Source organism: Podarcis vaucheri, assembly GCF_965113315.1.
Source record: "Podarcis vaucheri genome assembly, chromosome: 8".
Classification (NCBI taxonomy): Eukaryota; Metazoa; Chordata; class Lepidosauria; order Squamata; family Lacertidae; genus Podarcis; species Podarcis vaucheri.
In genome coordinates this window covers 68,735,367-68,860,844 of record NC_138766.1, presented here as the reverse complement: position 1 = coordinate 68,860,844, position 125,478 = coordinate 68,735,367, and the positions used below count along the sequence as shown (strand labels likewise).

Genomic DNA, 125,478 nt, shown 5'->3' with positions numbered 1-125,478 from the left:
TTCTGATGATAAATTTAAAAATATTATTAATAGGACCTGGGAAACAAAAGGGCATGAAGGTCACTGGGTCATCTTGGACCGGTCACTCTCAGCCTAACCGACCTCTCAGGGTTGTTCTGAAAATAAATTGGGGTGGAGAACTGTGCCGCCTTGAGGAACGGTGGGATATAAATGCAAGTAGTAGTAGTCGTTAGCAAAACATTAATAACAGTAATCCATCACGGGCATTGTTCAAAGCATTTCACGTGCGTTAACTGGTTGTGATCCTTCCAACAACCCTGACAGGTAAGTCAGCGTTCTTCCCCGTATAGAGGATGAGAGTGTTTGAAGGCTTGGGGGGCGGCGGCCTTGTTTAGGACTCACCTGGTGAGCTCATGGCAGAAGTACCGGTAACACTTGAATCAAGGACTTCCCTTTAACAAATGCACCAGCCACTAACTGTCTATGACTAGCCTACTGATAAAGGTTGTATTTGGCTGCAGTGCATTTGGAAAGGAGCCCAGTGAGACTTACTTCCAAGTAAACAGGCACAAGGTTTCTTCTTGTTTGGGTGCCAAGGATAACGGAAGGACACGCACAACGGAACATACGGAGTGGTGTCAGAAAATGGAATCTGAAAGGATGGCAGAGATCGGCCAGATAGAGAAGAGGCGACCGCCCAGATTGGTGAGGATCCGAGAAACAATATAGTCAAGCAACGTTAAAGGAGAACTGCCTCCAAATTTATGAAGGGCTGTCGTGCAAAAAAGTTGGAGCAGAGGCTAGTTCCCTGTTGCTCCACAGCCGTTTTAAGGACGCAGGAAGCTGCCTTATACCGAGCCCAGTCCCGTTGACACTGACGGGCAGCATCTCAACAGGGGACGTTTTCCAGTCCTGCCCCGCGAGACTGGGAATTTGACCGGGGACCTTCTGCACACAAAGGATGTGATCTGCGTCCTCTGCGGCTATGGTCCCCCCCCTCCCGCAACAACAAAAAGATATGTACGGATCTATCCGTTTAGACATAAATATTCCTCCTTCCCACGATTAGACCCATTGGTCTGACCAATCCAGGTTTCATCTTCATAGAATCGTAAAGTTGGAAGGGACCCGAGAGTCATCTAGTCCAACCCCCTGCAATGCAGAAATCTCAGCTGGAGCATCCATGACAGATGGCTTATCCAACCTCTGCTTTAAAACCTCCCAAGGCAGAGAGTCTACAACCTCGCGAGGGAGACTGTTCCACTGATTGAACAGCTTACTGCCAGAAAGCGTTTTCCCTCCCGTATGTTCAGTCGGAATTTCCTTTCTTGAAACCTGAAGCCCTGGGTTCCAGTTCTACCCTCCTGAAGATATTTGCAAATGGCTATCATCTCTCCTCTCAGCGCTCCTCGTAAGGCTTGGTTTTCATAACCTTGAAGGATATGATCTGTCCCCTCCCACCTGCTACTACTCCCCCCTCCTTTGAAAACAATTATGGGGAGGGGAATATTGCATTGCAGGGGGTGGGCTAGATGACCCTCGGGTTTCCTTACAACCCTGGAATTCTCTGGTTCTTTTAACTCTGCCCTTGAGATGCCCTGCGCTCCAGGTTATGGAAAGACCGGTTCGTCTGCGGGCATCAGCGGTGGGGAAAGGATCCATTCCTGGGTGGAGCGGGGAAACCAGCAGCTCCTTTCAGGATCATCTAGAATTTGGATCGCGCGCTCCCTCGCTCGGTGGATCCTATAGCTCGCTGCCGCCCTAGGGTCAACCTGGGGTCCCTGGCTAGTGTTGGGCTGAAACTCCCACGCTCCCTAGGTAGCAATACCAGCGGGCAGGCTTGATAGGAGCCGTCCATCAACAGCTGGGGACCCAAAAGGACTTCCTAGAAGCCTGTATAGATTTTCAAGAAGCTGGAAATAGTTCCTCTGTGGCAGCCTTTGCAGCCCAAGAAACCGCCCACTGGGCCCGAAGCTGCGGAATAAACTATTGGAGATGAACAGCTGTCCCGTGGGTAGCGTTGGTTTCCTGCGGAGCGATTTGACAGGCTGCTAGCAGTTTGAAGAGTCCGCCATGGGTGCAGCTGCCTTCCCAAATCAAGTAGATAAATAAGAATACTTAACTAAAACTATAAATGATAGAAAGATTTTGACAGATGTTTTCCGAGTGCTTGAGGTCAAAAGAAAACAATTCAAAACAACTGTTGCGGAGACATTTCATTCCGAATCTGCTAGACAGAGAGGATGGTGACCATGGGGGTGAGAAACCGAATCGACTGGGACTGATGGACTGAGCAAATCTATAGCATACTTACCAGGAAGTAAGCCTCAATAAGCTGCGCTCTTCACTAAGAGTGAGTCCCCTGTGACTGATTTTCCAGGAACACGCGTGGAATCGGGAGGCAATTCTTTGCACATTTCCTAGAGGAAGGAAACTCCATTGATAGTAACGGGACTGACTTCTGAGCAAGGAAGTGATTATTATTATTAATAATATTATTACAGTTAAATCCCTATTTCCTCCAAATATTGGCGTACAATATTCTCCTCTACTCCTCACATCAACTATTCCCAAGTCACACATTGACATTCATGGCTACCTGCAGATTTGAACCCTGGTCTCCAAGGTTCCAATTCTCCGACCCCACTACAAGAGCCTTATGTTCACACCATTGGGAGCTACTTCCGAATTAAGCGTGGTTTCTTATTTTTATAGAAGGCTGGACAGTAACACCTTTCTCTGGGCGGCTTAATGAAGCAGAAAATGCCAAAACATAAATTGAGAACACACAGTGCCCTAAAACAGATGGCTGGCGCAGTCTGTCATGTATGATCCACTTGCGATTCCTGCATTGCAGGGGGTTGGACTAGATGACCCTTGGGATCCCTTCCCTATTCTTTGCTTCTGTGAAAAACAACCCCAAATCCTGAGCACTTGCAGTGCAATCCTACCTAAAAGGTTAAGTCCCTTTGAGTTTAACGGGGTTTACTCCCAATAAAGTGGCCATAGGATTTCAGCCTTAGAATACCTACTATTGAACTGAATGCGGGTTTACAGTCCCATCCCATTGTGTGTGTTTGTTTGCTCAAAAGTCGCTTTGAGTCGCCGTGGCAAAAAAGCGACCAATAAATGTAATATTAATAATAGTTCCAGACGCTTATTCGGAAACAATGGAGAAGGGTCACATGCAGGAGGTTCCCCGGGTTCAATTCCCAACATCCCCAAGTAGATCTGGAGAAACCGTGGAGAAACCCTGTGAGTCTGGGCGCATCTCTAGATCGATCCATTGTTCTGACTCGGAATAAGGCAGCTTTTTTTGTTTCTAGGGAATGGCAAGGCGGAGACAAGTTAGACAACCAACTTGGCATGGTAGGTCTCTTCCCACATGATGATGGCACAAGAGCATTAATTTTTTTTTTGCGGAGTGCCTGAGATTTGCGCGCTACAGACTCACCAGCAGAGCGCAAAACAAAACCAGGAAAAGGCGAGGGCGGAGGAAGAGAGTATTTTGCGTGGGAATAGTCTTACCCCCCTGTGGCCTGTTTCAAGACAGGGTTGCTGGCTTATATATATTTCCTTTTCATGTTAATTCGGAGCACATGGTCCCCCCCTTTTTTTTTTGAAGGGGTGGTGGTGGTGGTGCGTGCTTTGGCCACTGATTTCAGACAGATGCCATTTTCCTAGAACCTCACAGTGTGCTCTTTATTTTGGAGCTCTTTGGTGGCTCTCCTACTTGCTTATGAGATTTCCAGAAGAAAGGAGCCGCCTTCCATGCCCATCCCATCCTGGTCCGATTTCACTTTTTAGCCTTTTTTCAGCTCCATCCTGCCGCCCTCCCGCTCTCTGCAAAAAAAAGGTTGGAGAAGCAGCTGCTGCAAAGCCGTGCGCGCAGTTCCAGGCGGGCAGCTGCCTGCAGGAAGCAGTGCCCGAGCAGGAGCTTTGTGGCGCCGCCGGACTGGGCGATCAGGTTTGGGAGGAGGGAGCCGCCGCGCTCGGAATTAACTTGCTCAGTGTTTCCAGGACTCCCCGCCCTCTTTTTCAGGGCAAACGATTTCGCACCGTAAGCAACAATCGGAGACACACACTAACACACGGAGGGAAAATATCGTCAATCATTCCAGACTGGCAATTCTTGCCTGTCTGCACACAGCGGCTACGGGCGAACTGTCTCTGCACCGGCTGCCATTCATAAAAGAATTACCAACATCTATTCTCAATGGAACATTTTGAGTCTGCGCACTGCACTGCAGCTCGCTCGCCTGCGAGATTGTTGCGCGTGGGAGCTTGCTTCGGGTTCGAAGAGCTCCTTCTTAGCCTCTGGCCAGAGTCGCCGTGCCAAAAGGGGGTGGCTGCGGGGGAGAGAGTCACAGAGCAATCTTATCTACTCAGAAGTGAGTCACAGGTATCCCTGTTGGGCCTCTGGGAGTTAGGGAGAATCCCGATGTAGCAATAGTTAGGGTATTTCTCTCCATTCTGATATTATAGGGCTCCCAGCTCCCATCAGCCTCCGCCGACATGGCTAAGGTCAGGCATGACGGAGTACGGTTTTGGATCCAAGTTTCTGCCCAAAAGCACAAGACCTGTGATTTATACCGCTCAGTCCTCCGAGACTGATGCGGTCTGTGATTTAATGGTAGGTTTTTAGGGGTGGTGGTGGATGGTATGATATTTTGTCAATAATAATAATAATGTGAATTCAGAAGGACACATTTTTAAAATCCTGGATCTGACTTTTCCCAGATCTTCCACAAGTACAGGCTGGCTTATAAGCAGTATGGTTGTAAATAAATGTTTATCACATCATAGTTTGCCTGCGATGTGGCGCTCTTGTTATTGTCAACGTTCAATGGTTTGAGGATTATAGAATTATTTTCAGCAAGTCTACACACATTTAGAAGCACGTATCGCTGTTTACTCAGACACAAGTACAGTGGTACCTCGGGTTAAGTACTTAATTCGTTCCGGAGGTCCGTACTTAACCTGAAACCGTTCTTAACCTGAAGCACCACTTTAGCTAATGGGGCCTCTTGCTGCTGCCGCGCCGCGGGAGCACGATTTCTGTTCTCATCCTGAAGCAAAGTTCTTAACCTGAAGCACTATTTCTGGGTTAGCGGAGTGTGTAACCTGAAGCGTATGTAACCCTGTGGTACCACTGTATGCACAGGAGCGTAGTTGGATCCTATGCAGGTTCAGTTGAAGCAATTCTCACTGTTTAAAGGAGCTTACTCCCAGGAGCGGATTCTATGCAACTTCATTTTGAGACCCACCCCCGCAATTAAGTGGTATATACATTTTATGAAACAAATTTGTAGAGTAGAGCTGCTGAGCCTTTAATAATTGTGTGAAAGAGGGAATTTCAGCAGGTGTAGCAGCATAACAAGCCACACCTACTGAGATCCCCTCTAACACACAATTATTAAAGGTGCAGGAGTTTTGTTCCTCTTCACCCAACTTCCGCAGCTGGACGCCCTGTTTACTCGGAAGGCGCTCTCTCTGTACCAAATGCTTCTTACTCCCAAGTAAGGCTGCAGAGGTCTAAACCCCGATCCCACGTAGAAAGATGACTCTGAAACAACGCACTTGATTAATGGGGATTATTCCCAAGTAAGGGCACATTGCATAGCATGCCTTAACCGCACCCCCCACAACTACGCTGCCTTTGCTTCTCCAACAATATATAGGCACATTGATCTGCTTTTAGCCAAGCGGCAAATTTAGGAGGAAAAGCAGCAGCTGAGAAGCATCTATTTTACGAACGGCTGAAAAGAAGCTTAGTGCGCATGCGCTCCCCACTCCGCCGCCTGCCCTTCCTCCTTGACTCCGGAAGTGCTTCTCGTGTCAGGCGAGGTGCTTCCGCCGAAGGAAAATGGCGGCGGACACAACAACGGAGCTTCTGTTTTTAGACACTTTCAAGCACCAGAGCACAGAGGTAACGGGGGAGGCGAGGGCCGTTTCCTTCTGCTTGACGGGCGCCCAAAGAGGACGGACGTAGCGGAGTTTTAGTCTTTTTTGCTCCAGGGACGAGGGTTGATTTTATGCAGAGAGGTCGGACCCTCGGGGCGGGGCTAGAGCCCCTTTCCTCTCTCGAGCCCCACAAAGGAAACTGGTGACAGCTCTGACCCGTTTCCTTCTTTAGTAGGTGCATCTGCGTCTTGTATAGAGGTTCACACGCATGTACAAGTATAAACATATTTCTTTTTCATATATATATTTTTTTTTGGGGGGGGGGAGGTTTCGACCATAGGAATGAGATGCCTTACCTTTAATAAAAATAAAAAGCCTGTCAATTGTCCAAGTGTTGTTTGATCTGAAATAACTGCTACTCTGTGGCAATTACTAACATAGATTATAACCCATGATAACACACTCTGAATATTGTTGGATTCCAAGTTATGCCAGCCCAACCGATGTAGCCAGTAGTGGGAGGAAATGGGAGTTGCAGTTCGGCAGCATCAGGAGGGCCATAGTTCCCCGCCCCTGGGATAGAAAAAGCCAGTTGAAGTGGGAGTAACAACAATAGTTTAAGTCAAAACAATCACAGGCTAATTGGAGATCTTAAGTAAGTGCAGCCTTACTGACAATTTGTATTGCCCTATTTGTGACCCGGAAGCTGTACACTGGCTCCCTTGGCCAATAAAGCGAGATAAGTGCCACAACCCCAGAGTCGGTCACGACTGGACCCAATAGTCAGGGGTCCCTTTACCCTTTACCACTATTTGTATGTTTATTATGTAGAGGAGATTATTGATGAGAGAGGTTAAAAACTCTTAATGTATAGAGCCATCAAAGTCCAGTACTACGTGCTTTCCAAGCAGCTGAATTATCTGCATGTTGCTGTAGCTGTGCTTCTGATGCCCCCTGTCTTGACATAGGAATCTGGCCCAGCACTCTTTTCTCCTGCACTAGTAGGTTGGGTAAAACAAATCTTTTGAGTCTCTTAAGTTGTGAGATAGTGTGAAAAGTAGAATGCATCTACTGTCTTTCTCTTTCTCTACTCTAATCTGCCAAAAGCACAAGTATGCAATGCAGTCTGTTATATGGCTTGATGAGATATAGGGAGCAGGTAGAGTCCCTTCTATTCCCTGTGTGAGATATCATTTGTTTCTGTGAAAATGATAATACAGGTGAGGTGTACTGAGTTCTAGCAATATTGTCAAATTATTGTTTGTGCTGTTGCAGCTAACTACACAGACGCTAGCATTAATTTGTCAAATTTGGTTGCCTGTGAACTGCTGGAAACCATTTTCAAATATTTTCTCATACATATCCGGTACACGTATGCATGCCTATTTTTTTGGAGAAAGGGGAGTCTATGCATGCCAAATGACCCATATGTTGCGTTAGGAACATTTATTTGGATTTCAGTACATTTCATCATGCAAGTATAACCAGATTTATGCTGCAGTTTATATTAAACTTTGCCTCTTGACCTTCACAGACTAAGACACTTGCTTACTCAACAAATGTGGAGCATGTGAAGTTGCTACTTGTGCTTATAGTGAAATATTCATTAGATGGACTGTAGTGTTCTTAAGCTTATGAAGATCAGATGGAGGATGCTTGTGAAAATGCTGACTGTTAAATGGGAGCTGAAGCCAAGCAACATCTGGCCTTGGAGAAGGCTGGGGGTATATATAGAGTATGCTTACATATAGTGGAGGCATTCCTTTTTACCCTCCAAGCTGAATACAGCTTGCTTGCCATGTATCTTATCAGATACATGTATCTATCAGATGTTGACAACACTTCAGTATATACTGACAGTTAGTTCAGTATATTATTTGTTCGTTACATTTGTATTATGCCTTCCCACCAAATAGTGCTCAAGGCACCTAAAATCAATAATATGCCATTTTTCGGGCAAGTAGGAAACAAGAAGGTTAGAGAGTCACTAGTAGGTTGTGTTTGACTTCATAGGCCACAAATGTATTAATTTAGAAAAAATATTCTGTGCTTCCCTTCAATAAAATTCCTCTGTATGGTGTACATTACAATAATAGAAGAGCAAAACAAACAAAAAACCAGCAGAAGTTGTAGACTTTTTTTATTCCATTCTTAAAATTACTTACCTTTAAAAACATTAAAACAATTTGCTTAACAGCCAGCTGTATTTTTTAGGATGGCAGCCTAAGGAATTGGTGAAAGGCTTCCTCTGGTAGTGGTTACTTTTTAACTGCATCATCTGTAGCAAGATGTAACTTTATAAAGGCACGCTATGGCCATTAAATTTACATTAAAATACTGATAGGTGACTGAGTCATTGTGTGAAGCTTTAAATCTTCATGCTTTTCTTGTTCTTTTACTACCGTGTTTCACACTAATATCATGCAGCTTTCCTTTTGTTTTGGCCAAGTACTGTACTAGCTTTTCAGCATATACACCTTTTGTTTTGCTTTCTCCTATTTCCTGTAGCACATTGCAAACTTTTTTTGTGTTCCTCAGTTCTCTGATGGATCATTGTCTATTCTTTCTGTTCATCCAATCATCCTCTTGGTTCATCTTCTCTTCCTGCACCTCAGTTACCTGATGTCAGAATATAGCTTTTTCTATCTCTTTGAGAACATTGAACATTCATTTGTTAACAGCAATGTTTGACCAGCCCTTCCTGTAGTAGTTGTGAATATTCCATGACATCACAGCAGCCCAGATAATGCCTTAGGCTGTGGTTGTGTGAAGTGAGTGAAAGATAGTTTAGAGACTTACTGTATATAAAAAGAATATTGCAATGCATCTCAGTATGGGATGCATGCCATTAAATTACTCATTAAAAAGGTAGGCAACTATTAATATAACAAAAGCAAAATTAATTTGTACTCTTCAAAAGCTGCTCTCAGTGGCTGAATGTCACCTCTGAATTTTATTTTTTATGTCCTTGCCTGCTGCAAATGGTAAGCAGCCTAGTGTGGGTGGCACTTGTCAGGAAAAATGGGTGGATACAGCTGTCATATCATTGCTGGCCTTTTAGACAATTTCTGGGCACTGTGCCATATATTTTAACCTTCATGAATTTTGTTCACTTTGTTTTTGTTTTTGATAGCAAAGTAGTAATGTAGATGTGGTTCGCTTTCCATGTGTGGTTTACATCAATGAAGTACGTGTCATCCCTCCAGGAGTAAGAGCTCATTCTAACTTACCTGAAAACCGAGCTTATGGGTAAGTGCAAGTTGATTAATTGAATTCTTTATTTAGAATATAGACATCCTGCTTTCTAGCACCTAGTGCCTCTCAAAGCAAATTAAACAAAGGCTTACAGAAGAGTCTCAAAGTCAAACTCAAATGTGGTACAGGAACAAAAATTACCTACATGGTGTACATATGGGGGCCGGAGTATTCAGGCTCTCATTCTTGTTCTTCTGTGGTGTCATACCAGGCAGTCGCTCCCTCAATGTCATCTGAAGCAAGGAGGTAGTTAGCAGCTACCTACCAGTGGTTATTTGAAGAGCATTTTAAATTTGGAAAGTATTTTGTTATGTTCTCCTTCCCAACAACCTTGTAGCTCCCATCATAGAGATGTGGAAGAAACTTGCCCTTGGCCACACAATGACGGAAAGAGTTGAACTTGGGTCTCCTAGATCCATCCAGCACTAGCCCCTGGAATCAGCCTTTTCCAAAGCTTAGGACAATATGAGAACTCAGAGAGGGATCTAGATTGCGTCAAGACAGTGGCCATAGCCAGAATGCCAGGGTCACTTGATCCTGATGAACTGGTGAGTGGATTTGTGCAATCCTAATACAAGGCTAGCACAGACCTGGAAAGTTCGTTTAGTTTGAAGTGAATTGGCAAACCATAGCTTGGAGACAGTTTTGGTTAGCTCCAGCCCTTATTTGCCCTATTGGGGTATTATGTCGAAGTAGGATTAGAACAAATCAGGAAAGGGAAGTAAGAAGTGTGCTCACCCACATCTTCCTCCTGGTGGCATTTTCTGTCTGTCTTTCCCAAAAGTTACTTCCAAGGTTTGGGGGATCCCTTTAGAATGGTATTTAGTGTGGTGAAAGGGGATGTGGTTTTGCAGTGGGGGTTTATGGAAATCAGGGTCTTTATTGACCGCAAGCATTTATGATCATTTATCAAATCTGTGCAGTGTCAAATAGCACATGTGTGGTGGAGGTGCAGTCACAGATCTGCAGGCCTCTTACATAAGTGATGAGCTTGCCTAAAATTACAAATGTGATGGTTAAGATAGTGAAAAAAAATTAAATGTATAACAATGTATCCAACCTTTGAATCCAACAATGCTAGCTTTATTAGATAATGGCCTGATGAGATGTCATGATAAACTGTAAGCTATTGGATTGAGAATGAGCTGTGTGCTTCCTCATTACCCTTCTCCACCTCCCCTTGAGTTGTGGCTTATTAATTTTATAGTCGAATACTATTAAAAAGCTCCCCACTTCTTTACTTCTTGCAGATTGTGGCTATATGATAATTGGTATTTTAAGGCTTGGTTATCTTGTTTATTGTGGTTCTGTAAAATATTTTTTTACACTTTGGCTTTCTTCTCAGTGAAACATCTCCTCACACATTTCAGTTAGACCTGTTTTTCAACAATGTCAGCAAACCAAGTGCCCCTGTATTTGACAGGCTAGGAAGGTAAGCAGTTCTTTCATAATCTTGGTGCCATTGTAAGACTTAACCAGGGCTAAGTCAAGCCGTGTAAGCCTGGCTACTAGTTTCCTTGTTCCTTGTTTATGAAGTAAACTGTTGAAGTAAATGAAAATGTAGGCTTTGAGTTTCTCTATTCTACTACTAATTATAAAAATAGATAATTCTCGTTCTCATTAGATATTGCTTGGAAAAAGTACCACTGTGAATCTGGTTGTAAAAGATGTTGGTGCAGTTTCTTTGACCTTTAACACATATTTCTGTTTTAACAGCCTGGAGTATGATGAGAACTCTTCAATAATTTTCAGACCTAATGCCAAGGTAATGATCACTTGTAAATTCTGAGATTGACCCTTCTAGTGACAACTCCTGTACAGAGAGAGGCTGGTAACCTCTACACTGGGCTGTGTTGGGATGTTCTTGGGGTACTTTCTTCTCAGAAAGTTTCATTAGTGCAAAACACAGTTGCTAGGTTTTTCACTAGGGCCAACTATAGAAAGCATTTCTCAACAGTTCTTAAACATGCATACCAGTGGCTAGTCTGTTTCCAAGAGCAGTTCAGAGTGCTGGTTGTTACCTATCTGAAGGACTGCCATCTACCTCATGAGCCTGCCTCAATCCTTTGATCTTCATCAGAGTCTCCTCATCAGAGTCCCACAATCATTTGAAATAAGGAGGTGATGAGCAGAGCAATTGCCTTCTCAGTCTAGGAGGATCACATTTCGAATGCCCTTCCCCAGAGGTGCTCACCTGGTTCCCACGCTTTATTAAAAACAAAGTGTCATCTAAGAAATGCTCTGGGGGAGACACGATTAGCTTTAGTCGATTGTGTGATGCAGTGCAGGCCATCTGAAGCCCATTAGAAACATTTGGTCTGAGTGGGCCAAGTGCACATGGTAGGGGGACCAGATGCTGTCTCACGTGTGTGTGTGTGTGTGTTTGTTTGTGTGTGTGTGTGTGTGTGTTAGAGAACCTGTGCATGTAGGCCAGCCGTAGAGAAAATCTGGCTCACAAGCAGACGGTGACCTTTAAGTCCTCTCTATCTGACCCATGGGACTCTCATCAAGTCACATCCCTCTGCCCAGCCCATGCCCCTCACATCACAGCTCACCTGTCTTTTTTTATATAAAAAAAGCTGAGGCTTTCAAAACTATTACAGGATTCTGTGCCTCGTGTATTTGCAAAGTGCATTTATATCCTACTGTAACATGTAAGTGAAATCTAACAATGGCATAGCTGGAACTATATTTCATTGTAAATATATACTGGTACTGAGCTTGTAGTGTGGGTGCAGCAAGTTAAAGGTTTATCTTTGTTTCTTTTATGTTCTCTCTCCTCCTTTAAAATCTAGGTCAACACTGACGGATTAGTTCTGAGAGGCTGGTACAACTGCTTGACGCTTGCAATATATGGCTCTGTTGACAGAGTAATAAGCCATGATAGGGACTCTCCCCCTCCGCCGCCTCCGCCACCACCCCCTCCTCAGCAACAAGCAGCTTTGAAAAGAACTCCGAAACCTGGTAAGCATTCCAAAACTAATCCAGCTAAAATTCTTTTTTTCTTTTAAAAGAAATGTCAATAGAAGTAAGTGATCCCCCCCATAGAAGTTAAATCATCTCCATCTAAAACGTTTGTATCTCATTACTTCTTTCAGCTGAGGTTTTTGTCTGTGATCTGTAAGTTAATGCATGCACCACTACAGTTTTTTACTGAGTGGTTCATTTTCAGCAACTTCCCAAGTGATGCCACAGGCTTCCCATGAATTTATTTATCTTTATTTATAAGCTCCTTTATATGCCTTTTTTTTACAGCTGATGGAGAGAAAGAGGATCAGTTTAATGGCAGTCCTCCTCGACCACAGCCTAGAGGCCCAAGAACTCCACCAGGCCCCCCTCCTCCTGATGATGATGAAGATGAGCCAATGCCCGTATCAGGTATTTTGGAACGTAACTTTCTTTCCATTTCTTTCTCACTTGTGTCCTCATGCATGCATAATTTAAGTGAGGAGAAAGTGTTGCTGTTTTTCTAGTAGTAGGCATATTTTCCAGCTGCAACTGAATTCACCACTGGGAAGTGGCAGTTGTGACAGGAGATATGATGCATCTATTAGGCTGCTCCATACGGGAGAATTGGCAAACATCTGTATTGGTCCATGGAGGCTAACCTTGCCTTAAAACTACAAAACCAAAGCAGCAGTTGATTAGCATCCTAGCTTGAAGATTTAAATTGTATGGAAAATACACAGGATTCTCTTAGCAGAACATTAAATTACACTATGGGTATTAGTTGTTTAGTTTTTGTTGTCTGCTTTCTCTTTCTTTTTGAAAATGGCAGTTGTTTAAATTAATTTTGCTGTGGATTCCAATCTTTCCAGTGGTTGGGGAGAAAGAGGACGATGTTGATCACAGAGAGGATTACTTTGAGCCCATTTCTCCTGATCGGACGTCCGTTCACCAGGAGGGTCCATATTCTGATGAAGCAGAAGTGGAAGAAGACCAGCCCGAAGAAGTGGATGATGAAGAGGGGGTGGATGTTGAAGAGGAGGAGGAAGATGAAGAGGATGACGATGGTCAGACAGTAGAGAGTATTCCAGAAGATGAAGAAGATGAAGAGGAGGAGGACGAGGAGGAGGATGAAGAAGAAGAGGATGTTGAAGAAGAGGAGGAGGGTGAAGGTAGGCAAATACAGAAACTGCTGAGGACTGAGTTGCACGTGCATTTATGTTCTTTCATCACTTCATCACAGAACAGTTGATTTTCAACTGAATGTGTGAACTAATGAAAAATATTGAGTAGTGTTCAAGCTTTATCAATAACAGATCTGTTGAAATTAATGCACCTAATGTCATTAATTTCAGTTTGTTTACCCTGAGTAAAATCACCCATTGTTTGATTTGACTGTGGGGCATGCAAACGTTCTGTGTTACTTAACCTGTGTCAGTCAGTTCACACTAGTTGTTTCTAGAAGCTAATAATAAGTGGTATGTGTGTGTGATCTAATCCCGAGACAGTGGAATATAGGTAGTATTTTTTTGGGAAGCCAAGCACTTCAGAGGACACTAGGGAAGAGATTTTGAAGGTTTTGTGGCATATAGGTTTTCTACCTTTTCTGTCAAAATATTATTTGTGCTATAACTGCAGTTGTGAGTCATTTTTTTTTTAAATGTTTGTGGTCCTGTGTTGATGGGCATGGTCTGACATACAGTGACACGAGAGAGAACCTTCTCAGTGGTGGTGCCCTGATTGTGGAACTCCCCCTCATTAGGAGATATGACTGCCTCCTTTACTCATGAGTTTTAGACATCAATTTAAATACTTCTCCATATGAGGGAGGTTCAGAGGGTGGTTACACAAGAGGAGAGTTTTTCAGTGGTGGGCCCCCTTTTTGAAATACTCTCCCTAGGGAAACTTTCCTGGTATCATCAGCTTTTGGGTGATAGATGCTTCTGTTTGCTAGACTTCAGTTAGTCTCTGTTGTGCTGCTCATCTTTTAGTGGGGTACAGTATGGCCAATCCTTGGATGAGCATTTTAAGAGTTTTGTATTGTACATTGTTTTTCAGTTTCACTTTTAATTGATTCATATTTTATCTTAAGTTGCTTTAATACTTTTTTTGTTTAAAGTGACTAACAAATACTACAAATAATCTTTTCATACAGTCCTTTGAGTGAGGTCTGCAAGCTGGATATGGTGGTTTGAATGTTGCTGCAGACTGGATCGAGTGGTTTCCTTGTATTTTAGTCTGGCTGTATTGTGGTATTCACCACTTCAAGATCCTACGAGATAGACGGTGGTTCTGAAATAAATAAAAACCAAGGTTAAGAATTCTCCTTGTGGAGATAATCTAATTATATGGTGCAATTATATATTTCTCCTGTTAGTTGATACCTTTTGGTCCTGTGTGTGAGTGTGTGGCTGATGGGTTGGCAAAGCATCCTGCAAATGTTTTAGCTGCTGGGTTTCCCATGTTTATGAGCAAAAGGGGAGAAGATGGCTTATTTTTCAAAGCTGTAATTAATGGATGGGTGTAATTTGTTGCTTATTTTGGTTCAAGGAATTCAACAAGGTAATTCTAAAACTCTTCTTTTCAGGGGATGATGGTTATGAGCAGATTTCAAGTGATGAAGATGGAATTGCTGACTTGGAACGTGAGACGTTTAAGTACCCAAGCTTTGACATTGAGTACACTGCTGAGGATCTAGCCAGAGTGCCACCTGTGACCTATGATCCTTTTGATAGGGAACTTGGGCCTCTTCTGTACTTTAGCTGTCCCTACAAGACAACTTTTGAAACCGAAGTTGCTAAGATGAAAGATACAGATCCAGACAAGGAAAATTCAGGGGCAGTTGAGACCTCTACTAAATTGACCGAACTCCTAGAATTATATCAGGAGGAGAGGGGTGCTAAGTGGGTCACTGCTCTGGAAGAAATTCCAAGTTTAATAGTCAAAGGGCTAAGCTACTTGCAGTTAAAGGACCCGAATCAGGATTATATAAGCCAGTTGGTTGACTGGACAATGCAGTCATTAAACCTACAGGTAGCCCTGAGACAGCCGATCGCTTTGAATGTCCGTCAGCTTAAAGCTGGGACAAAACTTGTCTCCTCACTGGCAGAATGTGGAACTCGGGGGATAATGGGCCTGTTGCAAGCAGGAGTAATTAATTCTCTATTTGAACTGCTGTTTGCGGATCATGTCTCTTCTTCTCTTAAACTCAATGCTTTCAAAGCTTTGGATAGCGTTGTAAGCATGACTGAAGGAATGGAGGCATTTTTGAGGAGCGGCTCAGAGGTGCATGAAAAAAGTGGTTACCAGAGACTACTGGAGCTCATTCTGCTGGATCAGACAGTAAGGGTCGTCACTGCCTGCTCTGCAATTCTGCAGAAATGCCACTTCTACGAGGTTTTGTCTGAGGTCAAAAAGTTTGCTGACCAGTTAGCGGAATATCCTCCATCTCTTCCTAATCACACTGAGCCTGAGCAGGATACGGACACTGGACTCGAAAGGGGGAACCAGGAATATGAAAATGATGTGGACACTCCAATGGATATGGATAGTCTTTTGGAGTCCTCCAGTATGAGTGAAGGAGAAGTAGAGAAACTCATTAACCTTTTGGATGAGATCTTGCATTTGATGGAGACTGCCCCTCACACCATGATTCAGCCACCGGTGAAATCTTTCCCAACAACAGCACGTATTACAGGGCCACCAGAAAGGGATGACCCTTTCCCAGTGCTCTTTAGGTGAGTGGCCTTAATTTTTTTTATATGTTTGAAAGGGATACCTGTTTGTTTGCTTTCTGCCACTTGGTTGTTGACATGAGTACTTGTCATGCATGTCATGTGTGCTGCTTAATAAGGGTCTTTCAATGTTGGGAGATGTTCCAGCCTAGACTGTCGTCTCTTTCCCCCCTTTCCCACCCTGTGTCTTCTGTCATGCCATCTCATAACTAAACAGAACTCCTCCACTGTCTTCATCAAGTCTCTTCACTCTAATCCTTTAAGTCAGTGAGGTGGTGGAGAACAGTGTCAGACTTGGAACTGAGAAGATCTGGATTCAAATTCCTGCTCACATTTGAAGATTAGTGAGTGCTTGTGGGCACATCACAATTTCTCAGGTTCTATTGTAGTGTTCATTAATTCCACTGGGTCTGTTCTGAGTAAAACTTTATTGAATCCCACCCACAGTTGTGCACTTCTGCAGCTATTTCACATACCATTGCACTGAAAGTAAAAAATTCTGCCAATGTACTATATTTTGAAGTGGAATTGAGCATGCTGCTTCTTACATATTTCCAGGTACCTTCATAACCACAATTTCTTGGAATCTGTCACGTTGCTGTTATCCAATCCAATAACGAATGTGCACCCTGGGGTGCTGCAGTCCACCAGGGACATACTGAGATTTTTGGCACAGTCCCAGAAGGGCCTTCTTTTCTTCCTCTCTGAGTATGAAGCCACAAACCTGCTGGTTCGAGCCTTTTGCCATTTCTCTGACCCTGATCAAGAGGAAGGTCTCCAGACTGATGGGGCAAGCGATGAAGCCTTTCCCCCATGGCTTCTTCATTCAACACAGACACTGCAGTGCATTTCAGAACTATTCTGCCATTTCCAGCGCTGCACAGCCACTGATGAAACTGACCATTCAGATCTTCTGGGAACGCTTCATAACCTTTACCTGATCACTTTTAACCCTGTGGGAAGAGCTGCTGTTGCCCATGTCTTCAGCCTTGAGAAGAATCTCCAGAGTCTTATTACTTTAATGGAGTTCTATTCCAAAGAAGCATTAGGGTAATTATCCTATTTTTTTAACCTTGCTTTAGGTTTTATGCTTTTAATTGGATGTTTGCAGGTTGATGTGGGTTTCACAAACTTTTAATTTGGGGTTGTTCCTTGTTATGGAACTTGGCTGCAGTACAGAATCCAACTTCTTGCCCTCCTCATTTTTCTCCTTTTACGAAGCCTTCCCTTTAAAGAAGTGAACCAGGCTTTCCTTGTTCTGGGGTGGTACATGCTTATTCCTCAGCATAGTCTGAGGATACGTATGGGCTGGCCCATGGGTTAGCAACCTCTTCATCCCAGTCAATGCCTGGTGATTTGGCTCTGATTGCTGCTGGGCGGACAGGAAATCCTTGAGATGTTTAATCCTTGAGATTTCTCACCCCCACTCTCCAATCCCTGCTTTTAAATGGGTGGGCTCAGTATAACTAGGTTTGAAAATATTAGCTCTGCAGCATATGAAGCTGTGCTACGTCCTCTGAAAAAAACAACACAAAAACACAGTGGATGACATGAAAGAATAGCTAAAATCAAAGCCAAACATTTTTAAACCAAGGAACAAGGGGAGCAGCCAGCACGTTGTGCTTCCTCCTCATCTTAATGTCCTGTAAGATTGATCTTTTGCATGTCCACCAGTGTGGAGATTTGCAGGTTATCTGCACAGAAATTCTATGTTGCATGTGACAGAAATGTGGTGGAACAGGAAGTGTAAGCTGCACGGCTGTTTTCTGATTCCTTCATGTTGTTATGAGAGCATTTCATGCTTGTCTGAAACTGCCTACACAGATCAAGAGCATAATTTAGATAAACATATCTTAGATGCTGGAGTTAAATTCACAATTGAAAGAGTGGGGTTTGCAGCTCAAAGTGGCATACACAACTTTAGCTTGTGCTAAGGAGGTGAATGTTTGCCTGTGGCATGGCTTGTATGCATTTGAAATCAGAGCCGTTCTTTATCCCTCCTGTAGTTTACTGCTTTATTCTGATCAATATAATTGACTTTTCTGTTTTGAGTTCTGAAAAGATTATGAGAAACTAAGTGGAGAAACTAGGAGAAAAGGCTGAGTCAATCAATCACATGCCAATCATTTGCAAACTCCTACTTGCAGTATGAACTTTTTTATTCTCCATACAAAATAATCGTTTTGTAAATGAAAATCTGAATAGTATTCTGTAAGTATACGTGTAAGGATTCAAATGTGAAGTGTGTCATAATTTTCAGAAAAATCTGTTTCAGCGATTCCAAGTCAAAGAAGTCAGTTGCCTATAATTATGCTTGCATCCTTATTCTGCTGGTGGTTCAGTCCTCCAGTGACGTCCAAATGCTTGAGCAGTATTCAGCACCCCTGTTGAAGCTTTGCAAAGCTGATGAAAATAACACCAAACTACAAGGTACAGTATGTGCTCTTAATGGGGCAGTTGCTGGAAGCAGTTTAGGAGAAATCTTTTTGGTGTCTGCTAAGGCTCTCCTGACCTTCTGGTTTTTGATAATGCGAGTAATGAGATTCCTTTGGTAAACACAGATTACTAGAAAGGCTCATTGAAAAACTGTGTAGCTTTTTTGCTAGTATCAAAGAGGCTTTGAAACACAGAAAGTTCTCTTGTTTGTGTAGCATACTGTTCATTGGTGGGAGTCATTTAGTAACTGCAGAAAAATATTCAGTGTTTGAAATCTTCTAAGGAAGCAACGTAGGGTGCTCCTGTTCAAAGAACAAACTAAAAAAAGTCACTGGACACTGATGATAACCTGAGAGCTTCCATTGTAAGTGTGTTTCTCAAACTGGAGCTGTTGTAATCTTGTCATGCCCACTTCAAGACAATGACTGATGAAAGGAGACCCCTTTGTGTGCAGGCTTTTACATTGCACGGTTTTACTATACATGACTTTTTAAAGTCCCAAGCAGCCTTGGGTCAGAATATCTAGGGAACCCCACCGGCCCATGTTAGCCTGCCTGGGACCTTCATTCCACTTCAAGGGATCTCCTTCAGTCCTGCATCTGAAACAAGGCAAATAAGAGGTAGGAGAAAGAGCCTTTTTGGCTATAGTGCTGAAGATTTGTAAAGACCTCTCAATAGGTGTGCCTCACTCCTTCATGACCTGCTTTTAGCCTGGTGATAAAGGCAACATTACAAAAGTGTACCTTTATTAGAATCTTGATTTTTATCATGAATTGTGCTGTTTTAAAATGCTGTGCCGATTCTGTTTTTAAAGCTTTGTTTTGGTTTTCCTTCTGCCAGTACTTCCATTGAATTTTCAGTCTGTTTTTGTTTTTGAGAGACAAGATGGCCTTGGCTTGCATACAATAAAGACTAAGAAATTCAAGTTATTCTGAGCTGAGGAAAAAACTTTCATTTTAGAATATGCACACAGGATGCCTTTGTAGCTCAGATGGCGTTTAATATTGAATATTCAAGAGATCAAATGTTTGAATTATGCTGGGCAAAATTGCCTTTTGGGACAAATAGATTGTCATGGTTCAGATACTTTTTATGGCATCGAATCCAATATTAAAACATTTTCAAAATCCTTGTAAGACTCATAAAGCTGCAACCACATACGTTGCAGTAAGTTGAATTGAAATCATAGGGATTTATTCCCACATAGGATAGCAGACCAAGTCATACTGATTTCCCCCCACTGCTGAATGGAAGTGAACCTTTTTGATTGTTTTATTGCAAATAAGCTAACTTTTGATAAAGACATCCCTGGACCTATAGAAATAGATCTTCAGCAGTGTTCTTGGTGCTTTCAGCTGAAGAAATCAACTGAAATGTGGTATAATAAAGAATAATTTCAGACCAAATCAAAATCAAAATTTGGCTTTGAATTAAAGCTTTGAATTAAAGCAGTTTTAATGTTGCATTAAAAGTTCACTTGATTTATATACAAAGGCCTGTAGCTCTAATGCTTGTCATATTTTTGGAATGCATCATTTTACATAATGCAACATTGTTCAAGTTGCCTTGTTTGTTTTAGAACTTGGCAAATGGCTGGAACCCTTGAAAACACTTCGGTTTGAAATTAATTGCATCCCAAATCTCATTGAATACATTAAGCAGGTTAGTAAAAACCATTCTCAATGCATGCATTTTCTTAAAAATCCACTCCTAGCTATTTCATTTGTTGATCTCTTGCAATTGTATATACAGGAGGCAAAATTCTGTGTTTTCACAGTTCTGATGGCATAGGGTTATCATAAAGTTTGCTTGGTACTCCTTTATCCAGAAATCTTTTGTTACAAGTACATTCTATATTGGACCATTTTGCATGGTGTTTTTAGTACAATCCTCATAATAACATTTTTTAAAAAGTAGTCAACGTATTTCAAGAAGGAATTGTTGGTTTCTAATAGTCCTTTTTGAAGATCAAAACTAGATGTGACCTTATTAATGGAACTGCTAATTCAATACAGTTTTTTAAAAGTAAATAGCAGCCATGGGGAGGGGGAAAGATCAAGTTATTAGCTGGCTTTTATTCACATTGGGATTTCCACTGGATTGGAACTACAGCTGTGGAAAGAGAGTATAGCTCCACTTCTCCATCATGGCTCCAATCAAGATTGCTTCCTTCCTGGTTGGTATTTACTTAAAACATCTGTGTAATTATCTAGTTTGGCTCTAAGGTGTTGTGTGTTTTATAGTGACCTTCCATTAGAATTTTCAATCCTTGTGTTACTTTTACTTGGATGCCTCATATAGAAAGGGTGGGAAGAAGTTTTGTAGACCAGTGCCCCACTTCTGATGAACCCCTAAATACTTGCAAGTAGATTGGACCAAAGATGGACATTGGTCTGATGCAACAAGATGGTACTTAACATTTCTAAGTAAAAGAGTGCACAATCAGAATAACTTAGCCTAGATTAGTTATTCCTTAGCTATTAAAAAAAGTTCTGTGTTGAATAAGTCAATAAATTAAAGGGATTCTAGTAAAAAAAACCCTAATGGCCCTAGCACTCAAGTTTGAAGTCAGCCTACCGTTTGTTGCTCAGAAGCAAGATAAAGTTCTCTACTGCACCTATTTGTTGAATATTGATCTTTAATAACATGAGTCTTATTTTCAAATTTTATTTTAAAGAATATTGATAGCTTGATGACCCAGGAAGGAGTCGGTCTTCCTACTGCACTTCGTGTCCTGTGCCATATTGCATGCCCTCCACCACCTGTTGAAGGTATTATACTTGCTTTTAACATGGTTCCATTTCCTTTATAAGAGTACATCAGATTTAATCACCACCTCCTATAGCCATATTGAAGTAAATTGTTTCTTTGGACCATTTTCTGTTGCTAACAGAGCATGTAGAATTTTTGGATGGGAAAGTTAAGAGTAAAATGTAAGGATTCTGTGCCCCATGATAAATTTGGTGTCATGTAATGTATGTTCTTGGTCATGGACAGAAGTCTCATAAAAAGGAATCATTTCACCTGATCTATATTTTCCTAATGACTGAGATCAAGGCACAACATGGTTTTTCTCTTTTCTCCCCTCCTCCATTCCCCATTTCCTCCTAAAGGTCAGCAGAAAGACCTGAAATGGAACCTTGCAGTCATACAGATGTTCTCTTCTGAAGGAATGGACACTTTTATTCGTGTTCTGCAAAAGCTAAACAGCATCCTTATTCAGCCCTGGAGACTCCATGTCAACATGGGGACTACCCTCCACAGAGTCACTACAATTTCCATGGCCCGGTGCACCCTCACCCTCTTGAAGACCATGTTGACCGAACTGCTGCGTGGAGGGTCCTTTGAGTTCAAAGATATGCGTATTCCTTCTGCACTTATTTCTTTACACATGCTCCTGTGTTCTATTCCCCTCTCGGGACGTTTAGACAGCGATGAACAAAAAATCCAGAATGACATTGTTGACATTTTGTTGACTTTTACCCAGGGGGTTAATGAGAAGCTAACCATCTCAGAGGAAACTCTGGCCAATAACACTTGGTCGCTCATGCTAAAAGAGGTCCTCACTTCTGTTCTGAGAATTCCTGAAGGGTTTTTCTCTGGTCTTATACTGCTTTCTGAGTTGCTGCCTCTGCCGCTTCCCATGCAAACCACTCAGGTATGTAAAAACTATCAATTATTTGTAAAAGGCAGGAAAATTAAAAGACTGGTGAAGAGGATAGGTAGGTAATAATGGACTGAAAAAGAGTTGTGCAGTGGATCTATCCATTTGACGGATTGTATACCAACCTCCCTCAACCTGGTGACCTCCAGTGTCATTGGATTCCCATCAGCCCCAGCCAGCATAGTGAATGGTCAGGGATGATGGGAATTGTAGTCCAGCCACATGTGGAGAGATGCAGGCTCCCCATCTCTCATTTAAAGGGCTGATAGAGGGGATTTGTCCTTTTGATGCTGGATGATGAGTGGGGATATTGCCTCCTTAGCTTGGAGGCAGTAACTCTATATATTGGAGCACATATATTGGCTACAAGGGTTTTCATGATTGCCTAAAGAGCACCAGGTAGTGTGCCTTGCATGTGGTGTTGGAGAAGAACTCTACGTTTTGGCACTCTCATAGAGTTAATTTTGCTTTTCTGACAGGTCATTGAACCGCATGACATATCGGTGGCTCTCAACACTAGGAAACTGTGGAGCATGCATCTTCACGTTCAAGCGAAATTGCTGCAAGAAATAGTACGGTCCTTCTCTGGCTCCACCTGCCTGCCTATTCAGCACATGCTGAGACGCATTTGTGTTCAGTTGTGTGACTTGGCTTCACCAACTGCTCTCCTTATTATGAGGACTGTTTTGGATCTGCTTGTAGAAGATTTGCAAAGGTACGATTTTATACTTTGTCCTAAGGGTCTTTAAGTAGCAGTGCTAACCTGGTGCCCTTCAGAAATTGTGGTCTATGACTCTCACCATAGCTGTGCCGATTAAGGATGATGGGAGTTTTGTTGAAGGCTTCTGTAGAACTTTTGCATGTTGAGGCTGGAAAATGGGCTATGCCTCTCCTATCTCATTCATGAATAGGCAGTGGCTGCCTCAGATTTAGGCCTTCTGTTTCTCTCCATGCATGGTGATGGGTCTTGAAGGATGGAGCTGTGAGATGGCTCCTCCAGCTGGGAAATCCTGAGGGCTGCAGTAAATTGCTGCATGTATGGCATGAATGTGACATGGAGAGGTAGGCATCATACAGTTGGTGATAAGAGATGCCTCCACACATGGAGAGGGCTGAAACATAGCATTTCTTTTCAATACAGTGGTAACTCGGGATGTGAACGGGATCCGTTCCGGAGCCCCATACGCATCCTGAACGCAACGTAAGCTGCGATGGCGCATCTGCGTGTGCGCGGGTTGCGTTTTGCTGCTTCCGCGCATGCACATGACGTCATTTTGAGCACCTGCGCATGCGTGAGTGGCGAAACCCAGAAGTAACACACTCCATTACTTCCGGGTTGCCACAGAGCACAACTAGAACGCGCTCAACCCGAAGCACATTCAACCCAAGGTATGACTGTACTCTGTTAGGCTTACTGACTTGGGATACCAAAGTCAAAACTGTAGAGGTTATCTCATCCTTGCTGGCAACTAGATACACAGTTAATTAATGACCACAACCTGAAAACTATCAAATTACAGTGGTACCTCAGGTTAAGAACTTAATTAGTTCCAGAGGTCCGTTCTTAAACGGTTCTTAACCTGAGGCAGGCTTTCGCTAATGGGCCTCCTGTTGCCACTGTGCCGCTGGCGATTTCCGTTCTTATCATGGGGCAAAGTTCTTAACCTGGAGCAACCACTTCCTGGTTAGCGGAGTTTGTAACCTGAAGCGTCTCTAACCTGAGGTACCACTGTAATGGTAATAAGCTCATTTGCAACAAATGCAGATAGATAGATAGATAGATAGATAGATAGATAGATAGATAGATATTGTATTATATATATAAATACACACACACACACACACACGTATATGAATCTTTTAATGGAAATTTCAGATCTGAAGTTTGTTTTGTCATAAACATGCATGCAATATATTTGTCTTTTCTAATAAGAGCATTGCTGTCACTTCAGCAACCCAGAAGACAAAGAGAAGCAGTACACTGGCCAGACTACCCGCTTGCTTGCGTTACTCGATGCCCTGGCTTCACACAAAGCTTGTAAACTGGCTATTTTGCACTTGATTAATGGAACTGTGAAAGGGGATGAGAAGTATGCTGAAGTTTTCCCAGAGCTTTTGTCTTTAATGCGAGCTGCAGGGGACAACATTATTCACCAGCAGTGTGCTGAGTTCTTGGCTTCTATTTTGCAGTCTCTCTGCGATCAGGTATTTAAAAATGAAAATCTAAAGAACCCTTTAATTTCATTCTGTATTGATTGTGCACATGTTGTCATGCACGTGGGCAGTGGGGGTGGGGCTGGCCTGGAAGGAGTGCAAGTCTCCCCTTAGCAAACAAGACAGGCTTGTCCAAGAAAATATGAAAAGGATGTCCTGACTCTCCATCTCCCCAGAACACCTAGCCAGCATGCCTTCAAGGAAGGAGAAAAATATACCGTATTTTTCGCTCTATAAGACGCACCAGACCACAAGACGCACCTAGTTTTTGGAGGAGGAAAACAAGAAAAAAAATATTCTGAATCTCAGAAGCCAGAACAGCAAGAGAGATCGCTGTGCAGTGAAAGCAGCAATCCTTCTTGCTGTTCTGGCTTTTGTGATAGCTGTGCAGCCTGCACTCGCTCCATAAGACACACACACATTTCCCCTTACTTTTTAGGAGGGAAAAAGTGAGTCTTATAGAGCAAAAAATACGGTACATGGAGTAAAACCAATGTAAGCTAAAAGGTGTGTGTATGTGTGTATAAACACTTCATTTGTTTCCCAGATATAAATCTCCGCTCATTTCAAATCTCAATACACATTCCGATTGGTTCTCTCTGGTCACACCCCTGAACAACTGTGTATTCATTAAAAACCTGTTCTTCATTAATTCACAAATTGCACCAAGGCTGAATCTTCTTTCAGGAATTCATGAGTTGCACCAAGACTGAGTCCCTCCTCCTTTAATTGCATTCCTAAGTCTTCTAAAACTATGCCATACCTATTTCCCGAGCCAGGAAGAAGAACCTTGAAACCGTTTGGTTTCTGGCAGAGAGGGATTGTTGCTGCCATCAACTCCTACCATAAATCTACCTCTCCTTTTTCAAACTAATTGTATACAGGCTATATTTGCACAGCTATATAATACCATCCCTATCTATTCTTGCTGAGGCTGGTGGGAGTTCATTGTCACCAAAGGGCCTCAGATTCCCAATTCTTTTAGTAGCTGCTCTCAAGAACAGGCCGTTTCAAGTTCTGCTTTATAGAGCTTGATGAAATGGCTGTTGAGTGACACTTCATGTTTCTTTGCAAAGCTAAATGCTTTTAAATAAGGTTGGCCAGGAATCAGAAATTAGTGCCCAAGAGATCTTTCGCTTAATGGGGGTCAGCAAACTTTTTCAACAGGGGGCCGGTCTACTGTTCCTCAGACCTTGTGGGGGGCCGGACTATATTTTTTTGGGGAAATTGAACGAATTCCTATGCCCCACAAATAACCCAGAGATGCATTTTAAATAAAAGCACACATTCTACTCATGTAAAAACACTAGGCAGGCCCCACAAATAACCCAGAGATGCATTTTAAATAAAAGGACACATTCTACTCATGCAAAAACCCGCTGATTCCCGGACCGTCCATGGGCTGGATTTAGAAGATGATTGGGCCGGATCCGGCCCCCGGGCCTTAGTTTGCCTATCCATGGCTTAGCAGGTTGTGAACAGCACTCCCTGTTCTGCATGGCAGACATTGCAGCTGTGGACAGTTTTGTAACTGTGAAGTCCTGTGGTGTGTGATAGTAGAACGTTGCTTTTTAAAAACCCCCACTCAGTTGGTGTAAGCTCTAAAGTGGCTTTTGCCATGGCCCCAAGGGATGCCTGTGTGCCTTTCTGCCTTTTGTAATACTGTGATTTCTCTTTGCAGGATATTGCATTGGTCTTGCCCAGTTCCACGGAGAGCACTCTCTCTGAATTGGAGCAGCTTTCAAATTCGTTGCCAAGCAAGGAACTCATGGCTTCCATCTGTGACTGCCTGATGGAGACATTTTCTAATGCTGAAAGCAGCTATAACTGTTTGCTGACTTGTATCAGGACAATGATGTTCCTTACTGAGCACGATTATGGATTCTATCACCTGAAGAGGTACATTCCACAAACATACTCACACCGCAGAAATGTTTAGTTTAGCTCACTTTCCCCCCAGTGGGGCTTACAAAGCAGAAGATTGTAATGTAATGTAATGTTAAATTTCACAGGCAACGGTAACAGCAAGCATACCAGTGTGGTATTTTTTTGGTGCTGTTAATCTTCTCCTTCCCTTGGAAAGAATTGTTCAAAGCTAACTGTATAATAAAACACTCAATTTGCAGATTTCTTTTAAAAAATGATCTGGCAGTGTTCTTGTATAGTACAAATTCTTTTGTGAAGCTGTTAATCAGGGCTGCTGGCTGATTAAAGAAACCTTAGTTCATCACATGGGTTTCATTAAGTCATCAGATTTGCTTTAATGTGCATGTAATTGAGCCACAGTTCTGAACAAAGCATCCTTGTTTTATTTCAGGTAGTGTCTGATATGACGTAAAAGGTATTATCTTAGAAGGTGTATTCCCTCCTATATGTGAGAGGAGGAATTGCTTCTTCTAAGCTTTTGTTTTGGATTTAAAACATTTTTAAAATGCTGTTTAATTAATCAAGGACATCCTTTTAATTAACTGAAACATTGAAATACATATAAGTTCATTCAGTCGTGTTTCTGAAACTGCCTATGTTTTAAGTGCTTTAGATCTATTAATCATATTTTTTTCATATACTGTGTCAAAAACTGGATGGTTAACAACCTTTTTCTTTGAAACGAACACAGCTCTCTAAGAAAACACTGTGGGGCTCTACACACTGGATTGAAGCGAGTAGTGAGCAGCTTTAATAAGGACCCTGGAGAACTTGCGTCTTCGTTTCTGGATTTCCTGAGGCAGATCCTGAATTCCGATACACTGGTGAGTAAATGCGTACAGAGGGCTTTCTGAAGCTTTGCCTTGATTGCATTCTGTTGCATTTCAGCTCAGGAAAAGTAGCTGCAGTTTTCTTTAAAGCGTACAGCTGTAATACTTCCATCATACTTCCAAATTATGGTTATCTAACAGAATCCCAAAGGGCCAATTTTATTTATTTATTATTCAAGCGGATTTATTTCCTACTCTTCTGTCACAATAATAATACTTAAGGTGGCTTACATCATTTAAAAAATGTACGCACACAGACACACACACACACACACACTCGAAACAACAAATAAGTAAACATTAAATTAGTAAAAACAGAATATAGTTTGCAGCAGGTGAAAACAAAGGAAACGTGAAAACCATTCAACCTGGTAGGTTATGTGCTGGCAGGGATAGGCTTAATAGAGTAGTGAAAAGCCATGAGAGAGACAGAGAGAGAGTTCTAGCAAGAAACGTTTGAAGGTGGTTTTACAGGGAGATGTCAAAAAAAGATGTCATCAGTTAACTGCATTATGGTGCTGTGGTGTTACTGCTTTTGTACTCACGTTCATCTTCCTTAGGGATGTTGTGGGGATGACGGAAGTCTTGCAGAAGTTGATGGAGCCCATCCTGCCAGAACTTTGGGCCTTACTACTTCAGAATTAAAATACCAATTACAAAACAAAGAAGAAACTCCTGAAAATCTGCTCCTCGAGCTGGAGAAGCTAGTTTTGGTAATGTAATGTTCATATTTTTTGGTGTCGGTGCCAGATGTTTGAGAGTTAGGAGTCTGATGGTTTCTCATTGCTACTGTTCTGATTTGATTGTTATGCATTTTATATGGCTTTTTAAACATTTGTGTATGTATTCATTTTTATGCAGTGTTTCTGAACACTGCCCATGTATCTTAACTAGATGACGGTCAGGCTACAAATATTAATAATAATTATAATTTGTAACTAGTGATAAAGCTAGGATGATTGTGTTGCCACTATTTAGTACTGTTAGGAATGATCACTGTGGTTATTAGTTATGCATATTAAGCTTAGCTTTACATAAAATTATCAGGCTATACCTCTTGAACTTATTTATTACATTTTTCCTGCCCTTCCTCCCATGGGCAATTGTCTCCACCGCGTACAGTTTGTTTCTCAGTAGCCCTGTACATATACTGGACAACACTTCAGGCACCTGATCGACTGGGGCCTAGTCCACAAAAACATACACTATAATAAATCTGAGTAGACCTATTGAAACCAGTCCATTGATTTCAGTATGACTGACTTTATGTCCATGATGCCATATGTCCATGATGTCAATTGAACATGTATTTATTGAAAGAGTTACTGCTAGTTTGCTGCATCTTATCAGGTGGCAAAAATACTTAAATTTTGTCTGAGTTGCTAGTGATTGCAGTGTTCCTTACACAGGAGCGCTCAAAAGAAGATGACAGTCTGGAATCTTTATTGGACAATGTTGTTGGACTTCGGCAGATGCTGGAATCTGCTGGTGATCCTTGTCCACTGAGTGATCAAGATGTAGAGCCAATCCTTCCTGTACCAGAATCTCTCCAGCATCTTTTTAATAATAGGTAAAGTGCTGAATGTGCATCTGTGTCTGTGAAGAACTAGAATTTCTGAAAACCAGGTGTGTGTGGTGGTATATTTGGGAGCGTGTTTAACTTCATGCATTTATCTTTATGGGCTCAGTTACAGATAGGTAGCCGTGTTGGTCTGCCATAGTCAAAATAAAAAAAATCCTTCCAGTAGCACCTTAAAGACCAACTAAGTTAGTTCTTGGTATGAGCTTTCGTGTGCATGCACACTTCTTCAGATACACTGAAAGGTTGATGGACTTCCATTTCATGCGGCTCAATGTGGTGCCTTCCATGGTTCCAGTTACAGATAGGTAGCCGTGTTGGTCTGCCATAGTCAAAATAAAAAAATTCCTTCCAGTAGCACCTTAAAGACCAACTAAGTTAGTTCTTGGTATGAGCTTTCGTGTGCATGCACACTTCTTCAGATACAGTGTATCTGAAGAAGTGTGCATGCACACGAAAGCTCATACCAAGAACTAACTTAGTTGGTCTTTAAGGTGCTACTGGAAGGAATTTTTTTCTTTATGGGCTATATGCATTACAACAGAGATTACCCAGTTCTCTTGTCTCAGTCCATCACCACACCTCCTTTCCCCCCCGCAAATGATACATTGAGGTTCTGAGAGTTGCCCAATTCTTTCAAGATCTTGTGACACAAGTATTGCACAAGTATGATGGATGTGCTTCTTTGTCAATTGTGATCTCTCCCCTTCTTTTTGTCAACATTGCTAATCCTTTTTCTGATCCTTCTTTATTTGGAAATAATAGGCGTTGAGTAGTCCAGCTTTCTTTTTATCATTGATCAGTGTCTTTCTTGAACAAAGCATAGACTCAATGTGTCCTTTTCGTTTGTCTTGTTTTAAACATACATAAAATTGTTTTCAACTCATGCACCATTACTTATCACAGTATTGGTTTATCACAGTGTTGATTGTGAACCATATCCCTGGACAGATAGAAGGACAGGGCATATGTTTTTAAAATAACAAAATAAATAGTGTACCAATTGCTAAACAAAATACAGACGTGATACAGTCCCTGTCCTCGAAGGCTGTCAGGCTGTTTTTGATGATACAGGAAAGCAAAGTGCTTGATAGACATTGCAAAGAATAGGAGACAAGAGCACCTGGTCATAGCAGAGGTGCAAGCCATGTTCTCCATTGGGCATTAGGATGCTCCAAGTGGGATTGTGTTCTTCCTACTGCTTGAGGAAGGAAATGGTAAAGCCATGGTCCTTTAGGAAACGTTTTATTGGAGGAGTGGATGATGAATACCAGTGGGTAACATTTATTTCATATGGAGACAGTGAACACTGACTGCTGTTTAAAAAAAATTACATTTGATATTACAGGACTGCATACATCTTGGCAGATGTCATGGATGACCAGCTGAAATCTATGTGGTTCTCACCATTCCAGGCTGAAGAAATTGAAACTGACCCTGACATGGTAAAAGTCTTGAGTTTTTAATACTTGAATGGGTGGGAACTGGAGCATTTATAGCTTAATTGTCGGCAGTATTTTTGAGACCCCATTCATAGTGTAAGCAACAAAGAGGAATGTTAGGAATTTAGACAGATAAAAATGGGCTACTCATTTAGCAGCAGCCTTCCAAGAGTGTTTCCTATTTGGGGATGCTGACAGTTGTCTGGGGGAATGATTAAAGTGGAATGAATTTCTCACTCTTACAGGTAAAGGTTGACTTAATTGAACTGTCAGAAAAAGGATGCAGCGACTTCGACCTGCAGGCAGAGCTGGAGAGGTCGTTTTTGACCGAGCCTACTTCTCCGGGTCGGACAAAAACCACAAAAGGCTTTAAACTTGGCAAACACAAGCACGAGACGTTTATAACTTCCAGGTAACCAGTGGTTTTGATTGTGACTGTGTGCCTGAAGGTGGATTTTGATTTTGCCACTGCACTGGTGATGTATTTGTAATCACGGCATAGTGGGATCCAAGTAGATTTGAGTCACTTGAAAGGGTCCCTCCCACAAGTTGTTCTGCTGCAGCACTCTCTTTGAAAACCAAAATTAAAAAAAAAAGATTTTACATGAACAGATTTTGCTGGTGCAGGGGAAGGGAGTGGAGGAGGAATGGTTCCTGTGAACGATAGAACTAACATGGGTTATAAAAGGCAGAATCTAGTTCTACCCAGAAGAAATTTAAAAGAGCCTGGGTTGGAAGAAGCGTCTTACATCCTCTAAAATGCTGCAGACAGGTGTGCCCGAGCAAAAACAAGAAAATTGACTGTGATAGGAACCTTAGAATGCAACACCTTTCTGTGTATTTTGCCATATAATAAGGTGGTACACATAAAGGAAGGGATCTCTTCTTCTCAGAAGCCTGCCTTCATCCTACAAAGAGACTTAAGTAACTTAACTCCTGGAGCCAAGGGATGAGGGCATTAAAACTAAATTCTTAAGTCACAAATGGGCAACCTTCAGCTCAGGTGCCACATGGGGTCCTTGAACCTCTTGAAATTGCCCCCTTTCCCTGTCCCATCACAGTTACTTCCTTTCCTTTTTTCCTTTTTACTCATGCATTTTTAAGTGGTCTATCCTCATTCCTATGTAGTTTCAGAGCAATTGGAAGGGGCAGAATTGTATTTAAGAAAAATTTGTTTTTAACTTCTTTCATGGTTGGTATGCCTTGGGGAAAAGAATAGTTTCCCTCCCAGCTGCCTGAGAATAAACTGTTAGGCTTCTGCCGTATATGTATATGGGAGAGAGTGGGTTAGCATGGAACACCATGCCAAACTATACCTTAGCTTAATGTTGGTTTTCCAGAGAGGAGGTTATGGCCTCTGAGGTCCTCTTCTTTCTGCTGCTGTGATGTGATTTGGCTCAGCATGTTGTCTGAACCCGGTTTCTTGGTTTGTCTAGCTCCAGACAAACCACAAACCTGGGTTTGGAGAAGAAACTAGCCCAACCATGGCTTTGCTTGCAGCAGGACAAGGGGAGGTGCATATTGGCTGCGATCTTTTCTTTCTCAGGTCTGACACTTGTGCGATTGCACTAAGCCACTGGTCTTCAGCTGGTGGGTCAGAACCTACTAGTAGGTCATATGACCTGTTCCAAGGTGGATTGCAACAGGTGCATTGCCACCATGCAGATAAATACATGGTGAATAATTAAGAAATGTGTCCCCAAGTGCATGTTTGGGTGCAAAATGCGTGCTGGGTTTGAAAAAGTTGAAGATACCAGCACTAAGCCATAGTTCGGCTTAGCCTTACATGTGAACCAGATCAGAAAGAGAGGTAATTCACAAAGGAATTACTTTTAATTTCCAGAAGAGTCATGCTGTACTAAAAACATCCTCTGTATACTAATATGAGAGTAACTCTGTCAAATCTAATCCAGCTACCTCGAATCTGAAAATTCAAAAATTGAAAATTGAAGCGGGGATGTCTTTATTCCAAATTATTTAATCCAGAACATTTTTGTCTTTGGCTGTGCCTATCATTGGTTCAAGCTCCAGCAACCACCATGCCGTTTGGATTAATTGCCACTAAAAAATTTGACTGAACAACTAACACTAATGCAGATGAATATTGAGAGACAGGATAAGGGCTTAGAAAGGATAGGAGAAAGAGACGTATTTGCAAACGGCACGTCGGTATGGTTCTTCTAGCTTGTGAAGAATTGGAAAAGGTTCACATTCTCCTGTATACGTTAATACCTATGTCCTGCTAAACAAAATACCTCTTGTTGATGAATTTAACATGCGAAACTTCTGGCCTTAACAGTGGAAAGTCTGAATACATCGAACCTGCCAAGAGGGCCCATATTGTCCCTCCTCCGAGAGGAAGAGGCAGGGGAGCATTTGGCCAAGGCATTCGGCCCCACGATATCTTCCGTCAGAGGAAGCAGAACACAAGCAGGCCGCCCTCTATGCACGTTGACGACTTTGTGGCTGCCGAGAGCAAGGAAGTGGTTCCACCAGATGGGATACAGCCTCCCAAGAGACTGCCTAAAGTTTCACAGAAGATCTCTTCACGGGGTGGGTTCTCAGGGAATCGAGGAGGGCGAGGAGCCTTTCACAGTCCAAATAGATTCTTCACGCCACCTGCTTCGAAAGGTAGGTTTTCTGGTTCGCCTGAAATATGTGAGCTTTGTGCCTTCTGGAGGACAGATTTGAGGTTCCACTCATTCAGCGTGTTTCTTAAAGCGAAGTTAGTTGTAGCACTTCTGCTACTAGTCATCATTGCAGCTCTCTTTTGGGGGGTTTAGAGTCATGGAATTGTAGAGTTGAAAGGGATCTTGAGAATCATCTAGTCCAACCCCTTGCAATACAGGAATATGCAGCTGTCCTTTACAGGGATTGAATCTGCAACCTTGGCGTTATCAGTACCATCTTTGCAGTAAACTTTGTCCACAAAGGATGCAATCTCAGGCTTTGGCCTTCTAGCCGCAGCCCCCTACAAACTGAGATGTTGTAAAAAAAAGTTTGACGTTCTTCGATTCTCCAAACAGACCTGTTGCTGTCCCCATTTTACAGATGGGGAATTGAGAGGTAGAAGGAATGGCTTGTTCAAGACTGCTCAGTGTGTCCATGATAAATTGAGAACTTGGGCCTCCCAAATTAGCGTCCCGTAATTTGGCTGCCTGGCCAAGCTAGGTGCTACCTTCCATCCAGCATGCATGAAGCCTTTCAACTCAGATTGTGGAGTTGAATATTTAGAAACAAAGGCAATTCACAAATGGCTTAGTTGTTGTGCTTTTTCATTTAGGAAATTACAGTCGCCGTGAAGGAGCTAGAGGATCAAGCTGGAGTGCACAGAGTTCTCCGCGAGGCACCTACAATGAAAGCAGAGGCGGCCAAAGCAACTTCAACAGGGGCCCACTTCCACCTCTAAGGCCGCTAAGTTCAGCAGGTTTGTGGTTTCCCTCCCCTCACAATATTTCGTTGAAATTAAATGCACAATCAGTTCAACCAGTGGTATTTTTCTTCAGTTTTGATTTATGGCGCTTATCTCCTCCCTTTCTGTTTTACATAAAGCGCCAAAAGACACCTTACAAAATTAAGTCAAAATAATAAAATGGCTAAATGCAAACTCAAAAGAGACTGGATCCTCAGACAAAAATGTCACTTTAAAAAGTTGGGTCAACAATGATGGGAGTTGTAGCAATATTTAGAGGCCCACAGTTTCCCTGTTCCTGTTTTATTGCATTTATGTACTTTGTTTGCCAAGCATAGCTTACAATTTAAAACACTAAAATGAAAGCTAAATAAACAGTTCAAAATATAGATTTTTTGGGGGGTGGGGGGAGAGTTTCAGGCTGCTGATGTCCCTTCATGAGCTAATGACCTGATCTCCTTTGCATGGGCTTTTGATTCTGGGGTTGATCCACTGAAGGATAATTTTCATGTTTTACTTGCCGATGGTTGAAACTACAGTGGTACCTCGGGTTACATACGCTTCAGGTTACTGACTCTGCTAACCCAGAAATAGTGCTTCAGGTTAAGAACTTTGCTTCAGGATGAGAACAGAAATTGTGCTCCGGCGGCGCAGCAGCAGCAAGCCCCATTAGCTAAAGTGGTGCTTCAGGTTAAGAACAGTTTCAGGTTAAGTGCGGCCCTCCGGAACGAATTAAGTACTTAACCCGAGGTACCACTGTATTGCATTGTAGTGTACATGTATGGTGATGAATACCAAAAGGTTGTGCTGTTCATTTTGATCTATGATCTGCAGTCTTAGCAAGATTAAATATATCACATATTTCTAGCCTGATTTTATAATAGAATCAGAGATGGAAGGGAACCTGAGGGTCTTCTATGCAGGAATCTCAGCTAAAGTGTCCACGACAGATGGTCATCCCACCATAATGTGGCTTGCTCAGTAGTAAGCCTTAATTAATGAAGCTTAAGTGAAACTAGGTGTGCTTAGGATTCTAGTATTAATAAGTTTGCCTCGGTGTCTGTTGTATAGTAGGCAAAAAACCTGGCCATTATGATGGCACAGATTTCTATACAGTGCTGGTTAAATGTATATTGAGTTGTTCTGTATTAATATCATAGGTTGGAGGCTGTTTTTAGAGGCCTCAGTATAGTTTCAATGCATAATTTGGCCCTTATTTATATCCCAGTAGGAATCATCACTGTACTGTTACCAGTTATCTCTCTCTCTTTTTTAAGGCTACCGGCCCAGTCCTCGTGATCGTGCTTCCAGAGGCCGTGGTGGAATTGGGCCATCTTGGGCAAGCACAAATAGCGGCAGTAGTGGTGGCTCAAGAGGAAAGTTTGTTGGCGGAGGCAGCGGAAGAGGACGTCACGTCCGCTCTTTTACTCGATAAACACACCATTGAGAACATTCTGACTGTGAACCTTTCAAGATGATGGCCAATTGCTTAAGTGCTTGAGGACCAACGCTAGACTTACTGGTATTGGGGGGCAGAAAAGAGACTTTTTTTTTTTGGTTTGGAAAAAAAAATCCCATTTTGTTTGATACAAGATCTGAGATTTCAATAAAACTGTTTTTTTGTGTTAGTGTGTGTGTATTTATAGTTGCCTATGCTTTTATGGCACTTACGCCAGAAGTACAAGTTTAGATTTGGTTTTAACAGTCTTGCAACATAGCCTTCATTTGGGGTAAGTAGCAACAGCCATTCCAAAGCAACAGTGTTTTATTTAACAGTTTATATCCCACTTGATCGTAAAACAACCACCTCTAAGCTGTCGACAAAAATATAAAGTAAAACAATTTTTTAAAACAGGTATTTAAAAGCATTAGTTCAAAAATGATTAAAATCAACAGTCACTCAAGATGGAGAAGTCACCTGTGACTTCTACTTGCTTCTATGAAAATGTTTAATAGTGGAGCCATGCATGTAGCTGCCTGAGAAGCAGTTGTTTTCCTTTGCATGTATTTTCCATCTCTGCGTATAGTGTGCACTCTTACCAAATACCTGAGTCCTTAACTTCAAGAATACATAATCTGTAAGCTTTCACTTCTATATATACATTCACCCACACACAACACGCACATGTTATATTAGTTTTATTAGGTCAATTCATTTCGTAGGACACCATAGCCAATGGTATGGGTCATCTCTTGTCAACTGACACAAGCAGGAGCAAAGGTTTGTGGGAAGTTGGTGCATTTCCCTCAGGTTTTTTCCCTGCCTGATGCAGCAGTACGTTCCTCCTTGGCTCTCCTGGCTTAAGCCAAGTTTCATTAGATTCCTTCATTTTTCTATTTGCTTCTTTTTTGTTTCTTCTCCTGAGTACACAGAACTTTGTTCTCTCCCTGTTGTCATACCTTATTATTATTATTATTATTATTATTATTATTATTATTATTCCTAAGAGTAAAACTAAAAAATAATAAAACCACAAGACAGGAATTTAATAACTCAAAAATAATTGAAATAAACAGCTAAGCTGAAAACAGACCAAAATGTTAACTTCTTCATGTCTGGAAAAACTTGCCTGAACAAAAATGTTTTAGCAGACACTGGAAAAAGTGCAGTGAAGGTGCTTGCCTGATGTCAATAGGCGTGGAGTTCCAAGTGTGGGTGCTGCCATGCAAAAAGATCTATTTTTTACAAGTGTGGTGCACCTGTAATAGTGCCAGTGCTGCGGACTGAATTGACTGAATAGAAATATACGGGGTAAGGCAATTCCTGAAGTAAGCTGTTTCTAACTGTTAAGGGCTTTATATACTAATGCTAACAGCTTGAAGTTGGTCCGGTAACAAACCTGCAATTGGTGCAGATCTCTGAGCAGGTGATATCTGCTGACAGAATCTCATTGCTGTCAGCAAGCAGGTGGACTGCAGCATTCTGCACTAATGGTCAGTTGCCAGATCCAGCAAAAGGAAACACCACATAAACCAGACTACAGTAATCCAATCTTAAATAACAGCCACCTATGGCTTTCACTTCATGCTTTCCAGCCGGGTCAGAGGTCGAACATGTGTTGCTTTCTTGCTTCCATCCCTAGTCAACCGACAGTCTTCCTGGAGAGTCTTCACTAACTCCAGTAATTCTAGCTTTTCAAGCTGTGCCTGCTCCAGTTCTTGGTGATGCTGCCTCTCTGTTGCCAGCAGGGTACGTATGTCAGACGACATCCTGGACATCTGGCTCTGAAAAGCGTAAGAGAGTTTTTCAAGTGTTGCATTGGGACTGCCTGTTAACTGTTAGATGCTCACAATTTCCTATCTACAGTAGTACCTCGGGTTAAGTGCTTAATTCGTTCCGGAGGTCCGTTCTTAACCTGAAACTGTTCTTAACCTGAAGCACCACTTTAGCTAATGGGGCCTCCTGCTACCGCTGCGCTGCCAGAGCATGATTTCTGTTCTTATCCTGAAGCAGAGTTCTTAACCTGAAGCACTATTTCTGGGTTAGCGGAGTCTAACCTGAAGCGTATGTAACCTGAAGCGTATGTAACCCGAAGTACCACTGTATTACATTGTTTCTTCCCCTTCCTCCAAGGACCTGAGGGTAGCATACAGATAACAGAGCCTAGATTTCATGGATCTGCCCCTTTCAGGTATCCAGACTGCAGCAAAACAGATCTGTTTCTGCCCACTCTCTAAGGCAAGGGAAAGAGGCTGCATTGTCCTGTAATGACTTGGGCCCAGACCCAAATGCTTCTGTACCCAGAGTTTAGGGTGAAGCAAAATGTGCATGGGCATCCTGAGGGCTATTTCAATGATTGTGCTCTCCCTGTCATCCCAGTAAATTTGGGGAAAGAGAACTCGGCAGGTGGGGGATGTGTGGTAGGGAAAGCTCTTCTAGGCCAACTTGGAAGTAGTCTGATTTTTATTAATGGTCCATCTCCAAATTAATATAATATTAATGGGACTGGAGGAGGTTTGCCAGTCACCAATAGCAATGCTTCCTTGCTTATGTGAATTGTAGTTAAAATACCTGCTGCTGAAACCATTGGTTCTAAAATAGATGCTGTAGGTGAGACCTCCCCAATTTGATGCTCCCCAGCTGTTGTTGGACTTCAACTCCCATCAGTCCCACCTGGCTTGGCCAGTGAGTGATGATGGGAATTGTAGTCCAAATCACCTGGACAACACAAGGCTGGGGAAGGTAGCTGTCAGGTGCTTGAGGACTGTGGCTACCTTCTGGAAACTGAAAAAGAGTACAGCATAGATTAAAGCTGTCAGAAATACCAGTTCACCAGAGGCAACATTTTAAGGGAGGGAGATGACCTCGTAGCTAATGGCAATACAATTTGTTTACCTTTAGCTCTTCAATCTGATTTTGCAAAAGACTCTCCTTTTGCACCATATGCTTCCTTTGAGAATCTAGTCGAGATTCCATCTCATGTTTTGCCTCTTCCATCCGGCAGATCATCTCTGACCTTAAAAAACAAAACACATTTTGTTAATCAGCCTATCTGTCTTTAATCTGAATACAGAGGAAACTTGAAACGTACGCACATTCAGTTTTATGTGCTTGGCAATTATTATTTTTAAAGGGGGGGCGAATGTCTGGGGGAAAAGACTGTGGCAATCCCTCCTGCCATTGTCTTATCTTACTGTTCATCCTGCTTTAATTTTGAAAAGGATTGCTTGGACTGAAACAAACAACATGCACCTGTTCACATGTAAGCTAAGTTAATATGCTGATTTGTTTCCGCTTGGGAGGAGGGCAGCTGGTGCAGCTGATCAGTGTGCACCAGGAAATTGATCATTCACAAAAAGAGATGGTTTGTTTTAGATCAGGACTTACCATTATACAGGGCCACTAATTAACAGGAAGTAGTGTTTAATCCATCAGTTTTGCGCTAATAATTCTGTAAGTCACAAACAAGATCTGTTTTTTTTAAATCTTCCATCTGTTTTATGCAATATGTGCATCTTCCTTCGGCCCAAGATAAACATCTCATTTTAACAGCCCCAGCTTCATTCACAGGGGCATTTCCCATAAGCTAGTACTGGCAAAAAAGCTTTTCATTTATGATTAACATAGGTTTCAGGTTACCACCAAGCAGCGCACAAGCTTATGTTACACAAAAAAGATGTCAACAAATCTTTTATTTCAATCAAATCAGGATGATAGAATACCAGGTGTAACTCGGGTGGGAAGATAGGAGGAAGAGATGGTGATGGCAATAGAAGCAATTTGCCAAGTTACCAAACTGGTTTCCTGAGCACCTAGGAAATTGCAGCAGTATTGAAGAACAGTCCCCTTGTGTATGTTTTAGAGAGATGGGCAAAATATTTAGGTGTCAGTTCATGCTTTAGGCATGGCCAAACTTGGCCCTCCAGATGTTTTGGGACCACAACTCCCATCATCCCTAGCTAACATGACCAGTGGTCAGGGATGATGGGAGTTGTAGTCGCCAAACATCTAGAAGGCCAAGTCAATCCATGAGCAGCCAAGGTAAGGGGAATAGCTTTACCTGAGCAGTTCTAGTTCCGTTCTCAGCTCTGCCACACAGTTATGTTGCGCATCATCAGCACTGAGGATGGCATACCCACAACCTTTGGGGCACTCGCGGCTCCTGTATTCGCACACTGCCAAGTGGCTGTCTAGGTTACGTCTTTCAACCCGAGCTGGGCAACCTGATTGGAAAGCAGAAGATTGGAGGAAGTGCACCAGAGAGAGAGAGAATTATTTCATTTTCCCCATAATCTTCTGACATGGAGACAACGATAGACTGTGCTCCAGAGAGGTCACTTCAGTGCTGCTAATGCAGCAAAAACAATATGGAAGGCAGCAGTGACAAGCTAGTGGTTTCTGCAGCCCCTGTGATTCTCCAGCAGTTTGACTTACCCCTAGAGGTGCACTCCATTGTCTCTCAAGACAGAAGGATGCTAACAACAGCAGCACCACCACTCTTTAGGAATCTAGGTTAGTGTTTCCTACTGTGCGCAGGTACAAGGATTCTCCAAGGGGGCACTGGCACATCAACTGCCTTTCAGTTCCCCAAACACCAACACTGAATCCATACTTTGCTTTGGCTAGTGTTGGCAACAGGTAGAAATGGAACAGGAAGGGGTGTTCACACAGGCAAAGAAACTGAGAAGGCCCACTCTGCAATAGCCACTAACTCTGAATTCCCTTTAGCCTACATTCCAGAACTGGGGGACTGAATTCAGGTGAAAACAGAGATCTACCATCTGTTTGCAAGATAACCATCTCTGCATTCTACCTACCGCTATTTGAACAGGGGACCCGGCTGCATTCACATTCGCGTTCATGTCGGTCAATGGATTCCAGTGAACACACCATTTCACAGCCACACTCTCTGTTCCTGCAGTGAATCTGAAGTCGATTGAGATCGTTCTTCATGTATCTGGGTACAGAAGTTAATTATTTTTATTCTTGCAATACTGCTTGCTAAGATATAACATATGCTCCCCAGTTCTCCAAGTGGTAAGACATTCCAGAGTCAGTGCTAACTGATTCAGTTTTCTTTGAATGAGGCCACATGGCAGACTAACCATGACTGTGTAATATTTGGTTTAATTGCAAGTATACAGGCAGAGCACAGGCGAAGGTAAACAGCAGATCCCCAGAAAGGCAACTTGCACCACAAGGCATTTCTAGCCTTGATGTTAAGAGCTTCCACACTACACCTTCTGCCTGTCTATCCCCTAAAACTGCTGCACTAACTTCCATACATTACACTGGCCACCCACTTCAGCTTGGCTGTGGTGTCGCCCTCCTTACTCCTAACGTTCTGGAGAAATATCTGTATCAAGAAGCCATCTTCTAACAATTAGATCCCATAGAAAGACATCCCCTGGCCACTGTGAGCCATTAACCATAACATCCTTTCCTCAAAACCTAAGACTATGATCAGCCATTGCTTTAAGGCAGGGGTGGGAAATCACAGGTCTGATCACCAAATGTGAGCCTTCAGACCTACCTGGCTGTCAGGATTTCTTCCCTGCTATACCCCCCACTGGCCCTGCTCACCACTGGAATGTTGCCCCTGGAAGGCAACACCCCCCTGTCAGAATTAAAATGCACGTTTTCAGAAAGTTGGCAACCCTAATGAAGTAGAAGCACCTTGGCCAACTTGTGTTATTTGGCAACAGAGTAAGTCAACACTTGTTTGTGACATTTATGTTTAAGATTCTTAAACATTATGTTTAAGAGTGTTCATTCTTTATTACATACAATACTTTAAAAACATGTATCGTGGGTATTACCAATTATGCTGTCATATCCTTTTGTTTTTCAAAAGTTGTGTTTTTAAAACCTTAGCTGTTAGTAGGTTAATGAAGCTTTAAGCAGTTCAAAGTGTTGGTGCTGACCTTTAAATCCCTAAACGGCCTCGGTCCAGTATACCTGAAGGAGCGTCTCCACCTCCATCGTTCTGCCCGGACACTGAGGTCCAGCACCGAGGGCCTTCTGGCGGTTCCCTCGCTACGAGAAGCCAAGCTACAGGGAACCAGGCAGAGGGCCTTCTCGGTAGTGGCACCTGTCCTGTGGAATGCCCTCCCACCAGATGTCAAAGAGAAAAATAACTACCAAACTTTTAGAAGACATCTGAAGGCAGCCCTGTTTGGGGAAGCTTTTAATGTTTAATAGGTTATTGTATTTTGGTGTTTTGTTGGAAGCCGACCAGAGTGCCTGGGGAAACCCAGCCAGATGGGCGGGGTATAAATAATAAATTATTATTATTATTATTATTATTTGCTCCAACCTTGAGAAAAGAAGATTGGTCAAGCAAAGAATTTTCCTAGTAACTGCACATTTCTGTCCTAGCAGAAATTGTGTGTGTGTGTGTTTCTTTTGTGCAAAGCAGCAAGGTTAAAAGGAGTGCAATCAGAGGTGTGAATTCAAATCAAGCCGAAACTTTGTGATGCAAGCAATCTGGACTTTGCTACTTACTCTGGACCTATGTATTAGGATTGTTTCCACGTACGAGAAGAGGACAATATAGAGATATTTTTGATAACTGGAACTTGGCACTGGATCCTGTGGGACAGAACATTCTTGTCTATCCTGTATTTCTATAAAAGGAGTTCTCTCTTTATTCCAATTTGGAAAAGGCTACACAGTGAACCCCCAAGGAGTTAATGTGTCTGCAGCACATCTTGCTGCCTCACTCTTTTCTTATACAGTGGTACCTCTGGATATGCACACCTCTGGTTGCGTATCCTTCTGGACGCAAACGTGGTAAACCCGGAAGTATTTTTCTGAGTTTTGCTGCGCGCGCATGCGCAGAAGCGCTCTACTGCGCCGTGCGCAGAACAGACACCTCTGGTTGCGAATTCCTCAGGATCCGACCAGAGCTCCAGAACGGATCCTGTGTACAACTGGAGGTACCACTGTACATCGCTTTCCTTGTAGGAACATTTTCTCTTCAGAGTGAAATAGACCAAATCTAGGCTTACTTAGCCTAGTCAATTTCATTAATTTGCATGACATATGGGGTAGTAACTTTAGTAAGGAAAACCAATCAAACAGGATGCTCCATCCCTCAGCCTTACATTTGCACATTTGCTCAATCTACTAGTGTAGGATTAGATTTCATGATAGCGGCAAATTGGACTCAGAAATAATTACGCACCTGTAAAGTGGTCGAAGGACAGACAGATCAAGCGGCTGACGATCTTCTGGGCAGTTGCTGTGATGAACAAGCCACCCATGTATGCAGGAAGTGCAGAAAGCATGTTCACAAGGAGCCTGCAAGGGATCTTCCAACACATCTCGGCAGATGCAGCACAGGAGACCTTCATTCACGTAACCTACGAAGCGATCAATATCATATCCCATTTTCTCAACGACCTCTAGCCTGCTATGGAAATGAAAGCACAGAATTAGTAACTGTGGCCACATTACCTTTGATAGCCAAGTAAGCACATTATCACCCTTGCACCTTAAGATCTGAAGAGATATGATGCAGAGGGAGTGAAGTGGCTTGTGAGTTTTATGCCGTGGACCGTCAGAATCTGGAAGCAATTCCGATTTGCAACATTTCCCCAAGCATGCAAAGCCATAGCACAGACAAGAGCAAACTTACACTTTTTTGTTCATTTAGTTGCATCTCAACCCTCAAGAGGGCCCTTTTTATAGAAAAATGAATTGAATTGATTTCAAGCTTCTTTGCAACATGTCACAGCCCCTCAAAAAATAATACATTGCCTTTTCAGTATTCAGTTTCTTCTCAGAGAAACCCTAATTAGATTTAGGAGGATTAATGCTTCTTTCTCCATTAAGCACGTAAAGCAGCCAGAGCACCTGATCAAAGTAACTAAGAGCCACCTGCTTCTTTCTCAGGTGTCATTCTAGAAAGATTCTCTGGATTAAGTGGCATATGGAATGGGTTCTAAACACTGAGTTTACAAAGTGTTTATAATGTGAACTGTGCATGTGTTTTGAGATGCTAAAAAACTGTTGAACAGAATGTACTCACCCTGTAATAACACAGTTCCATATTTTTAATGGTGGGGCTATTTTTCTTTTTTAATACAGAATATTCCAATACTTTCTGCTGGAATATATATATATATATATATGGTAAAGCATAATGTTATAGAACAGGCACGTCCAACTCCCAAGAGACTGCAATTTACTCCCAGTATAAAAAAAACTTGCCAACAAAGGTCCATATAGTTAAAGCCATGGTTTTCCCAGTAGTGATGTATGGAAGTGAGAGCTGAACCATAAAGAAGGCTGATCGCCGAAGAATTGATGTTTTTGAATTATGGTGCTGGAGGAGACTCTTGAGAGTCCCATGGACTGCAAGAAGATCAAACCTATCCATTCTTAAGGAAATCAGCCCCGAGTCCTCACTGGAAGGACAGATCGTGAAGCTGAGGCTCCAATACTTTGGCCACCTCATGAGAAGAGAAGACTCCCTGGAAAAGACCCTGATGTTGGGAAAGATGGAGGGCACAAGGAGAAGGGGACGACAGAGAACGAGATGGTTGGACAGTGTTCTCGAAGCTTCCAGCATGAGTTTGACCAAACTGCGGGAGGCAGTGGAAGACAGGAGTGCCTGGCGTGCTCTGGTCCATGGGGTCATAAAGAGTCGGACACGACTAAACAACAACAACATAAAAAAACTGGCACTGATCTACCCATTGTCATTGGAGAGAGGAGGAGTGTGCGTGGGGTGGGTGGGTTGCACATGAGCATTATTGTTTAGTAGGGCTAATTCTGGGGTGATTTCTAATACTTGCTTAGTTATTTAACATATTTCTTGTATGGCTGTTGTCCAGAATAGTTGGATTTGGGGGCACTCCCACCACATGTGGAGGTATGTGCCTGTGGAGGTGACCCTCTCCAGCATTTTGGTGAGGTTCCTGGGTGTATTAGCGCTAGTTTTCTTGGTGTTAAGTACCATCTGAGGGTGAGTTTCAGAGTGAGTTCTTTTCTTTTCATTTATATGGATTTAAAGGGGGGGGTTTAGACCACATTTTGGTCCATTCAGAGGGGTTAATCTCATCGCCTATGTTATCCTCCCATTGTTTTTTGATTGCGTCTAGGGGGTTCGTGGGATTTTTGAGTAATATTTTGTATATTGCGGATACCATCCTTTTACTGTGTCCCTTTCTTGTTAGGAGGAGCTTTTTGAAGGTTGTCAGGGGCCTAGTTGCTGCTGATTTTACTGCTGGGTTGTTTAAGAGGGGATGTAATTGGTGTTGTGCTAACCAGGGCATTTGGGTGTCTTCTAGTCTGTCCTGTATTTCTTGTGTTGTCAAAGGTTTGTTATTTTTATAGAAGTCTATTAGGTGATATAAGCCTTTGGTTTGCTGATTTTTAACCAGAGGTTTTGTGCTGTGTGGTGGAATAATGGGTGGTATGCCAGGGGAATTAGTGGGGATGGGGTTTGGGATAGTTTGCCTATTTCTGTTTTCCATGCTTTGAGCATGGTCTGTGTGTACCTGTTAAGTGTTGTGGGAATTTTCCTTTGTTTGGGAGGAGTGGGTATGCTGTGGTGCAGGTATCTCCAAGAACATGGAAAACACATTTATTTGTTAAGCTTCCTAAGTAAATGATCCCTGCACTCAACCCACTGGTCGCAGTTAGGTACCACCTCTACTTTTCACACAGCTACAGGAAACATATTCTAAATTTGGTCAGCAGGAAACAACAGAGGAAAGGGGAAGAAAGCAAATGGGAAGCAGCATGTGACTGTTTTGGTCACAGGGGCTTAGGCCCAGCCAGTCCAACCCTATTTTGCACATCTATGCTCAAAAGTTCAAGCCAGCACAGTTGGTCAAAACATCTGGAGGGCAAATGAGCCAGTGTGGTGTAGTGGTTAGAGTATTGGACTAGGACCTGGAATCCTCATGAAGCTCACTGGGTAACCTTGGGCCATTCACTCACTCTAACTTACCTCACAGGGTTCTTGTGTGGAGAATAGGACAGAACTATGTATGCCACCTTGAACTCCTTGGAGGAAAGGTAGGACATAAATAAAATGAGAAGAATAGGTACAGCTGGGGATGGGAACTAGGCTAGGGGACATACTATCTGGAGATGCTGGAGGGGCCTTCTGCAGGCAAGCAGATGCTCTTACCCCTGAGCTATGGCACTGGAGAGCTTTGCTATTTTATTTTATTTCACAGAATTTATAGGCCCCTTGAGTGTAGAAGAAAAAACAAACCCCTGAAAGCGGTTTTACAGAAAGCCACAACTCCTCCATCTTATGCTATAACTGTCAGCAAAAACAGACTAAGGTAGCTGCTCCAGATTCAGGATGTCAGCAACCTGGTACAGAACCATAGTTCCCAACTTGGGGCACATACCCCACAGGGGGCAATTTGATTTTTATGGGGGGGAATTTGATTTTTAAGGGGGGAGCAATTCGAGAATGAGTTATTAACAGTTCGTGGTCTTTTAGGCTTCCTCCATGTGAACAGCTCACGTGAATTATATGTCAAGAGGGAGGGGGGGGCGCATCAGGATTTTAAAGATGCTTAGGCGGGCATGGCCAAAAAAGCGTTGGGAACCACTGGCACAGAATCACAGAATGGTACCCAAGGTGCTTTTGACAAAAGTGGGCTGTTGGTTTCCCAAAGTTCACACTGCAACCTATTGTTCAGTCTCTTGAAAACAACAACAATAAAAGCTGAGCACCGTTGCAAATTAGTCTTAGCCTTTTCTCTTTTTTTGGGGGGGGGGGAGAGGGTTACTTTTTAAAAGTACACAGGCAAAAGCGCTATCAGAAAACAAGGGGAGCCACCTGCCTCAAAGCTTCCCTCCCCAGGCAGGTTTCAGGGTAGCGATTCCTCTCCTTCTTCCAGCCCTCCAAGCGAAAGCCCAGAAACGGCTCTTCTTCGCCTCACCCGCTTCGCCAAAGCGCGCTTCCGCAACATAAATTGCTCCCCACAGGCCACCGTCCAGTCCCTCCGCGCCTCCACCCCCGCCAGTAAGAGGAGTAAGGGGCTGGCCTGGCCCCGCCTTCTTCGCACGCGACCGCTCAGCTGGCCCCTTTCTTCGGAGTAGACTTAGAATAGCTAGAGCCGCACGTGCTTTGCAACTTCCGAGTTTTTCGTGATGCTTTTTTTTAAAGCTGCTCATAAAAAGCAATGGAGAAAATACAGGATTTTAGAGCTTTTTTTTTTTTTACAGGCAGGGCGCGTTCTGCTAAAGCAAAAGAGAGCAGGAGCTCTTTCTCTTTCCAACTCGGATCTTATTTATTGCGGGGGGGGGGGAGAATGTGACAAATTTCAGAGGAGCCCCATTCAGTTAGACGACAATGGATCGCAATGGATTGCTTTTGAAGTCATTTCAGCACCGGGTGGAACCCTAGAAACTGCCAGACCGGGTGGCAACTCTAGAATTTAACCCGGGAGGCCACAGGTGGGAGAGGCTAGGCTAATAAGGGGCGTTTGGCAGGGAAAGGAGTTGCCTGTAAATCCACATTAAACCTCAGCGCCACCATCGGATCAGCAGTTTGAACGATGGGCCACAAGGCAGGGCCGCCCTAAGACACTCCCCGCACCCCAGTCACAACTTACGCTAATATCCTGGCTCTGCCCGTTGTCTTCTATGGGTAGCTCTGAGCGGGGAAGAAAAGGAGAAAAATATACCCTAAGTTCCAAATCTGTGTTGGAGTGAGTCACTCTATGTTTTTATCTTTATGACTCTCGGCAGTTAATCCTCTTCAGCCTCGCGAATTGGTTAACGCCCTCCTCTGCCAGCGCCGTATTTTCCTGCGAAAACGAGTAACCTAGGCAACGGGGGAAGGCGAGGAAGGCACTTTGCGACAAATACGCTTGACGGCCGTGTGTCGTAGAGCGTAAGCGTACCCGGCGGCTCGCCATGTCGAGCGCGGCAAAAGCACCAGCGGAGCATGCGCAGTATGATTTTCTTCGTACCTGCCTGGCAGCCCTCAAGAGAGGCGAGGCGGAGGCGAGCGCCGCGCATGAATGCTGGTCATGCGCAGTGGGGCGAACGGAGGGCGCGATAAATTGAGAGCTGCCTGGGGCGATCAGCTGCGCATGCGCCGTTTGGCAAACGATAGGGCGACGGCGCTGTCTTGGCGGGACGGTTAAATTGCAAAGTAAGTGCGGCGTCGTGTTAAGAATGGGAGGGGGCTGATGCAGTTCTTCCTCTGAGGCTTAGGGTGGGGGGGTTCAATAACTGGGCTGGCTGTACCCAGTGCGCTTCTGCTTTTCAGGTTTCCGTTTCCACACACACGAAAGATACTCTGTACATGCTCAGAAGCTCTTGCTCCCTCGGTTCAGTTTTAACAAGACCGTGTTTTCTTTCCTTCGGTGGACAAATATATGCTTCTGGTGCTCGCTGTAAGAACCTGAAGAGGAGTTTTGTTCCTGCATATATGAAATTAATAAATATTAGCAACTGACACAAATGGCCAGCTGAGGCCCGAGGAAATAAAGCTTTATGGCTTTTTTTTTTTTTTTTAGCAAGCACCTGGACAACATCATTGCCGGCATTTGCCTTGGCTCACAGTCGAGTTGAGGAGAGGGTTGCCACCAGAAATGAAAAGTTATTATGAAATGAATCTCTTTGGACTGTGGCAGAGTCAGGAGATGAATGTAGTGGGTTGAATATAGTGAATTAGGCAGGTTGATTAAAAAAGGTGCTCCCATGGGTAATCTGGTGCTTAAGAAATCATGATTAAAACTTTCAACTTAACCTGAGAACATAAAAGTCTTCACCTGGCACCAAAATAGTGGTGGGTACCAGGTTAGCCTCCCTCAGGACTCCAAAGAATACTGAGAATGGCTTGACCACATCTGCCCTCTTCCTACCACCCACCTAATAAGGCTGGTACATCTGGAGGAGAAACAAGAGGAACCATACTTCCTAGTTTTTTGGGTATTTCCTCACTGGTGTGAGAACAGGAATAGGATATGTTCTGGGAAGTATTTAAGAGTTTCTTTCTTTAGGGCTCGCTTTTTAAAGCAAACCTTTTTTTTTTGCTGTTTTTCAGATCAACAGAACCGAACATGAGACGATCAGCAGCTCCTAGTCAACTGATGGGAAATTCAGTCAAAAAGCCAAGGTTTATACCTCCAGGAAAAACACATATGTTGTCTCTGAAAAAAGAATCTGAACGCTCAGGCTCAGAGGTAATATTAAAGGGGAGGAAGAAAGCGAGTGTAATATTATTACTGAATGAAAACTGTACTTGAATAATCTATGTCAGAAATCCATGGAATCTTAATTCTCACTGGGATAATATGTTTGTTTCTGGCCTAGGCTATAAGGGGCTTACGGGATCAGATGCTTCACTCACAAATTCCTTCCATATAGAAGACTGTCAGGGAGTGCCAGTATCACTTCCACTCTGATACCTAACTTTCTGTATGCAGGGATTTATTTATTTTTCAGTGGGGGAGTATGCAATCATGTATTCTGCCACTTGCAACCTGAAGCTGTCCAGCCCAGATGCATGTTTACCTGTAATTTTGCATTCTGCTCTGTTAGTCCATGTGTAGAAGGGTCCTGAAAGCAAAACTATAGACAAATCGTCTGAAAAATGACTCCACAGCTAAACATCAGTGGCATCAGTGGAAACTGGTTCACTCAATGGCAGCGTTTGCATGTCACAATAGTTGATGGTTTACTGTCAACGTGCAGAAGTCTCCCACTTCATTCCTCACTTCTAGCCAGTAGAAGAAAACAACACAATCCCTAGCTTACTGTTACATTTAAACTAGGGATTGTGATTTGTTTCACTCAAAGCAAACCACTATGTGAAGCCAAAGTTCCTAGGTTTCCCAGCGAAATAAACAATGACTCCCAGTTTGGATGTAATGGCAAGCCAGGGATTTTGATTTGATGCACCCACTTTCCCCAAGTGGATGAACAAAGTGGAAGTGATCACTTTGTGCATGGTAAACTATTACCTTTGGCATACTAGAACACACAGACCAGGCCTTGGTTCTTTTGCATGTGTGTTAAGATTGTGCCATGGTTTGTACAGTATCTTTATATTAATATGGAACTTAGGGATGCTGTGTGAGCACAATGCTTGGTACTGAATAGAGCCACAAATACTAGATTCATATGTGCAGAAGGTCGATGTTAGCCTTCCTGTCCTAGAGAAGCCTTTCTCCCACTACTTCAGTTTTCATATATGTTCTTTCCCCAAAGTTCTCTTAAGGAAGGCTAGAGAAATATATCTGCTCCCAGTAACTCTGTCCCAGTCTCAGAAGTTCTCCATTGGGCACTTCTAGGATAGCCTCATCCTTATGTTTTGACCTTCTCTTAGAATGGTAAGGCCAGGGAATGCACACAAACCACTCTCCACTGGCTTGGAAATTGTGGAGAGAGCATAGTTCAAGCTAGGCTTCTCACGGTGCCTCCTTCCCTCCTTGGAGCTATCTCCATCATATGAACTTCTACTTCTTTCAGGCTTCAGCTTGTATTTAAATAAGAAAAAGCTACACACTTATTTTGATACTGTTACGTGAAAAGTCATGTACAATCCAAACTGTTTCAATGTATTGTAGGTGGATGAGGGACAACTGAATGGCTCAACATCTGTAAACATCTGTTCTACAACTTGTGACTTAAGTTCTACACTGGCTGTGAAATCTGATCAAGGAGAATTTTGCTCTAAAAATAATAATAATGACTGCCATTTTGAAAGTGGAATGAAATGTAGAACTAAAATAGGTAAGAAAACAAACATTTGAATGTTATCCTAGTAGACTGGTTTAATATAAACTAAAGCATAGCAGTTTTAAAAATTGCTTATGAAGGAAAGCTGTCAAGAGCTTGGGAATGAAGTCAAACCATTAGCAGGGATGGCCAACTACCAAGAGATTGTGATCTACTCAGAGTTAAAAACTGGCAGTGATCTTCCCCCTTTTGTGGGTTTAGGTTGAAGTTGTTGAGCTTTTTTGGAGAGGAAGAAGGCCCATTTTTTAGGGCTTGGGAGCATGAGTTCTGAGAACTGTAAACAATAAATGAAGGTTAAATAAATCCATTAAAAAAAATCTATATCTACTAACTGTAGACTGTTACATAATGATTTCTGTATTTTATCATAGTAGGGTGGCATGTGTTTCTTTGAATAAATTAAAAACCTGTCAGATCCCACACTTGCCTTAATATGCCCTTTCAGATTTGTTTATCCACTTGCCCAATTTTATGATGCTTGGTGTTTGTGCTGCTTTTGATAAACTGTACTTTGCTTGAAGGATCCTTTTTGTTGTTGTTGAGGCACGTTTCTGACCTGCATGATGCTTGGTTCTGGTTTGCTGGTTCCATTTGGTTTTGTGGTTCTGTTAATAGCCTCTCTGGCACTCTTTTTGTTGGATTGTTACATTTGTTTTTCTGACCCTGTTTTTAAATTGGCTGCTTTGAATGGTTTGTGACACAGTTGTACTCACACTTACCTGGTTAGAAGTTCTACCTGATTGAATAGGACTGACCTAAGAAGAGACATGTATAAACATCGTTGTATCTTCCTAGTCTACAGGAGGCTCCCCTGTTTCAGAGGTGGAAACTGTTTTTTCCAACCCAAGGGTTACATCAGCTATTGGGCAACCTTTCAGATGATACATGCCATTGGTGGGCAGGGCCATATCAATGGATACAACAGGCTTGCTTCTGCATTCATACCACCCTCTCTGTTCTCCAGGCAGGAATTACCAGACTTCAGGGACTCTCTAGCCAGACAAAAACATTTGAGGAGGATGTGAAATAGGGTTAGTAAGAGGTGTAGTCTGGTAAAGGGTGTATGAAAGGGGCGGGTATGGATCCCCCCCCCCAGCCTGAGATTCTTTACCTTTGCCCTATAGCATGGGTGTCAAACACAAGGCCCGCGGGCCGAATCCGGCCCGCCAGACCTCGTCATGTGGCCCGTGTAGCCTTTCCAGGATCATGGGATGAAACTGGCCAGGCAGCCGCGGCCCCGCTCCCCCGGGGAACGTGCCCCATCACCCTCCGCTCCTGCCTTGCTCCCTGTGACAGGAATTCCCCAAAGTGCATCAGCATCTGCCGCTTGCCCAGCAGCCTCAGCACCGCCTTGCACCCGGCGCCCCCGCCATCCTCGGCGCAGGGAGCGAGGGGCGCGCGGGCAGGCGCTGCCCGGCGGAGCGATGGCTCCTTCCGAGCGGCTGGCAGCGGCTGGGCAGGACTGGCCTCCCGCCTGGTCCTGCGGCGGCTGCAGACGCGACCGAAGCAGCGCAGGGAAGGAGATGCCCGGCCGCCCAGCCCAGCCCCGCGCGCTCCCGCTCTCTCTCGGCGGCCAGGGAGCGGGGCCAAAGCGGGACCCCACCTGAGTGGCGGCTGCGCGAGCCAATAGGTGAGCTGGGGGAGAGGGGGAGGCGGGGCCCCGGGGAACAAAGGAGGGAGGGGGTGCCCGGGAGAAGGGGGCGGGGAGCTTGGCCGGACAGCCTCGCCCGGGGCGGGGCGGGAGGAGTGGGAAGCGCGGCGTGGCGCCCGGGACGCCCGAGTTCCGCTGGGTTAGAAGCCGGCGGCCTACCTCTGCTGGCCGCGGAAGGCAGCCGGGTCTGGATCGTGCCCCGAGAGTGGCGGGGTCCCGCGCGCAGCCTGCCCTTCAGGTTGGGAAGCTGCTCCTGGGGCTCCACCTGAAGCCACGCAGAGCCCTCAAGGCGCCCTCGGCGCGACTTGGCCGGGGCAAAAGGCGAAGCGGAGCCTCTGGAGGGAAAGGCGGTCGGATTCCCCTCCTAGGCGGGTCCGGTAGTCTCCTGCCTCCCCTGAGGAAGGGTCTCTTCTTCAGCTTTTCTGATCCTTCGTGGCCCTCTTGGGAGAAGCCGAAATAAATAATGCGGCCCCTGATGAATTTGAGTTTGACACCCCTGCCCTATATGAAAGGTGGCGGATGGAACATTCGCCTTACTCATACACATGTTATTTTATTTGCTCTCATTATATTTTTATATTGCCCTTCCTCAGGGGTCAGCAACCTTTTTCAGCCACGGGCCGGTCCACCATCCCTCAGACCATGTGGCGGGCCAGACTATATTTTGAAAAAAAAAATGAACGAATTCTTATGCCCCACAAATAACCTAGAGATGCATTTTAAATAAAAGGACACATTCTACTCATGTAAAAACATGCTGATTCCTGGACCACCCGTGGGCCTGATTGAGAAGGCTATTGGGCCGCATCCAGCCCCCGGGCCTTAGGTTGCCTACCCCTGCTCCAGAGAGCTCAGAGCTGAGGTCATGGTGCTCTACTTGAGCTATGAGTTAATAAAATTGCCAGTGAATATAGGTAGAAACATAATTAACAGGCAAATTGTGGGTGAAGCTTGCTTGAAGTTGCCCACGCCAAATAGCTAACTTTAAAAAAATTGTTTATTTTTTGCCTTCCCTCCACATAAAGTAGGGCTAAAGTAGTCATTGGATTAAATCTTCCCTCAAATCTTCTCAGACTTGATACAGGGTAAAGGTTTCCAAATCCTAATTACAAATTAAATGTGTAGCAGGAACCCCCCACCCCAATCATTCAGTTTGTACAAACTTCACACACTCACATTCACACAGTACATATGCCACACTTCTGTTATAAATTCATAGAAAAATCAACCATACATCGGATTTGCACTGTTCCATTTTTATTTTACTCCATATGACAAGGACTATCAAAGGGGGGTGGCTTGGTTCTGGTCAGCCATAATCCCTTCACCATCCCAGCACATCCACAGGAGCCCTGCCCAGTTGCTATGCCAACCCTGATGGTCCTAGACAGAAGACCATCAAGATCACAAAGAACTTGCATATGGGAGTGGATTCAGCATGGACTGAAATAAAGGACAATGATCAGATCTTCCCTCTGGGGGCAGGAAACTGCCAACTCCCCTTTGTCTCCTGGAAGTGACTCATGGGCAGGGGGAAAGGAGGAACCAGCCAGGTGACAGGACACTCAGGTTACCACCACAACTCCTCCCTCAATCCCTCCTTTCTGTAATGTATGCATGATGTTTCTGGGGGTGGGCTTGACCTAGAGGATGGGAATTTCAAAAGTTTTTATAAGGTCTTGCACACCATCTTTCTGGGTCTTTCCTCTCTCCTGCAAGTGAGGGGAACACCCTGTTGCAACAGTTCAATAAAGGCCAAGCCTACAGGCTGCTGTTTTGCTCCAAGTTATCCTGGTTGGTGTCTTTATTTTGTCCAAGGGAGCCCTCAGATTTTTCCGGTAACAAATGATCTGTCCATTTTGGTTCTCTTAGGGTCCCCCCCCCCAATCTTCAATTCAGTTCTCCACACTTCTGCGGCAATTTGCATTTTATAAATAAATCATGAAAGTTCCATGCTTATCCATATGAAATATTTCAGAATTTACACTTCGGTAAAATGTCCATTAGTTAACAAACTTTCAAGAAATCTTCATCAGGCTGGAGGTAAAGCAAAATGGGGGGGGGGATGGAGGGAATTTGGCTGATGATGTCGTTGCCAGGCAGTCTGGATTTGGTCATTGTTTTAAGATGGAAGTGCAGGGGGAGATGGCAAACTTAATTGGATTAGGCTAGGAGGTGCTATGCCGGTTTCAGGTTGCACCAAGGACAAAGAACCGCACAATGGCTGATCTTCTCCTTTTTGAAAATGTAAAAGCCAGATGTCTCCCAAATCTGTCTCAAGTCTTAAGCAAAACACACTTGTTAGACAGAGAACAGGAATAAAGATGCTTTAAAATAGGGATATTTTCATTTGTATGTCTCTTTCAGTTTCCTTGGCTTAAAATATTGCCTTGGGCAGGAAAGAATTCTGAATGGCTGTCTTACAGGATGTCATACTTTATCCTCACAACAACCCAGTGAAGGGAGGAGGCCAGGCCAAGATGTGGTGCTTTGATGCTAGAGAATGACCTCCATGGAGTGGGTTTTCCGAGTCCAAATCCAACAGCCTCTCCTACTTCCTTTTACAGTACTATACATTTTCTGAGACAAGGAGAGAGAAAATACTGTGTGCGAATACCTGTGTGATTTGGGCAAACAGTAGTTAAAAATTGATGTTTTCCATTTGTGCAATGGTTGGGTTTCTTAACATAATAATAGCTTTTTGGTGGAAGTTATGAAAAGCCCACACAGTACAATGAATCCAGAACCCTGATTGAATGTTGTGATTATTACTTGACTCCCGAGAGCTATTTTTTAGCCACAACCCTGCTGAATGGTGACCATGGATGCTGTGAGATGGGTAGATTACGGAATGGCACAGCTGCAAGGGGTGGCAGAATATGAAAAGAACTTGATGTTAACGTTCCCCCCCCCCCCAGCTCTTTTGTTCATGGCACTCCTTCTTTTGAGCGACTGCCTCTTTAAAAAGTGTGTGCGTGCGTGGGAAGCCAGGCAAGCTGCAAAGTGCTGGGGAAGCTTAGCTTTACTGTGAAGCCTGAGCCTGAGTGAAACCTAACTAGCTAGGCGATATGCAATTCCTGATTGACAGCAGGACTAGCATTATGCAAATACTGCCAGAGAGAACAGCAGCTAGGGAGCCGTGATCGGGGGCTCTGTTAGGGATCTCTCTACACACGCCCGCTCCTAAATCCCCCTGTTTGTTGTTTTCATTTCTCCTTTTGCTGTGGTGGTTCGGCTTAACAATCAATAAATGACCAAAAAAAAAAAAAAAAAAGTTGTTGCTTTCTTGGGCATGAATAAATCCAATCCTCTGTGCAGTTTCAGTTTCTTGTCAGCTCAAAGAGATGTGCATGAGCTTGTTAACTCAGGATGAATTGGGTAATATTTAGCAGGGTAATGTGCTAATCTTTAAACCTTTTATGTTTTCAATCCGGTGTATGTATGGGTCTCTTGACACAAAAGTGTGTGTTTTGCCTGCTTCTCCTCGTCTCCTTCAATCTGAAGCCTTATGTAGGTCAGGCTTGGCTTAAGCAGATTTCCTGAACCTGCGTCAGCTTAAGCTGAAGGAATTTTAATAAACCCTCCCTTGTAGGCGTGGGCCTAAATGAGACAAGCCTAGTTAAGCCTGATCTTTTTCTGTTTGTGAAAAAGAGCCGAGCAGAGCTAGGATCTGCGTGGTGGTTTCAGGAACTGCTTCTTCAAGCTGGAGAGAACGATGGTTGGGAAGGCCAGGTCCTCGAATTTTACCTTGTCTGAAAAGCTCGATTTGCTGAAACTTGTCAAGCCGTATGTTAAGATTCTCGAAGAGCACACCAACAAGCACTCGGTCATAGTGGAGAAAAACAAATGCTGGGACATCATAGCCGATAACTACAATGCCATTGGAGCTGACCGCCCTCCTCGCACCGCGCAAGGCCTGCGCACCTTGTACAAGAGGCTCAAGGAATACGCCAAGCAGGAGCTACTGCAGCAAAAAGAGAGCCTTTCTGATTATAAAAGCTACATCTCTGAACCGACCAAGAAAGTTGTGGAGATGATCCCCCAGATTTCCAGCGTGTGCTTGAGGGAGAGGAGCAATCTGCCATGGTAAGTTGACTTTTACATTGCGCCTGGATGGCCGCTATAGCGCCTCCTGTCTTCTCTGGCCATCCCCTTTTGAGCTACATGCCTTAGCCTTTGGGAAAAGTTAGAACCTTGTGATTATTGTTATTCTTTACTTCTTTAATTTTTAAACAGTGACTGACTTTTCTGTTCAACTTCCAGCCGCATTTCAAAAGATCTTATTGTCAGACCCTTGGCAAGTGAGGGTTAAGAAAGAATCCAAGGGAAATAGGAGCTCCAACTTTTACCCCTCCCCTTTTAATAGGCATAGCATTCAAACACTGACCAAGCAAAAGGCTGTTCTACATTTAAGGTAGTACTGCGGTCAACTTGCCTCTGCATACGGAAGCTGATGCCTGTTTTGGATAATATCTATCTACATAAAGTCGAGCAGGAGAACAAAGGAGCCTCTCTCAGTACAGTGTGCCCAGTCAAGGATTATGCTAATCTCTCAGGGTGGAATACATTTTGACTGAATTTAGACCTTTTAAATGATTTTACTTCGCATGCTACCATGCCTTTTGAAACAATGCAGATGGATTGTTTTAAACAATCACATTCTCGGAGGCCAGTATGCAAATTAATGCTCCAATTTAAACTGCAAAAAAGAGGGTATGGAGCGCATTTACAGGGGTCGTGCGCAGACAGATCGGAAGACTGCAGTCACACAAAAGTCTTCATATTTTCCAGCAGCCTTTTAGCGTAGAATCAAATCGGAGCCTCTCTAGATTTGAGCCAGACGTAGAGCAGGCAGGCTGTCTTCAAGCTTTCTTGCAGGGCCTTTGCTTATGCCGCCCTCCCCCTCTACAACTGATTTGCAAAACACGGCTGCTCAAAAGCTTCTCAGACCAGATTTGTCCTGTGCCTGGATGCAGACATTTTAAAAACCAGGGGGAATCGAGCAGCTCTCTTCCTTACTCCTGTCGCAAGCCATTTAAATTCATGTCACTTACTGTGCAAAACAAATATGTTAATCTGAGTTTCCGGGAAAACTGGCATGTTTGTGCACACTGGCCAGTCCTTGATTTGTGCTGCCTCTGGTTGCTCTGAATGGTAACAGTCGTCTAAATCCCACCATGGCAGGTGCTGTAAAAATAACATGTGGTGGTGGGCCTTTTGGTGAAATAATTCTGTATTGCCTAGGGTAGATAAGGTATATTCAAAATGGACTTTTGCAGCACAATCCTTTATCTTTCTCCTCAGAAGTAAGCCCCTGTTGAGTTCACTCAGGCATACTCCCATCTAAGTACTGTACGTATAGATCTGTAATAGCATGTTAGAAGGGTGTGTGTATATAATTTCCACAATACTGATGTAGATTGAAATGGTCAGCATAAGCCAGAAGTATGGGGCCTCTTTTTGGGTGGTCATATACTCTTCCTTTAACCCCTTAGCCAATACAGCAGGTTTCTTTTGTAGCTGCTTAATATTGTAGTAATGGAAATGGGTGGATTTGTAATTAGCTGTATTATATTTTTGTATTGTAAGCCATTTTGGGTGCTGTGTGAGCAGCGCAAATGTGGCACACAAATGTTTTGAAAATATTAATAGCGTGCACCTTAAAGACCATTGAAATCTGAAAGATGTGTTTTTTTATTCAATAATGTTTTCCAAAAGCATCAGTTCACTAACAGTTGGAGAAACAATCCCCCTGAATCTGACCATATTATGTTGGAGTAAGTTTCATTAATCTGAATGAAACTGACTTCCCTGTAGATGTTTGGGATCTAAGTGAAAAGCTTTTCTAAATCCTTTTTACCCATAATATATTCCTTTTTTTCAAGAGAGAACTTGTGGACCAAATTGGCCATCCTCCCAACCATATGAGGTTCTGCCTCTTCATCTCCCCACCGCTTCCCATGACTATTGTTTCCGTGTCAGTCTCTGCTGTCTGAAAACCATTAATTTCTTCCTCCCATTTGATTAACAGAAACCTGATACGTAGAACCATTGAGTCATGGAATGGGGTTGGCCAACAGGGATAGATAAGAATGATGCATAGCTCCAAATTTCCAGTTCCCAATCATAAGTCACCATTGAGAAGTAGAAACACAATCTGCTCTGCCTCATCTCTCTAAAATGCTCCAGTGGCTGGATGAAGTGGTGGGTTGGATGAGAGTAATAAACTGAGTCTGAAATCATAGCATGATGGAGGCTCTGTCTGTGAGTCCAGGAAACTGGACTCTTTGAAGGAGCAGGTGTGCAATCCAGGGTGTCACTGGAGGCGCAGGTGTCCTCAGTGGCTAGGAGGACCTTTTAACAGCTATGACCACTCATGCATTGGTAACCTCAGGGTTGGAGTACTGCAACGTCCTCTGCACATTTGATGTTGTGTTGGAGGCTTCAACCAGTGTAGGACATGGCAACTCGGTTGCTTGTGAGAGCAAACAACTGCCAGTATTTAACACCTTGTCCACTGCATTTTCACTGGCTGCTAGTCTGCTACCAAGCCAAGTTCAGTGTTCTGGTACTAACATATAGAGCCCTATATGGCTCAGGACCAGGTTGCTTGCGAGACCTTCGTAACCCTTATGTACCTGGTAACTCTCTGTGTTCTACAGGAGACTTTCTGCTCAAAGATCCCCAAATATCAAAAACCTGCTTCACAGTAAGTTGAAGCAGGGCATTCAGTTTGGCCGCCACTGTTTTGTGGAATAAGTATCCCTGTTGAGATACCAGAGATGCTCACGCACTACCTGTACTTTCCAGAAATAATGGAAGACATTTTTTGTTTTGACAAGCAGCATTTTTTGTTTTTCCAGCAGGATGAAAAGGCCGTGGCCTTAGGTGTTCCTTTTTACTATTTTTAAAACTAATTTGAGCTGTTTGTAAATTGCCTTGAGGCACATACAAAAGGAGATTCATAACTTAATATTACCGATTAATATATTTCCCCCCCCCCCGCAAGCTCACATTGCTTATAACAAGGGTTCAGTTCGTAAGCAGCCAATGACTCATATTTTTCCTATATCCACAAGCTGGCCTATCGTGCAGTGTCATTTGACTGACATTGCCATTCTCTGTTGCCTGTTATGACCCTGAGCGGTGCTTTTGTGGGTTTTTTTTCTTTTCATTTTCTGTATCCTGAACTGCAGTTACAATTAAATCATTATAGCTTAATTCAATTGAAAGGTGTTTGAAAATTTATTAGAATTGTTTTGTTACCTCTTGCCAAGTAGTTAGAAAGCTCAGGGCAGCCTTTTTGAGGCCAGTTAGCTTAAGGGGCAAAAGGTATTGGGCTTTGTGCTCTCTAAGATTTGGCTGAAAGACAGAAGGGTGTGTGCAAACCTTTACTTGTTCATTGTTTCTGTGCTCCTAATCTCCATCCCGTGAGCTTCAAAATGCATGTTTATTAATGATGTGAACCCTGTGGTCCAGGGAAACCATGCGGGGGTTCACTTTGGTGCCCTAAACTGGAAGATGAGGAATGCGGTAAGCGCCTTCCTGGTGCAACGTCTCTCAAACCGCAGCCCAGCTGTTTTTCTTGCATAGTCCAGCATCAGGCCTTTGTTTACCAGTAGTCAAGAATTAGAAACTCAGATATATAGTCTCCAAATGGCACCTTAAACTTAGGTTGCGGTCATCACAATGGACTGCCCAGGCACCTTCTTTTGCAACGGGGTTCATTATATTTATTAATTACATTTTTATACTTATTTATATTTTAAATGGCAAGTGTCAAAGCAGTTTACAACACATTAAAACATCAAATAAAACAATCCAGAATAAAATGAATTCAAGCTTTGAGGAGAATACTCCAGAGCCTTCTCTAAGCGACATTTTGCTTTCCCCAGTTGCCAACCTTGCATCCAGGAATCTCCACATGGCTGCAGTTGGACCTGGGCCAGTCAAAAATGCTCCTGGCTAATTTCCAACTGCCTGTAATATGCAGTTACCCCCTAAAAAAACCAGTGGGTATCAAATGGTTCTCTCCCAAAAGGTAAGTAAGTATGGAGGCCTTGGAGAGTAAATCTACTATGAAGAAGGGTTCCAGTATTTGGAGCTATTTTGTTTAGCCAAAGGGAGACATTAAGGAGGTATATAAAGTTACACATGGTGTAGGGAAGGTGGATAGGGAGACTCTTCTCTCTCTGAATCCCAGGGAGGGGTCATCCAGTGAACTGTAAGGTGAGAGATCCAAGGCAGTGTAAACACAATACTTCTTCACGCAGTGCATAATTAAACTATGGAATTTATTGGTTAGCACAAGATGTGGTAGCAGCCACCAGCTTAGATGACTTTAAAGGGAACTCTAGACACATTGATGCCAATGACTACTAGTCATGATGGCTGTATATTACCCCCAGAATCAGAGGCGGCATGTTTGTGAACCAGCATGCTTGTTCTCACATCCTCCTTGCAGGCTTCCTGTAGGCCCCTGGTTTGCCACTATGGGAAAGAGGATGCTGGTTTAGATAGACCTTTGCTCCTGGACTAGTAGGGTTCTTATGCTTTTAATACATAAGACTCCTTGCATTGCCCCTACCAAAGCAGATTTCAGCTCCATCCCTCGACTTGCACAGTAATCAAGTACCTATGCTCTGTTTTTACAGAACACCCATGCTTTGCAGGTAGCTGACTAATAAAATAGGGTTGGGTCACCCTAGTGAAACACACCATTGAATTCTGCTGTTACCCAATACCCTTGTCGAAGACGGTCACTTCCTTATGAAACTAGTAACAGCAGATTTAGTCTGGGTGGATCAGCATATGATTTGTTTGGAGGCAGTGCAGAGTTAGGAATCTAATTTGGCATTTGATGACCAATTCCAAGCTCTATTAAAACTGACATAACTGACTCATACTAAACAGATGCCTGACGGATTCTGAATATCAATTCCACCATGGTAACTGTCTCTCTTAATTAATGAATAGAGGTCTCCCCACACTAGTAGATGAAAACTTGCATTCTTCTTTCTTAAGAATAAATGAATCTTTGATATAAGCTAGTTTTTGTAAGATAGCCAGTTAGCACACACTGAAGGCATTTTGTGAGAACATTAATGCAGATTTTCAGCCAGATCTTCATCTCCATTAATGTAGTAAATTATATTTCCAGCTTTCAGAATTTTGGTCGGACTGTTCACCCCAGCATTACTCTGTATTGTATTGTATCTTGTTTTTCATAGATGTTTTAAAAATATTTAAGAAACAATGATAAATAGGTAAGTTGGTCCTGGTGCTTCACCAGACTGTCCAATGTCTTTCATAGCTTCTTAGCAGCTTGCTGTCCTGTTAAAGGACTTTTTGCATGGACAGATAGCCTCCAGATGTTAGACTACAGCTCCCATCTTTCCTTACCATTGGCCATGCTGGCTGTGTCTGATAAGGGAGGGGAGTCCTACAACATCTGGGCAGTCACAGATTCCCCATCTTGAGGTTTGAGTCACAACAGTTTCTATCCTCTCTGGTTCTGGTGAGGCTAGGCTCTCCAATCCATACTACAGTCTACTTAGGCGTGGGGAAGATATGTAATTTGGTGGAAGGGAGAAGGAAAGAGGAAGTCCTCTCCTTTATTGGAGGTTTTTAAGTAGAGGTTGGATGGCCAGCTCTCATAGATGCTTTAGTTGAGATACCTGCATTGAAGAGGGTTGGACTAAATGACCCTTGGGGTCCCTTCCAGCTCCACAGTTTGATGATCCTATGATCTTCAGTAGTCTCTCCCATACCTTCCTCCATACTTTCAAGGCCCTCTGGAAAGGTGAAAGCGAGAGAATCTTTCAGGATTTCACCTAATCTGGAGTAAGATGAGAAGCTGATCTCGAGCCCATCTCACAGGTCCTCTGAAGGGTAGGTTCATTCACTTACCTTGCACTGTACTGGGGAACATTTGGAAGCAGCTAGAAATTTTCTCACCACTTCCAAGTGCTTCCCAGCCCAGTGCCAAGTAACCAGGTTACTCTGGCCCTCCCTACCCCCCTAGACAACCTGAGACGGGAAGAGTTGGAGTAGCCACAAATACCATATTTTTCGCTCCATAAGACGCACCTGACCATAAGACGCACTTAGTTTTTAGAGGGGGAATGCAAGAAAAATTTTTTTTTTAAAGGGAGCGCTGAGCAGAGCCTGTATGCATCCCAGGCTCTGTTCAGCGCTCCCTTTCACGAGCCACGTGGAGCGCGTGTGCGGCGCTTGCAGGCTTTTCCCCAGGAGGGAGAAGGGCAGCCCATCACTGACGGGCTGCCCTTCTCCCTCCTCGGGGGAAAAGCCCCCAAGAGCCGCACACACGCTCCACGTGGCTCGTGAAAGGGAGTGTGGCTCTTGAGGACTTTTCCGGGAGGTGGGGGAACGGACTGATGGGCTGCCCTCTGTCCCTTCCCCCACCTCCCACAAAAGCCTGCAAGAGCCGCATGGAGCGTGAGTGCAGCTCTTGGGGGCTTTTCCTGCCTGCCTCCCGCCTGCATTCTCTCCATAAGATGCACACACATTTCCCCTTACTTTTTAGGAGGGGAAAAGTGTGCCTTATGGAGCCAAAAAGACAGTAATCGCTGACTACAAAAGCCAGGTAGCACTTGTGACCCCCAGAACTCAAGTGCTGAGATACTTACTTTGAATAAGGAATGCTGTAGGATGTGTGGAATATAGATGGAGAAAGAAATGCTTTGAGATAAAATAATATTCAGGCCCTGGGGAAAGAAAGCCATACAAAGCCCTTAGAGCTATCCTGGCAGGGATGGTTTGAGATTTTATTGCTCCTTTCATTCAATCAATATGATGTTAATGTTTAAAATAGTCTACACTCCTCCTTTTCTCTGTATTTCTTTCTTCACTTTTTCAATTAGATTTTATTATTCATCATATGACAAAGTCAGATAGCCTTATGCTCTATGTGTACCCCTCTCAGTGACAAATCTACATGTGAGCAATGGTAAGGTCTTTTATCACAAGTGGTTTAGGACAGCCTTCCCAACCTGGTAGCTTCCAGATGTGCTGGCTGGGGCTGATGAAAGTTGTAGTCCAAAGCATCTAGAGGCCACCAGGTTGGGAAGGCTGCCTTATAAGTTGAGTTTTTGCCTTTTCCGTGAGCTAAGAAGATCCTTTTTCTTTTCTGTTAATGATGAAAATATTATTTGTCTGTTTTTAGTGCTACACCGGATAAAAAAATAGTTGCTACTACCAGCTCACCACAGTCAATGTTGGAGCACCAACCTGCTGCTATCACACTGGAGCTGGATGAAGATGAGGAGGATGTCAAGCCACCTGCATCGTTGATTGTAGAGTTACAAACACAGGAGAGCTTAGAGCAAAGAGAAGAAGAACATTTGGTCCATGCAATGGAGAGATCTCCTTCAACTTCCCTGTCTTCTGTGGATATAAGAATGTTGTCTCCATCTCCCATCCCCAGAAGAGATGAATTTTTCAGGCTTGAAACTGGAGAACGATTTAGACCGGCATGTGGGGGATATGATCCCCAGATGTTGCAAATGCTGAAAGAAGAGCACCACATCATTTTGGAAAATCAAAGGAAAATTGGGCTCTATATCCAAGAAAAAAGGGATGGCTTGAAAAGAAGGCAGCAGCTGGAAGAAGAGCTATTGAGAGCAAAAATTAAAGTAGAAAAGTTAAAGGCGATACGACTACGTAGGGATCTTCCTGAATTCAACAATCTTTGAATATTTAGCAATTCTGCTTAAAAACCAGGGTTATTTCACAATTCTTTTTGATCTAGAAAAGAAGTATTTACCCAAGTTTTGGGGGTAGGGGTATGCATGTTTTTTCCATTTTGTTTCTCATGCAAATTTGCAAAGAAATTAAAGCCATTTTCCACTGGTCTTCCCAGGTTTTCTGATTTAAAGTAGAACCAGATCTAAGACTAAAAAAAACCCCTTTGAAATCTTATGACCACATGACTGTTAGCAAAAGCAAATGATAACTTATACAGCTGTTGTAAAATATGCTGATCTTATTCTTTTTTCATTTTTTGGTGAATCAGTTCTTATCTGTCCTTTGAAATACTCATTTATTTGTGAGTCAATAAACATATGCAAAATGGAGAAAAATACTATCTTTGTTTCTTCCTTTCACAAAACTTGTGGAAATGGCTGTAGTTCAAATGAAGTATTTATCATGGAAATATCTCACCAGCAATTCCTTTCTATGTTGACCTGAACAAGGGTGGATATAATGGTGGCATTCGTACATCACAATAAGCCATAGGTAACGGAATAGTTTTGAGTGTGCACTGCATAGGGCTCCTCCTTCACTCCTCTCTACAGAAACAATAAATCATGATCTCTGGATCAGTGTTACATCTGAACTAGGAATCTTCATTTCAGACACACCACACTGTTAAAGCACACTGTTTTTGGCTTACCTACTCTGGTTGTTTTGAGCAAAAGAAGCTATGATTCCAGGTTTGCATTTAATGCTTTGCCAGGGATCACAATTAGTTGCTCCTACTGGGTATAAAGGAGAAGTGAAGCATGCACAATATTCATGGTAACTATGGATTACTGGGCCAGAACATACTAAAACGTAATTATAAAAGTACAATAGTGAGAGTAGGCTTTTGAAGGGGAATTACCATAGCCCAATGGTAGAGCTCAATAGAAGGCAGCTTCTGCTTTTTTTTAATGCTTCTGAGTTTTAGGTGTGAAATAATTAATTATTTGTCTGTTTCTGAAGCTGCTAGCTTGTACTTGCCTAACAGTTCCAGTTGAACCAGTTTCCTGCACACACACTCTTGAATTTTGGCTTCCTTTCAGGGGGCCCTCCGCCACCTAGATAAAGCTTCTTCTATTTCTGATATGTGCAAAGGATATCGCCCTGTAAAATAAGAGGCAGGGAAAGAGATTACTTCCACGTAATCTTGTTTGGTTTAGTCCTTTCATCCTTTATCCTTCTTTACCTACACTTAGGGAGCATTGCTTGAATACTCTCAATCTCCCTGACGCCACCCCCAATCTGCGTTTCTGGGTTTTTTGTTTTGTTTTCATGAGCTCTTTATTCCTGGAAATAAATTGGCCTTAATAAAACTTGTAAACCGTTTAGGAGTGTAGAGATCATTGATTAAATATTTTGGAGAAGTTGCCGTAATCTTGATCAGTAGCATATATACTTCTAGCTACCTGGTGACAAAATATGTATCCCCCTACTCCCATAAACTTCAAAACCCTTTAGAGTGCAATAATTTATTTAAAAGATTATTGTGTTTCACCACTCCTTACTTACGGAAATTAACATCTTTATAGATCAGAAATTTTCTGATTTTATGGTTAATTTTAACTGATTTTATCTTTTGTAACTTGATTGCTTAGAACTCTGGTGTTAAGCAATATATACATAGCTGACATAATAAATGAACAAATAACCATAACCACTGCATTATTAAAATGAGCACAGGAACTTTCCTTCCCACTCCCTTGGTATCCCTGTGCCCAGTGCTCCCCCCCCCCGAAAAATAAGTGCCAGTACTTACCATGAAGTTGTTACAGTAAGTGCTACACTTATTAACAACCAAAAAAAGAGGTGCTGAGACTGCGTACTCTTGAGTACCCCCTGAAAAAAAGCACTGATGTGTCCCCTAAATCTGTTCTGGGGTTTCCCTCAACCCTCTGCAGCAAATTTGGGGAGGGTGTGGGGGAAGAGGCAGGGGCAGGGAGTTTATGACCATTGCCTGGATCGTACGCAGCCTCATTGTTTTAACATCTGAGCTCCAGCTGTTTCTTAGCTGCTAGGACAATTAAACAAGTATAAATGGAACTTCAGGCAAGCTTTGAAGCAGAAACCCCACACTTTCAGATTCATGGCTGGAATTATGGCCCTCAGTCCTTTTACTTGGACCTGTTCTTGGCTTGGTTGCCTTCTTTTTGATAACATGCTTTAAAGCATGTTGAATTTGATTAAGCGCTTCAGTGTTTATATTACTTGGACTAGCTATGGTTCCGGACTTCCCTTTGTTCTTCTTTGGCTTGTTTTCCCTGGCTCCTCTTTCCGCACCTGCTCTGTTCCTCCACTTGTCTCTCCCCCACCCCTGTTCTTCTCTTACTCTTTAGCCCACATCAGGGTTGTCTTCTCTTCTTCACCTGTTTATTTTTTGGCTATAAGGTTACCTGCTTAAGCACAAATTGAACTGATAAGGGGGTTGCCCTGCCCACCAGGTGTACCCTATCAAAAGTTTGACTTCCTACCAGTGGAGAGGTGGGTAGTGACAACCCCACTTCCTTCCTACAGAGAAGGAACTTACCACAGTAAGTACCAATGTTCACTTTTCCCCAAGAACAATTTCTGAAGAGGTTTTTAACCAAATAGTTTGTGGAATTGGACTGACCAGAGATGACAATGAAGGAATGGTAGTGGCATCTCCAGAAGCCTGCCTCCAAAATCCAATATTTTACACATATCCTCAACAGTGGTTGTGTTGAAAGCCTGGACAACTGGTGAAAAGGCTGACAGGTCGCATGGGTGGAATATTTTTTGATGTTGAGTGTTTATTCAGTAGTCATTGAAGTGAAAGCAGAGGTTCATGAGTAGGCAACAGAGGACAGGGACTGAAAATCAGGAAAAATGTCAGGCAGGCTAAAGATATTCTCAGCGAGTCTATCAAAGACTGTGTTTGATTTTAATTGCCACCATTATAAGGGTCTCGACCAACTGGAAGATAGGGCTGGAGAAAATAAAAGCCTGGTAGATCCTACAAGAGTAAGAACAAGGGACTTCAACTCTTTCCAAAAATTTGATGCTGCCTGAATAATTCAAATATTTGTCTCTGGAACACAGTGTGCCTAGAGAGGTAACTGGAAAACAAAACTGGTCATAATCCTGAAGTCCGGCAGTGACCAGGACAACGAGTCAAAGGCTATACTGCCACTGAGAAGCTAGACCAGATTCCTAGCTTCAGAGCCTCAGGTCTCATGTTTGGGACCAGGGGGTTCACTGACCATGAGGCTGACTCGCAGGAAGTCGCTAAACTGGATCCCATGGACCAGGGCCATAGAACTAGAACTGAGACCCTCACAGGCGGCTAGTTCTGGCCTGAGAAACTGAGTGCCTCCTATGCAACCCCACCAGTCTGACAGTGCATGGGACACCTAGAGCAAAGGAGAAGTGCCTACCTTCAGCTCAAAGGGCTGGCCCTTTAAGAGCCTCTAGTGCTCCAATAAAAGAGGTGGAGGATCAGAAAGATGGACTTGGAGGCAAAGGCTCACCTCCAACCCTTGTCAAGCACGTTGATCATTAGGAGCTCTCCATGGTGCTGCAGCAATCAACCTGCCTTGCTCTGTGGGCGGCACCTCAGGACTAGAATAGGATAAAATATCTGATGTAGTCCAGAGATAAAGTTCACAAGTATCCCATTCTTTCTTTCCTTCCCTGTGCTGCAAAAAATATTGAAATATTTTGGAGTTAGAAAAAAATACTGATATGGATAGCACTTGCTCAGGGATCTTACTAACTACTTTAGTGCAAAATGATAAGGTTAATGGGATTTTAGGAAATCAAGGAACATTTGTGTGCTTAGTTAGACTCCAGATTACTAAATTCTAGAAATTTTGCTTTTTTAATTTACACTAAAGGAAGTTGGTAGACAGGATGGGCAGAACATGAATATTTAGATACACATGACTACCTTTGAATAACCCTTATTAAAATTGGTCTCTACTATTAGTTTCCTGTTTAAATTATTGAATGAATTACATTTATGTAAACTGGGTTTATGTAATGTGGTTTGGAAAGATTATGTCTTCCCCTTCCAAAGAATGTCTTTGGCTTGTCTATATGGAATTGCTTCTGCATAGCATATTAAAATGCTTAAAAAATGAATAATCTTTCTGACTTCTTCCAAGGTAATCCCACACATTCTACACAGGCAAGGATGTTCAAATTATGTAGATAGTGAGTACTAGAATAAACCATGTTTCTGCTCCACTGTAGAAAGCATGATTATTATCAGAGTAGACCCACTGAAACCAGTGTATTTGAAATTTATTGCTAGAATTGCATTTTTCAGTATACAGTATGGTCATTTAAAAAAATATACTAAAAATAAAAAGAATTATGCTACAATGTGGACAAGAGATACTAGATGGTATAAATTACTTGTTTGCGTTATATTTAAATAGGCTCAGCATTTGTTCTAGTAAACCTTCCCCCTTTTCTTTTGAACTTATGGGAAGTACCATATACACTTCTCAATTTTAGTGTGTCTGCAAGTTTCATTTTTCCCCCTTAAAAAAAGAAAGGCATATACCCCATCTAAAAGCATGAAGAAGGGGAAAAGACTGACAGCTGAGCTAGCACTCACAGCTGTCTTGTCATTTGCCTCCCTGGGCTCAGCCTGAGGGATGTGTTACAAGCGCTCTCTCTCTCTTTCCCCTTTTTTGTGTGTCTTCGCCTCTACAGGTCCAGCGTGCCCAGTGACCACAGCAACAGCCAGGCACCAGGAGGAGCCTGGCTGCCTGACAAAATACTTCAGCGTAGTGTGGTGCAAGGCCTCCAAGAAAAAACACAAGAAGTGGGAAGGTGATGCCATTCTTATTGTGAGAGGGAAGTCGGTGACCCTGAAAGATACAGAAGGCAGAGACATTGGAAGAGGTAATGCCAACTGGAGTGCAACTCTGATGTGTAGAAGTTCAGCACGGCCCCCAAAGGAATGTGTGCTTGAATAAAATGAAAACAGTTGTTTGTATGGTCGGCATTACAATGGAGTAGGAAATTTGGCAGTGGTGCAGTCTTTGTCGGTGATTGGCTGAACTGTTCTTGTGTCACAGAGAAGTAGGAAAGCCAGAATTGTCTCCGGCTGCTTGCTATTGGTTATGGGCTCAGTTCCAAGAGAGAAGGGCCAGGCAGGTGCAGGGGCTTGGGAAACGAAGAGTAAAAGAGGCAGAGGGGCCTGAGAAGGAAGTAGGTCAGAAGGACTTAGGGTATGAGTATTGGTGCTTGAGAAAGATCTGGAGGAATGTGGGGAAGGACAGGGAGGAGTCTGAGAAGAGAACTGGGAGAGAGAAGAGGGTAGTTAGGAAAAGATGCATGTGACCAGGAGCTTCAGAGGCAGAGACCTGCCTCTGATTTGAAATAAGCAGCCAAATCTCAGGCTGAAGGCCCCTGAAGGCTCATGTTTAATGCACCCCACCATTTCGGTTTGTTTTTTTTACTCTAACTGATAAATCCAACAAATTATTTGCTTTGTTCTGATGGTTCAAAAGTATAGTAATACTTCACACCCCTTAATTCAGGGGTTCTCAAACAGACATGCATGGAGCTGGTTGGGGGAATCCTCTGGATAAGCATGAGAAGAAGGAGGCTGCAGGGCTTTAGAGGAATCGATGAGAATTGCCTACTCCTTCCCTTCTTCCAGCAAGGAGTCTCCATTGGATCTTGGAGCCTTTCAGTTCATGGACAGAGTACTCTGGATCCCACCTAATGTGGCCAAAGTCTTTGTCTAACTTTTACCTGACAGTTTTATTATGACTATTATTTTAATTTTCTGTTCATCTCGGCTAAACATTTTGCGGCCTTTCTTAGGTGCTGGATACAAAGCCAAAGACCTGGAGAATTTTGACCAAGGCCAGACTCTGATGGTTGGAGGCAAAGAAATCGAAGTGATGGGCGTAATTGCAGAAGAGGACTTCAAAAGCGGCAAGTGTTTCCAGTCTGGTGTGAAGACTGCCGAGGAGATTTGGAACGTCTCACAAGCTGCTGCAAAACCATTCTGCAACCCTTTCAAAAATGTATCCAAAACTAACACTGAAGGAAATCCTCCCAAAGGCTCCCAGAACTATAACCCACGTCATGATCCATGCGCACCAAGTGAGGATTTTTATGGTTCACCTGCTTTAATCTGTTTTTAACCTCTGTTTTATCCTCTTCTGAATTTGAATAGACTGGCAGCATTTAGACCCTGTTTTTTTGGCCTCCTCTGCTCCAGTATATTGGGGTGAATATTTTTTAAATTAATCTTGAATCTACATGAGGAGATGTGCAGGGGTTGCTAGTAACAGGCAATAATACATTTAAATGGACAATCTGCAACTAATGCCCACCCATCTGGTTAATTTGGAAGGATGATTTCTTTTCTGCAGCAGCCTAACCTTTCCCAGCCTGGGGCCCTCCAATTGTTTCTTCTTATTGTTATAAGAAAAAAACTGCTCCTTTTCCCTTATGGGGTACCCGAGAGCCCATGTAGAGTCCTTTTGTAGGTTCTCTATCGGTAGAAGAAAATAACAGAGGCCAACCAGAGAATATTGAGAAGCAAAGCAGCTAGTAAGCCTGATCTTTATTAACTGTTGCAACAAGGTGCTCACTGCCACATGCAAGACAGGCGGGACCCCAAACCATGCGCTCAAGCCCTTATATAGACTTTTGAACTGCCCACCCTGGAGCCCAAGACCACTCCTCCATACATCATACATATATCAGAGAAGGGGCGGACTACAACATAAGTCTGAGTGCATTGTTTTTATCCTGTCTGCCAGGTTACCTGATTGGATTACCTGGGGCATCCTGACCACTCTTTTGTTATGATAACTACTCAGTTCCTGAATACAGGTCACAGGTTCACCCTATTCATTTCTTAAATGTGCCCTCGAGACAGGATTTGTGAGCATAGAGACAATGGGGAGGCTCCTCATTTCCTTCAACCTTGCAGAGAAATATTTGAGGTCATTTGGGAGAGACAAAATGGTTTCAGGACTTTTTTTCTGTGGGGTTTCAGACATGTGGTTTATACATTTATGTATGTACTTGCTTGGTACATTTGCGAACTATATATATATACACACACACACACACACATATACATATATATATATATATATATATATATATATGTGTGTGTGTGTGTGTGTATATATAAAATTCTTATAACATTATAATTCACATCAGCGCTAACTGTTAGGCTTGCTGGCTGGTGCTGATGGGAGTTGGAGTCCAAAAGCAGAGGGTTCTAGGTTGGGGAAGGCAGCAGTGGCTAGTCAAATATTCCTTCATACCTTGAGGGCAGATCCACACTATGCATTTAAATCAAAACAAGAGTGAAATCTATTTAGGTAACATTCACAATCACTTGCTGTTCTGCTGCTTTACTTAATCTGATAATTAAAAACATAACTGTGTTTGTCAGCTGTTGATTTCTCCCCCAACCAGTAGCTTTTACTGAGTAATGTTGCATTCATGATTCCTGTGCTTCAAATTTAAGATTGCTTAGTTATGCTGCGCCCATCCCCAAATCACCAGCGGTTGTTCAACAAGTTGGGCTTGCCTGTGGTGGATGTTGTTGTGGACCCCCACATTGTCAACCATCTTCGACCTCACCAGCGGGAAGGGATCACATTTCTTTATGAATGTATGATGGGAATGAGGTAAGAGGATAATCATTTTGTACTTCTTTTTAAATTGCGTGAACAAAAGCTGGAATATGGCCTTTTAGTCATCTGCAGTAAATCACACAGTTGGGCAAACGTTCTTCTTGCTTTCTGATTTCTTCGGTCTTTTTAGAACCTTGGCATGGGGTGGGAGGCAGGCTGGTATCTCCAAAGCTTATTGAGAATTGGCCTATATGTCATGGGTATGCTGTAGTGGTAGGAAATGGCATAGCCCTGGTGGTTAATTTGGTTGAATTGCATTCCGACCAGCTGCAGCAGGAGGTTTCTATTAATGAATAATGCAACCGATTCTCTCCTAGCAAATTTCACCCTCAGAGAAGCAGGGCACTCATTCGAGATACACTTGACACGTTACATATTAACAGGGAAGTTAGTGAGAAAGCTCATTGTTGAAATTGCTGTGCCATTTGCTTAATGTAAACTCTGTAATTTGAAGTAGGAATTTTAAACTATACACACTTACCTGAGTGTAAGCCTCATTGGACTTCTGAATAACAACAAAGGAGAAGACCACAATGAAAGGCGAAAGTAGGGATATTGATTCCTGTTCGTTCAGTAAAACTGTTCCAATCTCGTTCCCTTATCAGAGTAAGTTGAGAAAGCTTTTGTCAGAATTAGGAGCTTTCTAGAAATTTGATTCCGGTTGTATAAGAAAACAGCCTCAGCAACTTAGAAGGAGGTGTATTCTAAGCAAAAATACTAGATTAAGCTAATAAACATAAATGTTATTTTGTTATTCATTTTTGTAGCCTTTTCTGTATATTAATGTTTTTACCCTTGTGGGTTTTGTGGGGACCTTTCTGGTTTTGCACTAAAATGAATTATTTGATATGCACCTTGTAACAACATTGTTATATTATTGAAGGTGTGTGACTGAACCAACTCATACAAATAGTAAGTAAACGAAATAGAAATCTAAGGCCAGGCCTCAATACATATTTTTTGAAAAAGAAAAAAGGACTTGCATAGCTTAACAATATGGATTTTCCTAAGAATGGTTTGCAGAAAATTGCCAAGCTTTAAAGAAGAAAAATAAAGTATCAACCATGCAATTGTCTTTTCAGAGTAAGCTGTAGATTTGGAGCCATTCTTGCAGATGAAATGGGTTTAGGAAAAACTCTGCAGTGCATTTCAGTCCTCTGGACTCTCCTGCGTCAAGGGCCATATGGATGCAAACCTGTAATAAAACAGGCACTGATAGTCACTCCTGGGAGTCTGGTGAAGAACTGGGGGAAAGAATTTCAAAAATGGCTGGGAAGTGAGAGAATCAAGGTGTTCTTAGTGGATCAGGTGAGATAATAGTCTGGTTTGTACATCATGTAAACCATTCTTAAACCACTGTTAATTGAAAAATGCCAAAGACTGTTCTGCAGATAGAATCCTAGAGCTGGAAGGGACCCTGTGGATCATCTAGTCCAACCCCCTGCAATGCAGGAATATGCAGCTGTCCCTTATGGGGATTGAACCTGCAAGCTTGGCATTATCAGCACCACACTCTGTTTTGTCATACACTGCCTTCTTTCCACGCGACCTACTTCTCGACCTGAGCTGCCCCTCTTCCTGACTTCCCTTAAGGCTTTGCAGTGCCCAGCTGCTAGCATTGCCTCATCATGTCACCATTTCCCTTTCCATTGGTCTGCTCCAAGAGCGAGGGGGTGGGAATCTTAGCAGTCTTTAGGAACTTTAATCAATGGGCAGTGTTCTCCTTACATTCTCCCAATAAAGAAATGCCCATACTCCTTTGCAGCATGTGTTTTTTAGAAATCAATTTCTTCCACTCCTCTGGTCTGCCCACTGGGTCCTTGACAATTGACCCATTACCATAAATTTGAGCTCAGTAAACCTTACCTGTGTTGGAGCCATCCCCTATCTCCCCTCCCCATCTGCTACTGGATGCTTAAAAGACTGCTTTCAATAATGCACACATAAGTATTTTCATCTGTTTCATTTGTAATGAAACAGGAATAGAACCTCTTTTGAATTCCTTCCACTTACTTGGCATTCTCTCTTCTATTTCTGTGCTTTGCTATTCAGGCATAAAGTTGCTGCTGCTGTGAGCTGTGCCTTCTTGGATAAAGTAGGTAGAGCTCAAAGTGATATGTCAAAGAAATTCCCTTTAAGTTTTCAACTCCAGCTTGAGCTGCAGCTGTGAATTGAAGTGGGGCAGGGATGGGGGCAGGGAAAGGCAGAGTTGGATGGGGGAAAGGATCCTGTTATTAGTCAGAGTTAGCAGCAACATGAACTTCAGGAAATTTTCTAGTGAGAGTTCTTGAATGCCAAGATTGGCTTCTCTTGCTTAAAGTTGCAGTAACCTGGTGGGCAATTTGGGCAGGGCAACAAAACAAACACACGTAAACCATAGTTAGGGAGGTATTTACATTCACATGTAATACTAAGCCATAGTTCAGGTCAGTAAAGCAACAACAAACCATGGTTTGTTTTCACAAACAAGGCATAGTTCAGGCATTTTGCTGGGTTAGTACATAACGCTAAGCCATGGCTTATTAACTAAGTTTTCTTTAAACCATTGTTTAACATGATGTGCGAACCAGGAACAATGTTCACCTGCCACCTGTAACAATGCTAGGTACTTTCCTTGGTGTTTGGATAGACCTCAGTTCTATTTTTACTGTTGCAGAGCCTGTTAGCTGGTTTGAGAATGTTTACACTGCGCCTTGTTAGCATTTGTATTCCTATTGTAAAAAACAGCTGAAAAATCATTTTGAGTGTTGCTTTTTGCTGCTTCCCCATGTGGGGACAATAAAATTGAGATGTAACTTTACAATTCTACACTGACATGCTGTTTGGTATTGTCAGTGGAGCTACCCAAAGACTTGCAACACAACTTGAGTAGAAGCACCTCACCATTTGTGAATAATGAGGAGCTTTTTAGCAGCTTTCTTTCTTTCTTTCTTTCTTTCTTTCTTTCTTTCTTTCTTTCTTTTCCAGTCAGCATTGCCAGGAGGAGGATAGTGTTTCCTGTTATGGGCCTACCATGATCTGTCATTCCACCTTTCTCCTCTGCTGTTAGAACAAATGTAACAATTGATAGGAAAAAGGGCAAAAAAAAAACAAAAAAAAACCAGAACACCAGGGTGCCTCCCCCTCACCAGAGCCATTATTCTGCTTTGCAATTAACAGAAGGTGCGACATTTTTTGACTGGAGAGTGTGCATGTGAATTAGGATGTTTATATGCACACACATGCATAAGAAGCCCACATCATGGCCACTTTGAGAAACAGGATGCTGGGCTTGACAAACCATTGCCCTCATCTAGCAGGGCTTCCCACATGAAAGCAATAGCTCTCTTGCTCTTCTTCCCCAGTGGCTGGTGTTCAGAGGCATGGTGCCTCTCATTCTACAGGTAGTGTACAGCCATCATGACTATTGGCCACGGATAGCTTTCTCCCCTGTGAACTGGAGTAATCACTTTTGTTGTTGTTTAGTTGTTTAGTCGTGTCCGACTCTTCGTGACCCCATGGACCAGAGCACGCCAGGCACTCCTGTCTTCCACTGCCTCCCGCAGTTTGGTCAAACTCATGCTGGTAGCTTCAAGAACACTGTCCAACCATCTCGTCCTCTGTTGTCCCCTTCTCCTTGTGCCCTCCATCTTTCCCAACATCAGGGTCTTTTCCAGGGAGTCTTCTCTTCTCATGAGGTGGCCAAAGTATTGGAGTCTCAGCTTCAGGACCTGTCCTTCCAGTGAGCGCTCATGGCTGATTTCCTTAAGAATGGATACGTTTGAACTTCTTGCAGTCCATGGGACTCTCAAGAGTCTCCTCCAGCACCATAATTCAAAAGCGTCAATTATTCGGTGATCAGCCTTCTTTATGGTCCAGCTCTCGCTTCCATACATCACTACTGGGAAAACCATAGCTTTAACTATACGGACCTTTGTTGGCAAGGTGATGTCTCTGCTTTTTAAGATGCTGTCACCTTTGAGAACCATCTAAACTAGCAACTATGTCCATGTCTTGTGGCAGTGACATACACAGATTAACTAACCGCTATATGAGGAAGTAAACACACAGGCATTTTTGTTTCTTTAAACTGCCAACTTGCCCGACCCACAAAGCATTATAATTCTCTCTACGATCTGCAGGATCACAAAGTAGAAGAGTTCATCAATTCCCCGCTTTATTCAGTCCTGATCATTAGTTATGAGATGTTTCTACGCTCCTTGGACCAAATACAGAAGGCGCAGTTTGGCCTTGTCATTTGTGATGAGGGACATCGCTTGAAAAATGCTGCTATTAAGACAACGACTGCACTTTCCAGTCTGTCTTGTGAGAGGAGAATTATTCTGACTGGTGAGTACTTAATCATCCTGTTGCCAGCAAATGGACTAGCATGGGGATAAAATAAGTGTTTGTTACATTTATGAATGTAGCTGGAGAGGGAACACTTCTCAGGATACTACATGAAGAGTTATTTGTGTCCAAACAAGATGTTGAGATCAGACCCCTCTAGCTGGAAGCACTGTTTGCCATACAGTAAAAAAGGTTAATTTACATTGTAATGCAAAAGATGAATAAAACGTAATCAGCTCTTGGGGGGGGGGGGGAGCCCTTCTGAAGTTGTAAATGCATTCCCTTTCTCTTCCAAGGTACTCCAGTACAAAATGATCTGCAAGAATTTTATGCATTAATAGAGTATGTAAATCCTGGAATACTTGGTCCTTTGTCTGCATACAAAAAAGTATATGAGGAACCTATTCTCAGATCCCGAGAGCCTTCAGCGACAAAGGTACATTATCATCAAAATCTGGAATTGAACAGCGTGATTTAAAATTAATTAATTACAAAATAAGAACGGAAACAAGGTAACAAATTGCTGTTTTTAATTTTATTATTGAGAATGCAGAAAAGGGTGATGTGAGGAAGTCCAAAGGTTATGGAAATATGCTTTATGAACAGTGGTTTTTGTTGCATTCTTTTCTCTCTATGTTTATTTCTTTGGTTGTTTTTGTTTTCTTTTGATTGTTACTTTTTGGTGATGGTAATTCATATGTTTGGTGATTTTTTTGTTTGTTAAAAACTTGCAATAAATATTTTTTTAAAAAAAATAAAATTAAGGGGCACCCGGTGCTTCTTGACAATTTATGAGGAATGAGCAGTTCTTTTGGATGAGATTGTGCAGAAAGGCATTACTTAACTTTACCCTTGGAGTGTTACATGTGTTCATACTTCTAAAACCTGAGTAGGATTTTCAGAATTTATTGTACAACACAAACGGCTCCGTTTGGTCTTAGCTCTCTATAGTGGCTTCCATTGCTGAATACTATTGAAAACTGGCAAAATGCTCATAACTTTTGCTGAGTGCACAGAGCAAATCAGTATGCAGAGGCACAACATATTTGGCACGATGAGTGGGAAGGGGCCATAACCTAGAAGCAGAGCCCATGTTTTGCATGCAGAAGGTCTCTAGTTCAAAAGGGGTTGGAAAAGATCCTTGCCTGAAATCCTAGAGAGCCAGTCCCCATAAACGATACAGTAGTAGCTGGACTAATGGTCTCATCTGTTACAAAGGAACTTCATATGCTCATAATATGCTCATATTTTGAGAATCCCTACTGGTATTGGGGGACGCGGGTGGCGCTGTGGGTAAAAGCCTTAGCGCCTAGGGCTTGCCGATCGAAAGGTCAGCGGTTCGAATCCCCGCGGCGGGGTGCGCTCCCACTGCTCGGTCCCAGCGCCTGCCAACCTAGCAGTTCGAAAGCACCCTCGGGTGCAAGTAGATAAATAGGGACCGCTTACTAGCGGGAAGGTAAACGGCGTTTCCGTGTGCGGCTCTGGCTCGCCAGATGCAGCGATGTCACGCTGGCCACGTGACCCGGAAGTGTCTCCGGACAGCGCTGGCCCCCGGCCTCTTGAGTGAGATGGGCGCACAACCCCAGAGTCTGTCAAGACTGGCCCGTACGGGCAGGGGTACCTTTACCTTTACCTTTACTGGTATTGGAGGAGTCACCCAGTATTAGGGATGGGTAGCAAATTTGGTGTTCATTGCAACAGTTGTCCTCAGGCACAGTACTTTACTCTTCCCTATAGGAGTGAAATGACAACTATTGACTTATGCAGGAGAAAGTTAAGGGGTGCATACTAACAGTGGATAAGTCTGCTTCTTCCTCATGGAAACCCTATTGTCTTAACTCTGCTCCAGATTGGATTTCTTAGTGAAGCTAGAGTGGCATGTGAACGTGAAAACTGGATTTATCATTCCATTTCTGAAGTTCAGGTGTGGGTGCCATTGCCTTGTGTAGCCAAAATGTCACCACCCACCTGCAGTAGGGGGATGTATCAGAACTGCACATGCTCTGTACTGACTGTTTGGGGCGGGGGGATGGAATGGAGTATCCTGGAAGGGGGCGTGGCTGCCTGACTCGAAGAGGAACACTCCTCAATACAACATTGCAGGTCTCTATATCTATAGATCATTATTAGTCACCTGAGCTTGCTTGTATGAGCCAGTTTGACTGTCCATTTCATTTGCTTAGGAAGAAATTGAACTGGGAGAGAGAAGAGCAGCAGAACTGACTCGCCTCACTGGACTCTTCATTCTGAGAAGAACCCAAGATGTCATAAACAAATTCCTCCCTCCTAAATTGGAGAGCATACTTTTCTGCCGCCCAACAGCACTGCAGCTCGATCTCTATCGAAGTCTGCTGAGCTCTCCGTTTGTTAGAGCTTGCCTTCAAGGTAGTCTGGAAAACAGCTCCCATTTAATATGCATTGGAGCTCTGAAAAAACTTTGCAACCACCCCTGCCTTCTCTTCAAAGCAATAAAGGTTTGTATATATTGTGCTTTGTTTAAACACATTGTTTACAAAGCATCTCACATTATTGGTGCCATGAAAAACACAATGGACAGCATTTCAGTCAACATAAAGACCAGCAAGTATCAAAAACCACATAAGCATATCAATAAATTCACAAATTACAGTAATTCAAAACGAGTTTATCACAAAAATACAATGAAACTATTCCCAATTATATTAATTCACAAAAAAACCTGATTCAGCAGCATGATAATGTTCTTGTTAAGAATATTTCTTGTTAAGAAAGGTGCTGCTTCTATGCTTTCTTAACGAACCATCTGGGAGTAGGAGCAAACCTTGAAAGTTGTGAATAACTATGGTGCTTGCAGAGTCAACAGATCTGAGTGGGCAATGAGAGGAAGAAACAAATTACATGTATACATTGTGTGGCAGGCACATCTCTTATTTGGGGCAGCCCACCTCCCAGCTCTTACCTGAGCTTCCCTTGTAGCCCCATCTCCATCTCTCACCTGGGGTTCAGATCATTACTCCCTCTAACACAGCCCTAATGCCCTTTGATGTTTACCCTTTGGGAGTGACCTGCCCATGGCAGCTTTGGGAAAGATGCTTCCCTCCCAGAAACTACTACAGATATATGCTTCTGTGTGTGTGTATATATATATATATATGTTTTGGTGTCTTCGGGTGTCTTCCCGTGTAAGAGTCGGGGTGTCTGTGCGACGTTTCGACGAGGTCTCACTCGTCATCTTCAGGCTGGTGCTTTCGGCTTCTTGTTACTGGAACAGAGCCGAAAGCACCAGCCTGAAGATGACGAGTGAGACCTCGTCGAAACGTCGCACAGACACCCCGACTCTTACACGGGAAGACACCCGAAGACACCAAAACCTGCATTCCTGTACCCGTGAAAATCTACGAAAGCATATATATATATATATATATATATATGTCTATATCTCTATCTTTCTATCTATCTATCTCCTCTTGGTTTCTACTTTCTCACCTGAGCACATGGAACAGCTCTTGATGGTTGTTAGTATCAGCAGTGGCAGCTGCAGTTGAAGGCATTGGAGGCAAGGATCAAATTCTTTTCCAGCCCTTCAGATGTTCTGGCAGCTGTTACAGGACAAATGAATTTTCTTTGTCTCCCTTTCCCTTTGCCTCGAGGCTGCCCTGTTCGTTACTTACTACAGCAGTGCCAGCTGCTGCTGCTGCTACCGGCAGATCAGCAAAAATCTCCTGAGAAATTACATACTTCAGAAAGTAGCTGCACCTTTTGATTTCTTCAAAAACCTCAAGCCTGGAAAGTGTGAAAATGAAATGCTAACCTTTATCAGTTCCATCTCTTACAGTCTTTATTCTCTTAGCTGGCTTCTGCACTCATTATTAATTGGGCTTTTCTTTTCCTGTCTCCCCAACTCCCTCTCAAACTAGTTCAGTGTTTCCCAACCTTTTTTGGGCAAAGGCACACTTGTTTCATGAAAAAAATCTCGAGGCACACCACCATTACAGCCCCGTGACGTCAGCGCGCAGCGTCACGCCGGGAGGGACATGAATTGCTAGCAAATTACATAATCACCTCCTTGAGGGCTGGCTCATCTTCTCCGAAGGCAGAACCCCATTAATTAACAGCACAGACTCACACCATAGCCAAGACGAGGGGGGGAAACCTCAGTCATGCACAGTCATGCACATGTGGGGGCTAAATGAGGACGAAGACCGGGCAGAGAGCAGGGTTCAAATCACCCCACCTGGCCAGGACAATCCCTGGGTGCTCCCTTGGGCCACTCGCCTGACCCACCTCGCAGGGCTGTTGTTGCGAGGATAACACGGGGAGAACCACGCGCGCCCCCGGGAGCTCCTTGGAGGAGAAAGCGGTCGATGAATGCAATGCACGAAATATATGAGAGGCGACCAGGTTTTGCAGGTGAGGGGCCCCCGCCAGCCTCCGCTTCCAACACCCGGCGCAACGACGCCAAAGTTTCCCCCCGAGCTCGGCTCGGGGAGCAGCGCTGCTCCCCCCCCCCGGCTCCCCTTCGCCCTCCCGGCTCTCTCTGCCGCCCACTGGGGACCCCCCTCACCTGCCAAGTCCGGAGCGCCGGTGGAAGTTGCATGCATGCATGCAGGGCGTCGCGTTGCCATTGCATTGCACTGCACTCCATGCAACGCCTGCATGCATGCATTGCCTTGCACGCCCGCCAAGGGGTCTCCCCGCGGTCCAATGTGTCCCCTCCGGCGCGGATGCAGCATTGCAAAAATAACCCCCCCCGACGCAGCCCTACCTGGGGGGCAGCCTCCGCCTCCGCGGGGATCCCCGGGCTCCATCCTGCCGCCCGATCTCCGCGGGGGCGCAGGCAGGCTGCGCGGGGTCTGCGCAGAAGAGCCCCTGCCCGCCCGGCCGCCGCCGCTGCGCTCATTCCATGGCCGGGAGAAGAGCGCTTCAAACAAAACGCCAGGCCATGCTGGGAAACGTAGTTTGCGCACCCCGCGCGGGCGCGGAGCCCAAGGGCGAGGGGACTACGGATCCCGGCAGCCCCCGCGCCAGGGACGGAGGGGGAGAGGCCGGGTGCAGGGATGGAGGGACGGGTGGGCGAGCGAGTGAGTGAGTGGCAGCCGCCAAGCCTTGGCCGAGAGCCAGGAAGGGCCTCCCCAGAGGAGGAGGAGGAGGAGGAGGGAGGCGCAGAGTGGGAGGGAGGGAGGGAACCCCAGGGGTCATCTAGTGATGGCGCCCCAATCGAAAATTTGACTTTTTTTAAAAAAATCTTTCGAATTTTTTAATTTTTCCCGCGGCACACCAGGCAACATCTTGCGGCACACTAGTGTGCCGCGGAACAGTGGTTGGGAAACACTGAACTAGTTAATAAAAGATGTCAAGAGATGCCAGCGTATTTTATCTTGTCCTTTTACAAAGCAATGCCTATTGCTTCTGTTGTATTGTATTATATTGCCAGTAGCAGCCATGATTCCTTCAGGGCAATCTTTTAAAAATGTATGATCTCCTTGAGGTTTCTGCATTTCAGGGGGTTGGACTAGATGACCCTCGAGATCCCTTCCAAATCCCTACAAATCTATGATGCTACCTTTATGGAATCTTTTCCATGCTGGTTTTCCTGCCAAGGACCTGCCAAGCATCCCCTGCCTAAGATGCTGCTTTATTTGCTTTAGCGGCAAGTTTGAACCTTCTGCTTGGAAATACTTTTTTTAAAAAACCCAAAATGTAGTCATTTCCTCTGCGTTCCCCAACACACACACACACACACCGGATCAGGCCCATAGGCGGAGGCAGGATGTGTCATAGTAAATTTTATAGGCAACTCTCTTGTTCCGTCATGATGCTGTGTGTGTGCAAAAGAGCCACGGTACATAGCGTGATACCCAATTTATTAGTATTGGAATAATTGGAGTCCTGTATATAGTTTCATGGGAGTAAGCGCCACGGAGCTAAGAGGTGCTGATTGCATAGTTTAGACTCGTAAACCTTACTGAGCTTTAAGAAGAGATTTTTCAAGCCATGCAACCTTTTGCCTTTAATTAGAAACACACACAATCCTACAAAGAAGCGTTGTCATTTAAACTGCTGGCATGGAGTGGGAGCTCTGTCAAAGGAAAAGTAAGAATTAATACTTGTAGTATTATCTACGTATTCAACATTTTGGGATATTCTGTCCTCAGTGTTTTATAACGCCCACTTTGGCTACAGCATCCTTTTATTCACATCAGAGCAGCTGAAGAAGGAAGAAGCAGAAATGTTTTGCTGTAAGGCTTTAATAACTTTTGTTTGTCACTGAAGGAAAAAAAATCGGCTTTAGTGATTAGCTGCACCCTTCCAGGATCCAGAGTAAACTTGTCTGAAGTATGGTGCTTGATGCTTTAAAAATAATATGTCATGTTAACAATAAAATCCACCCAACTTTTAATAAACTATTCTTTTTCTAGGACAGAGAATGTGATCGGAGTTGTGATGTACAAGAGAAACAGAACCTCCATGAGGCTCTGCTTGATATTGTTTCTCAAGAGCATACCCCAACCTCTTTCTCTGAGACTAACTCGGGGAAGCTGAACGTGCTGACGCAGTTGCTGGCAGCAATTCAGGAACTGAGCCCTGCAGAAAGGTAGGAAATTGGTTTGGTCAGCTTTTCTCTCTTTTTTTAGTGTAGTTGAATCTTTTGATTTAATTTGATTTCTCTCAGATGACATACACCTAGAACAGATGATCCTAACAATCGATGTAATAATAATAATAATAATAATAATAATAATAATAATAATAATAATTATTATTATTATTATATTATTAATAATAAATTTATTATTTGTACCCCGCCCATCTGGCTGGGTTTCCCCGGCCACTCTGGGCAGCTTCCAACAAAGGCCAAAAATACACTAAAGTGTCACACATTAAAAACTTCCCTGAATTCAGATGTCTTCTGAATGTCAGGTAGTTGTTTATCTCTCTGACATCTGATGGGAGGGCGTTCCACAGGGCGGCGCCACTACCAAGAAGGCCCTCTGCCTGGTTTCCTGTAGCTTTGCTTCTCGTAGTGAGGGAACCGCCAGAAGGCCCTCGGTGCTGGACCTCAGCGTCCGGGCAGAACGATGGGGGTGGAGACGTTCCTTCTGGTATACTGGGCCGAGGCCGTTTAGGGCTTTAAAGGTTGACACCAACACTTTGAATTGTGCTCAGAAACGTACTGGGAGCCAATGTAGGTCTTTCAAGACCAGTGTTATGTGGTCTCAGTGGCCACCCCCAGTCACCAGTCTAGCTGCCGCATTCTGAATTAGTTGTAGTTTCTGGGTCACCTTCAAAGGTAGCCCCACGTAGAGCGCATTGCAGTAGTCCAAGTGGGAGATAACTACAGCATGCACCACTCTGGCGAGACAGTCTGCGGGCAGGTAAGGTCTCAGCCTGTGTACCAGGTGGAGCCCATTTTGCATGGGCAGGAGTAAAAACAAGGCAAACCTCCTCCCTCCTGAACCACAACAACGCACTTCTTAGACCCATGCAGGTGGCATCTGGCTAAAACACTCATGCTCAACCTCTGCCCTATGGGCTATTTGTCACTCTCTGCTCTTTGAAGGAAGAAGGCTAGGTCTCCATAATGTTGTTCATCTGTTTATCTGGCATTCACTGAGTTTTAGCAAAGTTGTATTGAGACAGGCGATTGGTCCAATCTAGCTCAACATTGTCTACAGCCCTCAGCTGCTATGATAACCCCCCCATAACCTCTTCCACACAGCATATGGGACCTTTTAGAAAACTAGTTACCACAGGGGAGTGTTACCCTCCCCTTCCCAGCTGCCTGCCTCTTAATTTGCCCTGCCACAACCCAGGCAGGAATTAAGAAAATATCTCCCATTTGTGTGAATGGAAACTTTGGGGGGGGCAGTGCTGAGGAGGGGATGCAGCAGGCCAGATCCAAAAGTGCTGCAGACTGCATGTGGCTTGTGGCCTGGCACTTACCTGGCCCTGTTCTATGCTAAAAGGGGCCTTTCTCAACTCTATACCTAGAGATTCCAAGGATTTGAACCCTGGACCTTTTTGCATGCAAATTATGTACTCTGCCCTTGGTACACACACTAATGATATATACGTTTTGGAGATTTAAATGCAATGAACATGAAGGAACTGTATTAGCCAGTAACAGATCTACTGTATTCTGGATTGACAGAGTTGTGGTGGTATCCAATTACACACAGACCCTGAACATATTGCAAGAGGTGTGCAAACGCCATGGATATTCCTATGCAAGGCTTGACGGCAACACTCCCGTCTCCCAGAGACAGCAGATCGTCGATGGTTTTAATAGTAAATTCTGCCCATCTTTTATCTTCCTGTTGAGTTCAAAGGCTGGTGGCGTGGGTCTGAACCTTGTTGGGGCGTCCCATTTAATCTTATACGATATTGATTGGAATCCAGCCACGGATATTCAGGTTTGTTGTAAATGTCTGAAAAGCCTTTTACACCAGACATCATTAGCAGCAGCTGTTTAATGGCACACATTTTGTTCAAAGAAACATCCAGATTGATACCATTTTGTATGCAGGTCTATGCCCTGGGGTTGCTGAGCATACTTACCAAAGATGGATGCAGGTGGAATTAATATTTTCCATAGCAGAAGTTCAACTTACTTTCTCACAGGAAATTTCAAACAGGATGCTCCAAGCCCAATTCAAATAGGCAAACTTCTCCCTTCCGAGGGTTATATGGTAGTTACTTTGAGAATAGCCAGTTGCATAGGGGTCTCATTATTTTGAGCTCAGCTGCAAGAAACGAAAATGCCATAACTGATTTATGCAGGATGGTTAAAATATATGAAGTGCTGAATAATTTCCCTTGCATTCGTTGTCTGAAGCACGCTTTGAAGTAAGCCACTGCTATTGTTGTTGTTGTTGTTGTTGTTATTATTATTAATTTATTCAACTTATACACTGCCCTATTCCTGGAGGTCTTAGGGCGCTACAATAAGACCACAACATATAAAATCAAACCAAAAGTAGTAACCTAATAAACCCCCTCCCCCCCAAAAGCACTAGTTCCTCATGTTCATGCAATGCAGCTCACTGATCTTGAAACTGAGGAAGGTTAAAAAGAAAATTTGTGATTTGACATGGAGGCCTGTTGCTCAAAGAAGTTAAAAATAAAATTCACTGGGCTTGCCAAAGACCTTGTACACCTAAAGTTGTTCTTTGGATCTTAACCATTGTTTTGCACATGTGCACAGATACACACAGGGTAAAAAAAATGTAGAGATAGCTGCTGTTTTTAATACTAAATTACTTTTAAAATTAGATGTGTATGAGGGAAACGGGCTTTCATCCAGTGGAGTCGTACATTACCTTAATTTGTTGGGAAAGGGTTAGGGATGGTAGAGATGCTGTAATCATAATAAAAGGGGGGGGAGGATCCTGTGTAGTTTTGACAATTCAGCCTGGTTGATCGTGGCCACTGGATGCTTTGCTCTTGAAACTGATGATACAAATTCTGTTGGTTTTAATGGAGTCGTCTCAAGGCCATAGTGCACACGAGATGTTCTGTGACTGGTGCTGCCACAGCCTCAGGGAGGCCTGATTTGGAGTGGCACTGCAGAGCCGGGGAATGGGGTTTTAACCCTTTACCATTGTGCTGAGTCTCTGATAGATAATCCCTCATGCCAGAAGCTTCTATTAGCTGTGGAAGGCCTGTGTGTTTTCCTCTCCGTAGCTAATAGTGGCTATAGGGAGGGGTGCTGATTTTTATTACGCAATTGGCAGGTGGAGATTCAGCCTTGCCCCCCCCTGCCATGCCTCAGTCCAAATACTGCATCACCCACAGCTGTTTATAAGACAGGGAAGAGATGTTGGCAGCCCCAGTTACGGTTCTCCTTCACATTTAGGTTTGGCCAGTAGGATCCACTTTTTAATAAACATATATAGGTTTATGTTGCACTTGCTTTTCCTTATAATTTCCGGGACCTGATAGTTTGGGTCCGAAAAAGAACTGACAACCAAATGTTAGAGAAGCGGGTAAATTTAAATAAGGTGAAATGCTCTTGCCAGCCACATAATACAGAATAGTGTGCTCAGTCATATTTCCCTTCTCCTTCCCTTTTAGGCAATGGCCAGAGTTTGGAGAGATGGGCAGAGACATACAGTGCATATTTACAGACTGCTTACTACAGGTCTGCCGCATATTTGCAAACTCTTGTTTGAGTTTGGTTTGCAGGAAACATCTCTAGATGTATCCGCTCTTAAGAATTATACAGCATTTTCTGTTGGCTTTTATTTCAGGCCCTTATTTCCAGAAATAAAACCAGTGTCTCTGCTTTTTTTCAATGCAGGCACAATAGAAGAGAAAATCTATCAGAGACAGATCAGTAAGCAAGGGCTCTCTGGGGCAGTTGTCGACTTTTCCAAGGGATCCGAACACATCCGCTTTTCTGTTGAAGAACTTAGAGATCTGTTCACCCTGCATGAAGAGTCTAGCTGCCTTACCCACGATTTGCTGGAGTGTAAATGTACAGAAAAGGAAGGTGACCTAGGTGAGTTTTGTGTTGCTTTCGTTCCTCCTCTCCATTGGCCACTGGCTCCTCCCCAACTCGGTATACAATTTGGATCCCAGCATTCCCTTAATGGCTTTATAAATTGCAAAAATAGGGATTGGTAGCTTTCAGTGGTAATTGCTTTTATGTGAATAACAAATTGCCTCTTTGTGGAACCTCTAAATCAGGGATGGAGAACTTGCTGTTGCCCTCCTGATGACTAACATCCAGCATGGCCAATGGCCAATTAACTATTGGTGATGGGAGCTGTAATAGAATAGATTAATGGAATTGTGGGATTTGAAGGGACTCTGAGGATCATCTAGCCCAGGCTTTCCTCAACCTCGGCCCTCCAGATGTTTTTGGCCTACAACTCCCATGATCCCTAGCTAGCAGGTAAGGGATGATGGGACTTGTAGTCTCAAAACATCTGGCGGGCCGAGGTTGAGGAAACCTGAATTCTAGCCCAACCCCCTGCTTTGCAGCTCTCCCATACAGGGATCAAACTTGCAACCTTGGTGTTACCAGCACCACACTCTAACCAACTGAGCTCTCCAGGCTAACAGCAGATTGTGGTGCGCAGGTTTCCCAGTTTGTGTTCCAAACTATGCCTTTTGTGCAATAATTTGACCCATGTTTAATCATAATCACAGGTGGTAGATTGGGGACAGATGAAAGGGAGGACTTCTTCTCACAGTGCAGAGTTAACCTACGAAATCCACTATCTTAGATATCTTTTAAAAGGGGATTGCACAAGTTCATGGAGAATGATGTTATCACTGGCTATTAGTCAGGATGGCTGTGTACATATTATCTCCAGGATCAGAGGCAACATGCCTCTCAATTACCACTTGCTGAGGAGAAACAGCAGAGGACACATAGTGCTTTCTTGAACTGCTTGTTCGCTTCCAGGTACATAGAATCTGGTTGACCCCTTTGGGAAAGAGGATGCTGGACTAGATAGGCCTTTGCTCTTTCAGTCGCACACACACACACACTTAAACACCTTAAACGGGGACAAATTAAGGACTCGTTCCCATGATCTTGTATCCGTTTCATAATTTTCACACTGTTCTCTGTAAAAAAATAACAGATTTGGCATTCGATGTTCTTCCCTGCATCTCTAAAAATGCCATTTCTTTCAGGTCCCTCGGAAAACCTTTCTCTACAAGATTGCCAGCTTGGCCAAAGCAATGTGAAACCTGACTCAAAAAAGCCTCTCTCTATGTCACAGTTGATGCAATGGAAACACTATTCTGGGAATCACGAAAATCTTCCCGATCCCTTTCTTAGAAGAGTAAAAGAAAACATTACATTCGTTTTCCAAAATATGACCAACTAAATGATGCCATCTAAACAGGGATGTTAGTTTCTCCCTTAGTCACAATGGACGTTTGTGCGTTATCTTTTACAAGCAAAGCAAACTAATGGGATTGTTGGGGAATTATAAAGAGCATGTAATAAGGTTTATATTGGGGAAAGATTTAAGAATAAATTATGGTTGGGGAAGACATCTTGTTTACTATTACTTTCTCTGATTTGGTGTCATAAATAAAATTATTTTGTAATATCTTTCTTGGAGCTAACCCAGCCCAAGGGTTTCCTTTATGTCATACGTAGAAGAGACCTTCTTATTATCATGGCTATTACTTCCATAGCAGTAAGCCTTCATTTGTTGCTCACAGTTTCCATGTCTTCACAAGGCTGTGCTACTGTTGCGTATTCCAGGGGCTGAGCACACTCTTGTAATTGGGCAAATATTTCTCCTCTTATTACTTATTACTAATGGAATCATCATAGGAATGTTCTATACATGTCATGAGCCTCTTTTGGATAGTCCCTTTGATGCAGTTATTCACAAATGATATAACACCAGCTGTGCTAGGACTTGGTGGGGAGAAATGTTATTATGATTAAAGTGTGCTTTTCTACAGCACTTAGTGAGCTACTATCAAATGATCTACCATTTGCATTCATTGGTCCCACTCCTGGGGTGTAGTTATTAGTCATGGTCATTAGCCCTCATCTTGTGTCCTTGGGGCTGCTGGCTGAAATCCCACCTTCTTCCCTGACTGACTTGTATTTTAAAGAAATGTTTAAAGGAGAAGACCATAGCTCAGTGGAAAAGCCTCTGCTTTGGATGCAGAAGGTTTTAGGTTCAATTCCCAGTAAGAAGCAGTGGTGGGAAGGACTTTGGCAAGTCACCAACGTTAGTAGACAGGGATGGATGAGATGGGCCTGCCATAATTTCTGAGGCCTCAGGGACGTCGCATCAGCAAGATGAAGAATATCCTCTAATAATATTTTCCATCCCAGGATGTTCTGTGCTATCACTTTGATACAATGAGCAGACATATCTACCAAGCACAATGCCTCTCACTAAATGCTAGGCAGTGTTTGTGTTGAAATATAAAACTGCCCAGAACAATTGCTACAGCTTTTGTAGTCCGATTTCATACTATTTCATGTAACATTTGACCAATTTCCAACAATAATGCTGTGCATGTTTATCTAATCTTATTGGTTTTATTCAATTATATCCTATAACCCAGTGATAAATGCAAACAGAACGAATATTATAAATTAAAGGACATATTACTCCACACATGCACACTTCTTAATTTATTTTGAAATGTATAGCCTGCTCTTGGAGGAATTTTTTTCCACAAAGTGGACAATAATCTCCAGTAAAAACCAACTCTTCCTGACAACGATGTAAAAACGCATCTTGAGAACAATAAACCAGCTCGGCACAACTTTAATATATCTGGAAAAAATTATCTGAGCGTTTGTTGTTCTATTTTTATTTTTATGTAATTGTTGTATGTCATATGCTGTTATTTAAACAAAGATGTATATCAGTGCAACCACGTTAGCTTTTATTCATTTTTGTCTTTAAACTATGTTACAAAAAAGAACAATAAACTAGCATAAACAATAGACTACAGAAACAGAACATAAACTTAAAACAGATGATAAAAGCAGTATTAAGAAATAAAAAACAAGAATTAAAAACTGCAGAGAGAAAAAAATGTTTTCAACAAACTTCTTCCAATGGATGAGAATTCCAGAGAACTAGTGCCACAACATTAAAAGTACATGCTCAAGTCACTGTACATATAATCTAAACCTAATGGGTCCCCCTGGAAAGAATCATTGCTTTAGTCAGTACAGCATAAGACTCTTAATCTCAGGGTTGTGGGTTCAAGCCCAACATTGGGCAAAAGTTTCCTATACTACAGGAGGCTGGAGTAGATGACCCTCATTGTCCCTTCCATCTCTATGATTCTATGATTCTGCCATAAAAGATAAAAATGGGAATGTGTTTCATGTGCAGATATTTAAATCTGCCTAGTTTATATCAGTTTTAATAATAATTTATTATTTGTACACCGCCCATCTGGCTGGGTTTCCCCAGCCACTCTGGGCGGCTTCCACAAAGACCAAAAATACATTAATATGTCATACATTAAAAACTTCCCTGAACAGGGCTGCCTTAAGATGTCTTCTGAATGTCAGGTAGTTGTTTATCTCTTTGACATCTGATGGGAGGGCATTCCACAGGGCGGGTGCCACTACCGAGAAGGCCCTCTGCCTGGTTCCCTGTAGCTTTGCTTCTCGCAATGAGGGAACCGCCAGAAGGCCCTCGGCGCTGGACCTCAGCGTCCGGGCAGAACGATGGGGGTGGAGACGCTCCTTCAGGTATACTGGACCGAGGCCGTTTAGGGCTTTAAAGGTCAACACCAACACTTTAGCTATTTATTTGTTTGTTTGTTTATTTATTTATTTAGCTATTTATTTGTGAAAACGCTTAAAAGTGAAGCTGCAACCCTCGTCATACTTACTTGAGATCAGTTCCTCCTGAACACAGTGGGATTTTACTTATGAATAAACATGCATGGATTGTGCAATCAAATAATCTTTGGCACATCATTGCCAATATGTAAAAGGAGGTTGCTGTCAGTTGAGGTGTCTTTTGTATATTTATTTCCAGACCTAATTCTCAAAAGGATGAAATGGTTTTATTCCGCTGCCTTCCAAGTGACCTGATGGTGGCAGCAGAAGATCATAGTATATCATATGGGCTTACTAAAGACTGCATAACAGAAGTACAAAACCTTCCAGGTTTTACTCTGAGTTAAATTTATATTCAGCGTTGCATTGTCTACTTCAGAAGTTCTCAACCTCTTCCTGCCATCTTGGACCATTTGAAAATTGCCAGGCCCCCTCGGTGGCCATTTAATTTTTAAAATTGTTCTGCAAATCAAAGCATGCCTTGCCTTTCTAATGCAATGAATATGCCTCTGAATTTTTGAGAAGGGCTGTGGCTCAGTGATAGCTTTGCATGCAGAAGGACACAGGTTCAATCCTGCATCTCTAGGTAGGGCTGGGAATGTTCCTATGTCTGAAATACTGGCAAGGCACTGCCAGTCAGTGTTAGGGTTGCCATATTTCAAGAAGTAAAAATCCGAAAACGCAAAAAAACCCCACACCCCATGATTTCTCGGATTACAGTGGTACCTTGGTTCTCAAACTTAATCCGTTCTGGAAGTCTGTTCCATAACCAAAGCGTTCCAAAACCAAGGCGCGCTTTCCCATAGAGAGTAATGCAAAATGGATTAATCCGTTCCAGACTTTTAAAAACAACCCCTAAAGCAACAATTTAACATGAATTTTGCTATCTAACGAGACCATTGATCCCTAAAATGAAAGCAATAAACAATGTACTACAGTCACACACAATCAATCCATTGGTAGCTGAACTGGGTTCTACACAGTCACAAAAACAAAAGCAAAAGAGACAGAAAAACAAAAATGCAAAATAAATAGCAAAAACAGACAGACCTCAGCGTAACACTCAAAACGGAAGTGTGGCACTCGGTCGGAAGCGTAACACTCAGATCGTAAGCATAACATTCAAAACAGAGCATGTTTGGCTTCTGAAAAAAGTTCGCAAACTGGAACACTTCTGGGTTTTTAGCATTTGGGTTCCAAGTTGTTTGAGTACCAAGGCATTTGAGAACCAAGGTACCACTGTACATGCCGAAGATCCAGGACAAATCTCTGCCCCGAAAGTTGCTTCCGCCTTTGAAATTCCAGTAATGTCCGGGAGATCCTGGACATAAGCCAGCCCTAGTCAGTGTAGTCAGTGGTGAGCTAGATGGACCAATCAAACTTCTCATAAGGCAGCTTCCTGTGTTCCTAGCTGATTCCTACGGTGTGTTTTAAACTTGAAACTGGCTGCTGAATATCCAAATGAAAGCCATTTTGGGTGCCCTGAACTTGCACAATTCGCAATGCGATTTCCCCTGGGGGGAAACTTTTTTTTCCAGGGCTGCAAACCTGTGCGCTCTCCCCCAACCACATGTTTCTGGCTGCTGTGAGTTTACATCTGTGTGAGAGACAGATCAGAGTGGTTTTTCTTAGTGGGTGAGGCTGAGGAATGGGGGGGAGACCTCCCAGGTGGGAGATGAGGGAGATTCAGCTCTCAGTATGCAGATGGGAGACTGAGATAAAATAGTGATAAAGGGCTATACATTTATATATATACTTGTGTTTTATGAGGATCATGAATATTGTAGTTTATATTTTTTTGCTATATTATTTATTTGGATACATTGCCTTTTATTTTTCCATAGAAGAGTTTGGATTTTATTGCTTAATATGTTAAAAACCTCTAATAAATTATTATATAAAATAAAATAAAATATTATATAATAAAATAATATATAAAATTATATGCAGTGGTACCTTGGGTTACATACGCTTCAGGTTACAGACTCCCCTAACCCAGAAATATTACAGATGGGTAGCCGTGTTGGTCTGCCATAGTCCAAATAAAAAAAATTCCTTCCTGTAGCACCTTAAAGACCAACTAAGTTAGTTCTTGGTATAAGCTTTTGTGTGCATGCACGCTTCTTCAGATACACTGAAATAGAAGTTTTCAGAAATATTACCTCGGGTTAAGAACTTTGCTTCAGGATGAGAATAGAAATCGTGCTCCGGCGGCGTGGCGGCAGCAGGAGGCCCCATTAGCTAAAGTGGTGCTTCAGGTTAAGAACAGTTTCAGGTTAAGAATGGACCTCCAGAACGAATTAAGTACTTAACTTGAGGTACCACTGTGTGTGTGTGTGTGTGTGTGTGTGTATAATTAAAGGTTTTTAACACATTAAGCAATTACACACACACACACGGCACCCAATATGGCCACCTCTGTTTCTTCAAATAGAACGTTTCTCCTAAACCTATTTGTTTCCTCAGACCTCCTTTCCTAATTGTATATCTATTGCTCCTGAGGAACTACGTGCTATATCTAAGTTCTAATAATTTCCATGCAGGCTGGGAACATGAAACTTTGCGCATTAATAGTTCACTTTTGTTTAGAAAACCTTCCCTCTCTAATGGAGAGAAGAGAGTCTATGCATACTTAAATCTAAACTGTGTACATAGGCCCCATTCACTTACCAATAGTCGCCACTAGATAAACACAATTTTACTTGCTTCAAAGCAAGTAATTGCAAATGATATCATTGCTGTTTGCTGTTAAGGTATTGACCAAGGATGCAGCCTTTCGGGAAAAACTGGAGGGTCTGGTAACAAGAGTGTTTTTCCACCACCAGAGATGGTCAGTTCATTCCAAGGCATCTACATGGCTGGTAATATCCAGTCAGGAGGCTGCTTAATATTGCTGCTTCAGAAAAACAGTCATGGCAGTGCATCTGGGTGAATAATGTTTCCTTTCAAACCACCTGTGCTCTTAAAAGCAGGGTTATTGTGACTGTGTTGCTAGATGTAATCAATATTATATTCATTTTAATAATAATAATAATAATAATTAATAATAATAATAATAATAAATTTATTATTTATACCCCGCCAATCTGGCTGGGTCTCCCCAGCCACCCTGGGTGGCTTCCAACAAAAGATTTGACTCCCTGAGAGGTATCCCCCCAAACAACCCATTTGCTAGGTAGTAAATGAGGCTGTGATGTTCTCTGCTGGCTGACGGTACAATGTGGGGAATTCCAAGCAGAAATCTTGGCTACCATTGCAGAACACACTTGGGGCTGTCCTTTGAGACTCCACAATAAAATAAGTATAAAAATGCCAGTGTATAGTGCTTTCACCTAAACAGCAATTTACCTGTATGAGATCTAGTGTGATGTAATGGTTAGATGGTTAGACTAAGAGTGGGCAGATGTGCACTTAAAATCCTATTCGTCCACAAGGCTCACTGGGTGACCATGGGCCAGCCACTAACTCCTGCATGCCCGCCAACATTTTGAAGCCAAAATCTGGGACGCCAGCTTCCTGGATGCCATCTTCCCATTTTTTACGGCAAGAGCATGGTGGCCCCTTGGGTTGCTGTGGTTCTGCTTTATTTCCAGGCACAGCTTTCAAAAGCACGTGTGAGATTGCAGCCCCACAAAAGTGCTTCTTTTGGGAGGGGGAATTGTGCTGTGAAATAGTGGCAACTATTATTTATCTCTTGCGTTAAAAAACAGAATGTCCCAGTTTTTCTGGAACACTTGCAGGAATTACGCTCCTGGCATAATTCACTTTATAACATTGGTATGTGTGGTGGTGGTGGGGAATGAAATGGGGGGAGGGTACTATGTATGCCATCTTGAGCTCGTTGAAGGAAAGTTGGGCTACAAATTTAGTATGTGGAAGTGTGATTAAGAGGGCGGGATCACACAAGGAAATTCATTTCATGATTTAGGACTAGCTAACTCTCATCAGAATGTGCGATGAATAGTCTCTGATGAATAGTATTGCTGAGTTAACCACAGGAGACATGAACGTTCCATTGCCATTTGTTAGGGCTTATATGTGCCATTGCTTTGGGTTGTTAAAACTGCAAAACTGTATTCAGTCTGCTGGAATATTCAGTAAAGTGTCAGTTTGCATTTCTTAGTACAGAAAGTATTGATCTGATGTGTAGAGATCTTTCCTATTCTGATTAATTCAAGAGGGTTCTGGAGGCTTCTCTGTGTGAAATAAGCTTCATGATGTTTGGGTTATTCCTTCAGAGAAGCTGAGTACAGCTGGTTTAAACTGGTTCTGTTATCTCTTTCAGTCAAGATCATGCTGACTATAATAGTGAGGTCAGAAGGAGCGTGGGCTCACAATCTCTTTCTATCTCTTTTTCTTTCTGGTGTTCTGTATGTAGTGTTAAGGTTTAGTCTCCTCATAAATTTGTAACTTGAAGTTAAATCTGCTGCAACTTGATTTCTTATGGACAATACCAATCCTGAACGTACTGGATTTATGACCATTATGCTCATTTGCCTTCAGTAGCAGTAAAGCTCTGCTAGATGAAATGCCTCTGGTCTATTTTTGGGCAATCCTGCAACGTATTTAAGTTTTTACTCTGCTAACTATACATTGGAATCTGCTCTGGATCAATATTGTGTAGAATTTCAGTGACATAAAGAATATGGAAAGTGCTTTTTTGGAAGAAGCAAGAGGATTAGTAGTCACTGAGGATAGATTTACCACTTGCTATTTGTCATGATTATTTGTCGGGACGCGGGTGGCGCTGTGGTCTAAACCACTGAGCCTCTTGGGCTTGCTGATAAAAGGTTGGCGGTTCGAGTCCCCGCGACAGGGTGAGCTCCTGTTGCTCGGTCCCAGCTCCTGCCAACCTAGCAGTTCGATAGCACACCAAAAAGTGCAAGTAGATAAATAGGTACCGCTCTGGCGGGAAGGTAAACGGTGTTTCCATGCGCTGCTCTGGTTTTGGTGTTCTGTTGCACCAGAAGCGGCTTAGTCATGCTGGCCACATGACCCAGAAAAACTGTCCGCGACAAATGCCGACTCCCTCGGCCTGTAAAGCGAGATAAGCGCCACAACCCCAGAGTCATCTGCAACTGGATTTAACTGTCAGGGGTCCTTTCCCTTTCCCTTTATTTGTTATGAGTTATGATAGTGATATGGAATCTCCATTATAGTCTGCCATTGAACATCCAGCGCTGGGGATCAACACCGAAAAAGAGTGATTGCCTTGAAGCTCTGTTTGCCCACTGTGGGAACTAGATAAACCTTTGTTCTAGCAGGGCTCTTATATATTCCTACATTCTTGAGCGTTTAAGCATGCAGAAGTAGGCAAAGCTGTCTGGGCAGAATGTGGGAGAAAGAAGCAGCTCCTGCAATTCAGCGTTGCCTGCTCAGGGACACATCGAATCTTCCCAAAATTGTTAGTGGTTCAGGAGGAGCATTCAAATCTTAAATCAAGGCTCATGTTTCATGATGTTTTTCCAGCCTATGATGCCAACCGTCCAATATTTACGGCTTGCAGGATTAGTGAAATAAACACTCCTGCAAGATAGCAGCCAAAGTGACCCTATTCTGTAGCTACAGTAAATCTAGAGCTGGATTTCCCCCATACACTTCCAGAAAAGGAAGGTGAATTGCTGCTGTCAAAATACCTTTGCTTCCTTTGGAGTTTTTGAGCCTGGTGGGAGCTAAAGCAATAAGAGGAAAGGTGTCCACCCATTTAAAGCACAGTGCAAGCCTGCTTATACCTCACAGTTGTAATTACATTTAAAAAGTGACCGGCTAAAATTTAAATTGGGTGCTTAAAGCTTTTTTCTCAAGAGTGCCTTGCGCAACTTCCTGTATGGCAGGGTCCAGCTGTTGCTGAACTACAATTCCCATAATCCCCAACTGCTGGCCACACTACCATGTGAGGGTCCACCAGCCCTGCTGGATAGAATTGGGTATTGTTCCCTCAGCTGTCGGAGAAAGTGAGGGAAAAACCTTAATAAATATTTATCTGTGTAACTTTGAAGAAATATAAGACTGGAATAATGACGAAGCGGAAAAAATGATTAAAAACCCCCCTAGTTTGAGTATAATGTACACAATTGTACATGTGAATCCATCTTCATTCTCGGCGTTTTCCCTGTTCCATTGTTTCTAGTCTAGGGAATCAGGGAAGCTTGCGGGAAGTTTAGAAAGGCTCCTGTTTCTCCCCTCCCCCTGAACCACAGTGAACTCAACAAACTTCACAGAGAACACATGTCAGTATTTTCAGAGACAGCCATATTGGCCTGCTGCAGTAAAAACTGCAGAGAGTCTTTGTGGTACCTCCACTATATTTGTTATTATGGAGGGGTGTCCAGCCCACTAGTTTCCCCCCTTCATTATCAATTATTATGTTCCTTGTCCCAGTGTTTGTTAGAATTCCTACTCCATGATTGCCGTCATGGGATTGTTGTCTTTCACATGATGTTTTGACTCCACAGGGTGGAAAGTGACGGAGACGGGATGTTTGTGTTACTGTGTTCCATGAAGTGGGACTATTGTCCTTTGTTCTTTTTCTCTTTGCTGTCTGATGCTAGAGAGAGAGGGAACCATATTGCAGTGCTCCGTGTGTATTTATATCTAAATAAAGTAGATTAGCCAAAATGCTGAGTTGCTGAGGTCTGCCACCCAAGTTGCGGAGACTCTGCGGATCCCTAAGTGTGCCAGTGTCTGCTGGCATCGGTCGCTGTGATGTTCAGGCTGAAGAAAGCTTTTGAAGCTCCCGAACGATTGACCGGGAGGGAGAGAACATGCCAGTCGGGCATGTGTCACTGCCAGGGTCCTACTCGAGTGCAGGCTGAGCTCCTGACAGTGTCACTATTACCACTGTGTATCTCAATACAATTTTTCTTCTGCCTCAGTTTATCCAGCAGCAGCAGCTGTGGTTAAGAATTGGCTAAAATAGCACAGTGATCCAAATAAAAGTGAAAACAATATTTTATGTACAATAGTTATTAATATAAAATATGGCGGTGTTCATATGTATGGTTTATAAACCAAATGGCTAACTTTGCTTTGTTACTATTGTTATAAATGAGAATGCTTACAGCACAGGGTTACTGCCATAGAATCATAGAAGGGATTCAAGGGTCATCTGGTCTAACCTCCGTGCCATGCAGGAGGCTCAGCTGAAGCGGCCATGACAGCTGGTCATCCAACCTCTGCTTTAAAACCTCCAAGGAAGGAGAGTCCACCACCTCTCGTGGGAGTCGGTTCCACTGCTGAAGAGCTCTTGGCATTCTTACAAATATTGTAAATACAGGACCTCGGGTTAAGAATTGAATTCGTTCTGGAGGTGCATTCTTAACCTGAAACTGTTCTTAACCTGAGGTACCACTTTAGCTAATGGGGCCTCCCACTGCCGCCACACGATTCCTGTTCTCATCCTGAAGCAAAGTTCTTAACCCGAGGTACTATTTCTGGGTTAGCGGAGTCTAACCTGAAGCATCTGTAACCTGAAGCATATGTAACCCAAGGTACCACTGTATTAGAAAAGTGGCTGAGAGGGATGGCTGTAAGGAAAGTTCTGCAGCTCAGTGGTAGATCAACTGCTTTGCGTGCAGAAGGTTGCAGCTTGAATCATATGCATTTCCAGCTAGGGCTGAGAGAGATTCGTATCTGAAATCCAGCTTCCAAAGTTCTTAACCTGAGGTGCTATTTCTGGGTTAGCGGAGTCTGTAACCTGAAGCATCTGTAACCTGAGGTAACACTGTATAGGGTTCCTGTCCCTTTGAAATGATGGTAATGCAAGCCTCAGTTCTATTTAAACCTAAAGCCAACTTCTTTATACCACCTCTTCCCAGTTAGCACTCCTCAATTAGGCACTGAGGACTACTATGCTTGCAGTTTTCCATCAGGTCCAAAACCTCTTCCCTCAGGAGTCTCTCCTCAGTGGCAGGGCATATGCCCACTCTGCTCAGGTGCAGGATAGCCGCTCGGGTGCCTGGGAGTGGCGTGTGTGCCCTGCAGCCTAGGGTGGAGTGAGCCTCCCATGGCGGATATTTGGCACACTGTGCGCCTGCGACTCCCAAGCCTCCCCCAAGCTCTCAAAATGAAGGGGGATTGCTGCTGGCAAAGCGGCACAGCTCCCCTCTTCCCCTGACGGTTCGGGGTAGGCTTGGGAGTCGTGGATGGGTGGCGCGCCAAATGTCACCCCCCCCAGCAAAGACACTTGGGGCGGTTCGCCCCCACTGCATCCCCTTCCTCTGTCCCTGTGTCTCCTGCTGTTCCTCCACAGCTTTCAGCAGGAATTCGCAATAGTTTACAGACAGGTAAAACATTACATTCACCTATATAAATACCTTTATACGTTAAAAAATAAAAACTTTATCATACCCATTGAGTCAATCACCCATCTCCCACTATCCTTCTGAGAAAAACCCCACCCCATCCTCCCACTATATGTAAGGATCTGGTGACTTCTGTTTCAGTGTATCTGAAGAAGTGTGCATGCACACGAAAGCTTATACCCAGAACAAACTTAGCTGGTCTCTAAGGTGCTACTGGACAATTTTTTATTTTTTTTCAACTGCGTCAGACCAACACGGCTACCTACCTGAATCTACAAATACCGAGAGTAATTCTTCAGAAATAAGACCCTTCAAAGTAAAACTGTACCCCTGTATAGGAATCTTTGTATATGTGGTTTTTGTTTGTTTGTTTTACAATTGGTTAAAGTAAATCTGCATCATAGTTTTGTGTTTGAGACAACTCAGCTTTCCTAGCGACATGTATCTTTTTTCCTCTTCTTCACATCATGCACAAATGACATAGAAGCTTTTTCAAAGGGAACAGACAGTGATGGAGTGTACGGCAAACTGTTTAAACAAGCTGAACTTTTAAAAATACATGTACTGGGAAGCACAGGCGCATGTAATTAGTTTTTTAATTAAAAAAAGCTACAGTGAAAAACAATAGGTACAGTGTATCAAATCTATGTAAAAGCGCAATCCTAAGCACAATTTTTATTTAGTTAAAGAATGTATAAACTGCTCAATATAAAACACGTAAGTGATAAACAACAGTATAAAAATTGATCACTAAATGGGATTACAAAGCATTTTTTTTTTTAAAAAAAAAGATGCTGTACATTGTGCTGTGTGCAAAGTTCACCAATTCCTCGTGGTGATTGGATTGTGTGGAAATGCTTCATGGCATGAATTACAGCCACTACTCAATTGCTCATCTAGGTCAAGGTATTTTCTCAGCTTAATTGGGGATGTCCCTGATTATAAATAGCTAAGGTGTTTCTTTTCAGCCACTAGCCAGAAGGATTACTATTGAGTTTAGTTTGTACACAGGGGCATATTGTCAGGTGATGCTAATAAAATAAATAAAAATTGAGTAAAAATAAAATATCTGTATATAGTGGGCTTCCTTCAAGCTACAGTGTGCAGGAGTTTAAAAGCCAGTTGTGATGGCTTCATTATTAAGGCAGGGGGTTGGACTCAATGGCCCTTGTGGTCTCTTCCAACTCTATGATTCTAAGGCATGGGTCACCAGAATAGTGCCCACAGCTGCATGGGTGCCTACAGAACTGTTCTCTGATACCCACAGAGTGTTCTCTAATGCCCCACCCCTGAAATTAGCCTTGAAACATATGGTAGTTTCCCCCCCAAGCCAAACAGCTGTGGGGGGTGTAGTCATAACTGGGGAGAAAAAAATTAATTCCCCTCTTCTCAACTGCCAGGACCGTCCCCACTGAAAATGCCCCCTACATAACAATTAGACTTCAAAGAAGTGCGACTGGGCCGAGAGACCAGAGAAGGTCTCTGAAGTACAGTGGTACCTTGGTTTTACGAACTTAATCCGTTCCAGAAGTCCGTTCTTAAACCAAAGCCGTTCTTAAACCAAGGCGCACTTTCCCTAATGAGGCCTCCCACCGCCGGTGCCCTTCCACTGTTCGGATTCCGTTCTTAGACCAAGGTAAAGTTTGCAAACCGGGACACTACTTCCGCTTTAGCAGAGTTCGTAAACAGAATCGTTCGTAAACAGGACTGTTCTTAAACCGAGGTACCACTGTATACGTGGGTCTCTACAAAGCAACGCACAGTGTTAACAGCAAGAGACTTTATTGAGCTAACAGAGAACAGGATAACCAGGGCAAAGCAGCTGCTTATATACATTTCTGAAGGTCTGGGCCACTCCCACTCTCAACGTGATTGGCTGTCTAAAATTCTGAGCTTCAAATCGTAACTCAGAGCTTAGGAACCAATGCCAGTAGCCCAAATCCTGATAATGCTACGTGATTGGATATCGTGTATCGAATCAGAATCCTCAGTCCAGACTTGAGCTCATGCGAACACAGACCATGGAATACGTCACAGTGTCCACCTTTGCCGCTCTCAGGAATAGGACAGGAAGATAGTGATAATAGCAGTGAATAGGTTTGAAGGCTGCTATATTAAATAATGAAGGGAAAAAAAGAAATGAGAAGTGTGAAAGATACGACTTTCAAATGAGAAGAGCTAAACACAGCGGTCTGGCTCTGTTTGGAACATGGCTATTGTTGCTTCTAGACACCATTGCCATATCTGCTTGCCAGGGCTCACTGGCAGAGGCAAATCCTTATCAGGAGCTGCAGCTTTTATAAGCCACTGGGAGCTCCTTGGAAGATGTACTAGGTATATTCATTGATGTATTTCTTTAAAAAAATCCCTGCTTAGAAAATGACTCTCAGGAAACAGCTACTTGTGATCTGGCAGGAAGAGAATAATATACTGTAGTTTGGGGTTACGAATAGTAGCAGTCTGGTGTCAGAAGTTACGGGCGTGTGGTTGTAACTAGGAGACCAAAATATTTTCCTTCCTGTCTGAAACAGGGTCGGTCTACAAGTGGTGGCATTTTTGAGGGCATTATCTCCAGTTTGATTGCAAGGGTAGATTACCCTCTCTGGGCCATGTCTGCGGTAAGCTTGTTTTTTTTACTTTTGTGATCTTGACAAGAGTCGTTTAAAATGAATCAGGCGGTGTTTCCAAAGCGTTTGCCGTTATGGGAGTGATGTTATCTTCTCCAACTTTTGCTTTAAACTAACAAGATTGCCCAAAGCTTAAAGCTTGTGATTTGCCTCAAAATCAGATCAGTTCTGAGCTCCTTTGCTTTAGAAAAATTGCAAAATATATCAGGTGGTTATGTTAGTAAGCTTAACAATGCCTTTGGTCTCCTTCACACATTAATACCTTGGCCATGTGGAATTGATAGCTCAGCACAGCACATTCAGCCCACCTCTCTTTCGGTGTCCTCTGTCTTATGCAAGATAAAATACTGTACTACACACTCTCTGAGCCAGACAGGAGGCTGACATACCAGATGAACTTTTACTCTTGTAAATCATTTTTAATAAGCTTATAAAACCTTTGGTTTCCCCATCTGAGATGGCACTAGGAGAACTCTATAGGGGAATTTTTATTATTATTCACGAGGCCCGAGTCTTGGGATCTGTTTCTTTCTTTTGTTGCTATGCATTTCTGAGATCAATTGACTCATTACTCAAGAGAGTGGGCTGTGTGTGCGTCTCTTGCTATGCGCAATTGTTGCTCTTGCTGTTCTTTGCTGTGCCACTCATTCCTGGCTCCTTTGGCGTAACTGAGTGGGAACGAAGCCAAGAGAGCTGGAGCTGCTGGCATTTATTGATCGCGTCCTTCATTAAAGTACTGGCTGTGTTCACCCCTTGTTCGGGAAAAGTGGTTCCTGGATTTCATGATGTATATGTGGGATTCTAACAAGATCCTTGTGAATTCTACCAATGGACAAAATAACATTTTAAACAAAGGGACCCAATAGTCTGCCAGCCAGCAATCAAAATTCTGGAACCGTTCTTTAGAACGTTTGTGTTCTACAAGTGGGGCTTGTAACAAAATGTTGCAGCATGAAGTGCTCCTGTTAAGTGTTCCAGCCAATCAGGCATGTATTCTTCCAGGTTATTTCATTCTATTCCATTCCATTCTACTTAGTTTTATGCCCATCTATTGCCCTCCGTACCTGCACATCAGCTAGTGAGCATTCCATAAATGATGATAATGGTGATAATTTACTTGGAGATTCTGTCTACATGTAAAGCAGACCGTCTGTCACTGAGCTACAACTCCCACTTTAACAGTCGTGGCTTCCTCCTAGGAATCCTAGGAGTTGTATTTTGTCACATACCTACAGTTCCCAGCACCCTTAACAAAACAGCTCCCAGGCTTCTTTGAGGGAAGCCGTGACTGTTAAAGTAGTATAATAGTGCTTTAAATGCGCAGATACAACATGCACGATCGCCTCGGCTTTTCTGATGAAAAGGGCAGGTTGCACTTCTTCTGAAGACTAGAAAGTGGGTCCACTTAAACGATAGCCAAAGAAACACAAACTCCAGATCAAGGTATTCCAACCACCCAGTCAGCCATGTGGTCTGCAGGCAATGGAGCAACCAACCGCCTGCAAAGCTGGAAGTGACGCCGACTGCACGGTCAGCCAAAGAACCCAGTGTACTTTCAGTAACATCCCATCTTAGCACTGTCTCCAAGCACGGCAGAAACAAATCAGCTGCCGAGGGATTTTCGAAAGCAAATGAACAGCACTGTTTAAACAAAGCAAGTGGGTCTGCAGCAAACCTATATTTGCAATAAGTAAAATGATGCCATTTTAATCAAATGAACATTTCAAAATCAGGGTGATAGAGTTGTGGCCTGTTTGTTGTGCCTGCCAATATACAGCTGTGGAGACCATTTGGGATACGGAACTAGGAAACTGATGTTCAGATTTACCGTATTTTTCGCTCTATTAGACGCACCAGACCACAAGACGCACCTAGTTTTTGGAGGAGGAAAACAAGAAAAAAATATATTCTGAATCTCAGAAGCCAGAACAGCAAGAGGGATCGCTACGCAGTGAAAGCAGCAATCCCTCTTGCTGTTCTGGCTTCTGGGATAGCTGCGCAGCCTGCATTCGCTCCATAAGACGCACAAACATTTCCCCTTACATTTTAGGAGGGAAAAAGTGAGTCTTATAGAGCAAAAAATACGGTAACTTTTCCTTGCTGTCTGCAAGCATTTGTCTCCAGCACATCTGTTCTTTGTGGTTTGAATTGCTTTAATTGCTCCTCAGGTGTCAGGTGAATGCACTGTCTTTTCTCCCCAATGCCATTTGGGCTAGGTGCTTAACAATGCAATCCTATGCATGTGTTCTCAGAAGTAAGTCCCACTCAGGTGGTGTTTATAGGATTGCAGCCTTAGTTGCTTTTAACTCTCTCAGTAAATTGGCATGACAAAGTTACATAAGTTTCATGTCAGATTATGGCTTCCCCCAAGGAATCCTGGGAACTGTAGTTTGATGAGGGTGCTAGGAATACCTGACTAGAGATCCCAAGCCCTGCTCATAAAGTAACAGGGAATGGTTTAAACCCATGGTGTACATATACCCTCAATTAAGGACCTTCCAGATTGATTCCCACCCACCCAGAAATAGTGACAAACATATAGTGGCAAATGAAGGTTGTGGAATTAAAGTTGGTTGGGTGTTCTTGCCCACCGGACCCACTCACACCCACCCTCCCCCCAAATTGGACTTTTTGCTATAAAGGAAGTGATAGAGAAATGCTTTAGAAAGTTTGGGATAACAACTACTTGACATTGCATTGTATAGGCTACCTGTCAACAAATCAGAATGCAGGCCAAATAAAGAGCCGCTACTGTCAAATCTCCCTGCAAACTTTGTGTAAACAAATCAGGATGAATGCTTATTAAACAGGTTGTCTGGATGCTACCTTGGTAGCATTTTCCTTTGTAACTTGGGGGCACCAATGCTGGTAAAAAATGGGATATTCTGCGCAATTTATTCCCTTGTTGAAGGAGGAGGTTGCATTCTTATATTCATCTAAGGGGGAAAGACTAAAATAACATTGTAGAAAAAGAGTAATTTTCAATCTAGCATGGCCTTTAGGTCAGTTAAGACGTTTGCGACATTCCTGTGTTAATGCGTCCAAAGTGATTTTTGAGAATCGGTGGTATCACCAGCATTTTAGAGCAGAGCAAGAAGGAATTTATGGATGTCTTTCTCCCACTTTTTTTTGCTTTGCTCTTGTGAAAAAGGTTCTGTACTTGCACCACCGGCATTATGTGCACATACAGAATAAGTGACTGTATGCCTGCAAATAAATTGTTTCGTTAGCAATAGTAACTCTCTTTCTCTCTCTCTTCTGCATGCCTGTTTCCGTCCAGCTGGGGGCTGGCTGTCGGGCGGACAGGCCAACGACGTCACGGAAAAGCCCTGTCTCTGATCAGATGGGCTTAATATAAACCAGGTTTGCTGAGAAAGAATTAGAGAGGCAGCCCTTGGACAGAAGAAGGATTTCCAGTGGGAGAGTGGATCGGTGTTCAACACTCTCCTGAGAACTAGGGAGTGAGATTAACGGAGTCGCCTGTGGTTGGAACAGAGAGTAAAAACAGCAACAAGGTAGTGTTGACTTTAATGAGCATTGATTCGAATGCATTGCTTTAGCACTGCTGGCATGTGAGTAGATAGACAAAAATTGTGCAAGTTGAAAGAGTGTTCAGAATTTGCGTCAGACCAAACTTTATTTCTTTGTTAGACTATTAAAGTAACAGCATAGCTGCACATTGCAACGATACTGCTCTAAATGCATCAAAGGAAAGGAAAGGCATCTTATTCTGTCCCTTTTTAGAGAGCACAGTGTTAACTAGAGCCACAAAATAGTAGTAAATGTGTTCATATGTCACATCTACAGAGATGAGCTTGATATCTGTTCACTATCATCTTTGGCTGAAAAAGTTGAAGTGACTAGTCAGTAAGGGAGAAAAGGAATAGTCTAAATTTGCATTGGATGCTGTTTCTCTTTCTGACCAGCATTCCTTTGCATCTCTCAACCCAAACAACAGGCAAGGCCAAATATAATAACTTTGCAGGTTGCTGCAAAATTTATGAAAATGTGTGCACCTGAAATGTCATGGAGTGGAGTTTCCTTCTTTGCTGCATATTTATGTTTTTAAATTGTTTGGAAGCCTCCTGAGGAAGTTCTCACGGAGCTTGTCTGAATGGCAAAACAAATGCATTGCTTGAAAAAGAGTTGAACTTGTGAATGCTTCTGCATCTGAATTTTGGAAATGGCCTTCAACAGTCTTTTGGGCAAGTGCTCTGTTTGTTAGCTGGAGAGAAGTGATGTGAACTGAGAAAACTCAAGCATAAGCTTGAATAAGCAAAATGTCTAACTTAGCTGTCATGTTGGGAACTGGAGAGCATCAAAGCAACTTTCCTAAAAATGGTAGCTGCAAATGAGAGTGGCCATCAGGAATTAACTCGCTGCACTGTACCGCCCACCAACACTCAACAGTCCTTCCTGCAAAGTGTAATTAAAAGCCATCTTTAGACAAGGGGAGAGCACCCAGTTCACTGCTCCAGAGATGAATTAGGGGCTCCCCAGTTTGACTGGACTTCTTGGTCAGGAAACTATGGTTACTTATTTGTAGTGTTTCCTCCTCCTAACTGACCCTTTAAGGGGCAGAAAAAAGGAATGTAGGTATTTAGGAAAACTGAAGCAGGGGGGAGACCCAATGATGTAACTAACACCCTAGCCTCTGACACATCTATGAAGAAATAACCCTTTTGTATGGTGTAAAACCAAGTTTCTTGGTTGCTTTGGGTGCTTCCCCCCCAGATGCTGTAGTACCATGAGAGGTGACCAATGCACTGATTCAGAAGAGCATCAATCACACATGGACCACATGTCCACTTTTTAGATTGCTGCTAGTCCATATGAATGTGCAAGGTTTGCAAAGGGGCAGAGTGCTGTTGTCCTGTGCAAACAGCAAAAAGATCTCAGAATAAGAAATAATCTCAAGAGGTACTTCCTATTATCATCACTCCTAGCAGCACCATTGACACTTCCAGGTGCCAAGTATTTGCAGATCTCAAGAACTCACCTGTTCAGATATGGGACAGAGAAATTCAACGGTACATATAACACTTGTGATTTTACTGTTGTTGTTTTTTTAACCAGGGCTGGGGAAAGCCATGACTCTGAACAATGTCACGATGCGTCACAGCAGCAACACCTTACAATCGCAGCAGCAACGCTGGAGCATCCCAGCGGACGGGAGAAACCTGGTGGTCCAGAAAGACCCCCACGAGTGCAACCGACACAAAAGGTACACCGCCAACCCCGAAGAGTATTACCGAAGAAGCTGGTCGTCGGAGTCTTCTGACTCTGTCATCTCCTCTGAGTCAGGAAACACCTACTACCGAGTGGTACTCATCGGAGAGCAAGGAGTTGGCAAGACAACCATTGCCAACATCTTTGCAGGTGTGCACGACAGCATGGACAGTGACTGCGAGGTGCTCGGAGGTAAGTCATTACATTCCACGCTGCAGAGGTTTATTTAAAGCCTCTTGTGTAAGCGGCGATTAGCTCTGAGAACTTGGAGCTCCTGATATTGAGGCCGTGATTCCCTTGGCTCTTCGCCTCCAAGACGATTTTGGCACGTTGGATGCCCAGTGATGTAGGGTGGAGATTACGGTGGAGATGGTGGGAGGAGATTCTCTGTTGTCAGTGCTTTAAATCTGGCCAAGTGCACATGAAGCTGAGTGGGGAACCTTTTCCCCACGGAAGGGCTGCTTCTGCTTCTGGGCAGCTTCCCATGGGCCACAATGGGACTGGTGGGTGGGGCACCAGAGACAAAAATGGGAGGAGGAACCCTTTTATTCAGTAGTAGGCTGATTTCTGCACACAGACCTCTCTGTCCAACCATCCAGGCAAGAAGCAAGCCACTATCAGAACTCAAAGAGACAGGGAATACACCCAAGGAAGGTGCAAAGCAGATTTTGAGAGGGGTGGCCTGGAGGGATGGGGGTGGGCAGGGAGAGTTTGAAGGGCCAGATAGAGACACTTGAAGGACTTCATTGGCCCCTGTTCCTGAGGTTCCCCCCTGTCTGCATAAAGGAAGGAGATAGGGTTTATTGCACCGCACCAGAAATCAAATCTTCCACATATTTGTTTATTTTTAAAACAAAAAATCCTGTCCTTTCCAGAAGATACTCAGGACAGCTTCTTCCAATAGTGGTGGCTGTGGAGTCCATTTATCACTGGGCCTTTGGTTGTGCGAGTGCTCCCTGCTTCGAATCAGTGTGTGCCTTCTTCTCAAATATTCTCAATTACAAACCAGACTGACTTAAGTGACCATTGACTTTAACAAAGTTTACAAGTTCACAAGCTACAGATTAGACTGATATGCAAAGTAGGATCGTCACATACAGAAACACAACAGCTGCGAGCTTAAGAAATGTCTTCTTAGGGCAGAAGTAAAGTTCCTATAAGTCACAGTTGATCTGACAAGAAATAAGGAAGAAAGAGGAAAGGAGAAAATAAACGTAGCTTTACAAGATTAGTACTGGTCTTGATCTAAATAAACAACCCTGAAGTTCAAGAGACTAACAATGGAATCCTATAGCTTTCATCTCGGATTCCCAGCTTGCAACATGGAACCCACTCTCACATTTTCATTTTCTGAGTTGTTTTCAACTAAATATTATTCAGAGTAGACCCACTGAAATGAATACACCTAACTTAGTCATGTTCATTACTTTCACTGGGTCTGCAAAACTTGACTACAGTACTGCTCTTCAGGGTGGAATTAGACGTGGCACTGTTTAGGGAAGTTTTTAATATTTAATGCTGTACAGTATTGTTTATAACACTAGATTGGGAGCCGCCCAGAGTGGCTGGGGAAACTCAGCCAGATGGGTGGGGCATAAATAATAAATTATTATTATTATTATTATTATTATTATTATTATTATTATTAACATTTCACCTGCACAAGCATCGCAGCTTGCTACGTGGAATGATTCCCCGCTCTCCTCCCTCCTGCACCTTGTGCTGGGGGCTCTCTGAATGCCCCCCCCAAGCCAATATCGCAGGGGGAGGAGTGGAGGCAAAAAACAGCAGTCCTTGCACAGGGGTTCTGCTGATGGGGCAGGCGTTAGGTGAGTCCCACCCTTTATTATCCCTGGACAGTGCTAATAACACACATGATTAATCCCAAAATGTTGAACTCAAAGAGCATTTAGTAGTAATGATATTCGTAGTAGCAGGCATTTGGGAGCAATGATATAGCATTGCTAGGAACTCATAGGGAGTTTCTTTTTATCGTCTCTCTATTAGTCAGCAGCGATTGGCAGGGTGCCGCTGTGGGCTTTGTTATGTACTGAAGTTTTCACCCTGGGCAAGCAGGGGAATACTGAAGATAGCTTTCACTCAGGTCCACATATGCAAATAAGGGAATGAAAGTGACGTTCAGTGATTGGATAGTTACAGAAAGTGGTTACTGTTGCGTTGTAGTGGAGCTCTATGTAAGCAGGCTGACTGAACCCTGGCCTGTGAATAAACAAGAGCTGTTTGAAGAATCACTGTGTTGTCTGATATGTTCACCCACAACTTAACAGGCTTCGTGGCCACTTTCCTTTCTATTGCCTTCTTTCACATCCCTCTCTATTGCCACTTGTCTGCCTGCTGTCTTTTCCTCTCTGCTCACTCTTCTCCTCACCTTCCCTTCACCTCCTCAGGCCTCTTTCAGGCTTTTCTTTCCCCTCCCCCTCTTCTACTTTATTTCACCTGATGCTGTTGCCTTTCTTAGAGGAGCATAGTGGGGGAACCTCAGACCTGGTTCTCCAAGCCTCTCTGTTTGCCCTCAGGCCACCCCCCCCAAATGCATTCTGAACTAGCTGATCTTTTCACTCTCTTTGAGCATTTTTGCCTGGCTGGAATTGGTCCCTGAACTCTTAACAACACTCTCGCTGTTGCTTCTCTGGATGGAGGATAGAGGTGGCTGGTGTGTGTGTGTGTGTGTGTGTGTGTGTGTGTGTAAAATGTAGCCCACTGCACAAAGGTGAAATTTACATTCATTGCACCATCTGCAAGAGGCAGATGAGCCACATTAGTGACCAAACACTTGCTTAAATAATTTTATTTTGCCTGCTGGACTTGGTTCAATTAATTGCCACTGAGATTCTGCCTTTCAACAAGGCTTGTGTGGCATCATATTTATACAGTGGTACCTCGAGTTAAGTACTTAATTCGTTCCGGAGGTCCGTTCTTAACCTGAAACTGTTCTTAACCTGAAGCACCACTTTAGCTAATGGGGCCTCCTGCTGCTGCACGATTTCTGTTCTCACACTGAAGCAGAGTTCTTAACCTGAGGTAATATTTCTGGGTTAGCGGAGTCTGTAACCTGAAGCGTATGTAACTGTTATGTACTGAAGTTCTCACCCCAGGCCAGCAGGGGGATACTGTAGATAGTTTTCACTCAGGTCCACATATGCAAATAAGGGATTGAAAGTGACGTTCAGTGATTGGATAGTTACAGAAAATGGTTACTGTTGTGTTGTAGTGGAGCTCTATATAAGCAGGCTGGCTGAACCCTTCAGTTCAGTTCTGTTCTGGCCTGTGAATAAACAAGAGCTGTTTGAAGAATCGCTGTGTCGTCTGATATGTTCACCCACAACTTAACAGTAACCTGAAGCATATGTAATCCGAGGTACCACTGTATACATAATAAAGAAACAAGAGAACATTACAAACACATCGGCTCCAGCGAGCGGACTGTTCCCATGAAGCATTGGCAGGGTTTGCTGCTGCTTTCACTGACAAGCTAACAGGAGATAAAGGCTGGAAATCCTCTTGTACGAGTCACACCACAGTGAGAGAGCTTGGTTGCTCTTTGCCAAAGGCTTTCCCCAGCAGGTCTTACTGTGTGATTAAAAGGAGAGCCTCGGATATTAGCTATTCCTTGAGCTAATAGGCATTGGGCTGCTTTTGTTTACTATGAGGCAGGGGGGAAGACTGAAAGGGGAAGATGGAGAGATACACACACAACACCAGGAAGGTGATTCTCCATTTTGTGGTGGTATTGTGAAGGATTTACTGGGTGCATTCTGTTGCCCTCATATATATTAATTCCAGTCTTCAGTGGTAGAGGGTTCTAGCTCAGTGCTAGAGCATCTGCCTTCCGTGCAGAAGGTCACAAGTTCAATCCCCGGCATCTCCAGTTAGGTCTAGGAGATACTCTTTCCTGAAGCCCTAGAGAGCCACTGCCCATCAGTGTAGGCCATATGGAGCAAGGTGGACCCATAATATAATAATAATATTTTTAAAATTTATTTATACCCTGCCCCAGCCTCTCTAGGTGGATTCCAATGCATATAAAAACATCAGCCGTTAATAGTAGCAATCTGATCCAATATAAAAAGTCACAATAACTTTAAAGTAAGCAACATATCAAAGAAACATTCAACAATCCATCAGAATCTAATAGCAAACAGCAAAATTAAACACCGGCAAATAATAATTAAACAGTTTGCACTTATCAACCACAATAAAAAATTACTAATCTATATTAAATTAAAAAAAACCCCAGCAAATCACAATGCATAAAATACCACCAAACATTCTAAACCATGTAAAATGATCAAATTGAGAAACAAGGCACACAACTGATGTGATCTGACTCAGTATAAGATAGCTTCCTATGTTCCCAGACTATTGTTGCTTACATAACCAAAACTCAAGAGGGTCTCATCAGCAGCTTGAAGGAAGGTGGACAGAAATGGGGGAAAAAATTGTGATGGACTCCTAGGGGGTGAGGGGAACATGAAAACAGTCTAATGCTCAGTGGCCATTGAGTACCAACACTGGTTGCGTACACACCATGCATTTAAAATACACAACTGCCCCCAAAGTTTCCTGGGAACTGTAGTTTGTTAAGGGGACTTGGAATCAGCACCCGTAGCAAACTGCAGTTCCCAGGATTCTTTGGGGATGCCATGGCTGTTTTGATGCCATTTTAAATATACGGTGCAGATGGGGCCCCAACCTTCGAAAGGAAAAAAATGAAGAGAAAGGAATTAAGATTGCAGAGATGGGGGCAGGGAATCAATTTATCATATTGTCTGGGGAGCTTCTATAGACCAACCCTGGGGCCTCTTAAATTCTCTGAATTATAGGATGGCTTTAGTACATAATCCTTCTCCTAAAGATAGTCAGCCATGGATCACAGATGAAAGAAACTTGCAGGAAATACATTGCTGTGTCTGGCGTTTTCGCACATTCATCATATTTAGCAAGAAGCACTAATATAAGGAAGAGTTATTGCTGATTGAACATCCTACATGGGAACTGCTTGTCTCTTTTTGAAAAAAAAAAAAGAAAGGACAGTGTCCCTTTGCTTTCCACACACTTTTGCCCCAGGCGAAAGCTGTGCGCAGCGGCAATGCCTGTTCACCCATAAACTGAGTGAAAACAAATATTTTCCATTACTAAGCCTAGCTGGAGCCTTTGCGTCTGTCTGAAGCTCCCATGGGGTCAAACGTTCAGTATTTGGCTTATTTCTTCCAGTGGGTCTTCTTCTTCCTGCTCTTATTACTCTCCTTCGGATAAAGATAACTTCAGAAGAGTGAATGTAATCGTTTGTCTTACCAGCTTCATGTTGTCTACAAAGGAAATTATATGTCCATGTAGCTCATGGAAACTATAAGATCTTTGCCAGAAATTGTTATTTTAATGACAAATTGTTGGAAGATTTGCATCAGAACTGAAAGAACTATATACACCTCCCCCCCCCCAGCTATTTGCAAGTCTTAGAAGATGCAGTAGAAGGAACAAAGTAAATAAAAACATATTTGGTCAGCAGTACTGCATTGTCGGTATAAATAGAATCACAGATTTGGTAAAAACCTTAAAGGTCTAGTCCACCCCCCTGCTGATGCAGGAAATCTACTGCTAGAGCGCCCCTGGATTGCTATCCACACAGAAGCTGCAAAGCAATGGATTTTTATCTGACCTTATACGAAGGCTGCATTTAGTTCCCAGATGGAAACAAAAAAATCCTGATATATTTTTCATCATTGCAATAGAATCACAGGAGATCCAAAATAATAACTTGTTGTCAGAACAAAATTATGTTGGCTCAAAAACATCTCAGCTGTTGAGTTTCAGAGAATGCTTTCCATTAGGTTGTGTGGACAGGTATGGTTTGTCTGATGAAGAGTTCTCTGCAACCCCAAAGCCTGCACACTCTTACACCAGTTTAATTTGTTTTATTAATACTGTAATGAATGATGCCTTTGTTTTGGGATCAATATGATAACTGTTGTCAACTATCATACAGTTGTAGTATTGCTGGGAGATCCTAAATAGGAATCTTCTTTATAACAGCCTATGACATTTCCAACAGCTTTCTCTCCAGCTTTCAAGAACATTTTTTTAAAAAATGACACTGTGTTGTTTTTCTTCTAGAAGATACCTATGAACGAACCTTGCTGGTAGATGGTGAAAGCGCAACTATCATACTAATTGACATGTGGGAGAACAAGGTAGGATGAAATATTCATTTTGCCATGCTGAATTTTTCAAACATTGCTTTGGAAATTTGACTGTAAGGGATCTTAAAAAACAAACAAACATCCAAATGTTAAGCATTGTAAGGCAAAGAGATGAATCATATTCAATAGGTTTGTTCTCTATCTTTATTTCATTTTAAGCTTATAAATTCAACAGCTGCTATGCTTGGGAATATATTATGATTACTATCATCATCATCATCATTTCTATACTGCTTTAATTCTTTAAGGAAAAAATCTCAAAGCAATTTACAGCCTACATGAAAACATCAAATAACACAATCCAGAATAAAACATTACAGAAGAAAGTCAACTATAAAGTGTATATTCAAAGCAGCATAATTAACAGGAAACTAAAACATTATCTTAAAGATTTCAAAATTAAAATCTAATCTAAAACTAAAACATTCTCTTAAAAGATTTCAAAATAAAACATTACAAAGGAGGTCAATTACAGAATGAACATTTAATGCAGCAAAAAACAAAACCCAAACCTATTTGAAACATTTCAAAAGAAAACATTACTAAAGGAAGTCAAATATAATGCACATATAATTATCAAGAAACTTAAATATTCTCATAAGCATAGAACATCTCTGCTGCTGTTGCTACCAATCCTGCCAATGGTGGCGGCAGCTCAGGCTCAATGACTTGCGTCTGCACTATGAGACAGCCAAGATGATCTCTGGCCTCTTCAGCAACCTCAGTTTTTGTAGCTGGAGTCAGTCAGCCAGGTGGGAAAAGGCCTGCAAGGCAGGGAGCAGGTTTTCCAAGACTCACAGCCAAGATGTTCTCCAATATTGAGAAGCAATACTTGAAAAAGTTTCAAGGGGCCTTTATGATGATTAGAAGTCTCTGAGATGAGCTCTTGAATAACAGCAGCTGGTGGGCTGGATCAATCATATTTGCCTGGTGCTCCCATGTGAACCTAGCTTGCCTTAGGGATCAGCCTCAGAGTCCCATCAGTCTGTTCCATCCATATATGAGATCAGGTGGATGGTGGAAAAGAGACAGGGCCTTTTTGGTGGTGGTATAAGGACTATGGAACGTTCTCTTGGGGAGATTAGCCAGGCTCCCTCTCTTCTTATATTTAATAGTAAACTGACATTGTTGTTCAATGGTAGCTTTCAGTAACCTGCATTTAATGATGTGTTCTTTATCACATTTTAGTACCGTTGATATCTAAATAAGTCATACCGAGTGCACACCTATTGAATAGGTCCCCCTTGTCCTCTCTTTTACGGTTGTTTTCTTTAACTGAGCAACATTTTACTGTTCTTTTATTATATTGCAATTTTGTGGAGCATTGCTTTGTTCTTATTTGTTTTATTGCAATGCAGTCATTTCTGTTTTAATAGAAAAATGGTATACAGCATAACTGATAAACAACTCAACTAAAGGTTGAGTTCCACGGGGCCACTGTTTGTGGGCATTTGAACTAACCACCACTGAAGTGTTACATACTTCATCCACTTCTGCAAATCTGGTCTTTCAAAGATCTAATCTTGCACAGGGTGGCAATTCCACACCATCAGCTGGCACTTGTGGGGTTTTTTAAGGGGGTGGCACATTCCTAAAGGTTGCCTGAACTGGCCATAAATTTACTTAAATCTAAGGACTCTCTTAATGGGTCTGTGACCTGTAACTTAAATCTCAATGAAGACATAATGCACTTTTTTTTCTGGCAGCCATGCATTGCTAGAACTTAATAGGCGTTGTTAACGGTGCACTTACAGAAATAGTGGCAGTGGTGGAGGAAAGATTCATGACCTAGGTTTTAATAATAATAATAATAATAATAATAATAGTAATAATAATAGTAATAATTTAATTTATGTCCTGCCCATCTTGCTGGGTTTCCCCAGCCACTCTGGGCGGCTTACAACATATATACAAACACAACAAAACATCAAACATTAAAAACCAGAATATCCTATATGAACAACAAACAAACCAATAAACCAATCATCTCCATAAACAGGCAGCACCAGTTTTTCAGGCCGTGACTGATGCAGTACTATTTGGTGACTATTCTTTCATTGTGTAGAAAAAGCAGACATTACTACACATACACACCGTCGGGACCTGCTTTATACTGAGTCATATGATAAACCACATGATAACCATTGATTTATTTAGCTCAGTATTAGCAGTGACTTTCCAGGGAGTCAACCGAACATCTTAACTAGCCTTGCCTGGAGATGTGCGAGATTGCACATGAGATTTTCTGCATGCAAGGCAGAAGTTCAACTACTGAGCAATGGCCTTTTGCAAACGTACCCCATGGACACCCATTTACTTCTGTTGCAACTTTCGATGGATTACCGTTGTAAACTGCTTTGAGAGACGAGCAGAGTATAAATATAATAAATAAATACAATAAACCAAGAAGATAGCAGAGAAGATGTACATTCTGAATTTCTCCTTCTACCCAACCCAGGTGCCATGCCTTCCTTTGCATCTGGTCTCCCCATGAGGTGCAAAGTGTTTTTCGCTATATCTCTGCATAAACACATCCAGCTACTGTATGTTTGGAAGCAGAGAAAAGGGAGCAAGAAATGATTTTTTAAGAAAGCCTTGATGTTGAGATTCCATTTTGTTAGTTCCCTTCTCTCTCCTTGATTTCAAAGGGAAGCAAATTGGGGTTTTTTAACCAGTTCCTATAAAAATGCAAAGCATTTTCACACATTACATATAATGTAATGTGTGGTGTAGTGGTTAAGAGCGGTGGACTCGTAATCTGGTGAACCGGGTTTGATTCGCCGCTCCTCCACATGCAGCTGCTGGGTGACCTTGGGCTAGTCACACTTCTCTGAAGTCTCTCAGCCTCACTCACCTCACATAGTGTTTGTTGTGGGGGAGGAAGGGAAAGGAGATTGTTAGCCGCTTTGAGACTCCTTAGGGTAGTGATAAAGCAGGATATCAAATCCAAACTCCTCCTCCTCTTCTTCTTCTTCTTCTTCTTCTTCTTCTTCTTCTTCTTCTTCTTAGTATAATATTATATGCACCCCATGTTTCCTAAAGTAACAGCACATAAACACACCCAACAGTACATATAACATATAAAATACTTATGTATTAATACTTATAAACTTATGCTGCAACAATATAGTAGTACAGAGGATTTTACTTTTTTATACATGTTCAGTGTATAAATATATGGAGGGTTTGCATCTCATTTTGCATCTAATTAGTCAATTGTGTTTTGACAAATGCGATAGACATAAGTGGGCACTTGGTGCTGCAAGAGACACTCTGATGGTTTGAAATGGATCCCTCCTCCATCTCTCAAAGGATATATTGAAGGTCAAGCGCAGAATTTAGACGCAGGCTTCAGCCACAAGCTAACCAATGACCACATAATGCAGCACTCATTCTGTAACCCTGAGCTACATACCAAAAGTAATGAAAACATGTGGTGGCAATATTTTGTTTGTTTCCTGTCGAGACACAGGTTTTCCAGTTAAGACACCCAGTATTTGTTGACCTGCAATACAATTTATTATTATTATTATTATTATTATTATTATTATTATTATTATTATTATTATTTAAACAGGGTGAAAACGGATGGCTCCAAGATCACTGCATGCAAGTTGGGGATGCATATTTGATTGTCTATTCCATCACGGACCGTGCAAGCTTTGAGAGAGCATCCGAGCTCAGGATACAGCTCCGCAGGGCACGCCAGACAGAAGACATCCCCATTATTTTAGTGGGCAACAAAAGTGATCTCGTTAGGTGCCGGGAAGTCTCTGTTTCAGGTAGGAGCTACTAGATGTCAACTGTTAGTGCTGTTTGCTTTGCTTCTACGCTTTTGACACTAACCCTTCTAGGAGGGTTTGTAATCTTAGATATGTCTACGCTACAAACAACAACATGTTCAGCTGTGTCTTTCTCCTGAGAAACCTTGGAAAATTTCATTCTGCATGGGAAATAGGACAAGGGCAGAGCCACACTATATGTTTAGAACACACCCAACGCACACAGTTAAAACCCCTTGGATCCTGGGAACCACAGAGCTACAATTTGCAGTACCCTTAAGAAATGTACTGTGGTGCTGTGGTCTAAACCACTGAGCCTAGGGTTTGCTGATCAGAAGGTCGGCTGTTCGAATCCCCACAACGAGGTGAGCTCCCGTTGCTCAGTCCCTGCTCCTGCCCACCTAGCAGTTCAAAAGCACATTAAAGTGCAAGTAGATAAATAGGTACCACTCCAGTGGGAAGGTAAACGGCGTCTCTGTGCACTGCTCTGGTTCGCCAGAAGCAGATTAGTCATGCTGGCCACATGACCCGGAAGCTGTCTGTGGACAAACACCGGCTCCCTCGGCCCACAGAGCAAAATGAGCGCTGCAACCTCAGAGTCGTCCGTGACTGGACCTAACAGTTAGGGGGTACCTTTACCTTTACCTTTTAAGACATGATAGTTCTCATTATTCTTGGGGGGAAGTCTCCTGCTTTCAATGTGTGTTGGAGGTGCTTTAAATGTATGGTGTGGATCTTCTCAAATGTCAACAGTCTCACAAAACCTATAGCCATAAGGCAGGGATGGGAACCTGTGGCCCTTCAGATATTGATGGACTCCAGTGCCCATCAGCTCCAGCCAGCATAGTCAAGGATAATGGGAGTTGTAGTCCAGGAAGATTGGGAGGGCCACAGGTTCCCCATCCTTGCCCTAAAGGTTTCTTGGGGAAATTTCATGGCAGCTAACTGAATTAAGCCCTGTTCATAGGTACAACATAAATACTCTTGGGGTTGGACAATGAGCAAACACTGAAGCAGGGGTTGGAATATAATTATTACCAAAAATTAGCCATGGAATAGGCTGTCTAAGGCTGTTATAGAATCCCCATGATTGGAAGCTTTCACGAAAGTGGTGGAGACAGGCTGGGTGCCTGGGATTTTCTGTTGTTCATTCAGCTCTCTTCTTCAAAGGCAAAAGGCAAATCTCTAGCAAAATTTGAAATCTCAGAAGCCCAAAGTGTGGTGGCTGAAAAGGAGTTCCATTATTTAGATGGTGGAATTCAGTGCCACCATGGATGGCGGAAGCGGACAAGAAAAAAATATTTAAATTTGCTATATTTGCATAATTTATGCTTGGCTCTGAATTCAGCTTTTCCTGTCTTAGAATGTGAGTATGCTGGGGTAGAACTTTGATCACATTTAGCACAGCAACCAATGTAGCCCTGATTATATGATACGCCGTCTTAAGGCAAAGGATTGGAGTGGGTGATTCTCTGGGTTGTTGTCAACACCAGCTCTTGTTTTTATGAATCTACTCCAGCTCATTGGCTCTTTGTCCATTGTTTAAAATAATGTGCAGTCACCTGAGCTCTCCAGCTAGTACAATGACAAATCCCCTTCAAATGTTTTGCAGAGGGCAGGGCCTGTGCTGTTGTGTTCGACTGCAAGTTCATTGAGACCTCGGCGGCCGTCCAGCACAATGTGAAGGAGCTGTTTGAAGGCATTGTGCGTCAAGTGCGCCTCAGGAGAGACAGCAAAGAGAAGAACGAAAGGAGGCTGGCATATCAGAAGCGGAGGGAGAGCATCCCTAAGAAAGCCAGGCGATTCTGGGGCAAAATCGTAGCCAAGAAGAACAAGAACATGGCCTTCAAACTTAAGTCCAAGTCTTGCCACGATCTCTCTGTCCTTTAGGAACATTGGATCATCCGAGCATTTTCTTTCCTGGACCTTCTTCAGCTCTCTTCTGAACAATAAACCAATCTATATTAGATTGGTCAACAAGAAATGCAAATCTGACTTGGACTCACAGTTGTGATTATTCTGATGAAATGTGCCAGCAATAAGGACAGCCTAATGCATGCAAGGATGAAGAAATGCCATTTATACTTTCCAGTTTATAGTTTAAGTGTGTGAGTGTGTTTGGGTTGGGGCGGGACAGAACTTTTGTCTTATAAACAATAACATTCCAAACTTACAATGAGACGTGTCCAAGGGGGGGGGGGAATAAAACTGTTTCCCTTGTTGCCTTTTAGATAATAGTATAAGAAATCGGAAAGCATCGTTTATAAAACGGATGCCATCTTTTTGTTATTCTTTCTTACTAATTCTGTAAGCCAATGAAAAAGGGTTCCCACGAGATATGCCTTCTCCCTAATCAACCAGTTGACTTTCTTAAGTGCCCGCAGCTGAAAATCTTTGTTGGTTTGATATCATTTATCCCAATGAATAGAAAGATATCAACTGCAGTCAGATATTCAAGTGTTTGGTTAAATGGGAGCATTATTTACAGTGGGTTACATTGCCACAGAACACTATGGGAGATGAATGTGAATTTCACTAAATGGATACTTGTAGTTAGAATATTGGGGATATTAACTGCTAATGGCTGTAGCCCTAAAAACCACTTACCTAGGAGTAAGTCCCAGTGAGCTCAGTGAGGCTTACTACTGTGTAGGCACGTGCAGGGTTTCACGGTAACTGTATAGTCAGTGTTGAAGTGTTTCCTTGATGCATCTGGAACCATTCGATTCTCTTAAAAAACATAGGTATAGGAGAAAACTGTAATACAACTTTCTGTTGTGTTGTAACACAAAATTGTTTATATTGATAGAATAAGTAGGAAACATAAAACATAAAATCAAGTGCAAAATGCCAAGTTTTGGGAAAGAAAATCTCCTTTTCTAATAAACCACAAAGAGATTTTGTGCTGAAATCTCACGTTTGTATTATGCCATTGTAACTTTCTATTTATTGTCTTTCAGCTATTTGCATTTTTAATAGGTGAACTGTTAGGAGTGGGAGGGAAGGGGGAGACATAGTGTTGAAATGTATTTATTAAGTGATTTCTTAAGAAAAACGATTTTATTACTGTTTTCTATATGATGTCTTTTGGACTATTTACATGCCTTGTAATAAATCAATAAAAAGGTTTCATTGCCTTTGAACCTAGCAAGAAATCTCAAACTTGATTGAAGCTTAGCTCATGCATGAAAAGTTGCTGATAATGGGAAGAGAAATTTGATGGGTTCACATTTTGATGCAAAATGGCCTCATTCACAAATGGATGCATGAATTGAAAAATAGTTATCCTGTAAAAGTCACACTTCAGATTTTGTAATGCTGTTTCCCAATGAAAAAAATGCATTTAAAAAGTGCACAATGAGAAAAAGGGCATGCAAAAATGTATATATTAGTGAAAATAACATGAGCATATTAGGAAATGCATTATAAAATTGCATTTTATAGCGGACTGAAATTGGCTTCCATTGCTTATGTGTTACTTTTTGTTTCCCCTTAAACTTGCCCCACTAGCACAGCTAGGAGGCAAGGTAAAAGTAAAGGACCCCTGGAGGGTTAAGTCCAGTCAAAGGCGACTGTGGGGTAGTGGCACTCATCTTGTTTTCAGGCCGAGAGAGCTGGCATTTGTCCACAGACAGACAGCATGACTAAACCACTTCTGGTGCAACAGAACACTGTGTTGAGTACCAGACCACACAGAAACGCCATTTACTTTCTCGCTGCAGTGGTACCTATTTATCTACTTGCACTGACATGCTTTCGAACTGCTAGGTTGGCAGGAGCTGGGACACAGTAACGGGAGCTCATGCCATCACGGGGATTCGAACCGCCAGCCTTCCAATTGGCAAGCCCAAGAGGCTCAGTGGTTTAGACCACAGCGCCACCCACAGCTAGGAGGCATGCTAGACTGGATGGTTGCAGGCACTGCCACCTCTATTTTCCCCATTGCTTTTGGGACTTATCCCCCCCCACCTCCATGTAGCAAAGCTACATCGGGATCCAGAGGCAATATAGTTTTGCAGCATTAAATAATAATAATAATAATAATAATAATAATAATAATAATAATAATACATTTTATTTATACCCCACCCTCCCCAGCCAAGACCGGGCTCAGGGCAGCTAACTCCAGGGAGTTGAGAGAAACCAGTGCTCATATCAACCTTAGGAAAATGACAGCATGCCTCTTGAATTTGCACCTTAATCAATGAGTAAATATTGAGGTTGTGAGATATTGAGATTTGCTTTGCTAGGCAGCATTTATATTTTGCTTCGGAATGCAGTTTTAAGAAAGTGCTCATGATAACTGACTTCCAAGTGCTGGTGATATCTTAAGAATGGAGCGATGTGTGGTGGCTGTGGGAAGACCCGAATTCTCAGTGCAGGACACACCAAACTGCTGTACAGCAAGAGGTGGCCGGTGTTGATCAGGTTGCAGGTAAGAAGTGGTTCAGAGGCCATTCCTACTTCTTGTATGGGAATATACAGAGCTGTCCTATACTGAAGTCATTGGTCCATCTAGCCAGTACTACTGAATGGCAGCAGGTTTTCAGATACGAATCTCTCTCAGCCCTAGTTGGAAATGCATGTGATTCAAGCTGCAACCTTCTGCACGCAAAGCAGTTGATCTACCACTGAGCTGCAGAACTTTCCTTACAGCCATCCCTCTGAGCCACTTTTCTAATAACACACTTTGGAGACCGGAAATGCCCTTGGCGAGGTGAAAAACTGCTTGCAGGAGTGGCTCTATTTACGATACGATAATCTTTATTGTCATTGTCCCATACAGAACAACGAAATTGAAAAAAACCTACAAAAGACATTTAAAAACCAACAAGCCTGCTATCCCAGCTATGCCAACTTGGTTAGCCCCCTAAAAACTCTGATACCCCATTTTTAAATACAACATACTCCCATAGAGACTCCTTACACTGCATTTAAAACCAAAATTGCATTTGGATAGAAACTGTTTCTTAGGCAGCTAGTTCTAGTCTTTATAACCCTGTACCTTCTTCCAGAAGGCAGAAGCTGAAAGAGATCGTTTCCAGGATGCACTGTCTCTGCAGCTTTCTTATGGCACCTGGAAGCATAGATTTGATCCAAGGTGGGAAGAGTGCACCCAATTATTCTCTCCGCAGTCTTTACAACCCTGGACAGCATTGTTTCTCCCCTGACCGTGCAGCTCCCAAACCACGGACACAGACCATAAATTAATACACTCTCAACAGTACAATGGTAAAATGCCATCAACATGTCCTTTGAGAGATTGTTTTTCCGGAGGATTCTCAGAAAATATATTAATTTAGGCTATTATTCATTTTAATATTTATATGCTGCCTTTTGGGCAAAAGAAGAAGAAGAAGAGGAGTTTGGATTTGATATCCTGCTTTATCACTACCCGAAAGCGTCTCAAAGTGGCTAACAATCTCCTTTCCCTTCTTCCCCCACAACAAACACTCTGTGAGGTGAGTGGGGCTGAGAGACTTCAGAGAAGTGTGACTGGCCCAAGGTCACCCAGCAGCTGCGTGTGGAGGAGAGGAGACGCGAACCTGGTTCCCCAGATTACAAATCTACCGCTCTTAACCACTACACCACACTGGCTCCCCATTGCAATTAAAGCTTTTTCAATGCTAAAAACAATGGCTGTACGAAGTCTAGGTTGTAGTTCAAGGATGGGGAACTTCAGGTCCAGGAGCCAGAGTTTCCAGTCCTCTCTGTCTGGCCTGTGGGACTCTTACCAGGCCACACTCCTCACTAACCCTGGCAGGATGGAATGTGTCTTTGAACTCTGATAGGCTTCTGGCTTGCCTGGATGGAAGAGGGAGGATGTTTGGTGTGTAGAAATTAGCTTACAGTACAAATTTTTTTTTAAAAAAAATCAGATTCATTGCTCTGCCCTCTGGCCCAGCAACCACTTGCATGTGGCCCCCATAAACTTCCCCGGAAGAGAATGTGCCCCTCAGGCTGGCAAGAAAAGTTCCCCATCCCTGTTGCAGCTGGTCTCTCTCTAAAACCTGTTGCTGCAGTCCGTTTCCAAAGAATCCTTTACAAAGGAAATCCTCTCAGTATTAGAATTTTCCTTAAACATTAAGTTTTTGTTCAAAAGCCCAGCAATGTATGCGTTTGGCCTTGTTTCTTAAAGAATTGTTCTGATAGCATGGGGGGGAAAGTTAACCCTCCTGAAGGGTTTTCTACAAAGAGATTGGAGAAGTAGATCGGAGATTTATTAAGCAGCCAATGGATTTGAAAAGCAAAGGAGCAGAACTGGGTTTGGGTCAGATGATCCAGTGACTCAGCCTAACGTGCTTTGAGAGACATAAACATCAAGTTTCTGGGACAGAAACTAACAAGATAATTGCAATGTCATCTATAGAGATCTGGCAGTGGCTGTGGAATCTGTGAGTCATAGTCCTGACTGGATGACGGCAGTGATACTGAAATATATGCAGCCTCTGTATAAGGCAGGAAACAGGAGCGTAGAAACCCATGATCATGTGAAAAGAAGAGCTGCCATAATAACTCTGTTTGGATAAGAGATTATTATCTATTAAACTTGTCAGATGCTTTATCTTGCCCAAGGCAACCCAAAGCGACTTACAGTCCATTAGGCTAATGACATGAAATAAGAATAGTTAGAATATATTAATTTTTGCAGCTCAGTATTAGAGCATATGCTTTGCATGTAGATGGCCCCCAGGTTCAACCTCCAGCACCTGGCAGGTAAGGCTAGGGATGTCACCTGGATGTCACACTGGAGAGCTACAGCCAGTTAGTATAAACTAAGCTGAGCATCTTAAAGACAGCATCTTAAAAAGCAGAGACATCACCTTGCCAACAAAGGTCCGTATAGTTAAAGCTATGGTTTTGCCAGTAGTGGTGTATGGAAGTGAGAGCTGGACCATAAGGAAGGCTGATCGCCGAAGAATTAATGCTTTTGAATTATGGTGCTGGAGGAGACTCTTGAGAGTCCCATGGACTGCAAGAAGATCAAACGTACTCATTCTTAAGGAAATCAGCCCTGCGTGCTCACTGGAAGGACAGATCCTGAAGCTGAGGCTCCAATACTTTGGCCACCTCATGAGAAGAGAAGACTCCCTGGAAAAGACCCTGGTGTTGGGAAAGATGGAGGGCACAAGGAGAAGGGGACAACAGAGGACGAGATGGTTGGATAGTGTTCTCAGAGCTACCAGCGTGAGTTTGACCAAGCTGCGGGAGGCAGTGGAAGGCAGGAGGGCCTGGCGTGCTCTGGTCCATGGGGTCACAAAGAGTCAGACACAACTAAATGACTAAACAACAACAACAAGCTGAGCTCAATAGATAGATGATCTGATGCAGTTTAAAGCAGCTTCTTATGCTCCTAAAAGTCCATTGGAAAAATTCTGGGTGCCTCCAGGTGGGATCATAGAATCATAGAGTTGGAAGGGACCCTGGGGACCATCTAATCCAACTCCCTGCAATGTAGGAACATGCAGCCATCCCATACCTGCAACCTTGGCATTATCAGCCCCACACTTGAACCAACTGAGCTGGGTCATTGGGATATCTGCACTGTTTTAATTTGTGTAAGCCTTCTTGAGTCCCTGCCCGGGGGAAATGTGTGATGAGTACACGCAGCTCCTTATTTGTGCCCCCACACTTCAGTGCAACAGGTGTGACCCGAGGCTGTCACTCTGTGAACAAAAGGAGCTGCCATTCTGTGAGCAAAAATCTCCTTCCGTTCCCAGATGGATTCCTTTGAATCCAATGAAAACAAACCATTGTTTCGTTTTTATTGGCACACATGCTTTAATGCAAAGCTGAAATGTCTGTGGAAACCATCCTACAGGAAAGACTCTGTGGTTTTAGCATACCCTGCAAGTGTCCCAGAAAAACTGAGATGCCCTGTTGTTTATTGCAAGAGAACAGCAGACATTTGGGTTGCTGTGATCTCACGCGATTTCGTGGTGGGATTTCCCCTCCCTGCCCAAAGTGTGGTGTACCCCCCAAAAGTGCTTTTTATGGGGGAGAAGGGAACCCATGGCGCAAAATTGTGATCACAGCAACCAAAATGGCCACTGTGCTCTTGCGAAGGTGGCATCTGGCAATCTGGTGTCCTGGATTTTGGCTTCAAGGTGTTGGAGGGTATGGTTTGGGGGAGAAAGCTCCTATTAGCACCGATGGGAACTTCCCCCCCTAAGCCTTATAGTTGTGAGGGAGGGAGCATTTGTTGTCAAAGTCACCACTGGGATGTAGTAAACACTCCCTGTCCCATACACTGCAGTCCCACTCGAACTCTGCCCCTTATTGTCAAGGGCTGGGCAGAGGAGGATGAGTGGTGGAGGCCACCTCCCCATCCTGACCCTTCCAGGGAGGAGGAAGGGGAAGGAAATATAGATTTACAACAGGCGTTTGCGGGAGGTCACAGCTCAGAGGCAGATGAGGGGATAAGTCGGGAAATAATAGGAGAGGAGGAGCAGGCAGAGGCGGAGCAGCAGCTGGCTGACACATTGTCACTAGAAAGCATTTCAGACCCACCACCTCCCAGAACGCCGGCGAGCCTTAAAAGTAGGAGAGCAAAGAGCTCAAAGACAGAGGGCACTTAGTGGCACCCATAGAGGAGGCGGTGATGATGATGAGGAATGAGGAAGTGGGAGAGAAGGGGGGTGGAGATTCACTCGGGACAATGCCGTTATTCAAGAGGCTGGGTTCTATAGCCTCTCTCTGTAAAGTTTGAAATAAAAAAGGACTGTAAGAAACTTTTCCTTGACTTTATTCTTTCCTGGGCAACCAGCCAGGAGTCGCTGATAGCACCTATGCCTGTAATAAAATAAATCCACAGGTTTAGGTGCTCACCACCCACTTAAATACCAAATTGATCGCTGTGCTCAGTAGGTGAAGACCTCCTGAAGATACCATCGCATCAGGAGTTTCATTCCATTTCGTAAACGAATTGGGCCTTTAGTGTTGTGGCACCCACCCCTTGGAATGCCCTCCGACTGAAGATTAGACAGGCACCACTCTTTTTTGGCCCCTACTGAATTCCTCCTTCTTCCTACAAGCCTTTTAAAGTAGAGATCTTTCCCAGCCTGCAGCTGTATTGGAATTGTTTTGAAGATCTTTTAACTGTTTGATCGCTTGCGTGTTTTCTGCCCTGCACACCTTTAGGAGGAAGGGCTGCTATACCTTTAATAAACAAAATAAAATAATGTCTAGTTTGACCCTGATGGCGCAAATCAGGTCATAGGCAAACATACAGAACTGGATATAGATAAATACACACACACACCTTTGTTTGCCCTGCCAGCACCATGGCTTTCATAAAGAACTTGCCCTCTCCTCATGCTATCTTCATACCTTAGGGAAGATAAGCCATGTGCGTTTCTCTACTTCAGGAACAGAGAAGAGAATATCCTTTCTCAGATGTGACAACCAGCACTGTACACTGTACAGTAGTCCAAATGCGGCCGTACCATAGATTTGTAATCTTGCAGAACCCATGCCTTTTTCTTTTATTTGCATAACGGCAGTATACCTTGCTTGTAAGAGTGCTGATAATGCCAAGGTTGCCGGTTCGATCCCCGTAAGGGGCAGCTGCATATTCCTATATTGCAGGGGTGAACCGCAGGGTCCCTTCCAACTCTGTGATTCTGTGATTATTATATTGGCAGTTTTATTTTTGATTCCTTTACTGGTGATCCCTAGCATGGAATTTACCACTTTCACAACCACCACACAATGGGTCGACATCTTCATTGAGCTATGACCACAAGGTCTCATTCCTGATCAGTCACCACCAGTTCAGTCTCCATTAACATATACGTGAAACTCTTATTTTGTTTTTCCCCAGCGTGCATCAATTTACACTGGTTTACACTGAATGGCAAAGCAGTTGTCTCCGAGAACATTGGAAGCTGCCTTTGGGCTCATACTAGTTCAGTAGCTCTCCAAGGTTCTATGCAGGGATATTTTCTGGTCCTACCTGGAGGAGCCAGAAACCTCTTGCTTACAAATAATGGGTGCTATCACTGAGCTATCGGCCTGCCCAAACCATACCTGTCTTTCCAGCACAGATAATAATAATAATAATAATAATAATAATAATAATAATAATAATAATAGTAGTAGTAGTAATAATAATAATAATAATTTATTTATACCCCGCCCATCTGGCTGGGTTTCCCCAACCACTCTGGGTGGCTTCCAACTGAATA

At 43.1% G+C, this 125,478-nt stretch overlaps 5 protein-coding genes across 15 annotated transcripts; 4 read left to right on the top strand and 1 right to left on the bottom strand.

The window, feature by feature from the left end:
• Nucleotides 1–5,794: 5,794 nt before the first annotated feature.
• Nucleotides 5,795–34,931, top strand: VIRMA (vir like m6A methyltransferase associated). Of its 2 annotated transcripts, none has more exons than XM_082233637.1 (24): nt 5,795–5,890; nt 8,999–9,114; nt 10,466–10,552; nt 10,837–10,885; nt 11,916–12,084; nt 12,376–12,498; nt 12,939–13,238; nt 14,654–15,803; nt 16,359–16,850; nt 18,076–18,230; nt 19,816–19,898; nt 20,914–21,007; nt 21,350–21,894; nt 22,380–22,615; nt 23,853–24,105; nt 25,796–26,013; nt 26,732–26,864; nt 27,431–27,583; nt 28,280–28,440; nt 29,798–29,894; nt 30,137–30,303; nt 32,191–32,522; nt 33,175–33,318; nt 34,581–34,931. In XM_082233637.1, the coding sequence occupies exons 1-24, from the start codon at nt 5,828–5,830 to the stop codon at nt 34,736–34,738; spliced, it is 5,478 nt and encodes a 1,825-aa protein (XP_082089763.1). In that variant the 5' UTR covers nt 5,795–5,827; the 3' UTR covers nt 34,739–34,931. The 2 variants fall into 2 exon arrangements, with proteins under 2 accessions (XP_082089763.1, XP_082089762.1); XM_082233636.1 differs by having other exon boundaries at nt 18,061–18,230.
• A 495-nt stretch (nt 34,932–35,426) lies between these two features.
• LOC309538315 (RING finger protein 151-like) lies at nt 35,427–46,407 on the bottom strand. Of its 6 annotated transcripts, none has more exons than XM_082233682.1 (6): nt 46,333–46,407; nt 41,931–42,158; nt 39,562–39,701; nt 38,805–38,967; nt 37,640–37,760; nt 35,427–36,528 (listed from the first exon to the last, which is right to left on the bottom strand). In XM_082233682.1, the coding sequence occupies exons 2-6, from the start codon at nt 42,134–42,136 to the stop codon at nt 36,322–36,324; spliced, it is 837 nt and encodes a 278-aa protein (XP_082089808.1). In that variant the 5' UTR covers nt 42,137–42,158; nt 46,333–46,407; the 3' UTR covers nt 35,427–36,321. The 6 variants fall into 6 exon arrangements, with proteins under 6 accessions (XP_082089808.1, XP_082089807.1, XP_082089806.1 ...); XM_082233681.1 differs by lacking the exon at nt 46,333–46,407 and adding an exon at nt 45,658–45,754; XM_082233680.1 differs by lacking the exon at nt 46,333–46,407 and adding an exon at nt 45,555–45,707.
• Nucleotides 46,408–46,725: 318 nt separating this feature from the next.
• On the top strand, nt 46,726–86,908 carry RAD54B (RAD54 homolog B). 3 transcript variants are annotated; one of them, XM_082233641.1, is made up of 16 exons: nt 46,726–46,877; nt 47,775–47,913; nt 49,300–49,465; nt 67,563–67,754; nt 68,685–68,969; nt 70,357–70,519; nt 71,608–71,833; nt 74,647–74,854; nt 75,151–75,290; nt 77,038–77,328; nt 80,852–80,926; nt 81,253–81,428; nt 82,986–83,247; nt 84,908–84,974; nt 85,134–85,334; nt 86,480–86,908. In XM_082233641.1, the coding sequence occupies exons 2-16, from the start codon at nt 47,791–47,793 to the stop codon at nt 86,674–86,676; spliced, it is 2,772 nt and encodes a 923-aa protein (XP_082089767.1). In that variant the 5' UTR covers nt 46,726–46,877; nt 47,775–47,790; the 3' UTR covers nt 86,677–86,908. The 3 variants fall into 3 exon arrangements, with proteins under 3 accessions (XP_082089767.1, XP_082089768.1, XP_082089769.1); XM_082233642.1 differs by lacking the exon at nt 80,852–80,926; XM_082233643.1 differs by lacking the exons at nt 84,908–84,974; nt 86,480–86,908 and having other exon boundaries at nt 85,134–85,277.
• FSBP (fibrinogen silencer binding protein) lies at nt 53,018–63,225 on the top strand. Its single transcript, XM_082233686.1, has 2 exons — nt 53,018–55,208; nt 62,308–63,225. The coding sequence occupies exons 1-2, from the start codon at nt 54,838–54,840 to the stop codon at nt 62,834–62,836; spliced, it is 900 nt and encodes a 299-aa protein (XP_082089812.1). The 5' UTR covers nt 53,018–54,837; the 3' UTR covers nt 62,837–63,225.
• Nucleotides 86,909–99,793: 12,885 nt separating the features above from the next.
• On the top strand, nt 99,794–117,936 carry GEM (GTP binding protein overexpressed in skeletal muscle). 3 transcript variants are annotated; one of them, XM_082233688.1, is made up of 6 exons: nt 99,794–100,050; nt 103,340–103,574; nt 105,136–105,480; nt 111,427–111,500; nt 115,087–115,291; nt 116,904–117,936. In XM_082233688.1, the coding sequence occupies exons 3-6, from the start codon at nt 105,150–105,152 to the stop codon at nt 117,179–117,181; spliced, it is 888 nt and encodes a 295-aa protein (XP_082089814.1). In that variant the 5' UTR covers nt 99,794–100,050; nt 103,340–103,574; nt 105,136–105,149; the 3' UTR covers nt 117,182–117,936. The 3 variants fall into 3 exon arrangements, with proteins under 3 accessions (XP_082089814.1, XP_082089815.1, XP_082089813.1); XM_082233687.1 differs by having other exon boundaries at nt 99,857–100,050; nt 111,424–111,500; XM_082233689.1 differs by lacking the exon at nt 111,427–111,500 and having other exon boundaries at nt 99,796–100,050.
• Nucleotides 117,937–125,478: the final 7,542 nt, after the last annotated feature.

What these genes read in the sequence shown, in the direction of transcription:
- FSBP (XM_082233686.1), top strand. Translation starts at nt 54,838, where the DNA reads ATGGTTGGGAAGGCCAGGTCCTCGAATTTTACCTTGTCTGAAAAGCTC. An exon ending in GAGAGGAGCAATCTGCCATG is followed by an intron (nt 55,209 to 62,307) that starts GTAAGTTGACTT and finishes GTCTGTTTTTAG; the next exon opens with TGCTACACCGGATAAAAAAA.
- VIRMA (XM_082233636.1), top strand. Translation starts at nt 5,828, where the DNA reads ATGGCGGCGGACACAACAACGGAGCTTCTGTTTTTAGACACTTTCAAG. An exon ending in TCAAGCACCAGAGCACAGAG is followed by an intron (nt 5,891 to 8,998) that starts GTAACGGGGGAG and finishes TGTTTTTGATAG; the next exon opens with CAAAGTAGTAATGTAGATGT. An exon ending in GGATTCTATCACCTGAAGAG is followed by an intron (nt 26,014 to 26,731) that starts GTACATTCCACA and finishes AAACGAACACAG; the next exon opens with CTCTCTAAGAAAACACTGTG.
- RAD54B (XM_082233641.1), top strand. Translation starts at nt 47,791, where the DNA reads ATGAGACGATCAGCAGCTCCTAGTCAACTGATGGGAAATTCAGTCAAA. An exon ending in CTGAACGCTCAGGCTCAGAG is followed by an intron (nt 47,914 to 49,299) that starts GTAATATTAAAG and finishes AATGTATTGTAG; the next exon opens with GTGGATGAGGGACAACTGAA. An exon ending in GAAATGTAGAACTAAAATAG is followed by an intron (nt 49,466 to 67,562) that starts GTAAGAAAACAA and finishes TCGCCTCTACAG; the next exon opens with GTCCAGCGTGCCCAGTGACC.
- GEM (XM_082233687.1), top strand. Translation starts at nt 105,150, where the DNA reads ATGACTCTGAACAATGTCACGATGCGTCACAGCAGCAACACCTTACAA. An exon ending in TTGACATGTGGGAGAACAAG is followed by an intron (nt 111,501 to 115,086) that starts GTAGGATGAAAT and finishes TTATTTAAACAG; the next exon opens with GGTGAAAACGGATGGCTCCA. An exon ending in CCGGGAAGTCTCTGTTTCAG is followed by an intron (nt 115,292 to 116,903) that starts GTAGGAGCTACT and finishes AATGTTTTGCAG; the next exon opens with AGGGCAGGGCCTGTGCTGTT.
- LOC309538315 (XM_082233677.1), bottom strand. Translation starts at nt 44,782, where the DNA reads ATGTCCTACCTTTCCTCCAAGGAGTTCAAGGTGGCATACATAGTTCTG. An exon ending in GGTCCCCTGTTCAAATAGCG is followed by an intron (nt 38,968 to 39,561) that starts GTAGGTAGAATG and finishes CTTTCCAATCAG; the next exon opens with GTTGCCCAGCTCGGGTTGAA. An exon ending in ACGGAACTAGAACTGCTCAG is followed by an intron (nt 37,761 to 38,804) that starts GTAAAGCTATTC and finishes TTGTTTTTTAAG; the next exon opens with GTCAGAGATGATCTGCCGGA.